Here is a 121,044-nt window from a genome sequence, read left to right as displayed (position 1 = left end):
CACACCCCCCACCCCCGCTCAGATCTCTGATCTCAGTAATGGCTGGGTCCATAACCCAGGCTCAGAGGCAGAGTGCCCAGGCAAAGGGGATTATGTGGCCATGCTTTTCCAGGCCTTCCTTTTGAAGTAGGCTCTGCTCTTTTTAAGGTTTCCCCTACTTTTAGGACCCCCTCCCCTTGCCTCCTTGACTCTGGGTGTCTGATGTCCGCATCCTCTGGGGTGCCGCAGGCTGTGGGTGTGAGTGGCTTTCCCCATGACCCCTTAGCCCCTTGAGCTGAGACCAAGAGGAGGACACAAGGTAGTACTGGGTTGGGGGTGGGAGAGAGGGAGGAGAAAGACCCCCAAAGAGAGCACTGCCCTCTGATGCCACTGAGAGCATGCTGGGGGGAGGATACTTTCTTATTTGGTTCACACAATGGGACCCAGGCCAAACCCTTTGCCTTACTCAGAACAAGCCCCTCTGGGGAGAGGACTCTGGCTCCTCCCTCCAATGCAGGGCAGACCATGGCATCAACCTGTTGTGGGACCGGGCCTGGGAGATGGGGTCGGGGTGGGGGGGGTACTGCTTCCCTGCCCTACAACCAGTGAGATGTCCCCTTCCCTTTTTGTTTAATTGAAGGAGAGTTGACACACAATCTGTGTGTGTGTGTGTGTGTGTGTGTGTGTGTGCTATTTTTGGAAGAGAGAGCACGAGCAGGAGAGGGTCAGAGAGAGAGGGAGACACAGAATCCGAAGCAGGCTCCAGGCTCTTAGCGGTCAGCACAGAGCCCGACGCGGGGCTCAAACTCACAAACCGTGAGATCGTGACCTGAGCCGAAGTGGGGTGCTTAGCCAACTGAGCCAGCCAGGCGTCCCTTAGTTGACACACAATCTTATATTAGTTTCAGGTGTAGCACACAGTGATTTGACAAGACTTCCCCTTTCCTTTGTAATTAACTAGGCTTTAGAAATGAAATGCCAAGAGTCTGATAAAACTTTGATGCATGTAATTTATGCTTATTTAATGGAGAAGGCCAAACTTGCTTTCTGGAGCCCCAACCTCTGGGTGCATTTCTTTTATAAAATAAAAATTTCTCCTAAATTAAGAGGTGGATGGGGAGGGGGTGGCAGGCAGTCCTTAGATTTCTCCTAACCCTGCCTGCCAGGACCTCAGGGGCCTTGGGCTCTCAGAGCCCAGTTTTCTAAGCTAACACAGAGTAGTAACACCTGCATCACGGTCAAGGGGTGACCATGGTTCTGCTCTATTCTCCCCCGGGTTATAAAAAAGAGGCAAGAGGAGGGGTGAATTTCTTACCTGTCTTCTTCCACGCTTCCCACCCCATTGACTGATATTGGGACCTTCCCCCTTCCCTGGGAACATCCAGGGTCATGCAGGAAGTCAGGCAGAGGGCAGCCCCACCACATTGGCTGGCTGTCCAGGCCAGGAGACCTCTCCCTGGCCATGACCTCACTGTGCAAAGCAAGGCAGCTTTGGCTATGCACTTCATTCTCATTAGTTCCTAACCTTAGCTCAGCCCCTGGAGCTCATGACAAACACCCACCCTAAACAGACAATTGAGAAGGACATTGGGGGACAGGTGTCTAAGGAGCCAAAGAAAACCTGACACCCCCCCCCCCATGCTTGCAACAAGGAGGCCAGTCTAGCTGGGGTCTGAGTCTTCAGCCACTCGGCACTGTTTGTCTCCTCCCTAGGGGCCATGTTCTCCTTTCCCCTTACTAACAAAACCCCAATTTGGTCTGGGCAACAGTATATACATGAAAAAAATAGTTGATTTTCAAGACTGCTTTGCAATCAGGAGGGACTATTGGCCCTGAGATGATGTGGAAGTCTACAGGGTAGGACTCCTGAGAAAGTCGGAATAAAAGTGGTCGGATGAGGCTGGATTGCTTTTGGCCCTCTCCCCTCCTCCCCCGTGAGAACCTCCACTGTGATGCCTGGAGGCACAGCAACCCTGCATGGAGGACATTCAGGGAAAGGCAGAGGTTCCCCGGGCTTCTGGTGGCAGTAGAGCTGCTGTCCCAGCCCCGCTGGCCCTCGTCCAGACTCCACAGTCCTCACCTGTTAAAGCCATCCCAGGAGGGCTTCTGTTCTATGCAGCAAGCTCACTTCTAAATCCTCATAGGGTCTGTCAACAAGTCTCCGTGGAGAGTGCTCTGGAGCATGTATCGGCGTGCCCCTTCCCTGTTCCTAGGGAGAAACAGAGGCCGTGTTCCATGTTAAGACCAAGACCTTTTCCCATCCCACGTCTTCCCTTATTTTATTTTTAAAGTAGGCTACATCCTCAGTGCAGGACCTGAACTCACAACCCCGAGATCAGGAGTTGTGCGCTTTACTGGTTGAGCCAGCCAGGGACCCCCAGCACCTTCCCTTATTAAGGAGAGGCAGGCAGGGCTCGATGGCCAACTTCGGGCCATGGCTCAGGGGGCTTCTAGCCACAAGCCTCTTGGCTCCATTCCAAGCCAGGCCAGGAAGCAGGCTACTTCCCGGGGGGGGGGGGGGGGTGGTATGTCAGCCCTCCACCATCAGGAAGAAGGCATGACTAACATTCAGAGTGGGGCCACCATGGGGCTCCGCACGGAGCTGGGGCAGCCGACCACAGCCTTTGTAACCATGGAGTGTGCAGAGGCCACTTTGAACAATGGAAGGTAGAAAAAGCCCATCAGGCGACCCGCCTCTAAATATCCTTCGTTCCTAACTGGCCAAAGGGCTACATACAACCAAGGCACGGTTACCACAAAAGGGGAGAATTCGATACGTCACCATACCTCTCAATCTTCCCCCTTAATTAAAAAAAAAAAGTTTATTTATTTATTTTGAGGGCGACAGAGAGTGCACACAAGCGGGGGAGGGGCAGAGAGAGAGGAGAGAAAGAATCCCGAGCAGGCTGGGAATGCAAGCTGGTGCAGCCACTCTGGAAAACAGTATGGAGGTTCCTCAAAAAACTAAAAATAGAACTATGCTATGACCCAGCAATGGCACTACTAGGCATTTATCCAAGGGATACAGGTGTGCTGTTTCGAAGGGACACATGCACCCCCATGTTTATAGCAGCACGATCAACAACAGCCAAAGTATGGAAAGAGCCCAAATGTCCATCGACGGCTGAATGGATAAAGAAGATGTGGTATATATACACAATGGAGTATCAGTCGGCAATCAAAAAGAATGAAATCCTGCCATGTGCAACTATGTGGATGGAACTGGAGGGTATTATGCTAAGTGAAATTAAAGAAAGACAAATATCATATGATTTCACTCATATGAGAACTTTAAGAGACAAAACAGATGAACATAAGGGATGGGAAACAAAAATAATATAAAAACAAGGAGGAGGACAAAGCATAAGAGACTCATAAATATGGAGAACAAACAGAGGGTTACTGGAGGGGATGTGGGAGGGGGGATGGGTAAGGGGCACTAAAGAATCTACTCCTGAAATCACTGTTGCACTAGACGCTAACTAATTTGGATGTAAATTTAAAAAAATAAAAAATAAGACAAGTTACAAAAAAAAAAAGAATCCCAAGCAGGCTCCCCACTGTCAGCACAGAGCCCGATGTGGGGCTCCATCTCACAAACTGTGAGATCATACATGACCTGAACTGAAATCAAGAGTTGGACACTTAACCGACTGAGCCACCCACACGCCCCGATCGTCCCGCTTTAAAAGCAACCCCCACCCACCACATTCTTGCAGATAGCCTCTCTTGGGTCCTGCTTGCTGCTCCCTTCAGTGTATTCTATAAACTTCTATCCCCTTTGTTCTGCCTCAGATGAATTCTTTCACTTCCTGCACCCCCTGCTTCCACTCGATCGTCACCCCACATTCGGGGGCCCCCATCTGATCGAGAGACACCTCATCTAGATTCCACAGAGGGGATGGAACACGTGGCTTGTTAGGTGGTGTCTCAGGCAGACACAGGAAGTCCATATTTTAAAGGGATTCCGTCTCCAGTTCAGTGTTATTTTTAAGAAAGCAGAGATGTGTGGTCTACTGAGAAATGTTTTCATCAAAATGATGAAAACAGAAACCAGTTGGCCATGACCGGCATTGGCTTCAGTTGCCTTGAAAATCCAAGGTTGTGAACGTGTCAGGGTCTCTCCTGGGTAGCCTCTGTCCTCTCTGAACCTGGAACTCCCTGGGAACCAGATGCTTCCCTTGCTGGCCTGCCCAGGCCAGTCCAGGAGGGCTCACCGGAGTGATGTGCTCTCCTTTTCCAACTAAACCCTCACCCCCCAAACACAGGGCTCAAAACTTACGACCCCAAAATCAAGAGCTGCACGTTCTACTGACAGCCAGGGGCTGAGATGAGCTCTCCTGTCCCAAACTATGCAGTAGGTTCCTACAGTGAGGGCAGGGGGCCAGACTTGACCTGCTTTTGCATTTTGTTTGGCGTGCCCTGTTTAAAAAATGTTTGACTTTGTCACCAGTTTTTACAAGTTGGACGCTTTCGCTTAAATATCCGGATTTTCCGTTTACGTAAAGAAATCAAGAGATCAGCTGACACTGTGCCCTCCCACCTCTGTATCAGCAAGCAGCTGGAGGCTCCTTGGGGCTGGGCTGTTTTTTCCAATTTGCCCCAGTCCCTACCAATCCTTACTGCCCTCCAATGGTGAGGCCAACTGTGGCTGTTCCTTCTTGGGCTTGGTGATGCCAGTTTCTTACACTGCCTACTTCCCACTGTGGATCACCTGCAGGGTCTCTGTTGGGGTTTGATCTGTGTACAATTGTCCTCTAGATAAACAGAACCAGTAGGAGATGTATCTGCACATCTATAGATGTCTATAGATACATATTTTTGCTATGTATATCATGGCAGTCCCTTGGAACTGTAAGCTGGAGGCCCAGGAAAGCCAGAGGCGTAATTCAGTTCAAGTATGAAGGCCTGAGGACCAGGGGAGTAATGGTGTAAATCCCAGAACAAGATGAGGGGCGCCTGGGTGGCTCAGTCGGTTAAGCGCCCGACTTCTGCCCAGGTCATGATCTCACAGTTCGTGGGTTCCAGCTGTGCTGACAGCTCAGTCTGGAGCCTGCTTCAGCTTCTGTGTCTCCCCCTCTCTCTGCTCGCCCCCCGCCTGTGCTCTGTCTCTCTGTCTCTCAAAAATAAACAAACACTAAAAAAAAAAATTAAGAAAAAAAAAAAGAGCAGGAGATGAGATGAGGTGTCCCAGCTCCACGAGACAGGAAAAGAGGAAATTCCTCTTCCTCTGCCTCCACAGATTGCAAATGCCCACCTATTTGCAGAAGAGCCATCCATTTAAATGCTAATCCTGTCTGGGAGCACTCTCAGAGACGCACCCGAAAACAATGTTTAATATGGCCCACTAAAATTAACGCGTAAAATTAACCATCACAGGCTTCCCTGATGGAGAGGTTTCCTCCTACTCTGTGGTATTTTGATTTATAATAAAAAATATATGTTTGATCTTCATTCCCATTTCTGGCACAGAGCTCCTAAAACCCTTAGAATTTCCTAATAAGAGTGATCAAGGTGTTTTTATATTCTAGGGGTGCCTGGGTGGCTCGGTGGGTTAAGCATCGGACTTTGGCTCAGGTCATGATCTCATGGTTCATGAGTTCGAGCCCCGCGTGGGGCTCTGTGCTGACAGCTTGGAGCCTGCTTCGCATTCTGTGTGTGTCTCTCTCTCTCTCTCTCTCTCTCTCTCATGCTCTGTCTCTGTCAAAAGTAAATACACATTAAAAGTTTCTTTAAAAAAGTGTTTTTATAGTGTTAAACTCCTTTCTAGCACACGTGAGTTTATGTTAATGAGGTGACTTTTGGGGAACACCTAAAGCTGGAGGGCTGGTTGCCTGGGGAATCAAGGGAGTGATTAGAGGCTTGGAACTTTCAGTCCCACCCCCTGACCTCTGGAGAGTGGGGCAGGGCTAGAGATTGAATCCATCATTAACAGCCCGTGATTTAATCAATCATGCCTGAGTATTGAAGGCTCTGTAAAAGCCCTAAAGGACGGGGCCAGGAGAGCTCCTGGGGTGGGGAGCACGTAGAGATTTGGGGAGAATGGCACACAGAGAGTTCTGTCCTTTTATAAAAAACTGGTAAGCTGGTAAGTAACATGTTCCTCAGTTCTGTGAGCCACTCTAGCACATGTATCAAACCCAAGTACGGGGTCATGGGAAGCTCCAGTCTATTTCCAGCCCCTCAGAAGCACAGGTGACAAGGGGGGAAAGGGACAAGGGGGGAGGTGTGTGTGGGGGGGGGGCAGTCTTTTTAGGCCTGAGCCCATAACCTATGCCGTCTGATGCTATATCCAGGTAGATAGTACCAGAATTGGGGTAACTGCTTGGTGGTGTTGCAGGCTGGATGGGGCCAAGGATGGAGAGGGGGGTTTCACAGGACCGGTCAAGGGGCTCCTTGGCTTCGCGCAGAATAGAAACCAAATGCGCTGAGATGAAGTGAGAGCAGAATTTATTGCAGACCTAGAGAGAGTGCAGATTCAGGCAGAGCACCTGGGAAACTCGGAATGGAAAAAAGAGTGAGTCTCATCTTTGCTTGGAGTCTGGGCTTTTTACTGAGAATTATAGTCAAGTGCCTGTGTTTTCGCAGGCATACAGGAACAAAGAGGAGTGTGTAGATGTCCTCTGTAAGTCACCTATACCCAGGAGCCAGGGGTCTTGGTGAGTCAGTGGAATCTTCCAAGATATTCATAATGACCCCACCTGGTCCCTCCTTAGATGTTCTCTACTGTGCTGGAAGACCCCAAAGAAATTAAGTCCTTGACCTTTTACAAGAAGGACATATATCATCTGTCCTATAAGGCATGTATAAGGCAGGGGAATAGACCCGAGCAAGAACGGAAGTGGGAAAAGGAGCAAAAAAAGCAGTTTTTCATGGTCTCCCTTTAGTTTCCCTGCTCAGTGGTGCTGGGGGAAAAAATGCACATTCGAACTCCCAACCTCAGCCCGTCCTACTGCTGCCATAACTTTCGATGCCCTGCGCATCGACGTTGGCAATTCAAAGCCCACAGTGATGCCATCCGAGTGCTGAAAGGGCATTTCAGTTCCCTCCATTTTGATCTTCGTCTGTACATTCGTTTGTTTTTTTTTTTTTAATGTTTATTTATTTTTGAGAGAGAGAAAGCGCAAGCAGGGGAGGGACAAAGAGAGGGAGACACAGAATATGAAGCAGGTTCCAGGCTCTGAGCTGTCAGCACAGAGCCCGATGTGGGGCTTGAACCCACGAGCCACGAGATCATGACCTGAGCTGGACGCTTAACCAACTGATCCCCTCCGGTGCCCCTCAGTCTGTATGTTCTAATTGATTCAGTTCTTTGCAATTTAATTCAGGAAAAAGACTCTTCGGGCAAAGCAACCCCAGTGGGAAGGAAACTACCTCCTCAAGCAAGAAGCACTGCCCTGAGCCAACAAGACCCCCCGTGATATGACCCTCACTGCTCACCTGCTTGTACCCACCCACATTTGCCCCACATTTTCCTTATATAAACCTAGAAGTATTTTTGGCACTTTGGAGACTGTGAGACACTAGTCTGCTGTCTTACCGGTGTTGGCCCGCCCGAAATAAATTCCTTTCCTGTTTCCCTACATGGGTGTCTCTGCCTCTGGATTTTGCCGGTGGCAGGTGGCCCAACCTGGTCTGTTTGGGACCCCCGGAGCTAGGTATTCTGGCACCCTTGTGCCCTGGCTGTAGTGCTGGGTGCCCAGCAAAATCTGGGCTGGTGGGATTTCTCCCCAGATGCAAACAAATAGGACAAGCACTTGTGTGTCATGTCTCCTCCCCTGGCTGTCCCCAAACCACTTCCTACACACACATGCTTGGAGAGTTCCTCTCTGTCTGAGGAACAACTATTCCAGCCCAGCTCATGAGTTAGCACACCTGCTCTTCACTGTAAGCCCTATTACTCGTTGTGATGGAGAACCCAGGGCAGTAGGAAGGGTGAGATGAATCCTTACCAAATGTTAAGTAAGGCTGATTTCACCCATTTAAAAGTGTTATGAAAAATACCCAAAGTATCTCTTAAAAGCTGAACAATCCAAAAGAGGAATGCATCCATATTCCCACCAAATGTGTTTTATTAAAAATTTTTAAATTTTCGGGGCGCCTGGGTGGCTTACTCGATGAGGCATCTGACTTTTGATCTCAGCTCCGGTCATGATCTTGTGGTTCGTGAGTTTGAGCCCCTCATTGGGCTTTACGCTGATGATCCAGAGCCTGCTTGGGATTCTCTCTCCGTCTTGCTCTGCCCCTCCCTTACTCACTCTCTCTCTCTACCTCCAAATAAATAAATGAAACTTGAAAAATTTTTTAAATTTTCTTTTATTGTAGGAAAATATACATCACATAAAATTCACCATTTTGACCATTTCTAAGAGTGCAGTTCAGGGGCATGAAGCACTCACACTGTTGCACAGCCGTCCCCACCATCCAGCTCCAGAATGTTTTCATCTTCCCAAACTGAAACTCCATATCCATTAAGTCCTGACTCCTCCTCCCCCCACCTCAGCCCCTATAGCCACCACCCTACTTTCTGTCTCTATGAATTGTACAGCTCTAGGGTCCTCATATAAATGGTCCTCATATATTTATTTATTTATTTATTTTAATTTATTTTTTATTTTTTTTTTTATTTTTGAGACAGAGAGAGACAGAGCATGAACAGGGGAGGGGCAGAGAGAGAGGGAGACACAGAATCGGAAACAGGCTCCAGGCTCTGAGCCATCAGCCCAGAGCCCGACGCGGGGCTCGAACTCACGGACCGTGAGATCGTGACCTGAGCTGAAGTCGGACGCTTAACCGACTGAGCCACCCAGGCGCCCCTATTTATTTTTTAACGTTTATTTATTTTTGAGACAGAGAGAGACAGAGCATGAATGGGGGAGGGTCAGAGAGAAGGAGACACAGAATTGGAAACAGGCTCCAGGCTCTGAGCTGTCAGCACAGAGCCCGACACGGGGCTCGAACTCACAGACTACAAGATCATGACCTGAGCCGAAGTCAGCCGCTTAACCGACTGAGCCACCCAGGTGCCCCTAAATGTTCCTCATATAAATGGTCCTCATATAAAACCATGTATTATTATACACGGTTTATCCTTTTTTTTGTGACCGGCTTATTTGATGCAGCACAATGTCCTCAAGGTTCATCCATGTTGTGACATGTTCAAAATTTCCTTCCTTTTGAGGACTGAAGAATATTCCACTGTATCCATAAACCACATTTTGTGTAGCCATTTATCCATCTGTGGGCACTTGGACTGCTTCCAACTCTTGGGTGCTAGGATAATGCTTCTACATGCATGGCTGTGTGAATATCTGTCTGAGTCCCTGCATTCGGTTCAACAATCCCAGAAGTGGGATTGTTGGGTCATATGGTAATTCCATGATCAGTTTTTTGAAGATCTGCCATACTGTTTTCCACAGTGGAAAAAGTTTCTTAATTATAAAAATTGCTCATGATCTTGAGAGCTCTGTAGTTAGCAATATCTCTGATGAGCATAGACACAAAAATTGTCAACAAAATATTAGCATACTGAAGCAAACAACACATTAAGAAAATGATTCACCAGGGGTACCTTGGTGGCTCAGTCAGTTAAGCGCCTGACTTCGGATTGGGTGACGATCTCACGGTTTGTGAGTTCAAGACCCGCGTGGGGCTCTGTGCTGACACCTCGGAGCCTGGAGCCTGCTTTGGATTCTGTGTCTCCCTTTCTCTCTGCTCCTCCTCTCCTCACACTCTGTGTCTCTCTCCTATGAAAATAAATAAACATTCAGAAAAAATTTAAAAAAAAAAGAAAATGATTCACCACAATCAAGTGGGATTTATTTATTCCTGGGATGCAAGGGTGGTTCAATATTTGCAAATCAATCAACATGAACAAGAGTGAGGATAGAAACCACATGATCATTTTGATACATGCAGAAAAAGCATTTGACAAAGTACAGCACCTAGTCATGATAAAAACCTTCAACAAAGTAGATCTAGAGGGAATGTACCTCAACACAATAAAGGCATTATGTGGAAAACATCATACTCAGTGGGGAAAAACAGAGAGCTTTTCCCCTTGGGTCAGGAATAAGACCAGGACATACACTCTCATCACTTTTATTCAACATAGCACTGGGAGTCCTAGCCACATCAATCAGACAACAAAAAGAAATAAAACACATCCAAATTGGTAAGGAAGAAGTAAAACTCACTATTTGCAGATGACCCGATACTATATATAGGAAACCCCAAAGACTCCCTGAAAAAACTACTAGAATTTAGTGAGGTCACAAGATACAAAATGAATGCACAGAACTCTGTTGCACTAATAAGGAAGTAGCAGAAAGAGAAATTAAGATAATAATCCCACTTACAATTGCACCAAAAATAACAAAATACCTGGGAATAAACTTAACCATGGAGGTGAAAGACCTGTATTCTGAAAACTACACACATTGGTGAAAGAAATTGAAAATGACATAAAGAAATGGAAAGACTCCATGGAGTCAGTCATGGAAAGACAGAAAGAAATGGAAAGAATCCATGCTCATGGATTGGGAGAAGAAATATTTTTAATATGTCCATGCTATCCAAAGCAATCTATAGATTTAATGCAATCCTTTTCAAAATATCAATCTAGTTCACAGAATTAGAACAAATAATTCTAAAATTTGTATGGAGCCACAAAAGACCTCAAGTAGCCAAAGCAATCTTGAAACAAAACAAAACAAAACTGGAGGTACCACAATCCCAAATTTCAAGATCTACTACAAAGCACCAGTCATCAAAATAGTAAGGTACTGGCAAAAATAGACACATAGGTCAATGGAACAGAATAGAGAGCCCAGAAATAAACCCATAATTACATGGTCAATGAACTTCAACAAAGAAGGCAAGAATACCCAATGGGAAAAAGACAGTCTCTTTAACATATGGTGTTGGAAAAACTGGATAGCAACACGCAAAAGAATGAAACTGGACCACTTTCTTAACATATGGTGTTGGAAAAACTGGATAGCAACAGGCAAAAAAATGAAACTGGACCGCTTTCTTACACCTTACACAAAAATAAATTCAAAATGGATTAAAGACCTAAATGTGAGACATGAAACCATAAAAATCCTAGGAGAGAGCACAGGCAGTAATTTCTCTGACACTGACCATGGCAACATTTTTCTAGATATGTCTCCTGAGAAAAGGGGAACAAAAGCAAAATTAAACTATTGGGACTACATCAAAATAAAAAAAGCTTCTGCACAGGCAAGGAAACAATCAACAAAACCAAAAGGCAACCTATGGAATGGGAGAAGATATTTGCAAATGACATGCCTGATAAAGGGTTAGTATCCACAATATATAAAGAATTTATATAACTCAACACCCAGAAAACAAATAATCCAATTAAAAAATGGGCAGAAGACGTGAACAGACATTTCTCCATAGAAGACATCCAGATGGCCAGCCAACACATGAAAAGATGCTCACCACCACTCATTTGTCAGGGAAATGCAAATCAAAAAAATGAGATATCACCTCACACTTGTCAGAATGGCTAAAATTAACAATGCAAGAAACAACAGGTGTTGGCGAGGATGTGGAGAAAAAGGAACCCTCATGCACTGTTGGTGGGAATGCAAACTGGTACAGTCACTGTGGAAAACAGTGTGGAGTTTCTTCAAAGAGTTAAAAATAGAACTGTAGATCTAGCAATCGCACTATTGGGTATTCACCCAAAGAACACAAAAACACTGATCCAGAGGGATACATGCACCCCTATGTTTATGCAGCATTATTTACAATTGCCAAGATATGGAAGCAGCCCAAGTGTCCATCCACCGATGAATGGATAAAGAAGTGGTGTAAAGATACAATGGAATATTATTCAGCCATTAAAAAAGAACGAGATCTTGCCATTAGCAACAATGCGGATGGAATTAGGGAGTATAATGCTAAGCTACCTAAGTCAGAGAAAGACAAATACCATGATCTCACTCATATGTGGAATTTAAGAAACAAAAGAAATGAACCAAGAAAGAGACAAGAAACTAGACTCTTAAACATAAGAACAAACTGCCAGAGGGGAGGGGGCGGGGTGTGGGTGAAATAGGTGAAGGGGATTAAGAGTGCACTTACTGTGATGAAACACTGAATAATGTACAGAATTGTTAAACCTCTATATTGTACACTTGAAATTAATATAACACTGTATGTTTGTTACGCTGGAATTTATACGAAACAACAAAAACAAAAAAATCCATTCATGATCTAAAACAAAAGTAGTGCCAACAGGAGAGAAGTACTAAGTGAAGGTACCTCTCTTTCCCCACCTCTCTTTAGAAGCAGTTGCAAGTACTAGCAGTGTCTTGAGTATCTTTCTAGAAATGTTCTAAGGATATGCAAATATGTGAACATACACATCATTTCTCCCGTACACAAATAGGATCCTTCTAAACAATGTTGTGCATTGACTTTTCCTACCAATATATTTTTAGCAGAGTCATACAGAATGCAAAAGTTACTGTTTTAAAACGTACAAGTCAGTGGTTTTTAGTATACTCAATTGTGTTGTGTACCCATCACCGATGTCTAATTCCAGGGCATTTCCATCACCCCAAAAAGAAATTCCATAGCTATTAGCAGTTAGTCCCAATTTCCTTTTACTGTTCATGCCCTGGCAACCACTAATCTACTTTCTGACTCAATCGATTTACCTTTTCTAGACACATGAGTGGAATCTTATAGCATGTGGTCTCGTGTCTGGCTTTCTTCCCTTAGCATGTCTTCAAGGTTCACTCTTGTTGTAGCCTATGTCATTTCTCTTGGGTATATGCCTAGGAATGGAATTGCTGGGTGATAGGGAAATTCTATATCTAACTTTTGAGGAGCTGCCAAGCTTACTTGCACACTGGCTTCACCATATTACATTCCCACCAGAAATGTTATGAGGGTTCCAATTTTTCTGCCATTCTCACACTTGTTCTTTTTCACTTTAAAAAATTATAGCTGTTAGCAGAGAAGAAATGTTATATCCTTGCGGTTTTGATTTACATTTCCCTAATGAGTAATGATGTCAAGCATCTTTTTGTGTGCTTATTGGCCATTTGTACGTCTCTGGAGAGATATCTATTCAAATCCTTTGCTTTTAAGTTGGGTTGTCTTTTTGCTGTTGGGTCATGAGTTTTTAAAACTATATTCTGGGTAATAGTTGCTGATCAGATACAGGATTTGCAAATTTTTCTTCCATTCTGTGGGTTGTCTTTTCACTTTCCTTTTGGTGTTCTTTGAGGTAAAAGAGTTCTTGGTTTTGATGAGGCCAAATTTGTTTCTTTCATTACTTGTGTTTTAGTTTCACATCTAGAGGAAACCATCCCCTAATCCAAGGTCACACAAATATACTGTTGTCTTCTAATAGTTCTTGTTCTTACATTTAGGTCTTTGATCCATTTTGAGTTACTTTTTGTGTCTGGTGGGAAGTACGGGTCCAAATTCATTCTTTCCTATGTAGATATCCAGTTGTCCCAGAACCATTTGTTTTTGAAAAGATTATTCTTTCCTCCATGGAATGGCCTGGGAACAATGTATTTGCAGACATAAATTTTATATATATATATATATATATATATATATATATATATATATATATATAGTGTTTCCTATTCTTTAAAATTTTTTTTTAACGTTTATTCATTTTTGAGAGACAGAGAGAGACAAAGTGTGAGTGGGGGAGGGGCAGAGAGACAGAGGCACAGAATCTGATGCAGGCTCCAGGCTCTGAGCTGTCAGCACAGAGCCAGATGTGGGGCTAGAACTCAGGCACCATGAGATCATGACCTGAGTTGAAGTCCGACGCTTTACCAACTGAGCCACTCAGGCACCCCTGTCCTATTCTTTTCAATATTATTTATGTACCTTATTTTTAAAATACTTTTGGGGTGCCCGAGTGGCTCAGTTGGTGAAGTATCCAACTTCGGCTCAGGTCATGACCTCCGGGTCCATGAGCTCAGCATCAGGCTCTGTGCTGACAGCTCAGAGCCTGGAGCCTGCTTGGAATTCTGTGTCTCCCTCTCTCTCTGCCCCTACCCGGCTCTCACACACTCTCTCTCTAATATAAATAGACATTAAAAAAAATAATAAAGTACTTTTAATAATAAGGCACTCATCAATAAACATTTAACTGAGAATTTTCGCTGTTAGCCTCTGGACATACAGCTTGAATGAGACTGACACAGTTCCTGCCCTAAAGGAGTCTACATTCTACAGGCGGATATAGACCATGAATTAGCCAGGAAAAGGGCAAATAAAAAAAAACTGCACTTGAGAGCTATAAGGGGACACAAATCAGAGGGAAGGCGGAAAATAAGCTGGGTGAGGGTGTACGTGATCAGAAGGCCAGTCTTCCTAGAGGAATCAGAGACCAGCTGTGCAGTCTCTGTGGGTGGAACTGGCTTGGCCTGTTGGAGGAACTGGGATAAGGATGGGGGGGGGGGCAATGGGATTGTAGAGTGAGGGGTACAGTGGTGACAAATGCAGGGGAGACCAGCTAGGCATAAGAGCAATGGGGTGCGCCAAATGAGTACACAGCTATGCCCTATGGAGACTAGACTGGGTGGAGGGCATGGCGGATGCAGCGTTATTTTGCTAGGAAGCTAGTCGTGAAGTAGGGGTTTGGGTCGGGAGAGCAGACGGAATCCGGGTTGAGGGGTGGGGTGGGGGAGTTCAGGCAACAATGGAGTAAGGGCTGCGGAGGTGTAAGGCTTTAGGAAGTTTAGCAGGAAATGCAGAGTGTAGGCGGGGGTCCGGTCCAGGGGGAAAGGATCTGCGGGCACTACTCGCAACGTCTGTGGGCCAGGAGCCAGAGCCAGCGGGGCGGTTTCCAGTCCAGTAAGCCCAGCCTGGTGCTGGAACCCTGACTCTCCCAGTTCCTGGCTGTGACCTCGGGCAAGGGACTCGAACCGTCAGTGCCTCAGCTTCCTCACCCTTGTGAGTGTGAAGATAGTTGGCTGCTATTACTAATCCACTACCCAGTGGAAAGCCAGTACTGTTAGGTCGGGGGCAAGCGTCGTTCCCCACGGAGGGATCCGGACCGCAGCTCGCGAGGTCGGGGCCGGCCAAAACGCCCGGGGCTCGGCGGCCAGCAGGCCTCGCGGGCCCCGCGCTGACCACCCCGAGTCCGGCAGGCCTCGCGCCGCGCCCCGCGGCTCACGCGCACGCGCAGCTCCAGGCCGGACTCCGGCCGTGCTCCGCGCCGGGCTTTGGCGCCGATCCGCCGCGGCGGCCGCACGGCGTCGCGCACGGCTGGGCGGGGCGGACCGCGCTTCTTCCGAGGCGGCGGCTGCGACGCCGCGGCTGGGCCCAAGATGGACCTCCCGAAGCTGCTCGCCGCCCCGACCGCGCGCGGAGCCCAACATGGCGGCGGCGCCGGCGGTCCCGGCCGGCTCCGCCGAGGCCCGGGGCCGCCGCCCAGCCCTGGCCCCGCGCGCCGCCGTCTGCTGCTGCTGCGGGGCCCTGAAGATGGCGGGCCGGGGCCGCTGTGCGGGGAGGCCCGGGCGGCGTCGGAGGGCCCGGGGCCGAGTCCCCCGCCCCCCGAGGATGGCAGCGACTCCTTCGTGGTGCTGCTGGAAGTGGCGCGCGGCGCCGCGGCCGAGGCGCCCGGGCGGCGGGAGGTTGGGCCCAGCGCGGGCGCGAGCCCGGCCTGCCGTCCCCAGCAGGGCCCCAGCGGCGCGGCCGCCGCCCCCGGGCCCGGAGCGGGCCTCGCGGGCACCGTCACCATCAACAGCCAGGACCTGCTGGTGCGTTTCGATCACGGCGTCTTCACGCTGGCTGCCGCGCCTCCGCCGTCCGACCAGCCGCCCCGGGGCCCGCCCGCGCCTCCGGGGGAGGAGGCCGCGAGCCCGGCGGAGGGCCGCCGCGGTCCCCCGGCCCCCGGCTCTGGCGCCCCCGGCTACCGCTGCCCGGAGCCGCAGTGCGCGCTCTCTTTCGCCAAGAAGCACCAGCTCAAGGTGCACCTGCTCACGCACGGCAGCAGCCAGGGCCGGCGGCCCTTCAAGTGCCCCCTGGACGGCTGCGGCTGGGCCTTTACCACCTCTTACAAGCTCAAGCGGCACCTGCAGTCGCACGACAAGCTGCGGCCCTTCGGCTGCCCCGTGGGCGGCTGCGGCAAGAAGTTCACCACAGTGTACAACCTCAAGGCGCACATGAAGGGCCACGAGCAGGAGAACTTGTTCAAGTGCGAGGTGTGCTCCGAACGCTTCCCCACGCACGCCAAACTCAGCTCCCACCAGCGCAGCCATTTCGAGCCCGAGCGGCCCTACAAGTGTGACTTTCCCGGTAACCGCGCGCCACGGGCCTGCGGGCGGGCTTCGGGGGGCTCCCGGGGCCCCAGGGCCAAATTGAGTCGCTCACAGTGGGTGCGGTGTCGCCCTGCCTTCTGCTGCTCACTTGGGCAGGATTTAAATTCCGTGGGCCGAGAGTGAGGGGCGGGAACGGAGCACTCTGGTGTCTGTGTTCCAGTTCTTTCCAGGTGATTCACTTAGATATCTCAACCCTGCATTGCTGCGGGGATTTCGACAGCAAGGTAGTAACAAATCATTACAGCCTTCCTTCCCCGGGGTGGAGGCAACAGGTCTCTCTCTTAAAGTGCTTCAGGTTAATGAAAGTGATAAAGCATCTTCCCAGAGATTTGTCTTATGAGTCAGGCGTTTGTGTTCTTCGGGCTTTCATCGGTTAGAAATGGTCAGTTATCAGATATTTCTGCTGGCACGCACCAGTGTGGGAGGAACACAGATGAATCTGGCCAGAAGCCACATTCTGAGGCCCTGAGGCCTGAGGGGGATGGTCACAGGTGTGGTGCATTGCGCTTTTGGTGGCTTTTCTGCTTTTATTTCCTTTGGACTTCAGTTTGGGGAAGTCCTAAAAATTATCCTCATTTCACAGATGAAGAGTCCGAGGCCCAGCAGTGTAGGTGAAATCCAGTGGAGGGTTTTCTCCTCTTTCGTTGTCTGCAGTGGGAGGGAATGCAGGCTCCACAAGAGTAAACTCCACCAGGATCGGCAGCTTTAGGTGCTCTAAGGGGAAGAATGTGCCTCCCCAGGAGGAAGAGAAGATTCCCGCCTGGGAAGGAATTGACTTGGGGGGGAGTGACACTGCCAAGCCAAGGCAGGGAATATGGGCTGTGGTGGTGGTGTGGGGTGGGGAGTGAAGTTGGAAGGGTGTGGGAGGGCCCGTAGAGCGTGAGGGGCCTTCCACTTCCTGTTCATCAAAACAAAAACTCAACTATATGCCTAGCACACACCCAGCGTGTTACTGATGTGTTACATACGTGCAGCGCTCTCCTAGTAATGTGCATGTTGTAAAAAATACACTCACATATAGAGATTTTTAAAGGGTGAAATGAAAAACACATGTTAATAGATTCTTCTGTTTTCTTCCCACATGCTTGTAGACTGTCTTGTGCATCCTCTTTGTGGAGAATATGAGTTTAGAGCACCGTTTCAGAACCTTTCTCAGTTACATACCGTGAATCTGATGATGGCTTATAGTCTGCTCCCTAGTGAAATGCACCAAGAGTGTCGTTCCACGTATAATACCAGGAAGATCAGGGCTGTAGCTTGCTTTCGGGTATGAAGTCCCCCCGAAAGTTTTGAGTTGGATGATCAGTGGGGTGTTTTAAGACGGGTGGGGTCAGGAGAGGGACCAGTGAAACCCCGTTAAATGTTCTAGGCCTGAGTTCCATGTAGGAAAGATTTCAGAGGGAGGATCATAGGCCTTAGTTGTTGATTGCAGGGTGGGTGAATCTTGCTAAGGGCTGAGAGATTTACCTGTTGGAGTGTATGAAAATACATCCAAGCCCAAAATAGGGAATGGGTGGGGGTGGGGAGGGAGGGCAGATTTATGCTAAAGAGGAGGAGGATTTTAGGGCATTTAGGAAGATGAGCACTTCCCAATTAAGTATTGCTAGGGAAAGTAGGGTTCCTTGGGCTAGTGCTTTGATGTGGTGATGATGCACAGCGTGTATCTGCTTAGTGGTTTACAGGCACGATGGTAGCATGTTAAAGGCTCTGAGAAGAGCTGCAACAAAGATACCTGGGAAGCATCTTACAACCTAGTATTTTCTACTCCATTTGAGCACTGAACCTTTTTGTTAAAGGAGAGCTTTCGATATGGAAAGTCTGTGAATTGCTGAAGTAGGCTTTCTGGTGGCTCCACTGGGGTTGGCGATAGAGGTGAAGGAAAAAGCTAGGGGAGTGAAGATGACCCTGGTAGCCTCCTTTGACAGCAGGGTACGCTGGGGAAACAGGCAAAAGGAAAAAAAAACCTGGTGACGGGGGGATGCTGCCGGTTACAGAGGATGCATAGAGGACACAGAGGGTGTGTGTAGGACAGTGCATCACCCCCAAGGGGTGAAAAAGTCTCGGACATAACAATGGTTTGTGGCCCTTCCAAGTGCAACTCCTGCCAGACAAAATCCTTGTTCCTTAGCATCTGATCTCTTTCATTGGGTTTTCTTTGGTCTCGCATAGGCAGCCCTGACATTTGAGTTCACAGAATGTAAGCAAGATCTGTGCTGTGGAACTGGGAGCACATTGCTGTGATTGGAGCTCCCTTGATCGGTGGCTTCATATTGAAGTCAGATGACAACAGGTGGCCTGCGTGTGCCTATCGGCTGCCTTTACAAAGCCAGATGTCAGCGGTTGTAACAATGGTTGTAACTTTCTGGAGGCGCTTCTGACTCATTTTCTTCCTTGTTTGCTTCACGGTGTCCTGGAGTGGTGGCTAGGTTAGCCGTGTTATGTGATTTTTGTCACACCAGTGAGCAGCGTTTGTGTTTTCTTTGTTCAGGCTGTGAGAAGACATTCATCACAGTGAGTGCTCTGTTTTCCCATAACCGAGCCCACTTCAGGGAACAAGAACTCTTTTCTTGCTCCTTTCCTGGATGCAGCAAACAATATGACAAAGCCTGTCGCCTGAAAATTCACCTGAGAAGTCATACAGGTAATGAGCTAGAGAATGCAACATCGTTTGCACCCACAGTTTGTCATTGTGGTAGCTTGCATTTATGGTGATGAGGTGTAATTTTTGTCTTTTCCAAGGCGAAAGACCTTTTATTTGCGACTCTGACAGTTGCGGCTGGACCTTCACCAGCATGTCTAAACTCCTACGGCACAAAAGGTACTCTTTACATTTTGGTTCAGTTACCAGTATGGGAAATGAATTTGTTGTTTGTCCGCAGCAGAAGCCTGTGGATGACATGTATCTGTTGAGGTTTTTTTTTTTTTTTTAATTTTTTTATTCAACGTTTATTTATTTTTGGGACAGAGAGAGACAGAGCATGAATGGGGGAGGGGCAGAGAGAGAGGGAGACACAGAATCGGAAACAGGCTGCAGGCTCTGAGCCATCAGCCCAGAGCCTGATGCGGGGCTCGAACTCATGGACCGCGAGATCGTGACCTGGCTGAAGTCGGACGATTAACCGACTGCGCCACCCAGGCGTCCCTGTTGAGGTTTTTTTTAAGTTATAAGAAAAGGAGCCCGTTGTAGATAATTTGGTAAATTCAGAGAGCTGTGAGAAGAAAACCACTCAGAATCTGATCACCTAGTGTCAGGTTTTTTATGTATACTTGTTTTTGAACGTAATTTGTGTACTTTATATACAAGCTAATATTTTTTAAAAAGTTAATACTGTGGAAGAACCTTTCCTTATGTCATTACAAACTTTCCGTGGTGATAATGACGACCCCGGAGGCTTCACCTGTGTGCAGGTACTGGTCGGCACTTCACGTAAACGAGATATCATTTAACCTTCACAGCAACTCTGGCCTTGATGTTCTTCTCGCTGTTTTGCATTGGGACACAGAGAGGTTGAGTGGTTTGCACAGCTGGGGATTGAGGGGTTTACTGTAAAAACGTTACTCAGGAAAGGGTGGTGTTTATGCAAGGACTTGAGGATTGCAGTTGATTTTCTGTGCACGCTTCTCTTTGCCCTCCGTAGCTTGGAAACCTCGTTTGTTACCAGAATCTGTAACCGTCAAAAAGTAGCTTCGTCAATACATTTGGGACCCAGCTGTTCCGATAGAAGCAGCACTAATTGTTGTGTCTGGCTCTCAAGTCAGCCTTGTCATTAAAGTAGAATTTCTAATTACAGGGTAGCTAAATTGCAAACCTGCCCATAAGGGCTAGAGAGAATTCAGATTTTCTGAAATGTACTGATCATTTTCTTTAAATGCTGAGAGTTTGTAATTTGTGGGATTTTAAACAAAGAATCCCCTCTTGAGGCCTGGTGTCTCTGGGTGGCGTGCATAATCACCGTTCCTGTTTCTTTGTTCTCCCAGGAAACACGATGACGATCGGAGGTTTACCTGTCGCGTGGAAGGTTGTGGGAAGTCCTTCACGAGAGCAGAGCACCTGAAAGGCCATAGCATTACCCACCTGGGCACAAAGCCGTTCGAGTGTCCTGTGGAAGGTAGATTTTTAACACATTCCTTTGAGCTCTAAACTAGCACACGTCCACGTTGTTGTAAGTTTAAGTTGTTCAAAGGTAAGTTTTATTTACACAACGACAAGCTGAGCACAAGTTGCAGCATTGGGTTTAATTGGCTGGTTTTTAGTTCGTTGTCTTACCTTGGGAGCAGTGTAGTGAACCGACTTCAGAATCAGACCAGGGTTGATTCCTGGCTCTGAAGTGCACTCACGAGATCTGTGGCTCTAGTTATTACCTGTTTAATTTGGCGGTTGTGAGGATCAGGGGAAAGAACGTGTGAAAATGCCTGTTTTGGCACCTGGTACCTGTCACGGACTCAGTAAATGGTAGCCACATGGACGGCAGTAGTCAGGCTGGCTTTTTAAAAAAACGTACTGGGAATTTTTTTTCTCTGAAACACCGAAGGCATGATTCGTTGGCCAGAAGTCAGCTCTGTGGCTTGTCCGTGCTGGCCCTGCTGTAGGTGCCGCAGATGCGCCGGGATGGCAGAGTGGGTCAGCGTGTGGTTGTGAATCTTGATCCTGGCCCTCACCCGTTGGTTGGAGATCTCAGGCCAGCTTCTCTGGGCCTCAGTTTCCTTTACCTGGAAAGTGTATAATAAAGACCGTTGTGAAACTGAGACCAATTGCTAGAATGTCACGAAGATAATGTGTTGATTAAACATAGTTTAATCAAGACACGGTTCCTCCTGTCGTCAGAGCTCCAGTTGGGGCGCACCAGGTAGGCCAATAATGTGCGGGGTGCTGTGGGGACAGAGGTCACCTGGACTGTTCCTGGAGCACGGGGGGCATGGGAGTGGCCTCCCAGTCAGCCAAAGAATGAGGCAGAGCTAGCCCGGGGCAGCGGGAGTTGGGGGGGTGGGGGGGAGTGGAGTGTGGTGGAGGAGGCAGGGAGGCCAGTGCGAGGCAGTCTCCCAGAGCAGCAGTCTGAGTGCTCGGGGCAGGGGAGTGGTGGGACCGTTGTTTGAGCTTAGGCTGGGTCCGGTTTCCTGGGGAGACGGCCAGCACCTGTATTGGAGCTTAGCGGTGGGAAGGGTGAGAAGGCACCAGTGAGAGAGAGAGAGAGAGAGAGAGAGAGAGAAGTTCGTGCGCCAGCAGTGCTGTGTGGTGGATATGGGCGTATCTCACTTGAGGTGGGCACACGGGGCTGGTGGTTGAAGGAAGAGGACGGGCTGCATTTTAGGTGCCCACAGGCTTTCCACATTCCGATGGCAGGGATGCACTGCTTTTGGGGTTCGGTGAGGAGGTGGGCCGGGGGTGAGGCAGGTAGCACGTGGTGATGATTTAAACCGCAGAAGTGGATGTGGCGCTCGAAGAGAGGTGTGCTCTGAAAAGAGGCGGTGTGGTGTGGCGCGATTGAAGGCCTGAGTGCCGGAACCAGGCATCCTGGACTCCAGCCTCGAGCCTGCCACGTAAGTGGCTCTGTAACTTCTGGCAAGCAGCGTGAGGGCACTGTGCCTCTTCTCCTCATCTTTGAAGTGGTCACAAACCCACACAGGGTGCTTACGAGAGGGCTCTATAGGTAGCAGGTTGAATGGAGGCATATAGAAAAAACCACAGATGTCACCTACTGCCGTTGTTACCATTAAATGAAATTAAATGCTATTAAATGAAAAAGAAGGCCTAGCACAAAACCCTGGGGACCGCCACTCCTGCCAGTGGGAAAGTAGAAGGGGAGTCCTCGGAGGGTCCTAGGAAGGAATGGGGAAAGTGGGAGCGTTGGTGGCACTGAAGCCAGTAGAGGAGGATGTGCGGGGAAGGAGATGGGTTGGGTGCTGAGGTAGTGCGGCAGGGTGGTGAGGAACCAGGGGCTCTTCCGGTAGGGTCAGCGGGGTCCCGCAGGGGGAGGGTCGAGGTTCAGTGGAGTGACTCGGGCAGAGCCCCGCTCTAGTGCCCTGAGCGGTGAGCTCTGTTGAGGCGGGGGGTGGCTTGTGCCGACCCCTCTCCTGGCGGTGACTGAGGGAAAGAGGAAGGGGTGGTGGCTGGCTACAGAGGAGGGGTGGCTTCTGCCTTTCTGTATTTGTATCCTTGGGGGCTGTGGGCATGTCTGGGCATTGAGCTGGTAGAGGCGGGTGTGGGTGGGGAGATCTAGTGGTGCTTGGTCAAAGAGCGTGCTTCTCGAGGGAGTGGAGGTAAGGGCTGGAGCCTCGGGGAAAGGATCCTAGAACTCTTTTGGGTTGGCTGAGAGTTGATAACTTTTTTTTTTTAAAGAAGAGTTGATGATTCTTAAGTCTGGGTGATTAGACCATTTTTCCTGCCTTGTTTGAACTGTTTCATAACAAAAAGTCAAAAAACAACCACCACCCATCTTTTCGTAGTAACTGGAGGAGATGGAGAGGGTAGGGCCACACGGCAGTGAGTGTGCTGAGGGAGGACAAGGTGGTGGAATGAGGACTGTGTGTGTGTGTGTGTGTGTGTGTGTGTGTGTGTGTGTGTGTGTGTTGGGGCGTGTCTAGTAGGGTGTGTCACTATGTGCACCCAGTCGAGGTTGGAATGTGTGGTCCTTATGTAAGTGGTGAATTCAAGCTGAGGACATTCCCTTGACATTTGTCATTGATGGGCTGCCTCTGCCCCTCCTCGGGACGGGGTGGGTAACTTGCTATAAATGTGGGGTGCCAAGCACTGATGACTTTGATTTGTGAAGAATGGGTACGCATCTCAACAGGTGATGTTGCAGTTACGAGAAGACAGCCATGGGGCGCCTGGCTGGCTCAGTCGGTGGAGTGTGCGACTCTGTTGATCTTGGGGTTGTGAGTTTGAGTCCCACGTTGAGTGTAGAAATTAGTTTAAAAAAATACAGTCTTAAATAAATGCAATCATCTTAAACAAAAAAGGTGATTATCAAACATTAAAAGAAAAAGACCGCCTTTAACACACATGGAAAAAATGGTCATATTCCTGGTCATCAAAGGATGTACAAATTAAAATGAAATGTATTTGGTTCCCTATCGAATTAGCAAATATTTTAAAAAATCGAAACCACTGTGGCAAGAGTGTGACAGACATCCCTGTTGTGGTTGCCCCGTCCTTGGCAAAGCAGTTTGGTAAGAAGTGTTTTTGGCATCTCTGCTCTGCGATCTTCCTCTGTAAGTCTGTGCTGAGGGGTCCCAGCTAGAAAAGGGGCTGAGGCGTCCCTCCTGGGCCCTGTGTGGAGCAAAGCACAGACGGTGCACCTGGGACTGGAGGTGTCTGTTCTCTCTTGTGTTTTCCAAATGTTCTCTCAGGAGCCTGACCTGGAAACAGGCTTGAAGCTGCATTTGAAAATGAAATAAGTTCAAAACTCCTCTCAGAGGCAGCCAGAGCCTTTCGTCATCTGGCCGCATCCTATCCTCATAGCCTCTTTTCCTGAAATAGGCCTCCCGCGGGCCCCAGACTCCAGCATTTCCACCTCGCCATTCCAAGACGGTGCCACAGTGCATTGATGCGCTTTCCATTTTCTTGGGCACTGCGCGAACACTCTGTAGCTTGGAATCGTTTTCACGTCGTCTTTATAACCCTGTGCGGCGGGTTGTCATTCCCACCTGAGAGGAAAGGAAAAGGAAACCTGGAAAGAAAAAATGAGGCGCAGCCAGTAGGGGCTGAACTAGAGTTGGGCTCCAGAGTCCAGGCCCTGCCCACCCTGCTGCCCTGTTGTGGCCTCCACACGTTAGAAGGCAGCTCCTTGGCCTGCACGCCCCTCCTGCTCTGCTGTGCAGCCCTGACTCCATGTCAGGACCCAGTCACCTCAGATGCTTCTTGCCTCTTGAGACCTTTTCTGTCGCCTCAGGAAGTGCGCTCTTTCTTCTGCTTCCAGAACACTTCATGGCACTCGCACTGGTTTTATTTTTCCCCTTTGTCAGGACAGCTGGTTGGTCATGTACTTGCAGGTCACAAGCTTGTAGCTGCCAAGAACCCCGCTTGCCCTCTCTGTGTCCCTGTGGTGCAAGAGCTCCAGCAGTGGGGGATCAGGGCAAGAGGAAAGTGGGGGAGTTTTTGAATTAGTCTTGTTCACCCTCTGATGTGCGCGCAGGTCTGTGGTCTTGTTGCTTCCGGCTAAGCTGTCGAACAGCCAGCAAGGTGATGCCACCTGCAGGCTCCACTTGTACACCCGATTTAGGGTCATTTGCTGGGTCCCTTTGGGCATCAGTTTCTCAGTGGTAAAATGAGAGGAGTTGGCTTCGGTGATCTGTTGAGGTAGTTTCCAACTCTTAAATGTTCTAGGGTTACGGTTTTTATAGTGGTAGCTAAGTGTAGATGATTGGTATACATTTTTAGCAATTGAATTTTGAAGGGGTTGTTTAGCACTTAATTTGACTGACTTTTCCCAGCAGTACCGTGTAATGGGTGAAGAAACAGGCCCAGAGTTAACTAGTCCAAGGTTATGTGTCTTCTATGCAGGGGAATTTTATATCTCCTTTTAAATCCAGTTTGCTTTCAAATTTAATTCCTTTGTATTGGGGAGGAAGAATTTTTTTCTGCCCTCTCCAAGTGGTTCTAGCTGGACTAAGTTAAATTGACAGGAGACAGATTAATAGGAAATAAAATTTAATTTCATATATATGGGAAACTCACACAGATGTGAGATTCCAGGTACAGGCAAAATGAGGTATATATGTTATCCTGAGCTAGAAAGAGGTGGGGGTTGGGATCTGGGATTTTCAAAGGGAAGGAAAGCAATTCACAAGAAGATGAAAAGAGTGAATGTTTGGGGAACAAATGTTTACTGGGTCCATGGATGACAATGGGACACAGAGAGGACTTTGATCAAATAGGCCTTGCTAGGCCTTCCCTGTCCACCATACCTCGTTAGTGTCATAATGTAGTTATCTATGGTGATAGCTTTTTTCCTGGAGCAGGTCCTCCATCTAAGTCGTTTTAGGCAGTTAGGAGGAGGGATGTCACAGTTTATTCTTGAGTCTTTTAGGCCTTGATTGTTTCCAGCTGGCATAATCTGCATGCCAAAGTGGTGGGCTTGGGGGCAGTCAGCTTTGGCCCCTACATTTGTGATGCTGCCCCAAAGGGTATTGTGTCTGTCCCTTGCCAGAGGTCAGAGCATAGACATGTACTGTCTTACGATTCTGATGGGAAGAAAGGAAACCACTAGTTCCTTGGGAATCCTTAGGTTTATTGCTTATTGTTCTTTTTGTTCCAGGGTGCTGTGCCAGGTTCTCTGCTCGTAGCAGCCTCTACATTCACTCCAAGAAACACCTGCAGGACGTGGGTGCTCCGAAAAGCCGTTGCCCCGTCTCCAGCTGTAACAGACTCTTCACCTCCAAGCACAGCATGAAGGCTCATGTGGTCCGACAGCACAGCCAGCGCCCAGGTCTGCTTGGTTTACTTCCCTCCCAGAGTGCTGCACAGATGTGTAAGCTCGACGTGTGTCAGAGAAGCAAACACACGTCCTTCCTTCCTCTCCTCCTTTCAGAGGTTGTCAGAAGTCACTAAGGCGAGCACAGTGAAGCCTTACCAGCCTGTGGACCACACTGCCAAGCCTGGTGGCATCTTTTGGGTTCTCCTGCCGCTTCTTGCCTCTGACCCTCTATTCCTTCCCTTGTGTCTGAAGTGCTTCTTTTGAGGAGTATTCAGTCCTCCACTATTTATTTACGTGTGTGTGTGTGTGTGTGTGTGTGTGTATACATATATATATATATATATATGTATATATATGTAGCTAGCTAGCTGTCTATCTCTCTACCTACCTATCAGTTTTCCACTTGGTTGGCTTTTCCTAATATGTGTCTCCTAAATCTGTCTCGCTCTGTGATCTCTGTCCTGAATTCTGAGCGTGCCTCTCCCCCATTTGTCTTTTTCACTCCTCTATCTTTGTCCCGTTGTGGTCTCTGGGTACTTCCCTTCTGTCTCCTCCCAGCACCGAGGTGAGGACAGTCCTCAAAGACCAGACAGAGTTGTGTTTCACATTGTGGTGGGGCCGGGAGGCGCAGGGGGTGGGGGTAGTTGGCTTGAAGTTCTGGGGAGGGTAGAGCAGAGAGGGAACCACAGTAGTAGCCTGGAGTGGGGATTCCAGGGATGTGAGGGCCTGGTTCTCTGGCTACATGGTGGCGTGGGACTGACAGGCTGCCTGTAGAGGCTGCGTGCACAGCCCTGTGGGCAGGACCTTGCAAGGTCTGGGCGACTATGCACTGCTGCTGCCGCAGACCACTGGCACCAGCCTGCTCTCCCGACGGGGCCTGTTTGATGAAGTCCTGGCTGGCCTTCAGGTCATTTGAGTGTGCTGCTAACTGGGCCCCGCTCCCTGCCATCTGTGCGACAGGCAACACCAGCCTTGGGGCACAGTCGCTTCCTAGCTGTGTGATCCAGGGCAGGGCACAGGTCCGCAGTCCCCCGTTTCCTCATCTTTCAAGCACGGAAGAGATTTGAGTAGTTCTCTGAGGGAAACGTCCTTCTTCTGCTTCTTCCCATCCTGTTGATATGTGGTCACTTCACTCCTGTGGCCCTAACAGCAGTTGCCATTTAGCTTTGTATTTGAAGAAGCTGCCCTACTGGGCTCTAGGTGTTCTGAGGGCTCCTGTCAGGGACTGGCACCTCAACACGCAGAGTCCAGTCAAGAGCCTTAGGCTGGTGTTGAGAGACCTTCAGTGGTTGGGTTCCTCCCTCTGTCTACGAAACTTACCCCTCACCACTCCCAGTTCTGAGCCCGGTGCTATGGGATGCTGTGCACCCAGGCCTCTGCTTTGCTCCTGTTCTTTCCTCTTTCCTGGCTTGGCTCATTCAAGTCAGCGATGGCATTGTTTATTTCAGATGAGCTTCCTTAGTCTGTCTGGATATGAGAGCCTCTCAGCTGCTTTTGTAGTGCCAGTGTTTCCCGGGCTCTGAATTTATAATACGACATTGACCTGGGTGTCGTTATTCCCTGCCATGGTCGGGTGGATAACTAGGTAGTGTCCCAGTGCTAGCCCCGTGAGAAACAAGTGCTCGGGAACGTCCGTTGTTGTGGATATATACTGCTAGGGGCTCTGCCAGGCCCTGGGCTGGCTGTGGGAGTTCCCCTCGTGGTGCTTCTGGGGCCGGAGTGTCCTCACGGCCCTGTCACTGATGAAGCTGAGGTGGAAAGGAGAAGGACTTGTCTAAGGTCAAAGAGAGTTGGTGGAGCGAGGTCACGATGGAAACCTTGGGCTAGAAGCTGTAGTAATTAATGTTTAATGATTTCTGAATATCTGGGCCTCGCAATAATAGGTGTCCAGTAAATACCTATGGAATTAATGTGATGCTAAATAGGAAATTTATGAGCAAATTGGTCTCTGCACTGCGATTTTTTTTTTAAGTTTATTCATTTTGAAAGAGAGCGTGCACGTGTGTGCATGTGTGCGTGGCAGGGGCGGAGAGAGAGGATCCCAAGCAGGCTCTGCGTTGTTAGAGGAGTCCAGCACGGGACTTGATCCCATGAACCGTGAGATCATGACCTGAGCCAAAACCAAGAGTCAGACGCCCAACCGACTGAGCCACCCAGGCACCCCTTAATACTGTTTTTAAACTGTGAAGTAGTGTGACACCTAAAGAAGATAGATTCAGAATTTGGTTATTAATTTATTTGTCTGTAGCCGATTTTCTTTTTTTTTTTTTAATTTTTTTTTTTTTTCAACGTTTATTTATTTTTGGGACAGAGAGAGACAGAGCATGAACGGGGGAGGGGCAGAGAGAGAGGGAGACACAGAATCGGAAACAGGCTCCAGGCTCCGAGCCATCAGCCCAGAGCCCGACGCGGGGCTCGAACTCACGGACCGTGAGATCGTGACCTGGCTGAAGTCGGACGCTTAACCGACTGCGCCACCCAGGCGCCCCTAAATTTTTTTTTTTTTTAACGTTTATTTATTTTTTTGGGGACAGAGAGAGACAGAGCATGAACGGGGGAGGGGCAGAGAGAGAGGGAGACACAGAATCAGAAACAGGCTCCAGGCTCTGAGCCATCAGCCCAGAGCCCGACGCGGGGCTCGAACTCACGGACCGCGAGATCGTGACCTGGCTGAAGTCGGACGCTTAACCGACTGCGCCACCCAGGCGCCCCTGTAGCCGATTTTCTTCATAGGTTTGCGTTGGAACTCTAATAGGCACTCGGAGCTGGTGTGCACAACTGGAAAGTAGTTTGGGATTAGCTAACAGTTGGTGTAGGTGGAATAGAGCCAGAGAACTGAGAGAGCCTTTTCCCTCTGGCCAGGCACTGGCACATTCTAGAAGCTTCAGGTAGAAGTTTCTTGGGAAGAAATAACTTCAAGGCCCTGTTTGGCTCCCAAATATTTTGTGCTCCCATTTTCCTGTTTGCTTGGTGCTTGAAGAATCCTAGGATTTGGGGTGACTGATTGGGTGTAGTGGTGTATAAATCCCTGCTTTGAGTGTTCCTCGAAATATTTTTAAAATATGCTTAATGTTTATTATTCCTCCAAGGGAAGTGTGTTTAAAGTGTTTAATTGAATGACAAAGATTCAAATATTTAAAGAGTGATATGACCAGCAACTGAGACTGAATGAACACTTAAGACTCAAGAGGGATTTATTAGAATTATTTTTGCTATAATCATTAAATGCTATTTAGGAGCCAGGCACCAGTGCCTGGTGCTGAAGGGACCGTGTGGGTCAGATAGACTCCCCACCTCCAGGTGATCATGGCCTAGGGGGAGGTAGGAGTGATAGAGGTTGGAAATACAGTGGCGGTGGGGAGGAGGGGAGCCCGTCAGGAGAGGCCCCTTGGAGGGAATGTAGCTCCTTGGGTGCCCTGTGGCTGATGTCTAAGTTCTCTGCGGTCCCTAGAGCTGGGGCCTTGAGCCAGGGCCTTGATCCCAGAGCACTCCAGGCAGAACAGTTTTTATTCCCTCTGATCACCCTCCGATGACTCAAATTTGTTTTGGAGTGGTAGCTAGATTTTGATGAGACATGAGCTGACACAAGCTGATTCCAAAAATACCTCAGAGCCAGAGTTCAGCTTATGTTTGACTTCCGAAGATTTGTGTTCTGTGGAAGGTTTTACAGTCCTCTTGAGGGCAGTTCATGTTGTGTAGCAGAAAGAGCATTGGGTTTGAAGCCAGAAAGATGTGAATTCAAGTCTTGCCACTTCCTGTTACCAGTTGATGTGACTTCGCGAAACATTACGTAGACTCTCAAGTTATTTCCGGTCGCAGAAATCCCTGTCGGTTTAAGGATTTGAGACAATGTATGTAAAAAGCCTGATAAGGTTATCAAGCAGTGCCTTTCTTTGGTGTGTGGCCACCTTCGATGCATCAGGCAGCAGGTGCAGGAAGTGTACGTGTTACCTTGATAGGTCACTTGCTAGCATGACATCCAAAGCGCAGACAGAACTTCATGATCTCCTAAAGGGCATACAACAACCAGAGTATTCGTTTCTCTTTCAGATCTCTTCCCTCAGCTTGGAGCTCCGAGTTCTCTTACACACAACAGTGAACTCGGCAGCCCAGGCCAAAGTGAGCTCAACAACATAGACCTGGCGGCCCTCTTCTCTGATGCACCTGGGGACGGTGGGAGTGCCGCGGGGGCCTCAGATGAGGCGCTGAACTCTGGAATCTTGACTATTGACGTTACTTCGGTGAGCTCCTCTCTTGGAGGGACCCTCCCTGCTAATAATAGTTCCTTGGGGTCCATGGACCCGCTGGTGTTGGTGGCCCACAGTGACATTCCTCCAAGCCTGGACGGCCCTCTCGTTCTTGGGACAGCAGCCACAGTTCTTCAGCAGAGCAGCTTCAGTATGGATGATGTGCAGACTGTAAGTGCAGGAGCCTTAGGCTGTCTGGTAGCAGTGCCTGTGAAGAACTTGAGTCAGGACTCACAGGCTTTGACCTCAGGAGGTAATTTAGCAGACAACACCACCACATTGACCTCTCCGAGCCCCCCACCAGGAAGCACCAGTGGCCCGGAGCTGCTGGCTCCAATCAAAGTGGAACCGGACTCACCTCCTGGCCCCGACACTGTCAGGCAGCAGGAACGGAGCCGAGGGGCGCCCCGGTCGGCGTTCTGCAGCCCTGCCGACAAGCACAGTCCTCAGAGAGACACAGGGCTCAGTGCGGGGACCGGCAGCTTCTATTTGGTATGAAGTGCTCTATTCAGTCACCACTGCGTAACTCGCTTCTCTTACACTCAGTCTTGAGGATGTTCTGGATTAATCGTTCATGTGCAGACATTTCTTACTGGTTTGCGAAAAGAGACGGAGCCCTGGACTACAAGTCTGGAAATCTGAATTCTGATCTTGAGTCTGGAACTGACTAGTTTTTATGACCTTGAGGAAATCACTTATCCTGTCTGAACCTTAAATTCTCATTTATTTCTAAAATGAGGGGGTTTGGCTAGATGATTTCTAAGGTCCTTTTGAGTTTTGTGATTCTGTGATGATGTGTTTCTTTTCTGGAAAAAAAAAATGAGGTATTTCGTAACGTTGAAATGTCTTGCCTTTGTGCTTTCCATGGGATAAGAGGTCCTTAGACTTCCTAACGGCCAGAGGAAGAGGAATCATGACATCAGGTTTAATGGAAACTTTAAAACCATGTAAAAGAGAAAAAATTTTTTTAAATTAGAATTAACAAGAAAGAAAAGGAGTGGTTTGTGAGCTTCTGTTTCTGGAGGGTTATAAGAGGACCTCTCCAGTTGTGAGGCTCCACAGTTAATATACTTTTAATTATATTTATGTCAGTTAATACATTTAATATAATTTAATTTAAAATAATTTAATTAAAGATTCTTGGGGGAGAGTCTCTTTTTTTTTCCTCAGTCTCAGATGGGAATGATCAAATAGGTTTCTTTGTGGCATGGGTTAAATTTGGTGGTGATACTTCTGTTGTTCAAAACGTTAAATCCTATTTTACCATAGTTTAAAAAAAAAAATTAAATCCTTTGAATTAGAATCCATTGTGAGGGATGTGGTAACCCATCTACCATGGAGCCTTTCAGTCTGAGAGAAGCACGGTCGGTCGTACCTTTTCTGACGGCTCTTGCTTGGCGGTGGCATGGCCATACTTGCCGGCCTTTGCCTAAGTGGCCACAGCAGTTGCTGAACCACCAGGTGACTGGGCCAGGAGGGGAGATGGCCAAGGCTCAGCGATCAGTGGGGAGGCCAGGCCTGTGTAGAGGGCCTTGGTGCCTTGGGAAATAGGAGATCCTTGGTACCACGGTATCTCCGGAGCTGTAACTGTGGGTGGAGGCAGGAGAAGCCGCCATGACATTGATCCTGACTCCTTGTTCATTTTCTCGCTAGCTGTGTGACGTTGGGCTGCCTCGATTCTCTGAGCACAGATGGTGTGTGGTGAATGGGTTACAGGTATGCCACGAGCTGATGAGGGCTGTTCTTTTTCTTCTTGTAGTGATAAGTATTAAACTCTTTTTCGTATCAACACATTCACAAACTTATAGAAGCGAAGTCCCATTTGAATACTGTTCGGCCCCCTCAGTAAACTTCCTGAATTCGGTAATGTAGTTACTGTTTTGGTGTATATAACTTTTGAGTCAGGCCTCACCACCAGAGCGGCTTCTGTAGTGGGGATATGAAATAGGACCTCCCTAGGTCTGCCATACAAGTATCGTGTGGCATGTTCTGGAAAATGTTGAGAAGTGCTGCAGCTAATTAATCTTGAACCACCGAGGGAAGCTGGTTATTTGTTTCGGACAGCAGAGAAGTATGTAACTCCTTTTATAACAGTTTCTGTGTAAAATATTTTAATATGTTTTAGACTTTGGAGGAATAAACTTTGCTTCTCTGGATAATAAAATCATGTATATTGTTCCACCTCTCGTTCTGTTTAGTTGTCACCGTAATTGGATGTAGCATTTGATTCTCGGTGAACCTTTGCTGGAGATCCTCAGAGATTATCGGACTACTCTGTTCAGGAGGCAGACTTAGTACATTTCCATAGTTCCCTTACTACCCTTCTTTTGCCATTTGGAACAAGTGACTGACACACTTTTCTTTGGTCCCAGGAAAGTGGGGGCTCAGCAAGAACTGATTCCCGAGCCATTCAACTAGCCAAGAAAAAAAAGCAGAAAGGAGCTGGGAGCATCGCAGGTGAGGCTGTGTGTGCTGGGGGAGTGAGGGCTCTGAGTCACCCTGGGCCTTAATGAGAAGAAACACACGGAATAGGCATTTCTGTGTTCTTTGTGTTACTTTTACGTTCAAAATGCCCTTTATGTGAACTTCAGAAGATACCGCAAAATTTCCAGCATCCGTCTGGAGACGTCTTGCTGACCTGAAAAGGCTGTGCGAAAGTTAGCAGTTGCAGACTCCAGTGTCTGTTGCCTAGTAGGCCACTAAGGTAAAGAACAGCCAGGCCAAGGGTCAGAAGAGCAGAGGTGGGAACCTGCTGCCAGATGGCAACTGGCCCCTGTCCGTGGCATTGGGAACAGCCTGGGGACGGGGCTGCTGCTGTCCCAGGAGCAGGGTTTTGCGGAGCCGGCCCTTGGGTGGCATGTGGCATTGTGGATGCGTAGTTCAGCGTTATGTTAAAATCTTGTAATTTTAAAACGTCAGCAACTTTGTCGAATTTTTAAAAAACACTTGAGTGGACCAGACAAGACCTGTTAACTTGTGGCCTCGTGCATCTGTCTGTTGTCTGTCTAGAGAATGGAATGGTGGGATGCCGTGCGTGAAGAAACTGGAAAATCCTTCTGTAAAGGAAACAGCGATGACTTCTAGTACTGTTTTTCGAGTGTTTCATGTGTCTCTTTGTCTAAAATTTATTTGAAGAATATCAAAGAGTATGTACGGTTAGCAGTACAGTTTGTATCTTTCTTAATATCATGGCTTCTTTAAAATCACTCCCTATTTTCTGTTAATCTGTTTTCTTAAAGCAGATAGTGCCCTACAGCGAATGTTGTTCGTGGCCCTGTTCCCTGTGACTGGGGAAGGGTTACCTCCACAGCGGTCACACAGTGTCCCCATGGCACTTGTAGAGATAATAGAAGAAAGTATGTGGTGGTAGAGGACGTCCATAGAGTGGAAGAATCTAGCACCTGCTAGGCAGAGTCAGTGAAGGGAAGCAGATGCCTCTGTTTAACCCGATCGGTAACCTCCACTTGAAGGACAAAGGACACTGAACATTCAGGTGTATGGTACATGTTACATTGACTGCGTTGCTTTTGGGTAGCATCTGTGGAGGTACTTTTATTTTTAATTGTTTTTATCTGTAGAGGTGGTTTTACTTATTTTTAATTTTTTAAATAGTTCCACATTATCTTTTAAACAATGACACTTAAAAAGCAAACCCATATGATATCACTTCTTTAAAAATTAACAGTATTTCCTTAATATTTTGCAAGTGTTCAAATTTTCAGTTGTCTCAAACGTTGTAAATGATTTTTATAGCTATTTGCTTGAATCGCATTCCAAGTAAGCCTTATATTACTATTGGTTGATATGTTTCTTAATGTTCTTTGTCATCTGTAGGTTTCTCCCTCCATTTTTGTCCCGTGTGCTTGTGGGAGAATCTGGGTGGTTTGTCCCGCGGAGTTGGCCAGTCTAGATTTGGCTGGTTGCACCACTGTGCTGGAGATTAACCGGTTCCTCTGTCTTCTGTGGTTCCTATAAATCAGTGATCCCATCTAGAGGCTGGATCTAATTGAGCTTTGATCCAGTGGGTCATTTGTTGGCGGGTGGCGTAACTCCCTTGCAAGTGATTAGGTGTTCTTCCTTCTGGAGGTCCCAGACCTCTGGTGGGCAGTCTGTCCTGTTTGCAGACAGTGCTGACTTCTCCCATAGTGTGACAAAGTATTGCCAACCAGGGGAGCTCACCTGGGCCTTCATATCCACACATTGATCGTGTCTCGATTGCACAGATGGGTGCCTGTCCATGTGGCTGACAGTCTCCAGCCCCTCCGAAGGTTGAGCTGACTCTGCGACCCGAGACCTCCACTATAAATCACGTCGGTAGACTGAAGTGCCTGAGGGCTCCCAGGTAGACACACTTACCAGGCTGGACCTTCCAGGGACCTTGCGATTTCTTTTCAGGATCCAGAGGCAAAGGCCAGACTTGTCCTTGGGCAAGGTTAATCTGCTCCTGCGCTCATGCAAATATCCTGTTTCTCCTTAAGCCTCCCCTCATTCAGCACTTAAGGGTGGACTTTGTTACTGTGGTGTTCTAGTGGTGATTTTCTTTCTCCCTCATCCCTGTACTTCTCTAAGGGAAAGTGGTCTCTTCTCCCTCATTTATGTTTTGGTTACATTAGTGTGGACTCAGAGGTGTTTATTATCCTTTAGGTTATTGTGAGGAGTACTGAACGATAATCAGTATTATCAGTATTTATTTGCTGCTCAGATTGCTCCAGCTCTGGCTCCTGGCAGCTCTTTCAGTTGGATTCTTGTGCCCACCCGCCCGCCCTCCCTTCCTTTTCTTTCTTTCCCTTCCTTCCTTCCTTCCTTCCTTCCTTCCTTCCTTCCTTCCTTCCTTCCTTCCTCTCATCTTTATTTTTGAGAGAGCGAGACAGAGACAGTGTGATCTTTATTTTTGAGGGGGGCAGAGAGAGGGAGGCACAGAATCCAAAGCAGGCTGCAGGCTCCAGTCTCCAAGCTGTCAGCACAGAGCCCGACCAGGGCTTGGATCCACGAACTGCAAGTTCACGACCTGAGCCGAAGTCGGACGCTTAACCCACTGAGCCGCCCAGGTGCCCCAGGATTCTTGTGCTGTTTCAGCATGCCCTGTTTTTTTTTTTTTCAGGGGCATTTCCCTAATTTGTGGCACCGTCTTGTATTTTCCCTGCCCCAGCCCAGTTTTCAGCCACTTCTCCTTTTATTGGAAAATGGTTTCAGAAACCAAGGTCAGGGCACTCTTTGTGGTTGTTGCTCATTGCTACCTGGGTGTCATTGTGCCTAGGCCTTCCCAGCAGACAGGGCCAGGGAATATCTTCATGTACGTTAACCTGTGCTGGCTGAGGTTTGGACTTGGAATATTTTAACTTTTAAATGGTAATAAGGTACATCTGTTCTATATTTCTTAACATGCCTAGTTAATATGTCAGTGCTTCTCAGTTAAATATATTCCTGTGAGTTCATGTCAGATGTTAGCCACTAAATAATTGTTTGGCACCAGATTTAGAGGGGGAAATGTGGGTTTGGGAGCTTTTTGGCTTTCAGGATTCAATGATTATCGTGTAATAAGTCTAAGAGATGTGGGGCTCCTGGGTGGCTCAGTCAGTTGGGCGTCCAACTTCGGCTTAGGTCATGATCTCATGGTCTGTGAGTTCGAGCCCTCTGTCAGGCTCTGTGCTGACAGCTCAGAGCTTGGAATCTGTGTCAGATTCTGTGTCTCCCTCTCTCTCTGCCCCTCCTCTGCTCGTGCTCTGTCTCTCTTTGTCTCTCAAAAATAAATAAAGAAACAAAAAAATAGTAAGTCTAAGAGAAGTTGCAGGGAAACAGGACTCAGTGGAGTTAAGCCATTTAAACACCGTTGGGGGTCATTGTTGTCAGTGTAGTTAAGTGCAGAGTGTGCGTATTGATTCTTAGAAAATGTGCAGTCTGAATGATTGGAAAAATAAGGTATAGGGTCTGAAATTCAAGACTATTCCCATTGGGTTGCTATTGTGTACAGAAAGTAAAATTGCGCCATTTTCTGTATCTTTAGTATTGTGGTCCCCTGCCAAATATAAAAATATAAAAAGTAAAGAGAAACTTTCATTCTTGAAGCTGATGGCAAAACAAACTTTTTTTAATGCAACCGACATCAAGTCTACTAATGGATGTGTGTTTTTCTGGTCTCTGAGGTTGGGGAAAGGAAAGAATGTATAGCACTTAATGGAAGAGGCAGTAAACAGCAAAACCGTGTCTGTGTGTCAGTAAAAATGTAAATGCACGTGACTGCCCTAACTTTTTTTTGGCAAGAGTCAAAAGGCGAAAATCTCTATCACGGGTTGTCTAGAGGTGGCACACCCTGGATGGGAATATTTATTAGGAAGCTTAAAATTAAGACCTGATAAAACAATCACAAAGCAGGGGTTAATCATAAATATCAGAAGCGTAGAATTCAGAGCAACTGGGGCAGAGAAGACTTTCCCTTTTGTTGACTGCTGTTCACATATGTAATCAACAGCAAGACTAAGATTTATAACATTTTTGTGAATATTTATATATGAATATAACGGTTATATGAATAACCATTATGTGAATATTTATATGAAACTTATAATACCAAATAAGATAAAGTAAAAAGTGGTGGAAATCTAGAACTGGGTAAATGAAAACCTACCAATATTGGAAATGGGTAATTTAGCTCATTATTTGCAAATTAAGCATAAAACAATACACCTATGAAAGATATTTACAATGGGGTTAATAAAATTGATTTCGTAGGTCCTACTCCATAACCATGGGATATTTATCAAAATTAAACTGAACAAATTAGGAAAGCCGTAAAGTCTTTAGGGGAAAGAACCTAATTTGGTAGTACATGTTTTTGACCATAGTGTGGTAGGATAGAAAGTAAAAATTACTTGGAAAACAAAAGAAAACTTAATAAACTCTTTAGTTTAAAGACATGTAAGTAACTGCTTATAACATAAACGTGTAATTATGGGAAGTGTCCAATGTGGCTAGTTAGGAAATACAGTGGAGAAAATACCACATTCACAGTAGTGACAAAAATTCCGGAGCAACCAGGGGGAAATTTTGTGAGTGGGTAGGACATAAAGGAGGAGGAAGAAAAGAAGACAACAAAACTTGACTCAGAGAAAAGATGAAGTTCTCAAATGTGGTGACTCCTTCCTTTTGATACACGTCCTTGCTGCCTGCCATGCAGGGACAGGTACATAACATGGGCATCACTGCTTGCATTCTGATGTGGGAGTTGGGGGTGGGGGTGGAGTTGAGGGGAGTTTTGGATAAACAAAAACAGTAACTCAAACGGTAAATGTGAACAAAACAAGGAAAGGGGTCAGTGTTGGTTTGCAGTTTTCAAATAGGGTAGACGGAGGCCTCAACAGAGGAGGAGGCCCTTGATGGAGGGGAGGAAGGGAAATAGCCGTGTGGGTAGATGTGGGCAAAGGGACAGCCCCTGCCAGCCTGAGGCTGGAGGGTGCTCTCAGTGGAAAGGCCTCTGTTGTCAGAGTGAGGAGGCTCACTTTACGGAAGTGATCAGAGAGCAGGTGGGAGGCCAGGCTGCTTGGGGCTGTGCTGGAACTTTGGCTTTTGCTCACAGTCAGATGGGGAAACATGAAGACATAATTAGAAAAGTGACACCTTTTTATTTATTTATTAAAAATAATTTTTTTAAATGTTTGTTTATATTTGAGATAGAGACAGAGTGTGAACGGGGAGGGGCAGAGAGAGAGGGAGACACAGAATCTGAAGTAAGCTCCAGGCTTGGAGCTGTCAGCACAGAGCCCGATGAGGGGCTCGAACCCACAAACTGTGAAATCATGACCTGAGCTGAAGTCAGATGCTTAACCGATTGAGCCACCCAGATGCCTTCTGAAAGTGACATATTTTTAAAAGGATCATTCCAGCTGCTCTTTTGAAAGTAAACCCTAAGGTCACGGGTCAAGGAGAGCAGGTAGGGGTTCCTTGCTGTCCCCAGCAGGGCAGATGGTGGCTGCTGGCAGGAAGAAGTGGGTAAATGCTGGAGCTGTCTTAATGGAGCCATCAAGATTTGCTAACAGCAGTGGAGTGCTCAAGAGAAAGCCACCTTAGGGGCGCCTGGGTGGCGCAGTCGGTTAAGCCTCCGACTTCAGCCAGGTCACGATCTCGCGGTCTGTGAGTTCGAGCCCCGCGTCAGGCTCTGGGCTGATGGCTCAGAGCCTGGAGCCTGTTTCCGATTCTGTGTCTCCCTCTCTCTCTGCCCCTCCCCCGTTCATGCTCTGTCTCTCTCTGTCCCAAAAATAAATAAAAAACGTTGAAAAAAAAATTAAAAAAAAAAAAGAGAAAGCCACCTTTACAGCAGTCAGGCGGACACTTCCTGCAGGCTTTAACACAATTCTATCTGAAATTCCGCGGAGATTTCAGAGCACTTATGTAGGAACCTAGGGGCAGAGGTTCCTGAGGACACGTGGGACACTGACCTGGAGGATGTGCCCTCTGCCTGGGGATGCCTCACAAGCTGCAGCCATGAAAACCGTGGTGGAGCCGTGGCCTTAGGCCAGGACACAGAGGGACGCACGTTGATAAACAGGCCTGTGGCTGTTCTTCTTTGTGCACGTCAATATGGTTCTTCCAATTATGGCAAACGAGTGACGGCCTTTTGGGAAGAAACACTAAGGTTCTGTGCAGGATAAAGAACGAAGATGAGGGCTTTAAGGAATTTGAAAGGCATGGAAAGCTGTTCGGATAGCCAGTGCCTACTTTGTTCTCAGCTGTGTGCTTTCTGTGGTTCAGCTCGTGTTTGATCTTCACGGTAGCTCTCTAAGGTAGACACTTCTCAGCAGCCGGCCTCACGCCCGGGCCGCCACGCCGCTCTCCCTGGGGAGCACACTCCTCATGGGGCACAGATGCCCAGAGCAGAGCAGAGGCACAGGCCTTGGAGATCAGCGGACGCGGAAAGGTTTTGAATGAACAGACACAGCATGAAATAATAAGAAAGATGAAAGCATCCTTAGGAAAAGGGGTAGGGGACCTGAGCAAGCGCTGTGCAGGAGGCAGCTGACACGAAGAGGCGTCCCCTTCGTCATCAGAGGGGTGTGCTCGGTACTCAGAGGCGAGGACACCCAGAGCCCACACGGGGGCGCGAGGAACGCGTTCCTGGGCTGTGCTGGGGAGAGCCTCACTGGGGATGCAGTGTGACATTTCTGGACGGTCATTTGATACTGTTTTCGAGAGCCAAAAGATCTGCGTAACGTTCAATCATGAAATAACTATTTTGGGACTTTTCTCAGGGAAGTATCCAGGGATCTACGTAAGGGCCCACATGTCAGCTGCTGCTCAGTGTGGAGCTGTGTACTACTAAATATTTATAGCTCATAATTATTATGCCAGCAAAGCACATGTTGTGCATAGGTTTGGTAAGTCCGTGTTTGTAAGAAAAGCCGAGTGTGTCGTTGACAGACACATTTTGTGCATGTATTTGCATAGAAACACAAATGGTAGAGCAAACAAACATCCTTGCATGGATAGTGGTTTTTCTTGAGTGTTAAGATTATGGGTTTTTAAATCATTTTCACCATTTTTATTTTTTGTACTTGAAAATACATTAATTATGTAATTAATAAATATCGACCCCCAGTTTAAGTCGTGGGAAGTGGAACAGCTATTCTGCCAGGATGGAGCACACCAGTGGAGGCTTTGCAGGGGGGGGAGGGGGGTGTCACACCTGGGGCACTTGGGCGAGCTCCCCAGCCACTTTACCTGTAAACCGAGACATGGAGTCTGGAACTGGTCTCCCTTCCCAGAAGAGGGTGACGGAAGCAGTAAGGAACAGGTGAGGGCCTGGCAGCACAGGGCGGGGCCCTTTGTGGCTCCTTCAGCACAGCCAGCTCGTCCCACATTGGAAGATGGGCTTGCGGGTGGACGGCCAGGTGAGATGCTGTGCTTGCTGCCACTGGTCAGTCTGTGCCACTGGAATGTTTGATTTATTGGGTTGGATTGAGCTCTGAAATTAAGTCAAAAATCTGTTTTTTAAAATACATGTACACACATCCCTCCCCCCCCCCGCCCCCACATTAAAGCAAAAATCTTTAGGCATCGGAGTCACTAGGCTCCTTCCATTTCTTCCCACGCTGCCATGCTGAGAGCAGGAGAGCCACACTAAGGGAAGACGGGAGAAAGGCCCCAGTGCGGGCTGGCCGTTAACTGAGGACATGCCTCAGTTACAGCCTGTTTTCTAGAAGAGAATTCTGGGAACATTCACAAAGACACTGGACCTGCAAGAGTGGATTATGAACTTGAGCGTCATGAAGGCCCCCGGCAGGGTGGATGGGGAGTCTGGACTGCGGCTGGAGTAAACGCTCCCTGGTGGCGTGGGAGAATGTGTGTCAGGATCACTTGGGGCTGTTTTACACCCCGTAGGCTCCATGTAGGCGCCCAGGGTGGCCGGCGTGACCCGTGATGGGGGAGCAAAGTGGATTGCAGACGGGGGGGGGGGGGTATGGGGAGGGAGGCCACCTGGTCTTGTCCTTAGGATGATTTTGCTTCAGCTGTCCATGGTAGTACCCTCTGCACCGCTGACCTTCACATACCCAGGGTTAGACTGTGCAGGTTAGTGTAAGCACAGCGTGTTTGAGCAGCTCTTTGGAGAGGGAGCCTCCAGGCAGTACACTTGTGGGCAGGGGCCGCGCCCATCCCTTGGGGCCCAGGTTCCGTTTGCTTCCTGGACTAGAGCGATGGTTTGAAGAGCTGGTATGGCCAGAGATCTGAAGTAGATAAAGGGGCTTGGGGGCAGCGGACTTCCTGTGGTGGTGATGGTGGTGGTGGTGGTGGAGAAACGTGACCCCTGTCCCCCGAATAGGCTGGGAGTTGAGGTGTCCTGCACCCGGCGGTGAGCTGGTGATGAGGCTCTTCTCAGTCCTGGTCGTACAGGCCTGCCCTCTACTGACTAGCTGCTGTCCCTTGTTTTGTTTCTGTTACCTTTACAGAGCGTGCCCTGTGCTGTTCCCTCCCCTTCTGTCTCCTTAGTAGACGCCTGCTCCCCCTGCAGGTCCTCCCACCTTGCTGTCAAGTGAGCATGGAAGTCTGACCCTGGCAGCCTGCCGAAAGCCCTCTCTTGGCAGGTTCCTGATCCTTGTGAGGAGGGGCCTTTGTGCAGCATAGAAGATGTGATTGGCTTTGCCACACTTCGGAGAGCTGTGCTATATCCATGCCGCCATGTGCGGTGACTCGTGACAGCGCTAAGTGGCTAGGGATCGGAGCACCACCGTGGGGGTCAGGGATGGGGTTGAGGTCTGTTCCTCTGGTTGCAGTGGCTTTGGGCAGGTGTCTGGCCCCTCGGCTGCAGCCTCCTCTGTTGCGAGGGACAGTACAGGACCTGCCTCTCCAGGTGGTTGTGTGGATTACCCGTGAGGATTCTTATGGTAAAGGATTCTAAGTAAAACACTTAGCCCAGTGCTGATTAGAGGACCCAGTGGTTAGTTCAGTAGCATGTATGTCTTGCTCATCACAGCATGTGCTTCTGTACATTCATTTAGTTTTTATTGGAGCAAAATAAGGAAAACAGTGGCAGGACTTCGTGTGTATGTGGCTCCAGTCCACTGGCTTTTGGAGTTCAGCGGGCAGGGGTGGGAGCCAGGCCCTGGGAGCCAAGGCCAGATGTGTGTGGTCTGGTGGTCCTGAACTCTGGATGGTACATGGAGGCGTATTCTGTCCCCAAATCCTGCCCCCGTTTCTCTGTCACCCTGGGAGCTCCTGGACAGCCTTTTCATGTGAACCATTAGAGTCCTCCTTTCCAGCTTGCCAGTTTGACCTTCACGACCTCAGGACTATCTTTCCTAGACTCCTAGCCTAGGTTGGCCAGCAGGAGCATTGGCAGGGGATTAGGTGGAGGGAGGAAGGAGGAACCGGGACCTTGTTCACGCTCTGCTTTGGTAGGAGTTTTATGACAACAGCTGTGTTTCCCCCGCGGTCCCAGTTCTTGCTGGGCAGCCCTTGACCCTGATATAGTTCTGGCTCCTGGGCACTGTCCCTCTTCTGGATTCTGAGGTGGTGGTGCCTACCTGCTGTGCCAACTTAGGTGGTTGCTCGTTAGTATGCTATCACTGGTGTACCCCATCGTCTGCGTGGAATCCCTCTGGGTGTTTTACCTAGAGTGTTCCTGGGGCCCTGATGGGCCCCTGACTAATCCTCTATGGACAGTTTCATAAGGGCTATGATGACTGCATTATTGCTGCTAGATTATCCCAAACCTTTTTCGAGATCTCTTGGTACTGGCCCTCTCAGTATTTCCAGGGTACGCTCTACTGCTTCATCATTGCATTCTGATTGTAGCTTCATCTGTAGGTCCCTGGAAAACATATGTATGTGTGCTTAGGACACAGGCAGCAATCGTAAGCTTCATGGTGAGGATTGCCGTTACAGCCCAGTACCTAATGAAGTAAAGATCCAGGCAGTATTTGAAAGAACGGTAAACCATGAACAGATAGCTAATCACCGGCCACATTTCAAATAAGAGGCATTCAGTTAGCATACCCCAGAGCTACACCTGACCGAGGCGTAACAGTTCATCGAAGCTCATATACCCAACATTGTTCTGATGTACTGCTCACAGCAACCCTATGAGATGTAAGCGCTGATACTCCACTTTCTGGATGAAGAAGCTGAGGCACAGAGAGATTGACTTGATGGGGCTGCACAGCTGATGGATGGCCGCACCGGGGTGGAGCACCCAAGGCCGACTGGCTCCAGAACCTTCAGTCAGCCTGCTAGCTGTACTACACATAAGAAAAGAGCGTTTCGTCTTCAGCGAGTGAAGTGGGCGTAGAACCCCTGAGTAAAATACCAGCCACTGAATTCCAGATGACTAGGGCTTGTGTAGGGTTCCACGTGGGTCACGGTTAGGCAGCTGTCAGTATGATTTGCCACATCAGAGAGCCAGAGGCGAACCGCATGATCTTCACTGATGCCAAACAAGGCAGTAGATAAAACTCATCATTGTTGATTTTCAAAAATCATAAACCTTTAACTAGGAACTAAAAAGATTTCCCTAATAATGGAGAGCAAGTCAGAAAAACAGTCAACATTATTTTCAGTGGGGAACCTGTTCCCGTTATGATCAGAAGATGCAGCCACACCAGCACTACAATAACATTGGACGTTTTTATGGAAACTTTAGAGAAAAATCAATAGGAAGATGTGATTGCCCATCAGTGATGATTATCAGGCTTAGAAAACCCAAGGGAATAGACTCAAATAATTACAAATAAGGGTAAACCAGTAGCTAATTGTATAAAAAATGTTTGCATATATCACATGAGTTGCTTTTCTATCAGAATAATCGGAAAAACAATACTGAAAAATAGATGTCACTCATAATGGCAATGAAAGTAATAAAGTATCAGAATTGCTAGTGACAGATATGCTGCGCCTGGATAAGGGCCTGTTTACAGCTTACTGTGTACTTGGATGGAACACTCAATTCGTACTGTTAATTTACATTTTTTATTCATTTCCTTTAAAATCCCAAAGGAGCCTTTTATTTCTTATTTCAGTTTTTAAGTTTGTTCATTTTGAGGGGGTGGGAGCAGAGAGAGAATCCCAAAGCAGGCTCTGTGCTGTCCCTGATGTGGGGCTTAAACCCACAAACCGTGAGATCATGACCCAAGTCAAAACCAAGAGTTGAACACTTAACCAACTGAGCCACCCAGGTACCCCCAAAGGAACTTTTTATTACTTTTTTTTAATGTTGATTTTTGAGAGCGAGTGACGGAGGAGCAGAGAGTGAGGGAGACAGAGGATCAGAAACGGGCTCTGCACTGACAACAGACAGCCTGACTCGGGGGCTTGAGGTCATGAACCCTGAGATCATGACCTGAGCTAAAGTTGGACGCTTAACCAACTGAACCACCCAGGCGCCCCCCAAAAGGAACTTTTTAAAAGAAAAAAAAAAATACCCGTCAGGTTTAAGTTCATTTGGAAGACTTAGTTAGTTAAAATCTCCACACGGGCTTCGAAAAAATTGATGGGGCAGGAGACCACTGTGCTGGAGGTGACCCAGGCCTCCTGAAGGGTGTCCGTGATGAAAGCCAGCCAGTGCTCTGGTGGAGAGCAAGGCCCCCAGACAAGTGGGGACAGCCGGAGCACAGACGTGCGGGCCCGTAAACTAAGGGTGCACGTTCCGTCAGGGGTTCCGGTAATGTTGGTGTGCTCTTAGGGAAAAATCATGGATTTCTTAACGTACCTTCCCCGGCAGCTCCACCACCCAGGGAAAACCACTTCCAGCGTTTTGATGTTAAACATTTCCCTACGTGTCTAAACTATACCTGTTACTTGTTTTGAAGAAATGATACACGTGTATTTTTACGTGTATTTCTTACCTGCTTGTTGCTATTAAGCACGAACATTTTTTCTTGTGAATAAACATGTTCTTGTGGTACATCCTTTAACAGCCGCGTAGAACTAAACAACAGGAAGTGTGAAAGCATGAAGCCCCAGTGCCCGCCACCATACAGGGTATGTGATGGGTCTAGCCTCCCATCCTTAGGAGAATTGGGCAATAGGCACTCAGATAGTTCACTGTGTTCTGTGGTTCAGTGAGGATGCCCAGCAGAGAAAGCCTGCATGAGCCCAAAGTTCATCATGCTCCCCGCTACCCACCTGGTGGGGGGAAGGAGCCCTCTGAGCCAGCGGTGTGTAGGATAGGGAGCTGACCATCTCCATTGCACATCCCTCCTGGGGGCGAGGATGGCACGTGCTTGGGATGGCACTGGGTTCTGTAGCTGTTAGCCTAGGGGCATCTCCAAGAGATGTGTGGAGCACCTTGCCTGAGCCAGGCTCTGTGCTGCTGGTCTCACCTAATTCTGATGATGGCTCTGTAAGGTGAGGTGATGCTGCACCACAGTTCGCTGTGCACTCCGGCTCACCTGGCTATTTCATGCCCGAGCAGGATTCTCTTTTTAGGTCTACTTAACTTAATTGCCGGCTGGATTTCTCCTTCTCTCCTCTCCCGGCTCTTTCAAGTTATCTAGCACAAAACCAGTGTTTCGGATCAGTGTTGAGGTTATCGAAGCAAAATTCGTTCATTATGAAGATGACTTGCCCTTTAAAGGTTTCTGGATTTCCACTGTGAGAAAGGGATTCTTTAGTTTTTCTTGAGATCGGTTTATTAAGTTTATTAAGTCATGTTACACGTAGTGTCATGGCATCTTTACTAGTGAGGGCGGCCGCATGGCCGTCATGGGGTTCCATGTGTTGGCTGTAAGCCTTCAAGCATCCGTGGATTGGTGGGCTTGCATAACTAACTCAGGCAGTGTGTAATTCATTTTCAGCTGTTTTACATGTTGATGGCACATTACCAGATAGCACAGTGTATCATTTGGGGCCATGTACCCCAGCACCCTGTGCCGATGGCTCCAGCAGGTAAAGGTGTTTTTTCTCTTGAGCAGGGAGTCTAGAGGTCAAGCGCTTGGGCGCTCAGTGTGTGGGCTCAGGTTCCCTCTTATGGCCCACCTTCTTCCCTCGTGGCTTCCTCAGGGTGCTGATGGGAGCCCTTGGCCCGGCTCCAGGACCTTGGATGGATGAGAAGACTTGGAAGGGGAGGCGAGCATGGCTAGTTGGAAGGGAACCTGCTTTCAGATCGTCATCTTCCATTTGTAGTTTAAGACCGTGCATTTGGGTCTAGGACTTCTGCAGGCTCTCCTGTCCTCCTTTCCTTCATGACAGCGAGTCCCATCCCTCCACCAAGCTCCCTGTGGCGCAGCACCTTAGGGCCTATATAAAAGCTCTTCCAGAACCCCAGACCCAGAACACCTGAGAGTGCTGGCTTCGTGGAGGCATCGTGTATGGATTAACTCACACAGGCGTCAAGACTGCCTTGAGTCACTCTTGCCAGCTTGGCATTTCTCGTGCATGGGTTCTGGTAGGGGGCCATGTTGAGAGGTTCTGCACCAAGATACAGTGTAGAAGGGGCCGTGGGGGTGGGAGCCGCGTTCATTTAGAGCCCTCACCTTTCCCACCTTTCTGCTCTTGTCCTAGCATGAACTGCTTTTAAGGAGGATCCCATGAAAGCAGCGGTGTTCAGATACATAAGCCTGAGCGGTTCCTTTTAGCTGGTGACACTGCATCCCTAGGAGGGACTATTAACCAGAGAAGGTGCTAGAGCCCTCCAGGTTAGACAGTGATTCTCATCTCAGTGTTTAACTGTGGCGTCTGTGGGACTACCAGATTCTTAGGCATTGGCTTGAAGGTACACACTGAAAAGAGAATGTATATGATTCCTTTTAGATGGAGTGTGTGCTAATAGAGTAGCTAAAACCAGTTTAGCTTACGTGTCATGAATATTCTCGTTATAGTCCATCTTATTTCCTGTTACAGAATCAATACCTCTTACATCCCTTTAACAAAAATACAATCATATTCTAGTTACTGGCTTGTTTTTCAGCAGGGAATACTGTTGTCTTTCATGAGGTATAAAGGAAACATGTTAATGCTGTTGTCTGGGAAAATTAAGTGGGATCTATTTCTGATTCTGTTCTCAGCATTTTTACTTCATTTCCCCCTAGTTGCATGGCATACAGGCTAGCACATGTTTTGAAGAGATACGATGCTTTGATCATACTTCTTGCTTCATAGGTAAGATAGAGTGTGGCCTACGCACTTGTCATTGAATCATTGTGAAATAAATGAGGAGTGGCTCAGAATGACCTTGCTTTTATCTTATACAGCTGGCTAGTAAGTATTAGATACACATATTTAAATCTTGCTTTTAAAAGTAGCTTAAAAAGGTACATTACTTGGTGCTTTCCTTCATAGTGATTTTCATAACATCCCTTGATCCATGTTGCAATATGTTTGTTTGACCTGAAAAATGAAATCGGACCTTTTGTGAGAAACAGGCACCATCCTGACGGTGCACGCTGACCGTGGTGCTCGCACTCATTCGTGTAGTTGTCCTGAGCTGCCCAAAGGAGCTGATTTTGCAGCTGCAGGGTGCTATAATTGTGATGAAATTACATTTAAAGCACACAAGCATTTATCTGTAATATTTTTTTAATTGGCAAAAATGTATGTTGACCCTGTTTGAGTCTAGCAATGAGTAATACTTACACACAGCCACATGAGCCTCCTGGAAAACAGGCCGTCACGCTGTTCTCCATACATCAGTACAATTTTATTTTTAACATTTCATAATTATCAGAGTTTCTAGTATGTTCTGTTATTTTGGTTGGGTTTGCGTTACTAATTGCAATGGTGATGCAGGTTTTCAGATACTAGAAAGTATATTGAAATACGTTTTTAAACTAAAATTTTATCTTTTTAAAGTTTATTCATTTATTTTGAGAGAGAGAGAGAGAGAGAGAATGCACACGAGCAGGGGAGGGGCAGAGAAAGAGAGAGAGAATCCCAGGCACTAACAGTGCAGAACCTGACACGAGACTTGAACTTATGAACCATGGGATCATGACCTGAGTCTAAATCGAGAGTCAGACACTCAACCTACTGAGCCACCCAGGCACCCCTAAAATTAATTTAATTTAATTTAGTTAGTTTAGTTTTGAGAAAGAGAGTGTGAGCAGGGAGAGGGGCAGAGGGAGAGAGAGAGAGAGAGAGACAGAGAAGCTCAAGCAGGCTCCATGCTCAGTGCAGAACCCAACAATGCAGGGCTTGATCCCATGACCCTGGGATTCTGACCTGAGCCAAAATCAAGAGTCGGACTCTCAACCAACTGAGCCAGCCAGGTGCCCCTAAAATTTTAATTTATGTACATATTTTTTATCTCAGGGAGATATGCTAGGGTCATTGAAGACTTCAAAGCAGAACAGTGCATCAGGTAAAATTCCAGAGTGGAGTGGAATATCAAGCATGTTCAGGGAGAATAAGAAGTGACATGGAATTTCTTTACTGTTAAAGAAGAGCGAGTGGATCCCGCGCCTTAGCACCTCGCCTTGCTTCCTCACCCTTGTCCCAGCCTTGCTCTGCTGTCTGAAAGCACGCAGAGCAGTTAGGAGGAGCATGGAGAACAGCCAGAGCTAATCCAGCAGGAGGGATTGGGTTCCCTGAGGCAGAGAACCTGGCAGACGGAAACGAGAAGGAAGTACTCAGGGCTGTAATGGAACTGCGATTCCCTGCAGTGAAGGGGGGCACTAAAGGTGCCCCCGGGGAAAACCGAGACTTGCCACAAAGATGAATCCCTCAGACACCCAGGAGGGAAAGAGCACGCCGTGGGCGGAAACAGACTGCGGCCTACAGCACCCCCCCGCCCCTGAGCTGAGTCTGTCAAGTGCTGAGGGTTAAGGAGACATCATCCTGGAGTTTCCTGCCAGTCCGGTGCGCTGGGTGTGCAGGAAACACCGAGAGGGTGATGGGCAGGATCAGGCAGGCAGCGGTGGGGTGCACACAGGTAGCACATAGCGCAGCTCCAGAGTTGGGCCCTCTAGGCTGGTTTTGGCATCAAGGTGAAAGGAAAACTCGCTGCCAACGGGGGTGGCCCGTCTTGTGTGCCAGAGTTGACCGTTCCCGTTTAAAATGGAAACTCAGAGTACGAGACCTAAAGGAAGAATGCAGCCTCTCATGTTTTTCCTCTTTTTCCATTAGGTCATTAGAAATTTTCATGAGGAAATGCTTTCTGGACGTTCAGCAAGTCCTTCGGTTTCACTTGTTCAGTTTCACTTGTTCCTTTTCATTTTATTAAATTCAACAGAAGCAAATGCTTTTACTAACATGAAGTTGTGCGATACTCATTGTAAAACTGTCTTTCTGAAGCCATTCATGTACACGTGTCCAGGGCTGTCTGTACACAGCAATCAACAGCACCTAAAATTCCTTGCCACTTACCGTGACCCAGGCACTGTTCTCAACTCGTATCACATACTTATTTAATCCTCCCAAAACTCCCAAACTAAGGAGTATTGTTCCCATGTCACAGGTAGGGAACACTGAGGCCGGAGCTTAGGTTTCTTGTCCAAAGTCAGGTACCAGAGTCTTTGGTGGAGCCAGGATTTGAATCCAGGCTGCTGGTCTCTGGGGTTTCCCTGCTGCTCACAAGCCACATGGGTTTTAGAAAACCCCTTTCTGGGCGTCCAGATCGTTTCTTCTTTGTACTTAAGTATTTTGAAAAGCGTGTTTTTATGAAATCAGTAAGGCGATGACTCGCAGAGGAAGCCAGACAGAAAACAGCTTGTAGGACTTGGCAGCGATTGGGCACGTGCCGTGGTGCCCGAGGGTGGGGTGTGATGGCCACTTTCTTCCCTTCTCCGCTTCTGTGCTCTTGCTGCTCCACGCAGTGGTTGTGCGCCACGGTGTCGGGTCTCCTGTGTGCCTGCAGTGTTGGGGTTGCAGGGTAAAGAGGAGCCTCCGCACCGCCCCCCCCAAGAAATGGGCACTTGGGGTCTGATTGCTGCACGTCCAGGAGACGTGTGTAAGTTTGCTAAACTTTCTGATCGTAATCTCGGCTCTTTTCGTCTCTTAACCCCGCCGACTCTCCCTGTTGACTCGTGTTAAGCCTGCAGAACTGTGCACCTCGACAACAGGACCGTGTGGCCCCAGAGTGGGGCCCCCGTGAGGGCAGGGGCCTTCGCAGTCACACTGTATATTGCATGTGGCTGGTCTGTTTCATTTCAGGAGCCTCGGGGTCTGCTCAGAGGAAGACGAAAGGTGGCAAAGTCAGTCCTACTCACTTGCATGCAAGCCAGACTGGTTGGTTGTGTGGGAACCTTGTGGTACCCGGTGGAGGTCTGCCAGGACCCACTCCAGCAGCCGGGATGCCGTGTGTTCAGGTCCAGTTATTGCAGGTAAGACCCAGCGAGCCAGGAGGACACTGGTCGCCAGGAGGACGCTGGCCGGGTGGCAGCCGGGGGCCAGGCTTCAGGCTGCATCTCCCTGGGCCTGCAGCTGTCCAGTGCTCCTTCCTCTCAGGAACTGAGAGACTTCTAACCGCCTCTCGACTTCTAACCATCCCAAGCACTGGATGATCGCTCCGTCACCCCAGCTCCTCCTGTCCTCCTGTCCTGTCTCTCTGTACTTGTCCAAGCTTTCATCCTTACGAGGATCGACGCTTCAGTGTCTAAACTGCCCCCGTGCAGTCTGCGTGCCACACCTCACTTGGAGTTCTGTGAAGTGGGGGTGCCGTGCCCCACTCCTGCCTGAGGCCTCCTAGCAGCCGTAAGGGCTGCCCGAGGCTGGCCAGAGGACGCCTTGTGGTGCCTGACTCCTCACCCACCCCTGCCTGCCCTTCCCCAGACCTCACTTGTCTTCTCAGTGGGGGGGCGGAAGGGGCTTCCTCAGGCAGCTTGGCGCCCCTGTATGTGGGGGGTGCTCAGTGCAACGGAGGACGTAGCCTTTATGTTTAAGGTGCTTTCCCCCGGGAAAGCTGGCACCGTTGCAGAAAAGGCGCTCGTTGCAAAGGGAGGAGCTGCTGTTCAAGAGACACCCGATAGAAGGTGTGAGCTTTGAGGTGGAGAAAACTCACTTTTGATTCTCTGCCTTTCCCTCTCCAGCTAGTGTTGTCTGGGGCAAGCTACTTATGTACGCCGGGCCTCAGTTTTATTGTCTAAGAAGTGGGGATGATGGTGTTGACAGTGGCACCGGCACCAGGAGTTGAGTGGCGGGGCTGTGGGCCAGGCATGCCAATGAAGCTGAAATGGTAGCCAGTGTCCCTTTTCTTACTTGCATGATTAGGGGCCTAGGAGCCTCCCCCTTGCAGGAGACCTGTGCCCTCTTATCCCTTCTCGACGGTGGGCTGGGGCAGAGGGGGGCCTTCCTGTGTAGGGTGAGGTGGCCACTGGAGAGCTGGAGGGGCTGGGAGCCTCCGCCAGAGTTGAGGAACAGCCTAGACTGAGGGGCAGTATTGAGTTGGGGGGAGCTCCAGGGAAAGGGCCTGGGAGCGGGGGACAGCCAGATGGCAGGTGGTATGGGTCTCCAGCTGGGAGCAAGATGAGAGGCTGAGGACCAGGAGGAAGGGCAGGCAGCCCCCTGCCCAGTTCCAGTTACCGCTGGGTCCTCAAGCCTCACGTGGCTCCCCGTGTTGCCCTGCCTGGAATCCGGGGTGGGTGGGTGTAGCACATTGACGGGGACTCCTCAGGCCAAGGCGAGGAATGTTGCCATGGCTGGTAAATGAAACACGTGCTGTTGCCTCCCCAGGACGACCCCTCAGGTGAAGCCGTCTCACCATTGGTTCTCAGCCCGCAGCCTTCCGCCTTCCACCCCCTGTTGGCTGTCGATTTGCCTGTCTATGTCCTCCAGGTGTGGATGCCTTACAACTCTTTGGCTTTGTTAGTAAGACTGTCAGACGCTTCTGGCTTTCTGAGGCTTGTTTTACTGAGGTAGGCGTTGAATGGAGACCCATTGGGTTCATTGCCAGGATCTTTTGCGGCTTTCTGCAAAGATGGGTGAATGACCAAGAAATAAAAGGCTGGTAAGAAAGATCAGATTTGTTCACCATTGTAGCTCCTACTTGTATGTGAAATTGAATATACTCCTCAAGTATTTTATATTTAGAAATTCTAGTCACTTTTTCTGGGAAACAGCCTGGCCAGTTTTTAACCTGTGGGAAAATAGACCCAGAAAAATTAGTTTGCTTAAGTAAGTGGATAAGCCAGTGGGTATAGGCGGCAATAGGTAATTTAGATTTGGCTATACAATAGTGAGAGTATGTAGCTAATCGAACTTCTAACAATTCAGTTTAAATACATGTTTTTAAAATCCACATACACAGTAATTTTAGTTTTCTTGTATTCAAATTGGGCTGTTGAGCATTTTCCTCAATACCAAAAATAACTATTGAGTCAAGTGCTGGTATACAGAGGAGCGGTGGGGCCCCAGACTGTCCTTGGAACGTAGTTTGGGAACTTATATTCAGAAAACCTCACAGATGTCAACTCCATTCTGTCTGGTATTCCCACTCATCAGCTGGTTCTTAAAGAAGCCTGGTAGTGTACAAATAACTAGCCAGAAGATGTTCACCATCGCCTTGAATCTAATGCTGTGGGAATATTCTTCAGGCAGGAGGGGGTGGGTTAGGTGGGTGATGGTGTGGCCGGGAGGCCAGAGTCCTGGGCGGCCAGTGATGATGCATGGGGGCAGTTGGGAACTAGGAAGGGTGCGACCCACATACAAAATGGGGAAAAGGGCTATGAGATAAACAAGGACAGTCACATTTATGAGCAAACCTGCAACACAGTATTATTAAGTTCACTTTTCCTTTTTTGTTTATGCTAAAATTCCTTTCTTCGAAGAATATATAATAAGGGGGAAGCAAGACTCGAGAACAGGGAGAGGTGCCCTACCGGCCAGCCCGTGGGTTATGCTGCTGGTTGTGTGTGGCTGCAGGGCTGCGTCCGGGAGGTGGTCCCGCACCTCCCCCCGCCCCCAGCCCTGCCCCGTCCCTCACTGCTCTGCTTGGTTTTTTCAGGAGGTGCTTCCTGCAGCTGGAGGGGACGCCGAGCCTGAGGATGTGCAGTGTGCAGGGAGCACCATCAATCTGCAGGACCTACAGTGACAGCAGCCCTCTGCCTGGGGACCCGAGGGTGATGCCTCCGGTCCGTGTCCCCCAGGACTCCCATTACGTGCTCTTGCAGGCCTGAGTGAGCCCCCACGTGGTTTCTGCTCAGGAGGCTAGCCGAGTGCTTTGGAGACTTTTGGGCACATTTCTCAAAAATATCTTCCTTACATTTTATCAGGAACCGGTTTGGGGCTGTATTAGCTGAAATTGCCTTATCTGAGCAAAGTGCTTCGTGAGGCAAGGATTGCCTTCAGGGGCAAAAGCACATGCCTTTTCTGTACTTGGCTGTGCACGGACAGCCTTTGTCCAATTTGATCTAAACTGTGGAGCACCTGCTGCATTAAGAAAATAGACTTCTGCAGGCAGTCGGGTGGGGTACAGATTCCCTAGTCAAGTACGACTGTATCCGTAGTAAATCTAAGTGGGGTCTTTCAGCTTCTGTGTTTTAGCATTTGGCCTGAGACAGACCTAGAAACCGTTTTCCCTTTCTCAGCTAACAGGCTGTTTCCCACCCCCTTGGGTGTTTGTAGTTGGGTTGGTTTTGTCACCCTCTGGGGCAGAAGCGGCCCTGTTTTCCCAGCGAAGCCAAATTCAGATCCACGTTTTGGCAGGACCAGGCGGGTGGCTGGCATGAGAAGAAAATGATGGGGGTGAAGTGGAGCACCTGGGGTCCTGTTAGTGAGGCCTCTGCATAGAGCAGATTTGAAGCTCCCGATTCGGGAATGTTAGAGTTAAAACTTCAAAAGTAATTTTTCCGAACTCTGGATTTGGCTATTAATGTTTAACGATAATTCGTCCGCAGCTTCTAAAGTCATGTCCTGAGTCCTACACGTCACATGTAGGACAGGGACAGTGGCGTGTGTGTTTGTTGCTGAGGCCGCACATGTGCATCTACTGTGTCACCGTACGTTTCTACGGAGTACGGTCTGTCTGGCCGGAGAAGGCGAGCTGATAACCTTGCACATATTTATTTGTTTGTTAGCGGGACTGGACACAGGGTCACTCAGAAATGCTGGTTTTCTGCCTTGTGCCTTTGGAAGTGCATGTTTGTTCAGATGCTGTTTGGGTTGTTGGACTTGGAATTGTCCAAACTCTGTTTTGTGTTTCTTCATTACTTGAGTTTCTGGACTTGGGCTTTTGAGAATCACCCCAGCATTTGATTATGAGTCCTCTCTCTGTCCTGCTCTGAGGTGCTGTCTGTCCAGGCTGCTGCTCCCTCCAAAGGAACTTGGGCCCCATGTATGAATGGTCTTTACCCACAGAACTCTGTGCTGCGGCACAGACTAAAGTTTTGTGTCCATCTGGCACCTTGGCCTTCAGGTCGCCCAGAAGCCCCTTCTCTCTACGAGGAGCCAGCCCCGCCTGCCAGGGTGGCCATGGGGGCAAAGTGGCCTATTGGTCACACTGTGCTGTCCTTCTGATGGGAGGAGGGGGCGGGCCACAGGAATGTTCTCTCAGGGGTGTGTTGCTGGGCCTTTCCCCGGAACGTCCCCCCTGTGAATGTCCACCACTGTGAAGTGATTGGTACTGGCCATCAGTTTTCTGGGCACTAGGTTCCCTGGTGGCAACGGGCCCAATTTCTAGTACAAATGAATAAAAGTTTTTGTATAATCACGCACTGGAGCTGTCCCCTGGCTTCATTCACAGAACTGTGTGCATAGCGTCGAGGTCCTGTTTTTCCTTCAGTCAGGAGTAATAACCCTTTTGTCTGCTCAGCCCGCTGCCTCCTTTTCTTGTCCCTGCATTGGGGCTAGTCCCCCATCACACCTCTGTGTGGAACTGGCCCTTGTTTCTCAAAGCAGCCACCTCGGATGAGGGCAGCAGGGGCTCCTTCCCTCGAGCCTTTGTTCAGGCGTCAGGGATTAAAGGGCAGGGCATGGAGGTAGAAAGCAACCTGCCTCCTGCCACAGGCCATCAAGACACCAGAGAGGGAGAGTTTATTTCACACAGGTAAGGGAACACAGCGGGAGGCCACGGTGGGGGGGGGGGGGGGGTAGGGGCGGGGGCACGGCAATCCTGCGCCAGTCGCGTCCAGCCGACTGCCCTGCCCTGCCCTGCCCGGGCTGCCTGCTGCTGCCGTTGCCGTGCTGTGGGCAGAGGGGCCGGCCAGCGCCAGAGGGCTAGGTGAAGAACAGCAGCTGCTCCTCCTTGTCCTTGTCCATCAGCACGTGCTCAGGCTCCACCTTTATTTTCAGGACTGGGAGCTGGGAGCGACACACCAGCCTCCTGCCTCTCTGCAGAGTAAGACCCCGTGAGCCTGCGCTCCGCGGCCTCGCTGCGCCGGAAGGTGCCGCCTAGACACCCAGACACCGGGCAGCATGCCTCTCGAGGCTGCGGAGCTGAGGCCGGGGGACGCCGTGGAGGTCCAAGCCTCTGCTCAGCCTGTGGGCTCTGGGCCGGAGCTGCCCTTCAGTGCCCCGGGAGTGAGTCCAGCCCGCGTTTATGAAGCCTGTTCCCTGGGGTGCCGGCCCCTAGATGTGTGTGTGTGTGTGTATGTGCAGGGATGTACCTCAAAACGGATTGGGAATGCCTGGCTGAACAGAGGGAACCTACTTCCTTTGCACTGGGGATTCAGGAGGAGACCCCCCACCCCAGTGTCTGCCATTCCCACGTGACAGCGTGGAGAGTGCTACCTTTCAGAGAGTGGCCCTTCGGCCTCATCTGTCTGTTGGGGGCTGTATTCAGGCCTGGGCCTGCTTGAGGGAGCACACCTCCTGCTGCTAGGGCCAGAACCTGTTCCCTGTGGGGTGGCCGGGGAACCCCTAGTGACAGAGGATGAGCTGCAGTGATGGGGTCGTGCTGGAGTGTAGGTGGTACGGTGGGACCCTGTGGGGGCTGAGCCGGGAGGGCACAGCCAGGCCAGTCACCAGGAGTGCGTGTGCAAGAGGGCAGGCAGCCCCAGGGGAGGACTCGCAGAGGAAGCGGGTCCGGGGGTGGAGGGCAGCCCTGAGGGGTAGTGGGATCGGTGGGCCAGGACCAGGAGACCCTGCTCTACCCCCGCCTTGCTCTGATGGCTCCGTCTTTCCCCCGGGGTCTCAGCAGTAGCTTCTGCAAACGGTGCGAGCCAGGCCCTCAGCCCCTCCCGGCCTCAACCATGCCTGCCAGTGGGGCCCCTTCCCCAGCAGTGACTCCCCAGGGCCATCATGCCCACCTTCTTCTTGATCTCCGCCTGGGCCCGAGCCTGGGCCCGCTGCAGACGCTCCTCCTGCAGCTGCTTCTGCATCAGCACCTTCTCTTCTCGGAGTCTGGGTATGGGGGGCAGCACAGGACACATCAAAAGACGGGAGGAGCCTGGGAAGGCTGCCAGCTTCCCTTCCTAGCTCCTTGATGCAGCCTTCAGTCAGGCCATGGCCCTCCCTCTGAGAGAACTCCCTACTCCTCTTCACCCTTCCCTGCCAGGCCAGGTTGGCTGCTGCCCCTGCTTTTTGGAGGTCGCAGCTCTGGTCCATCGGCTCCTACCCCTTGGAGCCCCACGTTCCTCGGTCCCCCTCCCTGGTCACTGGTCCACCTCTGTGTGTGCCTCTCTGCTCATCAGACTTTCGCCCGGTGCCTGCTTCTACCAGGGTATGGGATGGGACACAGAGGAAGAGCCCCTTTGCTTGTGGGAGAGGCAGATAGCTCTTTGCAGGTGGCCGTGTCTCAGGGCCCTGCACAGGAGTGAATGAAGCAGGCAGCCCCCCTGGCCAGCGGAGCCACTGGGTCTGTGGGGAGCTCCCTGGGCCTCCCCCTGGAGGATGGGTCCATGCTACCCATGACTGCTAAGTGTTCCTGCCTGCCTCTGCCCCTAAACCGGCCTTCCTCAGCTTCTCCCTGAGTCTGCACCTTCCCTCCCCTGGGTTCTGGCAATGCCAATCTCTCCCTCTCCGATCCAGCAGGGAAAATGGCCAATGCTGCCCCTTGTCCTCAGGGCAAGGCCATGCTGTCCACACCCTCACTTTGTCTCTTGGGCTCCCTGAGTCCACATCATCTCCCACTCCAGGAGAGGGCCTTCCCTCACTGGGCTGAGTTTGATGCCCCCTCTGGAAGACCCCCTGGCTTCGTCTTAGAGGTCAGAGCATCAGGGTCCTCTCTCCCTGGTTCGGGAGCTCTCAGAGGACAGGCCAGCCCGGAGCAGGGGCAGGGGTGTGGAGGGCATCCTCGCCCTCAGGGCCCTCCCTACTTCGTGAGGCGGCCCGGTGGGGCAGGGGCCTGGGCTCTCACCTCATGCGGCGTTCCTTCTCCTTGGCCTTCTCAGCCTGCTCGATCTTGACCTGGGGTACATGCTCTAGGTGTTCGAGCAGCTCGTTCAGGTAGTGCTCGATGATGGTGAGCATCTGCACAGTGCCCAGGTTGGACTCCTGCTGGGTGCCGATGCAGTGCCGGTACACGTCCAGCACCTTGTGGTTCAGGCTTTCCAGAAGCTTGTCCTGCAAGGCAGGCAGGCCCGCAGAGGGGTTGCGTGGGCCTCTGTGCACCCCCAATGCACAGCCTGCCAGACCCAGGGCCCCTTGCTGAGACACAGCTGGCCTCCCTGAGCTCTGCCCGGCACACTCAGGATCCCTGGGAGAAACAGCTTGGACACTTGGATTTTTCTAGGCCACAGCTGCCTGACCCCCTTTGCCCTCCTGTGGTCAGCCGGGTCCAGGCTTCCAGCCCCCACGCTGGGACTCACACCTGTGCCTCGGCCTCTACTGCAGCGGCCTTGCTGTGCACATGGCCTAGTCCCCTCCTCCAGGGAGCCTTCCTGTTCCACCCTTGGACTGACCTCGGCTCTCCACTGGACACTGTCCTGTGAGTTACTTTCTGTGTGGCCTGGGGCAGATGAACCCCTCCCTCTGAGCCCGCTCTGACATTCAGAAACGTAACATCCCCTGCCACATGGATTGGGCATGAGGATTAAGTGAGGAACAGCCGACAGAAAGGCTCAGGCCAGCAGCCAGTGAGTCTGTCTGGCAGGAGGCCGGTGGCACTGGCCTAGCTTGTCGTGGCATCCTCTCCCTGGCCTGGTGCTGGCACACAGTAGGTGCTCATCAGTAATTTGAATGAAGGAAGGAATTTGAATTAGGAAGCTGGGGCCATGCCTGTGACCCCAACTGCACTGTCAGGAAGGTCGTGCCACTGCCCGGCACATTCCTGGCCCTCTGTGCCCTCAGAAGACTCTCACTCTTTCAGCCTGGCCTGGGGACATGCCTTCTTCCTCCTGGCAGGCTCGCCTTCTGGACACTTGGTGTGGAAGAAGCAGACGTATTTGTTGAATGGAAGGACAAAGGAATGGAGGAGGTGTGCTGGGGGCAGCTGAGCAGCCAAGGGGCATAAGTACATGGGGTGGCTCCAGTTTGGGGACCAAGGGCCTTCTCCAGCCGGTGCCCCTCAGTCAGGCCTACAGAGCCTGGAAAGTGGCGAGGGGCGTGGCTGCCCCAGAACATTGCAGTGTCTCAGGACTGGCTTTGAGTGCTGGGCACTGGGTGCTCCCGGGGGTGCTCTTGAAGGGACCGGGCCCCAGGCCTGTGGTCGCCCACACTCCCTCCACACCCGCTGACTGCTGACCGCTGACCGGGGGCCTACCTCCTGAGCGCCCTTGTACTCGCCGAAGTGGAACACTCGAGCTTTGAGCTGCAGCTCGGCCACTGTCTCCTCTTCCTTGGCGATGGACGTCATCAGCGTGTTGACCCACTGCTTCAGCTGGTTGACTTCCCTGTCCCTGGATAGGGGACCAGCAGGGCCCCGCCCACTCAGCGCAGCTCTGGGCACTTCACCTCTCAGAGCCCGACCACCCTGCCACTGTCCTGAGGGCTTAGGGGCCATGACTGTGAAGTGTCTGCGTGGCCCAGGAGTCAGAGATGCTGCCGAGATGCAGGGGTAAGATTTAAGGTCTTTAGGGGTGCCCGGGGGGCTCAGTTGGTTATGCGCTGGACTTTGGCTCAGGTTATGATCTCACGGTTCGGGGTTTCAAGCCCCCCATTGGGCTCTGTGCTGACAGTCTGGAGCCTGGAGCCTTTTCAGATTCTGTGTGTGTGTCTCTCTCTACCCCTCCCCCATTCGCACTCTGTCTCTGTCTCTCTCTGTCTCAAAAGTAAATAAACATTAAAAAAAAATTAAAAAGATTTAAGATCTTTAACGATCAACACTACAAAAAAAAAGTAACAGCTTTATTGAGGTATAATTCACATACCTAGAAAAGTCTTTTTTAAATGCTTATTTTGAGAGCATGCGCACAGGTGGGGGAGGGACAGACAGAGGGAGAAGAGAGAACCCCAAGCAGACTCCACGCTCAGCACAGAGCCCGACATGGGGCTTGCTCTCACGAACCAGGAGATCATTACCTGAGCCAAAATCAAGAGTCAGATGCTTAACCGACTGAGCCACTCAGGCACTTCTTTTAAAATGTTCAATTCGGTAGTTGTCAGATTTGCAACTATCGTCATCATCTCATTTTAGAACATTTTCATCACCCGGAGAAACCCAGTCCCCATTAGCAGTCACTCCTTGTTGTCCACTCCTCCTCCCCCCCACCGTGTGTCTCTCCTGGATGTGCCGTAAACCTGGAGCCATACATCAGGGGTCTTTGTGTCTGGCTCCTTCATTCAGCAGAATGTTTTCAAAGTGTGGCGTGTGCCAGAACTCTGTTCTTTGTTATGATTGCGTGACCGTCCCCTATATGGATGGACCACACTGTGTTGAAATAGACATTTGGGGGGGGGGGGGGGTCCTACCTTTTGACTCCTGGGAATTATGCTGCTGTGAACACTCACACGTTTTTGTGAGGACTTGTTTTCAATTCTCTGGGGCATATATTTAGGAATAGAATTCCAACAATCAAATTTTAAGTGAGATAATAATAATAAGTAAAGATCTTTCACAGTCATGGCAGACACCGACCATCATGTGTTGGCTGACAGAGGTCTACCCATTGTGGTCAGCTGCATGCAGGTCCCAGTTAGAGCACATGGACACCGGGCCACTCCCAGCAGTGCCTGGGAGGCCCAGAGGGACCCTGCCACCCCCATGATGATTCTGTGGCTGTCTCCCCATTTGTTGATAGGACCCACGGACATTTTCTCAACTCTAAGCAAACAAAGCATCATGGGCTGCTGGCCCTTTGCCTGCTGCGGGTCCCACGGCCTGTCACATGCACCAGCACAGGGGTGCAGGCTACACTCCCCTGGCTATGGGGTTGAGTGCCGAGGCCAGGAGCTTGTGAGTGTGAGGGTGGCTGAGCTGGTCCGGCCAGACGGACCAGCTGGTGGGTGGCCAGAGAGACCACATGCAGCTCATCCCCATCCACCCACCCAGGTGCTGGTGGGGCTCATGCAGGTCACCTGGGATGACAGCATAAAGCACCTCCTGGGTGTCAGGCCCAATTTCCCTCCAACCCAGAGTGCCCATCGTAGGGATGAGTGCATTTGGGGTCAGTGGTACTCCTCCCAAAGGACACGTGACTGCATTCAGATTTAACCTTTTTTTTTTTTTTCTTAAATACTTCCTTTACTGTCATTGCCTTAACTGCTAAGTGTGATCCTACAGCTGGTACAGTGCTATTTTGCCTTTGCGGACATGGTGGTAGGGTTTTCGTTGTTGTTCTATTTCTTATCAGGGTGACTGGCATAAAAAGATACCTTTTCCCAAATAGTTCTCTTGAAATGTAACTGTTGGGTCACAATCTTTTCTCGGTGAAATCCCACCAACTGACAGGAATGCAAAGGCATAAGGGACCCACTGCTCAGCAGCGGGCCTCAGACCAGTGTGCACGTCACTTGAGTGTTTGTCAGAAGTGCTGATTTTAGGAGCCATTCCAGAGTCTAAAGAGCACTTCACTGTTGGAAGAGTGACCTGGTTTCTTCAACAACTGAACTGCAGGGGGACAAGATGGAAAGGGAACCTATAGATCAAAAGGGATTTAACCAACTGCAGAGTACGATCTTATTTGGATTCTAATTCAAACCAACAGTTTAAAAACTCCAACCATTTATGGATCATGGATATTCAGTATTAAGGATTACTGTTTTGTTTTTGTTTTTTTTAGATGTGACGATGGTACTGTGGTTACGATAAAGAGCCCATATCTTTTGAGGGAGATCTACTGGAGTACTTACAGATGAAATGATACGTGCCTGGAATTTGGAATAATATGGGAGGCGGAGAAGTCAGTGGGGTCTAGGGAAAAGGAGATCGGCTATGAGGTGATCAGTATTGAAGCTGGTGATGGGCCCTTGGGGACTCATGATACTAGTCTCTCCATTTTTGTACATTTATATGTACGAGATTTTCTTTTTCCTTCTTTAAATTTGTTTATTTAGAGAGAGAGTCTGAGCAGGGGAGGGGCAGAGAGAGAGGAGACAGAGGATCCCCTACAGGCTCTGTGCTGTCAGCACAGAGCCTGATGTAGGGCTCAAACTCATGAACTGTGAGATCATGACCTGAGCCGAGATCAAGAGTCAGACGCTCAGCTGGTTGAGCCACCCAGGTGCCCCTGTATGAGATTTCCTTAGTGGTATTGGGCTGAACTGCAGAAGTTATAAAAAGTTTTTTGAAAGATAGCAAGAAAGACGATCCCTTCATAGATACCTGGGGACATATAGCTAGAAAGTTCACTCCACTGGTATTAAAAAAAGAAAAAAAAGCAAACATCACCAAATATGAATAAGGATCATTCAAAAGAGAAAGTTACCATATTCCTGCAGAAATAGCGGCAAAAAGAACAAAAATAAAATACTTTGAAATAGAGAAAGATGGCAGAGTAGGACCATCAGGAATCTGTGTCCCCACTGGACAGCGATCGCACTGGCAGAATCTGATAAAGCCATTTTGGAACTCTGGAGACTACTAAAGCTTGCAACTTCCAGGGGAAGGCTTGGACGGTAATTGTAGTTAATTTTAGTCCAGCACAGCCTTGGGAATTAGAGTGAGCCTTTTTTTAAGGGCCCTGTTCTCCAAAATAACGGGGGATCTCTGCCCTGATCCCCGATTGGTGCTTCTGACCACAGAGGTACAGGCAAATGGGCAGGCAGCCACTGTTTTAACATTCCCTCATTGTCACAAGTCCACTTGACTTCCAGGGGATTTAAAGGACCAGTGCTCTTTTTCCTCCCTCTATTTTTTTTTGCCTTTTCCCCTTTGGAGAGCCAGAAATTAAAGACCAAGGACATGTACAAACAACAGCATATATGGGGAAAATTAGACAGTGACCATGCATGCCCAGGGAAAGTCTCAGAAAAGACTAGGTTTACACCTCAGGGTGATTCTCAACACAGAGACTGCCTACAACATTCAAATAAACAAAAACGGTACACCATGGAGTAAGGAGAAAATCTGATTTCCAGAGTTACCACATTATTAGATTCAAATGTTCAGTGTTCCAACAACAAAATCAAGGCAACAAAAAGTATGGCCCATTCAGTGAGGAAAAAAAAAATAACAGAAAATTTCCTCCCAAATCCCTGATGTTAGACATACCACAAAGACTTCAAAACAACTGTCAAAAAAAGATGCTCAAAGATCTAAAAGAAGATATAGAGAAAGTCAAGAAGATGATGTGCAAATAAAATGAAAGTATCAATAAAGAGATAGGAAACGTAAAAAGAAAAAAATTCTGGACCTGATAAGTAACTGAAACGAAATATTCACTAGAGGGATTCAAAGGCTGCTCTGAGCAGGGAGAAGAATCTGTGATCTTGAAGATCGGACAATGGAAACTATCAAGGCTGGGGAACAGGAAGAAAAAGATTGAAAAAAGCAAACAGAGCCTAAGGAATTAGTGGGACACCATCAAGAGAACTAATATATGCATCATGGACGTCCCAGGAGGAGAAGAGAAAAGGGGGAGGAGAGGATTTGAAGAAATGATGGATGAAAACTCTAAAATTGGATGAAAGACATGAAAGACATCGAAAAAGCCTAAGGGACTCCAATAAGAGGAAATCAGAGAGCCCCACACTGCGAGATTATTATTATTATTTTAATTTGTTATTTATTTTTGAGAGAGTGAGTAGGGGAGGGGCAGAGAGAGAGGGAGACACAGAATCCAAGTAGGCTCCAGGCTCCAAGCTGTCAGCACAGAGACCAACGTGGGGCTCCAACTCATGAACCATGAGATCATGACCTGAGCCGAGGTCAGACACTTAACCAACTGAACCAGGTGCCCCATAAATGTGGGCAATTTTAAAAGCCAGTATAAATTTTATTTATTTATGTATTTATTTATTTATTTACTTACTTATTTAGAGAGGGTGGGGGAGAGGGCCACAGCGGGAGAGAGAGAATCCCAAGTAGGCTCCATGCTCAGTGCAGAGCCCAGTACAGGGCTCAATCCCAGAACCTTAAAATCATGACCTGAACCAAAATCGAGAGTCAGATGCTCAACTGACTGAGCAACCCAGGGGCCCCTAGAAGCCAGTATAAGTTAACACTGGTTTGAAACTCTACTCTTTGTTTTCCAAATGATCTAAGAGACTAATACATTTAAAGAAAACATAATTATTAGTATAAAGGTAGCATTACTATAACTGTTTGGAGTGTAACTCTGAATCTTGTTTTCTACATAATTTAAGAGACTCTTGCATTTTAAAGAATTTTTAGTTTATGTTTTAGAGCACAGGATGTATAGAGATGTAAGTTTGTGACTTCAGCAGCAAAAAGGATGAAGATGGAACTGTAAAGGAGCAGAGGTTTTGTATGTTACTGAAGTTATGGTGGTAGAAATTCAAATTTAGGTTATTAAATGTAATCCCTGTGGTAACCACAAAGAAAATACCTATAGAATATATAAAAAGGAAATGAGAAAGGCATTTAAACATTTCACTACAAACAATCAACTAAACACAAATAAAACAGTATTGCAGGAGATGGGGGGAAAAACTATAAGGCATATAGTAAACAAAAGGTACAATGACACAAGTACCACCATTTCATCAATTACTTTAAATGTAAATGGATTAAACTCTCTAATCAAAAGACTGAGACTGGCAGAATGGAGAACACATGATTCAACTATATGTTGTCTATAAGAGACTCACTTGAGTTCCAAAGACACAAACCAGTTGAAAGAGAAAGGGCGGGAAAAGATATTCCCTGAAAATAGTAACCAAAACAGAGAATGAGAGTAGCAATACTAATATCAGACATACTTTAAACCAGAAAAGTTTAAAAGAGACAAAGAAGGCATTATATATTAATAAATGTCCACTACATCAAGAAAATATAACAATCATAAACATTTACATGCCTAATGACAGACTATCAAAACATATAAAACAAAAACTGACAGGTAGAAGGGAGAACTAGAATAGTTGGAGACCAATATCCCCCTTGCAATAGTGGAAGAGCAAGCAGACAGAAGATAACGAACAGAGGACTTAAACATTGCAATATACCAACTAGATGTAACAGACATACACAGAAAACTCTACCCAGCAAAGCAACATACACTGTCAAGTGCAAATGGGGTATTTTTCAGGATGTCCCAAATATTAGGGCCACAAATTCAGTTTCAATAGATTTAAAAAGATAGATATCATACAAAGTATCTTTTCTGTTAAAAATCAGATGAAGTTAGAAATTGTTAACGAAAGCAAAACTGGAAAATTTCACAAAGTTGTGGAAATTAAAGAACACTTTTGTAAACAACCAGTGGATCAAAGAAGAAATCATAGGGGTTCCTGGGTGGCTCAGTCGGTTAAGCATCTGACTTTGGCTCAGATCATGATCTCGTGGTTCATGAGTTCGAGCTCCGTGTTGGGCTCTGTGCTGACAGCTTAGAGCCTGGAACCTGCTTCAGATTCTGTGTCTCCCTCTCTCTCTTCCCCTCCCCCACTCATGCTCTGTCTCTCTCAAAAATAAAAAGTAAACATTAAGAAAAAAAAGAAATCATAAGGAAATTAGCCAAAAAAAAAAAAAAAAAATAGAGACGAAGAAACCTGGCAACACAACAGGGCAAAACTTATGGGAAACAGCACAATGTATGGTGCTAAGGGGGAGAATTTATGACTATAAAACTTACATTAAAAAAAGAGAAAGATCTCAGACCAACAATCTAACTTTACAACTTAAGGAACTTCTAGAAAAAGGAGAACAAATTCAACCTGACGCCAGCAAAAGGAAGGAATTAATATAAAAAAAAAAAAAAAAAAGAAAGGAGAAAAACAAAATAAAGAATAGAAAAACAGTTTTTCAAAAAGATCAAAAAAATTGACAAACCCTTAACTTAGATGGACTAAGGAAAAAAAGACTGAAGTTACTAAAATGAGAAATGAAAGTGGGAACATCACTACTGATCCTACAGAAATAAGAAGGATCAGTACCATGAATAGCCGTGTGCCTCCAAACTGGACAACCAATGAAATAGACAAATTCCTAGAAACACAAAATCTATCAAGACTAAATCATGTAGAAACAGACAATCTGAATAGGCCTATAACTAGTAAGGAGATTGAATCAGTAATCAAAAATCTAATATTAATCCTTTTGAAATTTTTCCAAAAGTTGAAGAAGAGGGAACACCTCTGAATTCATTTTATGAGAGCAGCATAAACATGATACCAAAGCTGGTCAAGGGGCGCCTGGGTGGCGCAGTCGGTTAAGCGTCCGACTTCAGCCAGGTCATGATCTCGCGGTCCGTGAGTTCGAGCCCTGCGTCAGGCTCTGGGCTGATGGCTCAGAGCCTGGAGCCTGTTTGCAATTCTGTGTCTCCCTCTCTCTCTGCCCCTCCCCCGTTCATGCTCTGTCTCTCTCTGTCCCAAAAATAAATAAACGTTGAAAAAAAAAAATTAAAAAAAAAAAAAAAGCTGGTCAAAGGCACTTACAAGAAAAGAAACTATAGACCAACATCTCTTATGAATATTCATGCACAAAATTTAAAATATTAGCGTACAGAATTCAGCCAAATTTGACAAGGATTATACAACACAAGTGAGGCTTACTCCTAAAATGCTAGGAATCAGGATAATATACCACATTAACAGAATGAAGGAAAAAGACGACATGATCATCTCAGCTGGTGCAGAAAAAGGATTTAACAAAACATTAAAAAACATCAAAATAGGAAAATGGAAACTACCTCCATATAATAAAAGCCATATATGAAAAGCCCACAGCAAACACCATACTCAGTGGTGAAAGACTGAAAGCTGTTCCTCTAAGATCAATAAGCATGGTAAGGATGCCTGCATTCGCCACTTCTATTCCACATAGTAGTGGAAGTTTTAGCCAGAGCAACTAAGTAAGAAAAAGAAAGAAAAAGCATCCAAGTTGGAAAAGAAGAAATAAAATCATCTGTTTGAAGATGATGTAAATCAGATGATGCAGATGATGTAACAGATGCAGATGATAGAAAACCCTAAAGACTCCACAACAAAGCTGTTAGAATTAAATAATTTAGTGAAGTAGCAGAATCAGTTGCAGTTGTATACACAAATAATGAAAAATCTGAAAAGGAAAACAAAAGCAGTCCCATTTACAAGAAAATAGCATCCCAAAGTTAAAGATAGAAATACTATATACCACAAAAATAAATTCAAAATGGATGAAAGACCTAAATGTAAGACAGGAAGCCATCAAAATCCTAGAGGAGAAAACAGGCAGCAACCTCTCTGAGCTCGGTTGCAGCAAGTTCTTATTCATGTCTCTGGAGGCAAGGAAAACAAAAGCAAAAATGAACTATTGGGACCTCATCAAAACAAGAAGCTTCTGCACTGCAAAGGAAACAATCAACAAAACTAAAAGGCAACAAACGGAATGAATGAAGATACTTGCAAATGACATATCAGATAAAGGGTTGGTATCCAAAATCTATAAAGAACGTACCAAGCACAATACCCCAAAATCAAATAATCCAGTGAAGAAATGGGGAGAAGACATGAATAGACATTTCTCCAAAGAAGACATCCAGATGGCCAACTGACACATGAAAAAATGCTCAACATCACTCATCATCAGGGAAATACAATTCAAAACCACAGTGAGAGACCACCTCACACCTGTCTGAATGGCTAACATTAACAACTCAGGCAACAACAGATGTTGGCATGAATGCAGAAAGAGAGGATCTCTTTTGCACTGCTGGTGGGAATGCACACTGGTGCAGCCACTCTGGAAAACAGTATGGAGGGTCCTCAAAAAATTAAAAATAGAACGACCCTATGGCCCAGCAATTGCACTACTAGGTATTTATCAAAGGATACAGGTGTGCTGTTTCAAAGGGGCACATGCATCCCAATGTTTATAGCAGGGCTATCATCAATAGCCAAAGTATGGAAAGAGCCCAAATGTCCATCGATGGGCAAATGGATAAAGAAGATGTGGTATTACTCTGCCATCAAAAAGAATGAAATCTTGCCCTTGGTAACAATGTGGATGGAACTAGAGGGTATTATGCTAGTTGAAATAAGTCAGTAAGAGGAAGACACATATCATATGATTTCACTCATGTGGAATTTGAGAAACACAACAGATGGGCATGGGGGAAGGGGAGGAAAAATAAGGTAAAAACAGGGGCAAACCACAAGAGATTCTTAAATACAGAGAACAAACTGAGGGTTGCTAGGGCAGAGGCAGGTGGGGGGTGGCTTAAATGGGTGATGGGCATTAAGGAGGGCACTCTTCAGGATGAGCACTGGGTGTCAGATGTAAGAGATGAATCCCTGGGTTCTACTCCTGAAGCCAAGACTACACTGTATGTTAGCTAACGAATTTAAATAAAAAAGCACCGTAGAAGTAGTGAAAGGCATTTCACTACTCCTACCTGCTAGAGGCAATACAAGAAAAAGAAATACTGTATGTTCCAGCAATTCCACTTTTGGGTATATGCCCAAAGGAATTGAAAACAGTCTTGAAGAAACATTCGTATACCCGTGTTCACGGCAGCATTGTTTGCAATAGCTAAAAATGTAGAAGCAACCCAAGTGTGTATGATGGATGGATGGATAATAAACAGATTGTGGCCTATTATACAAAATGTGGAATATTATATACAACCTTGAAAAGGAAGGAAAATGGATCAACCTTGAGGACATTAAGTGAAGTAAGCCAGTTTCGAAAAGTCAAATATTTGTATGATCCCACTTATATGAGGTACTCGGAGTAGTCAAAACCTTTTTGACAGCACAGTGGCTTGCCAGGGGCTGAGGGGCAGGAGAATGGAGAGTCATTGGTTAACAAGTTATTGGTTAACAGTTTTACAAGATGAAAAGAGCTGGGGAGCGGGGGTGGACGGTGGGGATGGCTGCACTACGTAAAGGTACATAAATTTGATGTTATGTGGACTTGACCACATTGAAAAAGGAAACAGAATGAAATAGAGACCCCTTTCACCCCAACGAACTCAAAAGCAATGCTCTGCTAGACCCTGGCTGGCATTTAGGAGCTTGGGAGTAACAGGCAACACGCACTTAGTTTTGGTTCCTTTATAGGGTACCTGATGTTTCGTTTGTTTTCCTTGTCCGCCTTGGTGTCACGCCTTCTGCTCACTCTTCAATCCTGCGGGAGGGTGTGCAGTGTAGGTGCCTCTCCCTGCACGTTCGCCTGGCCTTCCAGTACAGGTAGTTTTCATCCGTCACCGTGCTGACTTTTGCTCCTCCCTTCCATGTGTGGCCATCTCCTGAATTAGTTCCACGCGACCCCGGCACGCCGTCTACCTGGGGTCCTGTCGCTTCGTCTCCGTGTCCTTTCCTATAGAGTTCTGGGAGCTGTCCCCAGCTTAATGTTGTCCCCCTTGCCGACTCATGTGCTGGCTGCATCCAGTCCTTATTGTGGTCTTAATCCCTTAATCCTTGCTTGCACCCAGGCGTGCCTCTCTGCTTCTTGATATCTGCAGAATCTACATTTACTTGCATGTCTCAAACGCATCCCCTTAATGAATGCATTTTCTCGTGTTTCTGGTGACATTTTCCTGTTCACTTGTCCTTCAGGCTCCAGATCAGGGCAAGTCCAGCACCAAGGACTTCAGATGAGTTGTGCCACTTTGATTGTGTGTCCAGATGGAGCCTGGGCAAGAGGCAAAGGTGCAGGCTGGTCTTCCCCTGGGCCGTGGGGTCTCGCTTCCATGTCTGAGGGGCAGCCATGGTGGCAGGTGCCTAGAAAGACTGCCAAGACTCAGCCCATACATGGTCTTGCCTCAGCCAGAGGTCAGCGCTGGCAAGTGCTTTCTGAAGCTTGCGGTGCCTTGTGTGTTGCTGGCCTCGCTGTGGCGGTTCCGGCTGCTGCAAGGCTGACCCTCACCCCCACCTCTGGCTCACTGCAGCTTTTAGGTGTCTGGGGGTTCTTCTGGGTTCCTTCCTGTTTATTTTCTGACCTCCTGGTTGGGCTGGTTTCTCCAGGAGGAAGGTTTGCATGGTTTCCAGGAAGGGATTCTGGCTTTTCTTGAATCCAGGGGGGGTTGGGCTTCCTCTCACTTGAGTGGCTCTGCTCGCCTTCTTCTCCTGGGTCCCATCACCTCTGTGCTGTCTGGCTGCTGGAAGTGAGGAGCTCACGCTGGTGATCAGGCTCTGCAGCTTTCCTTAGGCTGTCCTGGGGTGTTTGTGCTCCCTTCTGCGTCCATGGGTCTGTCTTTTGGGGCTGGGCTCCTCTTGGCCCTCACTGGAGGGACTGTAGAGTGAGCATCTCAAACAAATCGCAGCAAGGCGGGCAGAGAATAGGGTGGGACACAGTGCACAAAATCCAAGGAAGTGCTCACCTTTGGGGTCACACATGTACCTCCCTAAAATGTTATGTCCTGGGTGCCTTGCCCACCTCACCCCAGTCCTCCCTGGCCAAGAATGAATGATGCTGTTCTCTCAACCAAGGAGGCAGGAGATGGCTCGTCCTACAGCCCTTATGTACCTAGTCAATGTAGACAGGTGAGTGATAAAGACAGCCTTAAAAGGTCCTACATTAAAAAAAAAAAAAAGTCTGGGGCGCCTGGGTGGCTTAGTTGGTTAAGTGTCCAACTTCAGCTCAGGTCATGATCTCATGGTTCGTGGGTTCAAGCCCTATGGCGGGCTCTGTGCTGACAGCTCAGAGCCTGGAGCCTGCTTCGGATTTTGTGTCTTCTTCTCCCTCTCTGCTCCTCTCCTGCTCATGTCATGATCTGTCTCCCAAAAATAAATAAACATTAAAAAAATCCTATGTTTGCCAAAAATATTGTTATTGAGGTTTAATTTACTTATCAGAAAATGCACCCATTTTATGTGCCAACTGATGAGATTTGACAAATTTAAACACCTATGTAAGGACCAGCATAATCAGGACATAGAACCTTTTCATCACCCCAAAAGTTTCCTTATGCCCCTTTGTATCAACTCCCTCCACTTGCCTAGCCACGGGCATCCAATGGGCTGATGTCGCCATTCATTTTTTTCCCTTATGAGATGGACCTTAGTGACACCTGTCTTCTCAAAGTTACCCACAGCCTTGAATGTGGGGTGGCCCCAGTGGCTTGCTTCTAACCAATTCAATGTGGGACGGGATGTGACTTCTGAGATTAGGTTACATAAGATCGTGACTTCCATCTTGCTTGCAGACTCTCTGGTGGCTTTTCAGCTTGCGCACTTTGAAGAAACAAGCTGCCTTTTCAGAGACCTCATGTGGCAAGAGACGGAGAGTGTCCTTTGGCCTCCAGCCAGCAAGGAATCCAATCCTGCCAACAGCCACATGGGTGAGTTTGGAAGCGGCTCTTTCCCCAAGTGCATTCGTGGGATGGCCACAGCCCAGCTACCACCTGGACAGCAATCCGTGAGAGGCCCCACAGCAGAGGAGTCAGCCCAACTGGCCAGATTCCCAACCCACAGAAAGAGCGAAATAATATATGTGTTACAGTAAGCCAAGTTTTGGGATGGTTTGTTACGCAGCAACCGTTAACCAATACCTGGTTCTGGCACTTCAAATGAATAATATAGTAGGTCATCTTTGGCGCCTGGCTTCTCTTCCTCAGCATAATGTTTGTGAGGTTCATCCATGTTGTTGCCACGTTGTCTTAATACTTTGTTCTTTTCTTCTTGCTGAATAGATTTCTATGGTGTGTATGGCCCCCCTTACATGTCCATGCCTAATCCCAGGACACTGTGGATATAGTATATGACTTGGAAAGGGAGAACCAAGGCTGCACATAGAGTTAAGGTTGCAAACTAGCAAACCTGGAGCTGGGGAGATGATCTTGGATTGCCCAGGCGGGCCCAGGGTCATCACAAGGGTCCTCAGAAATGGAAGGAGGAGGCAGGAACGAGGGTCAGGGGTGACACGGTGTGAGAAGCCTCGGCTGGCGTTGCTGGTTTGAAAATGGAAGGGGCCCGGGTGGCCTCCGGAAGCTAGAAAAGGTAACAAAAGGATCTCCCTTTCAGCCTCCAGAGAGAAACAAAGTCCTGCCGATGCCTTGATGGTAGCCCAGTGAGGCCCACTTTGGAACTCTGGCCTCTCTCTGTGAGGGAATAAACTGTGCAGTCCTTTGCTACAGCAGCAGTAATGGTTTGTCCACTTCCCTGCTGTGGGCACGTGTGCTGTTTCTAGTTCCTGCCTATCACAAAGAACTTTGCAGTGAGGAATTCTGGGATTTTTTTTTTTTTTTTTGGACATTTTCTCTAACACAGCCGCTCTTCCTTCCAGTGTTGGAACAGACTCTTCGTTTACTGTTGTATATATTTGAAACAAAAATTTTAAAAAAATGTTTTTAACGTTTATTCATTTTTGAGAGACAGAGAGAGACAGAGCATGGTGGGGAAGGGGCAGAGAGGGGGAGACACAGAATTTGAAACAGGCTCCAGGCTCTGAGCTGTCAGCACAGAGCCCGACGCGGGGCTCGAACTCACAGACCGTGAGATCATGACCTGAGCTAAAGTTGGATGCTCAACCGACTGAGCCACCCAGGATCCCCGAAACAAAAATTTTTAATGTTTATTTTATGTTTGAGAGAGACAGAGCGCGAGCAGGGGAGGGACAGAGAGAAGAGGGACACACAGACTCTGAAGCAGTCTTCAGGCTCCGAGCTGTCAGCACAGAGCCCGATGTGGGGCTCGAACTCACGAACCTGAGCTGAAGTCGGACGCTTAACCGACTGAGCCACCTAGGTGCCCCTGTATATATTTTTTAGTAGAGACTTCGTCTTTAAAAGCAAAATGAACAGAAGGTACAGAGAGTTCCAAAATATCCTCTCCTTCCACCTGCCTCCCCCACCGCCGACATACATTTGTTACAATCGGTAAACCCACACTGACACGTCATTATCACCCAAAGTCCACAGTTTCCATGGGTGTTCACTCTTAGTGTCGTACAGTCCATGGATTTAGACAAATGTATAAGGACATGTAATCATGGTGTCACACAGACTTGTTTCATTGCCCTAAAAATCATCTGTGCTCCACTCACTCATCCCTCCCCCCGCCCCCCAACCCCTGGCAACCCCTGGTCCTTTTATCATCTCCATAGTTATCCTTTTCTGGGATGTCCTATAGCTGGGATCACTCAGTCGTCACCTTTCAGACTGGCTTCTTTCACTTAGTAATACGTATGCTTTTAAGGTTCCTCCATGTTTTTTCGTGGCTTCGTAGCTCATTTCTTTTCAGCACTGAATGATATGCTATCTGGGTGTACTGAGTTTGTTTATCTGTTTACTTACTGAAGGGCATCTCAGTTGCTTCCAAGTTTTGGCAATTATGAATAAAGCTGCCATAAATGACCACATGTGGGTTTTGTGTGGACATAAGTTTTTGACTCCTTTGGGTAAATACCAAGGAGCGAGACTGCTGGATCGTTTAGCTTTGTAAGGAACTGCCAGACTGTCTTCTAAGGTGGCTGTGCCATTTTGCATTCCCTCCAACGACCAAGGGAGTTCCCATTGCTCCGCATCCTCACCAGCATTTGGTGCTGTCAGTCTTTTAGATTTTGTCCATTTTAGTAGGTGTATATTGCAGAATCTTATTGTTTTAAGTTGCAATTCCTTAAGACATCTGATGTCGAACATCTTTTCATATGTTTATTTGCCTTCTCTATATCTTCTTGATGATGAAGTGTTGTTCAGGTGTTTGGCCCATTTTTAAACCAGGTTGTTCATTTTCTTCTTCTTTTGTTTTTAATGTTCATTTTTGACAGGGAGAGAGAGCACAAGCGGCGGAGGGGCAGAGAGAGAAGGAGACACAGAATGTGAAGCAGGTTCCAGGCTCTGAGCTGTCAGCACAGAGCCCGATGCGGGGCTCAAACTCACGAACCGTGAGACCATGACCTGAGCCGAAGTCAGACCCCCAACCAAGTGAGCCACCCAGGCACCCTGTTCGTTTCCTTATTGTTAAATTTTAAGAGTTCTTTGTATAGTTTGGAGATGTTTATCAGATATGTATTTCACAAATATTTTCTCCCAGCCTATGGCTGGTCTTCTCAGCTCTCTTGACATTGCCTTTCATAAAGCAGAAATTTTAATGTCAATGAAACCCAGCTTATCAATTCTTTCTTTCATGGATTGTCACTTTGGTATTGTATTGAAAAACCACCACACCCAAGATCATCTAGATTTGCTCCTATGTTATTTTCTGGGAGTTTTATGGTTTTACATTTTACACTTAGGTCAACGATCCATTTTAAGTTAGTTTTTTATTAACGGTGTCAAGTCCGTGCCTAGATTCATTTTTTGCATGTGGACGTCTGGTCGTCTCAGCACCACTTGTTGCAAAGTATCTTGGCTCCACCGTATTGCCTCTGCTCCTTTGTCAGAGATCGGCTGACAGATTTGGATGGGTTTGTTTCTGAGCTACTCTATTCTGTTCCACTGAATTATTTGCCAGTAGCACAGGTCTTGATTACTGTAGCTTTACAGTAAGCCTTGAACTCAGGTAGTGTGAGTCATCCAACTTTTTTCTTCTCCTTTAAAAATGTGTTACCTATTCTGGGTCTTTTGCCTCTCTGTGTAAACTTTAGAATCAGTTTGTCGATATTGACAAAATAACTTGCTGGCCTTTTGACTGGGACTGTGTTAAATCTATAGATCACGTTGGGAGGAACTGGTATCTTGACAGTATTGAACCTTCTTACCTATAAAGGTGAAGCATCTGTTTATTTAATTCTTTGATCCATCATCAGATTTTTATATTTTTCCTCATATACATCTTGTGCATGTTTTGTTAGATTTGTAAGCATTTCTTTTTTGAGGGTGCTGATGAAAATGGTATTGTTGTGTTTTCAATCTCAAATTCCACTTGTTTATTGCTAGTACATAGGAAATGAACTTGTTTATAGGGGACTTGTATTCTGTAACGTTGCTAGAATGGCTTACCAGTCTAGGAGTTTTTTGTTGATACTTTGAGATTTTCTACATAGATGATCATGTCATGTGCCAACAAAGTTTTATTTCTTTCTTCCCCATCTGTATTTAGGCATTCCCCACTTTTCTAAGCTTCATATTAGGTCACTCTCCTTTTCAATGAATGGAAAGACCTGCATTAGTACCTGTTTTTGCTAACTGAAAGAAAATGGCAGAGGATTTTCACTTTTATGAAAAAAAGCAAGAAGTGACAATCGTGTTCAGCGTCTGTTGTGCAGTGAGCCATTCTGGAGGCAGCGAGACTGGCCCTGCCAAGCTCCTTCCCTGGGAACTACATTCAGCATCTCAGCGTCAAGCCGCCATAGCTTTGAACCGTGTCTTTGCACATCAGTGCTTTACCTCTTTTTCATGCATCTATTAGCAAGAGGTGTCCTAAAGTATCGGAAAAGCCCAGGAGAGATTATTTTTCACATCTGGGAACACAAAGAAAATTTTCCATATAAATTAATGGTAATTGCTCCTTTGCTTTACACTATTTTGGCTTATGAAAGGTTTTATAGGGACATTCTACTCTGATAGCAGGGGAAACCTGTACCTCTATTTCCTTTTCTTGTCTTATTGCATTAGCTGGGACTCCCAGTAAGATGTTGGAAATGAATGGTGAGAAGACATCCTTGCTTTATTCCTGATCTTAGCAAGAAGGCTTCAAGTGTAAGTTAGCAGTAGGGTTTTTGTAGATGTCCTTTTATCAAGTTCAGGAAGTCCTCCTCTATTCCTAGTTTATTGAGAGCTTTTACTATGAATTTGTGTTAGATTTTTATCAAGTGCTTTTTCTGCATCTATTGATATAATCATGTGATTTTTCCTCTTTAGCTTGTTGATGTGTTGGATTACACTAATTGATTTTCAAATGTTGAAACAGCCTTGCGTACCTGGGAAAAATCCCATGTGGTCATGATCTATAATTCTTCTTATACATTGTTCAATTTGCTAATATTTTGTTGAGGATTTTTACATCTGTGTCCATGACAAATACCGGTCTGTGGTAGTCTTTTCTTCTAATGTCTTTGCCTGGTTTTGGAATTGAGTTAATGCTGGTCTTACAGAATGAGTTAGTATTCCCTGTTGGGACGCCTGGGTGGCTCGGTTGGTTAAGTATCCAACTTCGGCTCAGGTCATGATCTCACACTTTGTGAGTTTGAGCCCCACGTTGGGCTCTGTGCTGACAGCTTGGAGCCTGGAGCCTGCTTCAGATTCTGTGTCTCCCTCTCTCTCTATCCCTCCCCTGCTCATGCTCTGTCTCTCAAAAATAATAAACATTTAAAAAAATTTAAAAAAAGAAAAAAAAAAGAAAGTATTCCCTGTTTCTATCAACTGGAAGAGATTGTAGAGAATTGGTAAAATTTTTTTCCTTAAATGTTTGGTAGAATTTTCCAGTACACCCATCTGGGTCTGCTGCTTTCTGTTTTACAGGTTATTAATTGTTGATTCAATTTCCTTAATAGATAGGCCTATTTAGATTGTTTATTTGTGGCATATATTTTTATTTTTTTATTACTTAAAAATTTTTTTTAATGTTTAGTTTTGAGAGAGAGAGAGAGTGCTCATGAAAGTGAGCTGCATATATTTTAAAAATATATATTTCTCAGAGAGAGGGGGCTGGATTCATGGAAGTTAATGTCTACAGGCTATGACTCTTCTGGAAATAAAGTGTTGGTACTCAGGGATGGCTGAGCAGGCTACAGACCAGTGAGGGGACAGCATCTCTGGGATTCTGCTATGCATGCATGTGTGTGTGTCCTCTCGCCAGGTTCCTGGAAACTGGGAGGCTGCCTGCGTCTCCCCAGCTCATCTCCCCCTCTGTCTCTGCTACCCTCAGCTTTCTGGGAAACACAATCTCGCCCGAGAACCAGTAGTTTCACAGCACCTGCAGGAGATTCTCCGCGGCAGAACACGGGCCAACAAAACATGGATACTCAAGAACATGGCTCCCTGTGGGGCATCCGAGTCTTGGGTGGGCTTCTTCCTTACTTCTTCGCACCTGCTTTCCCTCTGCCCGGAACCCTCTACCACCAGATCTCTGTGCAGCTTCCCATCGCTCAGGAAGAGCCTGGTTCAAGTGACACTTTCCCCGGGAGCCTCCCCTGTCCCCCTCCTATCTGCCACCACCCCTACTTCAGCCTCCCTCTCATATCATTGTCTGTGTTCCTCTTGCACATGTCAGTATCTCCACATCCAATCCGTGAGCCCGTCTGCCTGTCTCTGTCAAATGTCAGCTCCATGAGGCAGGGCCTGGCCTTATCCTTGGAGAGCCTAGACCTGGGCCTGACCCAGAACGGGTGCTCGGTCAGTGTTTGGGTATGTAGGGATGATTCCTCACTTCTGACAGGCCTGATACAGCCCAGCCCTGCTGGGCCTGGCGTCAGCAGAATGCACCTGGACGGGAGAGGGAGGGCGGGGGGGTGGGGGTGTCCTTCCTTGAAGCCTCCCTCTGATTTGCAGGCTGCTCCAAGGGAGGGGACCAGCCCCATGTGGCTCCACCCACCTGACCTCTTCCCACCCCCCAGCCCCTCTGCCCAAAAGGACATGCCCTCTCCCCAGAATCAGGCTTCCTGTGGAACTTTCCAGAAAACTAAAGCTAGGGCAGGGCCAGGGCCCTGGATGGGGAAGGTGGGGGGCTGCCATAGCCCAATTCCCAGTGGCATCCCAGGGTCCCAGGATGACAGCCAAGGCCAGAAGCTTCCCCTGCCCCGCCCGGTTGGCCCCAGCAGGAGACCTACATGCGGATCTGGGTGTTTTTCAGGGTGCAGTTCAGATCCTCCAGGGTCTCCTCCATCTCCTGCGTGTTCTGGATGAGCGACAGGTTCTGCTCCTCTAGCTTCGTGAAGATGTCCAGGAGCTGCTGGGGCTCCGTGAAGTATAGGTCCAGCTCCTGCAACCAGAGCCATGCGTGTGGGCTGGCCGGTCGGTGCAGGGGGACCGGATTCCGCAGCCCCACCTGGAGCGTGGCCACTGACCTCCCCGTCGCTGCCTGAGTCCTCAGTCATAGTGGTGGAAGAGTCTGACCTGCAGAGAGATGCAGGGTCAGGACAGCAGTGACCTGGTGCACAGAGATGGTGGTCATCTTCTCCCGCCCCAGCGGTGAAGCCGTCTGGAGTCACCAGGGCACCTCCCTGCTATGTCCTTGTCCCCTCCTTCACCCCGCCAGCTGACCAGGCAGGGGCACTAGCCCTCCTCTTGGCCCCACAATGGTCACTGAGCAGTCAGGGGACTGTTTCAAATTCAGTTAGTTCATGTCACTTCAGACAGAATAAAACTCAGCCCCCTCCCTGGAACCTGCTGCCCAGGGCCCCTGCTGCCCCCCTCGCCTCCTTCTCCTCCTGAAGTTCCCCTGCTCCTGCCTTACCCGCCCTCTTTCTGTCTCTCCGGGTGCTGACCTACCTCAGGGCCTTTGCACCCACTGCCACTGCTAGGGTTGCCCCTCATTGACCATTCTTCTTCTTTTTTTAATGTTTATTTATTTATTATTTTTTAAAATTTTATTTTATTCTTTTTTTACGTTTTTTCATTTCTGAGACAGAGACAGAGCATGAAGGGGGGAAGGTCAAAGAGAGAGGGAGACACAAAATCTGAAACAGGCTCCAGGCTCTGAACTGTCAGCCCAGAGCCTGACGCAGGGCTCAAACTCATGGACCACGAGATCATGACCTGAGCTGAAGTTGGATGCCCAACCCACTGAGCCACCCAGGCGCCCCTTTAATGTTTATTTTTGAGAGAGAGAGAGAGAGCGAGCAGAGTAGGGACAGAGATAGAGACACAGAATCCAGCCTCTGAGCTGTCAGCACAGAGCCTGACGCAGGGCTCACACTCATGAGCTGTGAAATCATGACCTGAGCCGAGGTCGGATGCTTAACCGACTGAACCACCCAGGCACCCCTACCTTCGAGGAGCCACCTTCAGGGCCTTTTCTGCCCACCTCCCCTATCTAGATATGGCCTTGGCACTTGCCCTTGATGGTCCCACTGGGCTATCCTGTGACACTCGCAGCACCTTTGATGGACCCTGAGCACCCCACAGGGGCGGGGGCTCTCCCAGACCCTCGGGGGTACTGGAAAAATCGTGGGCCTTGAGCACTCAGCGTGGGCCTTCGAAGGCCCTGCTGGATGGGACCCAACCTCAAATGACTTCCAAACCTGCTCTCATCGCCCCGCCTGGCCTGCTTCGGCCTGGGCCCCTGCCCTCAACGCGCAGGTTCTGCTGGCTGAGAAGCAGGTGGGGCAGGCTTCTAGCCCGAGGAGCCTGGGCTCCTCCCCTAGGAACCTGGGCTGAGGCTCATGTGACTCCAGGCTCTGACCCACCTGACATGGGGAGGTGATAAGTGCAGGGCTCTGTGGGAGCCCTGAGGGGGAACCCTGGAGGACTTCTCAGAGGAAGGGCCACAGGAACAACCAAATCACTCACCAGGCCTGTACCTCACACCAAACACATTGATGTCCCTCTGGCAAATGAGGAACATGGGGCTTTGAGAACTAGCCACCTGCCGCATGTCACCTGCAGGGCACTGCTGGCCCATAAGGTGCCTGAGAATCTGCCTCCAGATGGATGTAGTCTGGGGAGTAGGCTGGACTTTAGCTCCCACTTGCCCTCTCAGCTGAGTGCCTTCTGCAGCCCACAACCTGCTCAACTGTACTCAGTGACCCTGGTCACACGGCTAATAGATGGAGGGACCCAGAATAGTGTGATCCTAGACCTCTAGTCTGAGGGACTGCCCCAACATGGGGCCTGGATGGTGGGAGCTCCAGGGCTGAGGGCAGTCCCGGTAGAGGAATCATGCAGAGCTAAACCCCCCGGAGCCTCTGTTCAACACCGAACTGTAAACAACAGCTCCCACTGGCTGGGGTTGCAGGGATAAAAGTGAACCCGAGGCATGTGCCTGGCCCACTAACGGTGGCCAGTCTTCTTCACAAGGCAGGACCGTGACACATCAAGATGAAAGTGAGCTTGGAAACTGGTAGCACTCAGGTCCCCTTCCTGCCTGAGAAGCATCAGCTGGGGGACATGGGAGGTTGCGTAGGGAGAACAAACATGTAAGGGGGGGTCATCCGCATAGGGGCGTGGCCCTCAGGAGCAGGTAGGGGACGGAAGCATGGGAGAGGGTTGCCAGGCTGTCGTAGAGGAGGAAGGACAGAGGCTGGTACACCTAAGGGATGAGAGAAGATACAAAGGAGAGGGGTGGGGAGGCTGAGCCCCTGGGGCCACCTCCATACTGTTTTCCAGAGTGGCTGCACCAGTTTGCATTCCCACCAGCCGTGCAAAAGGGTTCCTTTTTCTCCGCATCCTCGCCAACATGTGTTGTTGCCCGAGTTGTTCATGTTAGCCATTCTGACAGGTGTGAGGTGGTATTGCATTTAAAAACTACCATTTCTGGGAATGCAGTATGGAGGTTCCTCAAAAAATGAAAAATAGAACTACCCTACGACCCAGCAATGGCACTTCTAGGTATTTATCCACGGGGTACAGGTGTGCTGTTTTGAAGGGGCACATGCACCCCAATGTTTACAGCAGCACTATCAACAAGAGCCAAAGTATGGAAAGAGCCCAAATGCCCATCGGCGGATGAATGGATAAAGAAGATGTGGTTATACAGATACAATGGAGTATTACTCGGCAATCAAAAAGAATGAAATCTCGCCATCTGCAACTACGTGGATGGAACTGGAGGGTATTAGGCTAAGCGAAATTAGAGAAAGACAAAAATCATAGGACTTCACTCATATGAGGACTTTGAGAGACAAAACAGATGAACATAAGGGAAAGGAAGCAAAAATAATATAAAAACAGGGAAGGAGACAAAACATAAGAGACTCATAAATACGGAGAACAAACTGAGGGTTACTGGAGGGGGTGTGGGAGGAGGGATGGACTAAATGGGTAAGGGGCACTAAGGGATCTACTCCTGAAATCATTGTTGCACCATATGCTAACTAATTTGGATGTAAATTAAAATAAAATAAAATAAAATAAAAAAACTACCATTTCAGTGGCCTCATCTCCTGATCTGTTTGTCGAGACAGTCTCTTTTATTTTTTAAACGTTTATTTATTTTGAGAGAGAGAGGCCGAGAGAGAGCACAGGGGAGAGGCAGAGAAAGAGGGAGACAGAGAATCCCAAGCAGTTTCCGCACGGTAGGTGCGGACTCAATCCCAGGACTGTGAGATCACGACCTAAGTCCAGATCACGAGTCGGATGCTCAACCGACTGAACCACCCAGGCATCCCAAGACACTCTATTATGAAATAACCATGCCAGAATACTGAGAATGGAAGGGACCTACGATAGCCAGATCTGAACAGGACGTGGCAGGGCAGCCGGAACTCTCTTGCCTGTTGGCTGGAGCGTATAATGTAGCAGCCATGGCAGGTCTTTGGCAGAAGCCGCTAAAGCTAAGCATCTACTCGCCTCGTGAACCAGCACTCCCACTCTTGTTTCCAACAAAAATACTCATGCAAAGAGTGCTCCAACATAAAAGTACTGGAATGTTTGCAGCAGCTCTAATCAAAATAGCCAAGAATTGGGAACAACCCAAAAGGCCACCAATCGTAGAGGACCTGGAGAGTGGGGCTTCGTGCGGTGGGGCACTAGGCGGCGACCGCCAACAACGCCTGCTTCTGCGCACGATCACGCAGGCATGCAGCAGAGACGAGCCAGGCCCAGAGAGCATTTTATGTAAAAACCCAGACTCTGGCTTCTCTTAAAAGGCCCTGACGCTCCCTGCACCCACCTGCCTGCCTGCATCCGTTTATATTTGACTGTCTCGTTTTAGCAACCAAGTGGGCCATCCCAGACAGAAGGTTACCAAATCGGACAGAAATAAAACGGTTTAGAAAACACCTCGATCTTGGGGCTTGAGTCAGACTATACACCCTTCAAGCTGGGAACAGCCCCCTCGTCACGGTCTCACCCTTCCCGGAGAGGCTGGGCTTGTCCTAGGCACCCCTGGCCTGGAGCCACTTGGGAGCAGTCCCCAGCGGGCCCCAGCCACTACCCCAGCCTCCTTGCCCTACCCCAGACCCACTCACCCTTTGGCGTTCAGCCCGCTATACACACTGGCCTGGCTTCTATGCTGGAGGTTCAGGGTGTTGGACGGGATCTGCCCCAGCTGCGCCACCTGCAGGAACTTCCAGAACTTCTTTGGGCCCTGCCCCTCTGGAGGAAACAGAGGGATGGTTTTCACATGCCCCAGCCCGGGGCAGGGCCCCTCCAGCTTGCGCCAGCCACGTACCTCTGGAGCCTGTCTTGCCCTTGGTCCCTGGTCCTACAGGAAACAAGGGAGGGGTTTCGGATGGCTTCCACTGGAGCAAGGCCTTCAGCAATACTGCTTGAGGGCACAGGGCTCCCTGGGGCCCTCCCAACAGTTTCAGAAAGGGCCCCCACAGTTTCAGGGCCCCCACACAGTTTTAGGGCCCACGCAGTTTCAGAAAGACCTAAAAGGGAGGAAAGCCCCTTGGGTCTGAGTTAGAGATGGCCCTGTCTTCCCTGAGGGAATGTGTGGGCCCTAAGGGGCAGCTGCTGCCCCTGGCTGGGGCTTTACAGGCGCTGAAGGGGCCCAGCCTGTGGCCTGGACACCTCCAAGGCCACTGCCAGCAGGGCACAGGGTCTGGGTGGACCCAGGGAACTACCTTCTTTCCTGTTACCTTTGTCCCAGATCGTGGAGTGTAAAGTGTTCTCTATGGGGGGCTCAGTGACCTCCTTGGCTTTTTTGAGAGCCAAACGCTTCTCCTTCCTCTCTTCCAACCACTCCTTGGGCGACAGCTTGTACAGGAAGTCCTTGTAGGCCTTGTAATGCTGCAAAGTGTCTTCAAATTTGGAGATCTCGCTGGATTGGGGAGGGGGAGGGGAGGTCAGCTTCCTCCTCGTGAGGAGACCCCTCCGGAGGGAACTGCCTCTGCAGCCTGGGTAAGCCCAGAGTGCTCCTGGCTCTCCTGGGGACAGGTGTGCCTGGGAGAGGACACCGGCCTGCTGGGGACCGACGTGGGTCACACCTCCACAGGTATAACCCTCTGTGACTTTGGACTTGCAGCTGACCCTGGGGACCCTGGTCTCCAAGTGAGCCTGCCTCCTGGTGCTGTGGCCTTGGAAAGTCACTGGATCTCTCTTGGACCCTGTCACCTCCTCTGTAAAATGTGCAGCTGTGTCCCGCAGGGCTTTGAGTCCCTGAACCACTTAGGTTTGAGAGGCAAAGCCACGAGGTCTGCCCTGCGTGGGGGCTTCTTTTGGCTGGGGGCGAATGACAGAGGGAAGTGGCGGCAGGCCAACCTCAGTGGCTTGCCCTCCGCGCTCACCTTTTGATGTTCATGATCTGGGTGGTCAGGTCCCGGATTTCCAAGATCTTCTCCACCTTTGCTTTGGTCTCCTTCTCAGCCCTGGAGGTGGGGATGGGGATGGGAGCAGGGGGCCAGTCGCAAAACTGTTAAAGGGGGCATATACACCGCCCTGGGGCTGGGCGGTGGGTGGGGGGAGCTGCCAGGGTCAGGTGGTGGGGGGAGGGGATGGGGGACAGGCGGGCTGCAGGCTAGCGTGGGCGCAGGTGCTCAGGCCCCACGAGCACTGGGGGGCCCTCCGTGTGGGCTCACGCTTTCAGGGCCTGCACCGAGCTCCGATCATTCTCCCGGAGGAACTCCTCGAACAGGGCGGCGTCATTCTCCAGGGACCTTTCTGCCCGCTCCAGCTCTGCCTCCTCCTTGGTCACCAGCAGCTCCAGCCGCTGGATCTCCTGCTGCTTCATGTCCAGGGCGTACTGAGGGCCACCAGAGTGGGAGTCACACCCCTCACTGGGACAGACCCCGCCTGGGCCCCCCCCCCCCCCGCCCCCACAGCACAGCTGGGCCAACCTGGATGCGGAACATCTGGCGCTTCTGGTTGATGTAGTTGTTCAGGTTATCACATTCCATCTTCTTTTCTGCAAAGAGAGGAGAGGGGCGGGGTGGGCAGGGTGAGAGAGACCCAGACCGGCCGGGATACCTCTCCAGGCACTTGCTCTGCTGTGAGGCCCAGGTTGTTACGGGGACTCTGGGAGACTGGGCTCCGTCTCTAGCAACAGGAGAGGAGGCTCTGTGGATATATCACACTCTCCACTGCTGGAGATCGGGCCAGGTGGGAAGTCCTTTCCTGAGTCTGGCCTGAGCCTCTCCTGCCGTAGTACTCTTTTCACCTGGAGTGAGACTCTGGACAGCCCTGCCCAGGAAGTTTCACCCAGCTGCACCTAATAATGAAAGACCTATTGGGCCAGGAACTGCAAAGGGATGGGGAGAGAAAAACAGGGCAGCATGATCTCTATTTGGGGTGCTCTAAGTCCCCAGGATCCAGTTTAGATAGTAGCTACGATGAGGGAGCATAAGGCAAGCTGATAGGCCGCAAACAACCCCCCCCCCCCCCCGGCCCAGGCGGCCCAAGAACAAAGGAAAGGGGAAAAACAAATGGTTAACTGATAGAGCATCACAGTCCTTCGGGACCTAAGTCTCCATTACCCCTCCATAGCGATGTGGGAAAGAAAGGCAGAAGGAAATGGCAGAACTAAATTTCCTTATAACCTGCCGCCCATTGACAGATACTTGAGGCGGGCAGAGTAAGTTTCTCCAGGAGCTGTCTTACTGCTACTGCTTTGCTAGAGGTAAAAACAACCTTAGCTTGACACTAGCTAGGCCTCCAGTATCCTGTGAGTCTTCTTTAGCTCATGAAAATCTCACTGGAAACTTCCGCTGGCCTCTACCTCCCCCAGTGTCTCCTCATGGTCCCCGGGCAGCTCTTCCTGCCCACAGGTCCTGTCCCCGTGCTTCAAGAAAATCACCCTTTTGCACCAAAGACGTCTTCAAGAATTCTTTCTTGGTCTTTGGTTCCGGGCCGCATGGGCCCCACTATCACCCCAAAAACCCTCATCAGCTAGGTCTACACACCAGGCGGGAAGCCAGTGGGAGAAAGTTAAGGTGGGCCCCTGTAAGACCTTCTGGAGCAAAAGCAGAGGGCAAAGGGCCACGGGATCCTCTTTCCCTGGTCTTTCTGGAGAGGAAAGCCCAGAGACATCCTGACTTTGGAGAGACCAGGAGCCAAGGAAAGGACAGCAGAGCCATGTGACTCTCTGCCTCATCTCTTAAACCCTCTCCGTTCCAGAAGACCCTAGTGTGGTGTAGGAGTGGTGTTTCAAGCCTAGAAGCCTGGCAGAGACCCAGCTGGGCCTCTGCCTCCCTGGCCCATCTTGTGGGAAGGCCCTTCCCTCAAGGAGACCCAGGTCCTCACTGCAAGTCAAATCTGGGATACCGACAGGTCTGGTGCCTAAACCTGCTGGGTCCAGTCTTCCCACTGAGACCAGCTTCCTCTCCCAGATCTTGGAATGGAGGGTAGAGACCAAAAGGAAAAAAGTGCAGTTCTGTGTCTCTTCATGCAGAGCTCGGCACACATAATGTCAAAGTGAGCTCAGGGGCTTTGTTCCCCCATATAACAAGCCACGGGGTCAGGGGGTAGAGGCTGGGGGGTCTCAGATTAATATTCACATTCAGTACACCAGTTGGGTTCCAGGACTCTATCATCTGGGCTGGTAGAGTATTAATGCTGGGTCATAAAATTAATAACAGCTCTCTCTCTCTCTCTCTCTCTCACACACACACACACACACACACACACAGGACTTCCGTGTAGCATCTAAAGACGCTGAATCCCACAACCCACGAGGTCGCCACTGTCATCAGACCGGAGAGGAAACTGCCGTGCAGAGGAGGTGAACACCTGGCCCAGGATGGCGAGGGCATTCAGTGCTGAAGCTGACATCTGAACCCAGGGAACCTGGTTCCAGACTGATGCTCTTTCCCTCCACCATATTAAGGGACTATATTTTATATGGGCGCAATCTGCCTTCACGTGCACGGGAACCTTCCGAATGCAAGCAACGTTGGGATTCAAAGGCTTTTAGATTGGCAGTCCGGCTGGAATCCATCCCTGTGATGGAGGGAGGCGGGGTCAGACACAGAAACGACCCTCCTTCCCCACTGCATCGGAGCCCTGCCTCTCCGAGCACGTGAACAGCACTGCGCGCGCCCCGAGGTCAAGACCCGACGCTGGGGAAGGGGGCCACCTTTGGTCATGGAGAGCTTCCACGCCATATCGTCGTGGAAGGCGCGCAGCCGCTCCGCCTCGGCGCGCACCTCCTGGTCCTGCATCTCGTCCTCCAGCTGCAGCTCGCGACGCAGGCTGGTGTGCTTGGCCAACACTTTGGACGCGTAGGTCATCTTTTGGTGCATCCGCAGCGTCTTCTTCTGCTCCCGCTCCTGTTGGGCGGGGTCGGCCGGGGTCGGACGGGGCCGGCCACCACTTCCACCCCCTCCCCCACCGCACCTGGGACCAGCGTCCTCCCATCGGCGGCGACGCCTTGTCCCTGGGTCGCACAGCCTTGAGGGGACGCGCATGCGGCGCGGGGAGGTGAAGGGGGAATTGCCCGGGGGGCGCACTTGGGTCAGGGTGGGGGTGCACTTGGCGGGGCTGAGCATTGCTGCGCGCAGAGGGGGCTGCGGAGCTGTGTGCCGGGGAAAACGCTCCTGGGGGCTCTGAGCACAGCTCCCGGGGTGAGAGGGCAGTGGGGCTGAGAGCAGGGGTTAAGGGCGAGGTGGGGGTGGGGTTGCCAGATTAAGTACAGGATGCCGAGCCAGGTTTGCATTCCGGGTCAGTAGTGCAGGGACATACTAAGCGATGGTTCCTCCTGAAATTCATTCACACTATTCTCATATTCTCAAATTGTGATTTGCTAAATCGGACACACCGAAGGTTCCGGGAAGCTAGATCTTGTGAGTCTCCAAAAGAAACTCGAAATTCCGAGTTTGGTCTGCAAGCTCGGTAGTCAGAGCTGGCGGCGGCGGGCAGGTCGCCGGGGATCTGCTCCTCTCCACCCAGCCTGGCCTCCAACCTGCCCCAGCGTTGCTCCCGTCCCTGAGCCCTCAACTTGGGGGGACCCCAGGATGGCGTGGGGATGGGGGCTTTTCTTCCCTGAGGACTAGTGCAGGCCAAAGGCCCCCTCAGGGGAGCCCAGCCCTTCCTGCAGCCCAAGCCCTGGGGGTTCTCCACATCCTTCCATGGCCCAGGCACCTCAGCCTGCAGGATCAGACAGGCCTGCACAAATCCTCTTCTCTTCATCTGTCCTTTCCCCAGGGCTGCCAGGTGCAGCAATGAATGCTGCTTAGAAAGCTGCTTAGGGAAACCACATCTGTGGCAGGACCCAGCCCGAGGCCCCTAGATTGGACCTCCGTGTAGCAAAGCTGGGGAAATATCACCTAGATTCCCAGTGGCAGAGGGTCTGCACTTAGAAGAAACTGGGCAGCTGCTTGGGGTCAATGTGACATTGGGGGGGCTCTGCTGGGGTGCGGGATTGAGGGGGGAGGGCTGTGCTGGGGGGGGGGACGGGTGCCATGTTTGGGGGGTTTAGGAAGAAGGCAGAAGCGACCGTGGAAGCAGGGCCAGGCTGGGAAGAGATAATCCTGCCCTGGAGGAAGGTCTCTAAGTCCGTCAGAGAAAGTTGTGTGTGTTTCTGCTGTATTTGCCCACTTGGAGGCCTCGCAGAAGTGTGTGCTGCTCGGTGTGGCTTTGTGGGAGTGTCTCCTTCCAGGGCATGAGTGGGTGCACAGCATGGCAGCAGGATGGGGAAAACACTGATGGTGGCCCCCACAGAGCTTCTAGGCAGTTGGTGGGGCAGGGAGGTCTGAGTAGGGGCTGGAAAACGTGCATTTCCTTTTGTGTCTTCGGTTGGGGTCTCGGCCGGAGCCAGTTCTCCGAGGAATCTCAGATACTGAGCCATGAGTTGAAGTAGACAGAGTCAGCCCGGGAGGGCTGGTCATAGGCATGTGCCTGAGACCATGTCCCAGAAACCTGGCCCATGCTGAGCACTTCTCAGTGAAGATGCCCGCTGGTGAGTCCTCCCTGAGCCTGGCTGCAGTGACGCTTGCTCGCTCCAGCCATGCCACGGCAGGTGGGAGTGGGCAAGTGGGCTCTTGGGTGGGGAGGCAAGACAGACTATGCTGGGGTGCAGACAAGGCGCGGGCCGGTGGAGGGGGGTCCGGGGCTAGCTCAGGGACTCCCAGGTGCTGCTGAGGGCCATGCATATGTGTACGTGTGTGTGCGCACGCGCACACACGCACAGGTGCATGTTTGTGTGTGGATTTGGCCTCCAAGAATTCCCACGAGAGGGATTGTGCAAGGCTGGAGCAGTTGGAGGGGCGGGTCTCCTGGGAGAGGCGAGAGGGGGCCTGAGGTCTGAGAAGGGCCTTGAAGGACAGGGAGTGTCAGGAGGGTGGCATCTCATGCAAGGGACAGCAGAAAGACCTGGTGGCTGAAGCACGGTGGCCACAGCAGCTTCCAACAGCCCACTCTGACAAGGCCCAGGAAGAGTGGCGATGAAGCTGGGTAAGACAGTGGGACAGGTCAGAGATTGGATCGTCAGGGTTTCGAGTTGATTTTTTAAAAATAGTGAGGGGCACCTGGGTGGCTCAGTCGGTTAAGCATCCAACTTCAGCTCAGGTCATGATATCACGGCTCATGGGTTCGAGCCCCGTGTGGGGCTCTGTGCTGACAACCCGGAGCCTGGAGACTGCTTGGGATTCTGTGTCTCCCTCTCTCTCTGCCCCTCCCTCACTCTCTCTCTCTCTCTCTCTCTCAAGTATCAATAAACATTTTTTAAAAATAGTGAACCATTGACTATTCTAGAGTGAGAGAGTGACCTGAAGAAAGTACTCTTCTGAGAAGAGCAATCTGGGTCTGCGTGCATGAAGGAGGGAAGAGTTGCAGGCAGGCCTCAGTCCTGGATACTCACTAGGCGAGACTTATTCCGCTCCTGATCTCTGAGCAAGAAGAAATCCACGTCTCCAGACATGTGGAAAGGATTAGCCACATGGTCAGGAACAATCGCGGGCACTGGGGAGGGAGATATCTCATTGGAGAGACGAGCCAGCTCTTCCAAACAGGTGGTCTGTGCCTCTGGAGTCCTGGTGCCCTCCCAACCCAGCATGAGGAGCTTCCTTGTAAGCGTGAGCAGGTGTTGAATGTTCTCTTGGATCCAGCTGTGCCTGAAATCCAACCCTGGACCTTCTGACTGCAGAAACTCACCTGTCAGGTTTAACCTAGGTGGGCTTGGGCTTCTGTCCCTGACATCTGAAAGAGGCCTGGTAAACACAGCTCCCACCCCCCGCCCCCGGTCTCAGACATGTGGCCCTCTGTCCCCTCTCATTTAAAGTCCCAGGAACCCCCATTCTGCAGAGGGGAGAAGCAGGAGTGGGGAAGTGATGGGGCCAGATGGTCGGGGAGGCCTGGTGACTCCAGAGCAGAGGCACCTGCCTGCGGAGGGCAGTGAGTGCTGTAGGGCAATGCCCTGTCCGCAGGATTCTCCACAAGCCCCCCAGAGGGAGGCTGAGTTTGGGGGCGAGTGACGGCAAAACACCTGAGGCCAGGGGAGGCAGGGCAGGACTTTGAGAGATGGGAGCTGCCAAGGACCCTAATTTTGCTGCTCCTCCCACCCCTTTGGGTAAGGGTTAGGTTCCCACTGCTCAGCTCAGCAGGGATCAGGGAGGACAGAACCCAGAAGCACCAAACTAAGGTCTTAAAAATATGGTTGCTTTCTCCCGCATCCTCCATTTGGAGGAAACAGCATTCGTTGTAAAACAAAGTAAAGCATTCTTGGAAGCTAAAGAGTATAATAACAAAATAATTCCTCCACTTCAAAACAATCGCTGGTAATATTTCTGGGGGTATTTTCTTCTAGTACATGCTAACACCTATTTTTAATAATTTCATATCTTCTTTTAAAAAACACTTGACCAGGGGCGCCTGGGTGGCTCAGTCGGTGAAGCGTCCGACTTCGGCTCAGGTCATGATCTCATGATTCATGAGTTAGAGCCCAGCATTGGGCTCTGTGCTGACAGCTCAGAGCCTGGAGCCTGCTTCGGATTCTGTGTCTCCATCTCTTTCTGCCCCTGCCCCACTCATGCTCTGTCTCTCTCTCAAAAGTAAATAAACACTTTTAAAAATTAATAAAATAAAAAAATCTTTAAGAAAATAAATAACTAAAAACACTTTACCTTCAGCAGCTGTCTGCGAAATTACTAATTCTTTGTGGGCCTGTAGGCAAATGTAAAAGGCTGCGGTAACGCGTGATTTCATCAGGACCTGTTGCCGGGACATGTGCAGCAGCCCGGGAGCCGCCTCGGACACCCCGCGGCACACACCCGTGTGCCCCCACGGACTGGGTCTTTGCAACTGATTTCGGGAAGGGAGAACAGAGGCCAGGGGCTGTGAGCATTTCCAGACTTCGAAGTCTGATGCTGGCCTGCCTTTCCTTTCTGTCTTATTTCACACCCTCACCAGCAGAAAGGGGATGCTGTGAAGGGGGGATATGAAGTTCTAAGAGACTCAAAATACCGCCGCACAAGAGTCCTACTTGTCAACTAGGAAGAGTGGAGAAACTGACAGACTCCACCCTGCTCAGGCCATCGGAGGGAACCAGGGCGGAAGCCAGAGGGGTGGGCCATTTCTGGCCAGTGCAACCCCAGCATGTCACCCCAGTGGTCCGCCAGGACCCTTCACCCACACCTGTCCTGTGGAGGTGTCAGGAAAGCCCCGAGTCCACAACATCTTTATACTATTCTTTCAACTTTTCAACCGGTCAAAATAGTTTGAAAACGAGTGAGAAGAATAAAGAAAGATTATCCACTCCTGGGCCCAGCCGGGAGGAGGAAGCAGGCAGTCCGTTCTCAGCTGGGCTTCTGGAGAGGGGAGCCCGTGGGAGGGGGGCACCCAAGATAGGGAGAGGTCATGTGGGTAGTGGTCACACGGGTGGTGGATGGGAGGAGAAGGGACCGGGCTTGTGCAGGTTTGGTTTGGAGTCGTGCACTCTTGTCCCACGCCTAATCACAACTTTCTTTTACATCCTTTGATTCCGACACAGCGGTTCCAGAAGAGACCGCCCAAGGGCCTCTCTGTGTCAGGCGGCAGGGGAGGTGGGGGGGAGGTGGCAGGGGGAGGAGGTCGGGGGACATGGTGCCCTGGGCACGTGGCTCGCCTCCCTCACCAGGCCATCCCCGCCCCCCCCCCACCCCCGCCAGAAAAGGCATAAGTTTAGAAATTGCACACAGCTCCGGACAAGAAGGGGGGAGCCTGGCAGACAGGGAGTGTTGGAACTGGGGAGGCAGCGGGTCTGGGGTTAAGTGGGGAAGTGCGGCCCAATGGGCTGGGCTGTGGGAGGAGGGTGTGCAGGAAGTGATGGCTCTGGGTGCAGCAGTGGTGCTGCACAGCTAACCCCCTCCTCACATCCTCATGCCTGTCTCTCTCACTCCCTGCATCTGCCCAGCAGCCCCGGGCAGAGGCATCTCCCTAAATTCAGAAGAGTGAGGACTGAGCCAGAGTCGGAGTCTTTATGTCCCCAAACTGGCCGGTAGCACGCCTGGGCTGCATGTCCCGTGTCCCCATCGAAAAGATTAATTACGATAGTTAGCAAGCACTGAGCACTTAACCGTGGGCCAGACCAAGGACTATACCTGACTTGATTTTCATAGCAATCCTATGAGTTGGGAATTCTTGTTACTCCCACTGAGGAAACTGAGGCACGGAGAGGGAAGCGGCTCACCCGAGGCCACAGAGCTAGAAGTAGCTATGTGGGGACGGGCTTCCAAAAACAGAAATTGCATTTGCAGTCTTGCAAGTAGGGAATGTTTCCGAACGGCTAATGGTTAATGTATTAATGTGAAGATGAGCCCACGATCAAGGATGGCAGTCATTTGGAGCAGATCATTCCAGAAAGGCAAAGTCGGTTTGACATTTAGAAACCAATCAATGTAGTAACCCCAATAACAGAATGGGGGAGAAAATTATATGATCTTTTCAAGAAATGCAGTAAAAGTATTTGATACAGTTCGAAACTGATTTTTAATGAGAGTCTTAGCAACATAGGAATAGAAGGAGACTTCCCTGGTCTGATAAGAGGAAGTGTGGTGAGCTGAGTAATGGCCCCCCAAAGATGTCCATGGCCTACACCCCAGACCTGTGACTAGGCTCCCTTATATGGTAAAGGGGACTTTGCGGATGGGATGAAGCTAAGGACCTTGAGATGCGAGATGGTCCTGGATTTGCAGATGGGTCTGATGCAATCACGAGGGTCCTTCTAACAGGAGGCAGGAAGGCCAGCAGCATGAGGAGGAGGTGTGACAATGAAGCAGAGGTTGGAGTGATGTCACAGAGACCGGAGGACGCTGTGCTGCTGGAGTTGGAAATGGAGGAAGGAGCCAGGAGCCAAGGACGCAGGCGCCTCTAAGCTGGAAAAGGCAAGGAAGCAGATTCTCCCCTGGAGCCTCTGGAAGGAACGCAGCCCCATGGACACTTTGATTCTAGTTTTCTAAGTTTCATTTTGGACTCTGACCTCCAGAATTGTAAGATAATTTATCTGTATTGCTCTAAGCCACTGAGTTTGTGGTAATTTGCTGTAGCAGCAACACGAAATGAGTACAGGAATCTACAAGAAACCTCTAGGCAAAATATTGTGTGCTTCCCCTGCCCCCCATGATCAGGAACAAGGCATGGATGCCCGTCTTTGCACTTCTACTCAGGGTTGTAGTTAAGCAAGAAAAAGAAATAAAAAGTATAAGCTTGGAAAGGAAGGACAAATAATGTCATCTCAAGGTGATGTGATTGTAGAGGAGAAAATCCAAAGAATCTGCAAACAAAATGGTTACAACTAGATTAGAGATGATTTATAGGTCTGATTGTAAAGTGAAAACAAAACTTGTATAAAATGCAGTATCTTCATGGCCTTGGGGGTCAGCAGAGAGCTTTAAAACAGTTCATAAAACATAAAACGATAAGAAAATGATTGGGAAAGTGAACTCCACTAAAATTAGGAACTTTTGTTCATTAAACATGCACCACTAAGAAGGGAAAAACCAATCTGCCAAGTGAGAGAAGGTATTTGCATATTTAGAACTGGTGAATGACTTGTTTCCAGAATATGTAAAGAGTTCCTAGAAATCATTAAAATGAAAAGACAACCCAGCAGAAAAGTGGGCAGAGTCAGGAACAGGCACTTCACAACAGAGTCATCAGTGAACATATGAAAAGGTAATCACTCTCATGGATCACAGGAAATATGAGATACTAATCCATATCCAAAGGGCCAGGTAATAGCAAAAGTATTGACAACGTGCCAGGTGTTGGAAAGGATGTGGAGCGTCTGGATTGCTCACACCTGTTACTGGTGGGACTGTGAATTGGTACAAGTGTTCTGGAAAACTGCTCAGCACTATCTACTAAGGTTAAACATCCTGCCAGCAATTCCACTCCTTCCTCATTTCCAGGAGAAATTAGCGTTTATGTCCTCTAAATGGCATGCACAGCAATGTTCACTGCAATATTGCTCAGAATATCAAAAACCCAGAAACAACCCAAATGTTCATCCATCCCGGAAAGAATGATATACTGTCGGCATATGCACACAACAGAATGCACACAGCAACAACCAAGAAGGGACTCTTGTGACTGGCATTTCACAGGTGTGATGTTGCGTGAAAGAAGCCAGGACCGAAAGAGCACGGAGTGTGACTGCACTTATATGAGGTTCAAGAATGGATAGAATGATTCTGGGGTGACAGCAGAGCCCTGCTGTCTCTGGGGGAAAGGGAACTTCCGGGAAGATGCAAATGTTCTAGATGGCGAATGAGATGGAAGCTACAAATGTGTATACATTTACTGAAATTTGTCAAACTGTATACCTATGATTTGTGCATTTCACCTAATTATACCTTAGCGAAGGGACCAAACCAATCACACCAAACCCGGATGCCTTACCCTTAATGTGGTGATCAGTTCAGGCACAGGGATCCATGATTAGAAGAAGCTGTTGGGTGAATGGTTGATGGGAATGTGGCAGAGGGCCAGGCGGTCACCACCAGACCCCACCGAGCGTGGCAATGCCACGAGTGGGGGGCAGCTAGACACACGGGCTTCTTGTGAGAGGTGGTAGGAAGCATTCTTGTGGACAAAATGGAACATCTTATCAAGCACGTAAGGTTAAAATGTACAATTAAAAGAAAGATGAGGAACAGAGAAACAGTTTCTAGAACAATGACCTGGTAGCAAACAATTACATACAGAACAGGGGTCGTTCTACAGGTAATTAACGCCATTTCTCAGTAAGTCAACACGTAGAAAATGAAAGGACGTGGGGGAGGGGCTCTGCTAGATTGTAAAGAGAGAGAAGATGATCAGATCTCATTTGAATCAATTAGAACGAATCTTCTATAGGAAGACATATCTGAGATAATTGGGTAACTTCACTGTGGTCTTGCAAAGAAAAGCCCTATTTTTGAAAAATGTATGTTGTGGGATGTAATGATGCAAGGACATGCCTGGATTTGACTTTTTTTTTAATGTTTATTTATTTTTGAGAGAATGATAGAGTGTGAGTGGAGGAGGGGCAGAGAGAGAGGGAGACACACAATCTGAAGCAAGCTCCAGGCTCTGAGCTGTCAGCACAGAGCCCGACATGAGGCTTGAACTCACGAACTGGGAGATCATGACCTGAGCCGAAGTCAGACGCCTAACTGAGCCACCCAGGTGCCCTGCCTGGATTTAAATTTAAAGTATGCTTGCCAAGTATGGAAACAACCCAGTTGTCCATGGATAAATGAATGGATAAAGAAGATGTGATACACACACACACACACACACACACACACGTGCACACACAGGAATATTAGCCATAAAAATGAATGAAATCTTGTCATTTGCGACAACGTGGATGGAGCTAGAGAGTATTATGCTAAGCAATGTTAAGTCTCTCAAGGAAAGACAAATACAATGTGATTTCACTTGTGGAATTTACAACATAAAACAAATGAACAAAGGCAGAAAAAGAGACAAACCAAGAAACAGACACTTCACCATAGAGAACCAAACTGATGGTCACCAGAGGGAGGGAGGGGCGTGGGGTGATGGGAGAAACAGGTGTTGGGGAATAAAGCATACAGCTATCATGGTGAATACTGAGTAATGTTCAATCACTATATTGTCCACCTGAAACTATTCTAGTTGTAGGTTAACTATATTGGAATTAAAACTTTAAAAATTAAAATTAAAAAATGTTCTGGCAAAGACAAAAAACAAAAAAAGAGAAGGATAGATGAAACAAATGTGGCTAAATCTTCTGTACTGGTGATGGGCACCTGAGTTCACAGGACCTTAGTCTCTATTCCTGGACAGGTTTGGGTTTTCAGAATCAAAAGAAAGAGGAAACCAGGTAGGTGGGGGGGCAGGCAGGGGAATGAGAGGTGGGAGCTCAGCCTGTGAGAGGTAGGCTCAGGGAGTGTGCTCCCATCTGCCCCCTTCTGTGGAAGGATCAGACTGGCCTTGGAACCTGGGGGGTGGCACAGGAGGCCAGGGGGATGGAACAGCACTGCAGAGGCTCAGAGGAAGCAGTACAAGCAGCCAGCTGCCTACCCTTCTTCCTCTTAACAAGGGGAAGTTGCCTAGTTGAAAAGTTACATGGCTCAGCCTCCCTTTCAGATACTGATGGCCACAGGACAAATTTTAGACAATGGAACGTAGGCAGAAATTGCTGTGTGGGTCCTCTGGGAAGGGTATTTTTCCAAGGAGGACTGAGCTGGCTGGGAGGCTGTTTTGCTCCTCCCTTGACCCTTTCCCCATGTCTGAAATCAGATGTGATGGCTGAGGCTGCAGCAGCTATTTTGTGACCACATGATAACTTTGCAGTTGAAACCCTAAGGCTAAAATTGGCTTGAAGGCAGAAAGACTTGGGATCTGGTCACCAGGACAGTTTCTTAGAACTGCTGTTTGTGGGGCCTCCTGGAGCTCTGGACTGCCTCCCACATTTCCCTTTACTGGAGGAAAAATAAATCCTACTTTGTTTACATTACTATTATTTTGGGTCTCGGTAACCCATTGGAAGCAGAAGACTTTCCTTTTGCCACCGGTGTTGAAGACAGGCCTACAGAGGGAGATGTCTGACTCTCACCCACGCAGACTTCAGCTCCCAGCTTGAGGGCTCCCTTTACCTGTGTTCCTGCGTTTTTCCTTTTTTTCTTCAATGACTGAAGTAGAACTATTGTCCGTGGACTCCAAGATGTTCTCTGCGGGGAGACGAAAGCAAAGGCCACAGCAAATGACTCATTGGCTCTTGAAGCCGTGAACACAGCAGGAGGCTGGGAGAGACTCCAGTGCCCTTGCCTGCCTGCTGAGCCCCCCCCCCCCCCCCGACAAGTCACCCAGCTTCCCTGAGCCTCAGTTTCCACATCTGAGAGGATTGTATGGACTTTGCTGGCAAGCTGTGATAACTGTGCACAAAAATGGCCCGTGTGCACACGTGCCTGACACACACAACACGTTTTGCGCTTTTCTCTTCAGCATCCTTCCATTTGCCCCACGAGAGGCGCGCAGGGCCCGTTTATGGGGAGGTCACAGACCCAAGCCCTCTGCTTCAGGGCCCTGCCTGCGCCTTTACCGTGAGCCTCCCAGGGCTTCCCTCGGGACTGCAGCGGAAGATTGGGGAAGCCCATATCCTTGATGCCTTCCCTTCAACTGACACCCACAGGGATGGAGGCATTTGGCCTGGTAGGTTCTCCTACCCCAACTCAGAAATCATCTGTAGCTTGGAGATTCCAGTCTATGCCAGCTTGGGAGGGCAGCCAGCTGCTGGCAGATGGGGAGGGGGCTGCCAGAGAGCCTGGGGATGTGCTCAGGTGGGCAGCCAGTCATTTTGGACCAGCTTGGGGGAGGAGACTTGGGATGACGCCGGGAAGGCAGGGCTTGTGAGGTGAGGGACATATACCAAGGGCAGACCCTGAGCAGCTGGGTGATGGGCTGTGGAAAGAGTGAGGAAGAGAGCTGTCCTGTGGCCCTGGCAGGCGGGTCAAGGGTGTGGGGCTGACAACTCAGATGCCTGCAGGTCAAACTGCATATATAACGGTGAGCAGAGGGGAGGCAATAGGGAGCGGTGAGGTGTGTGGAGAATTCAGGAGCACAGACTGCTGGGTGCATATTCTCCATCTGGCTGACTGCATGGTTCAATTGCCAGGTAGCAACATTTAGTTAACTAGATCACAAAAGTCAACGGATACTGCTATTATTTAAATAGATTAAAACCCAAGCCAAACAAACCAAAACTCTAATGAAATTCAACTTTTGTCTTAATTAAAAGAGCAATGCACAGGCATGGCAAAAAGGGTTAACGATGTGGTTTGCTGTGTTACGATGACCACTGAAATGACATGTTGATACGACGAAAAATCCTCACCCGGAGCCCTCCCTACCAAATGGATCTTTGTTTCTCTAACCAGAGGTATTTTTGCATACGCGTGCTTAGATGTCCCCTTACTTTTTCACTGCAAAATCATCTTTCATGCTACACCATGGATGAACCTTGAGGACACTGTGCTGAGTGACAGAAGCCAGTCACACAAGGACAAACACTGTATGAGCCAACTTACATGAGGTCCCCAGAGCAGTCAGACTCCTAGGGACAGAAACCAGGATGGTGGGTGTCAGCCACTGGGGGAGGGGATGGGGTGGGGAGTTAGTGTTCAATGGAGACAGAATTTCAGTTTTACAAGATGAAAAAGTTCTGGGTTTGGATGGTGGTGGCGGTTACCCACCAGTGCGAAGGTACTTACAATGCCACTGGTCTGTATACTTAAAAATGCTCAAAGGAGTAAATTTTGTTATGGATCATTTCCCATCATTTTTTAAAAGTTAGAAAAAAAAGAATAGAGGAACGGTTCAGTCGGTCGAGTGTCTGACTCTTGATTTTGGCTCAGGTCATGATCCCAGGGTCATGAGATCGAGCCCTGCATCGGGCTCTGTGCTGAGTGTAGAGCCTACTTGGGATTCTCTCTCTCTCTCTTTCTCTCTCTCTCTCTGCCCTTCTTCCCTTCTTGCATTCTCTCTCTCTCTCTCTCTCTCTCAGAAACAGTATATCTGCCCATGCACAAATCTCCTTGCTCCATAGTCAGGTCCCCTTAGTCAGGTGCCCCTTAGGACCCTGAGGCTATTTCTAATCTCATGCAATTTCCAAACTTGCACAATCCTTGCTCTCTATCACCAGCTTGAGCTGGACTGTTTCCCACACACCTGGAATTTGTCAGTCTGAGAGGCAATAAACTCATCTTGATTTTAATTTGCACTTTGCACTTCTTGATCTCAGAAAAGATCGTGTATCTTTTCAGATGCTGATTATCCTGGCTTCTCTCTGTTAGTATCCTTTGCTCATTTTTAAATTGGGATGTGGTAGTTTTTAAATGATCTTGAGCACTTCTACCTATTAGAGGACACTAGCTCCTTTGTTCGTCGGAGCTGCTGACAGTATGTTTGCTCCCGCTGATACGACTATTACCTTTGGACTGTCTCTCATGCATTTGCCTTACAGGACATTTTAATGTTTACTCAGTGCAATGCTTTGGCATTTTGTATCTTGCTTAGAGAGGCATTCTGCATCTGAAGGTTAAGTACATGTAAAAAGTTCCTGTTTTCTTCTAGTACTTTAACAGGATGCTTTTTTTTTTTTTAATTAAAAAGCTTTAAAAATGGAAGCCTACTTTTAGAAAAATTCTCCGGGGGAGGTGAGCTGGCTGCAACATGTCCTCATAGAAAGTGATAACATGCCCCCTCCCTACCCCCAGCAAGGGGAGACGAGGGGGTGGGCGCCTCCTGCCTCCAGGGGGAGACGAGGGGGTGGGCGCCTCCTGCCTCCAGTAGCACCTGTGCGGTGGGGGGTGGGGGGTGGGGGGAAGATGCCAGCTCCCTGGGGAAGCAACCTGTTGACCTGCTCCTTCTCCAGCAGCCAGCTGTCTCTCTGCCTCTACTCCCTTGAGACACCTTCTCTGCACTCCGGCTACAAGAGGGATGGGCCAGCACTGTGGGACCCAGCCTCGTCCCTCCTTCACTCTGGGACTTACTCGGTATCTCCCCTGCACACCGCCGAGCCTGTCCTCCGCACTACCAGGACCTTCTGCTCCCCACAGAAGACGGCTGGGGGCTTAGATGAGGGTGGGAGTCAGTGGCAGGACGGGGCGGGAGTAGGCATGGATGCAGTGCTTTCCAGAAGAGCCCGGTGGGGGGGGGGGGTGCTTGGTGCCTGACTGGGTGTGGGCATGGGAGAGAAGGGAGCCCCGGGGATAACTCCATCCCTTAGGCAAGAACGCCCTTGCATCAGGCGCTGTTTGCTGAGGTGGCAGAGAAGGGAAGGAGGGATCTGGGGTGGCGGGGGTGGGGATCAGGAGGCCCGGAGCTCAGGCAGGGTGCTGGGTTCAGGTCCCCGTGGCAACCGCCAAACAGGGGCTCTGAAGAGGCCACTGTTGATGGAGGCCTGGGGACTAGGGGAAGAGAGGACGCAAATGTGGGTGTCCCTGGTGGACAGATGGAAACTAAGGCTGTGGTCGTGGCTGAGAGAGAGGACGGCCCAGGACACAGCCCCAGGAACCCCGATGGTGGAGGAGCTTGGCAGGGAGGCCGACAGAGCAGATAGACAGGCCAGAGAGGACCAGAGCCCAGGGAGGAGGGCCGGAGAAGGAGCGAGTGGAGGGGAGGTGCCCTTGGAGAGGCCTCAGCCACGCCCCCAGAGCGAGATGGGCAGGGTGGAGTGATGGGGCAGAAGCCAGGATCCCACAGGGTTAGGGAGGGGATGCCAGTAGACACGGTAGGTTTGGCCAGCTCTCAAGGGGTGGCTGTGAATGCGGGGGAGGTGCACAGTCAGAAAAGGGCCACACAGCTGGGGAAGGGCCACCACCAGATTCCCCACAGGACACAGAAGGTCCACTCAAGGGGAGGAATTTGAGAGGCGGGGAAAACCAAGAGGAGTAATTCGGTGCTTTTAACAGCAGGGGCCTTGCCCACCCCTGGGTGTGAGAGGGCAAAGGAGAGACACATGCCAGAGCCCAAAGAGGTGGCTGCATGGAGTCTTGACCATACCTGGCAGCCTGGCAGACCATTTAAGACACAATTTGGAAAAATGATCACGCGCTCATATCCTCTGTGGTGGCTACCACCTACCATAGCCCCCAGCGTCCCTGGGCTCTGGCACTCACGCCCTGCCATGACCCCTCCAGCCGTGGAAGCGACAGTGGGTGACTTTTGGAGCGAGGTCAGAGAAGACATTGTGGTCCTGCCTTGCTCTCTCTGGGATCACCTGCTCTGGAAGTGTCAGCCCCAGCCAACGGTCATGTGACTGAGCCTGCTGGGAGCCCATGCCGCGGCCCCAGCCTCGCCTTCAGATGACCGCAAAGGAGATGCCCTGGGCCAGAACCCCAAGCCAAGCCCCTTGTGAGTTCCTGACCCACGGAAACTGAGCTAACGCATGCTTACTATTGTTTTAAGCCACCAAGTTTTGGGGGGAATTTGTTACACAGCAGTAGAGAACCAGCACACTCTTCAGTGGCTTATAGGACTGTAGGGGTCACCTTCCTTCATAAGATGGGGAACTCCTTGAGGACAGGTGCATTAACTGTGGCTTGTCCTTTCTATATCTGACGCTCTAATATCTGGATCTTACTGTCCCTGCCTCTCCACCCTGGGGTTGGCCAATCCCTAGAGAGAGTTAAGGAGTTGTCCAAGAGTACGAACTAACTAATCCGGAGCTCACACACCCACCTCCCACCTCTGCTATCATGTTCTCATACCCAGGTCCACTGGCCCCTGCTCCAATCACCCAAGGCCAGGTACCAGACATCTCAAGACAGCACTATGCCCCGAGTCCTGAAATTACTCAATCCAGTCAACCCTAAGCCCATATACCCTGCCTCACCCATTCCTTCCCATGGAAATCACAACAGAGGCTCCTGCCCACAGTTGCCCTGCTCCCTCTGCTTTTGACCCAGCCCGGTCCTTCCCTGTGTGGCCCTGCTTCCTGTTTCTAGGGATCTGTGAGGATAACAAACTACCTCTCCCATGGCAGCCACCCTCTCATCTGTTGGCCTCATCAGACCTGAGTAGTAATGCAACCTACATTGTATTTTTTTAAATTTTTTTATTTGTGTGTCAATTTTAATATCTATATATGGATTTACATTTCCATAGTTCTTTTTCGTTACGTTGATATATCTACATGGCACATTTATGATTGCTTTTGTTCTCTTTTTAAAAAAATTTTTTTAATGTTTATTTTTGAGAGAGAGAGAGAGAGACAGAATGTGAGTGGAGGAGGGGCAGAGAGAGAGAGGGAGACACAGAATCCGAAGCAGGCTCCAGGCTCTGAGCTGATGTGGGGCTCGAACCCACGAACCTCGAGATCATGACCAGAGCCCAAGTTGGACACTTAACTGACTGAGCCACCCAGGAGACCCTCTTTTTTTTTTCTTTTTAGTTAGCATACAGTGTTATATTAGTTTCGGGTGTACAATACAGTGATTCAACAATTCTATACATCACCCCGTGCTCATGATGACAAGTGCTCTCCAGAATCCCTATCACCTATTTCACCCATCCCCCACACCCCTCCCAGCCTCTTCATCCAGTTCTGCCCTGGAAACTGCAAGTGTCCATCTAGACTCTAGAGTTCCAAATTGGGATTCTGATAGCTCCTGCCAGCTCAGAAGTTGTTTTGGTGGAGAGACGGATTCCTGGATCTTCCTACTCTTAATATTTCCCATGACGTCACCCCAAGCGTAGAGATTTTACTCTTTTAGATGCCCTTGTGAATGGAGTTGCTTTCTTAATTTCCACTTTGGATGGCTTGGTGCTGGCGTGTAGGAACACAAATAGTTTTGGTGTTTTGATCTTGTACCCTGCAACCTGGCTGAATTCATTTACTTGCACGAGCAGCTTTCTGGTGCGTTCCTTGGGATTATCTTTATATATAGGAGTAGTTTCCCGTCTTCCTTTACAGAGGGGGCGCCTGGCTGGCTCGGGCAGTGGAGCATGTGACTCTTGATCTGGGGGTTGTAAGTTGGAGCCCCACACTGGGTGGGGAGTTTACTTAAAAACAAAATCTTTTTTTTTAATGCTTATTTATTTTTGAGAGAGAGAGAAAGAGAGAGAGAGAGAGCACAAGTGGGCGAGAGGCAAAGAGGAAGACACAGAATCCAAAGCAGGCTCCAGGCTCCAAGCTGTCAGCACACAGCCCAACACGGGGCTCAAACTCACGAACCCCGAGGTCATGACCTGAGCTGAAGTTGGACACTTAACCGACTGAGCCACCCAGATGCCCCAAAAAACAAAATCTTCAGAAAAGAAACATAAATGCTCTGGCTTGAGCTTTTAGCACAGTGTCGAATAGCTAGCAGACATCCCTGCCGAACTCCGACCTTCAGGGGAAAGCTTTCAGGCCAACAGGATTGTACCAAGGACCTGTTACTTGCCAAGCAAGTACGGCAGGCAAGACGGGCAAACACCCCTGCCTGGGTGGAGCTTACGACTTGCTGGGAGAGACAGACAAGTTGGGAACGCTGACGCACGTTGGCAGGTGGAAAGTGGCACCAAGAAAAATAAAACAGAAGGTGACATTTGAATGAACTCCTAAAGGAGGCAGAGCAGGGAGCCACAGGGAGATCTAGGGGAAGAGCATTCTGGTCTGGCCTAGGAACACAGGCAGTGGAGCGGCAGGAACAGAGCAGCTCTGAGAGGGAAGCTGTTTATTGCTTTTCTCTCCAACTTTCTGCAGGGGTCCTGCAGACCCCTCCCCACAAGCCTGACTGGGAAGCCTTGGGTCTAGTCTGGGCTTTCCCTGGCTCCTCTGCCTGGACAAGGTCTCTGTTAAGTGTCCACCTCTGCACCAGGGGTGACGCCTTGCCCAGCATCTCCAGGGAGGCTGTGGGTGAACCAGCCCCTCTTCCTGTGTCACAGACAATGGCATCCCTACTCATTGAAGTCATAAGGCCCAGAAATGGTGCCATCTCCCTGCTTAAACCCCTCCTAGCACCTCAACAGAACTGAATAATCCTCCCCACAGCCTGCAAGGCCCTACCCAAGTTGTGCCAGACTGGCTTTCTGTCTCTTCCTCTCACACTGCAAGCTCATACTGGCTTCAGGACCTTTGCTGGGCTTTCTCCACTGCCTCGAATGTCCTCTCTATTTCATCCTTCAGGATCGTTACTGATAGGTATCGAATGTCACCTCCTCTGAGACGCCTTCCCGGACTACCGTTCCCATTTAAATTACGCCCTATGCCCCTGCCCAAAGCCTCTGGTAGGTCTCCTTCTACTGCTTCTTGGCTGGTAAATACAGACTGTTTGCTTTCCAATGTCTGCCTCCCTTGTCGCAATATGAGTCCTCACCAAGGGGAGGGTTTTATTCATTCCTGAATCCCTAGTGCTTAGAACAGATGCCTGCATCCAGCTGGCACTTAAGAAAGGTTTGTGAATGAAGAGCAAACCCAGAGCTCACTCCTCTGATGTCAAATTCCGGCCGTCTTGGCCCAGACCCCTTAACCACCGCTCCACCTGTATTCTCTGAGCATCTTCTTCAGACTCAGGCTTCACACTGGGAGACCAGCCGAGGCCCTGAAGGTGGGGTACTGGTTGTAATAATGGTGGGTGTAATAATTACTGGGTGTAATAATGGTGGAGAGACTAATAATAGCAATGTCAAGGAGGCTACTGTTTATAGGGCACTTACGGTGCACAGGGCGTCATGCTGAGCCCTTGACCTGTGTTTCCATTTGCATCTCACAATAGCCTTAGGGACTGGGGATTGCTCCCATTCCACAGATGCGGTAGCTGAGGCTCGCAGAGGTGCGGTGCTCCACCGGGTGTGTCTGACCCCAGTGCCTCCGCCCTCGGCTCTCTGGGTTGGGCTGGGGTCCAGACAGCCTACCTGTACCTAGCCCAGGCTCCCCTCTCCCCCCAGGGAACTCAGTCTTTCTGGCCCTTACCTTAGTCCCCAGCTCCTGAAGCTGAACCCAGGATGTCAGGCTCAACAATCTGCCCCCATGGAGCGATTTCACGTACCCCCCTGTGTGCCCCTGCTTGGCCTGGCCTGGTAATGCCCTGGGTCTGTACACTTGAGGTACCTGCTTGGCCCGGTTTCCTCCCAAAGGCACAGACCCTCAACCCAGACCAGGGAAGCCTCCTGTTTACATGTCACCTGCAAGGGAAGTGATATACACAGTGTTGAGGGTTACAGGGTACGCCCCGCCCCCTGCCATGTAACCACTCTCCTGGTTCTTCTGGATGAATCAACATAGTTTATAAAGTCTTCAACGGTCTTGTGCTAGTGCAGTCATGTTGCTGCATCGGTGTGTGTGTGTGTGTGTGTGTGTGTGTGTGTGTGTGTGTGTCTGTGCGTTTAGAATCGATTTGTTGTCTGTAAACATTTCAAAGCTATCTTTTTTTTTTTTTTGGTAACCCCATTTCAGCCTTTCTTCATTTTTTAATTCACTCTGGAACAGAGCGAGTAAGCACAGAATGGCAACAGTGGGGGCAAATGATATCTGTACATGTTTTTAAATATTTTTTTAATGTTTATTTATTTTTGAGAAACAGAGATAGAGCATGAGTGGCGGAGGGGCAGAGAGACGGAGACACAGAATCTGAAGCAGGCTCCAGGCTCTGAGCTGGCAGCACAGAGCCCGACGTGGGGCTCGAACTCATGGATCGTGAGATCATGACCTGAACCAAGATGGACACTTAACCGACTGAGCCACCCAGGGGGCCCCGATAGCTGTACATGTTTTAAAACAAACTAAATGCCAATTAGCATGGACTGATTAAATAAACTATGGTACATCCACACTATGGGATTACTGTTCTGCTCACAACACTAGAAGTCTAAGGGTACTCATATATTGATAAGAAAGCGTCTCCACGGTATCTGGGTTAATGGAAAAAACCAAGGTGCAGGAAGCCTGTGTCTTGTGTGGCCATCTGTGTGAGAAAGGGACAAACTGTATGAACTGTATCTATATGTATATGAACTGTATTTATATGCCAGTGTGCACAGAGCTTATGAATGGAGCTCTGTGGAAGGAGGTGAGAGATTGGAGCCAAGGGCCACCTCTGAGGCGGCAATACTGCGTATCTGGGGACAGGTGGGGCCTTTCACAAGAGGGGGCTTTGAACACTTTGGAATTTTGAACCATGGCAACAGTTTACCTACTCAAAAACAAATTACAAGCTGAAGGCATTTAAGAGCACACAGATGACAGTGTTTCCTACTCTGCAACCCGCCCCCCCCCCCCAGCCCTGGCGGCCTCCCTCCAGGCCACCCAGGGGGGGCACCTGGCAGCAGGTGTGTGACTTCAGAGGAGGCAGGATGTCCTCCCACAAGGGCCTGGGGCCAGCTGGTACTTCCTCTGGGCTCATCCCAGTGACCATAGCTGCAGAAAGGCTGAGAGAGCCCCACCTCCACTATGGTACCTTCTACAAAACCTGTTATGGGGTGAATTGTGTCCCCCACCCCTCCAAGTTAATGTTTCTGAGTACTTGAAATCCTAACTTCCAGCACCTCATGACATGACCCTGGTAAGAAATAGGGTCATTGTAGACGTAGATGAGGTCATGGGTAGTAGTGTGGGCACCTATCCTGTATGACTCCCGACCTTAATCAAAAGGCGAAATTTGCAACAGACACGCACACAGGCAGAATGCCATGTGACGATGAAGGCAGAGTGACGCATCCATAATCCGAGGAACGCCAGACATTGCCAGCCAACGAAGCCAGGAGACAGCCTGGAACAGACTCTTCCTCGTGGCCCTCAGAAGGCACCAGTCCTGCCGGGGACACCTATGTCTTGGACTTCAGCTCCCCAGAGCCGTGAGACAATAAATGTCTGTGGTTTAAGCAGCCAGTCTGTTGTGGCACTTTGTTACAGCGCCCTAGGAATGGAACATGGAGTTTCTAGGGAACCTGGCACACCTGGGATTTCTGCCTCATGGCCTGATTTGGAAACACCTTCACCTCAACTGACCCTGGACCTCACTATCCCAAGCTCCCTAGGCTGTCACTGATTCTGAGCCTAGGCCAGCCCCATACTTACTGTTGTAAATCATGTCCTTGGAGACCATAGTGGATGTTATCTTGGACATCTGGACAGAGGAACAAAGGCTTTTTGCAAAACTTGGCCTTGGCTAAAGGCGATTCCAACCTGAGGAGTGACACAGTGTTTGAGCCAGATGATCCCCGGGCCCTCACCCCCGTATCCCTGGGTGGCTGGGAACAGCTCGCATCTACTGAGGGCTCACTGTGTGGCCAACACCTATATCTTCCCGCCTCCCCCCTCCTTCATCCTCTCTCCCCTCCTTGACTTGGTTCCAGTTGCCCTGACTTATCTTTCTGTTTCTAGAGCATGCACCGCCACACAAGACACAGACTTCCTGCACAGCCTTGCTCTGTCTCAGGGTCTTTGCATGTACCACTTCCTTGGCCAAAAAATGTTCACCCACACCCAGCTGTGGGTGGGAGGGTGCTCCCCCTGCACCACTTCAGAGATGTCTTCCTTCACCACACCGTCCACATGCTTTCTTTCTCCCCAACCCCATATGACCTCACCTTACTTTCTTCGCTGCAGTTACCGCTGTCTGAGTTATCACTTAAAAAAAATCCGTGCATTGCCTATTTCCCCCCTGAAAGCAACCTCCAAGAGGACAGGGGTCTTTTCTCACGTGGAGCCAATGTGCTCATCAAAGCGCCTAGCGTGGCGTCTTTGGAGCGTCTTAACGATTCGCTGAATGAAATTTTCCTTTTGCAAAGGAAGAAGCAAAGTGGAGATTCAGCGAGGCGTCCAAAGTCACACAGCAAAGAAAGGCCACAGCGGGGATTCCAGCTCAAGATTCCTGGCCTCCAAAGTCCGAGCCATTCCAGCAACACTCTGCTACTGCCCAGGCCTGGAGAAGGACGAGTTAGCAGCGCCCCGCTTCCCAACACCCCAACTCGGTTGGGATGAGCAGTGGGCCATACAGCGGGGGTGCACAAGGCATGGAAGGACACAGGGATGGCTAGACAGCTAGGTATATGATAAAGCAAAGTAACGAGTAAGGACACACGGGCAGCCTTGCAAAGGGGCCTTGCAAGGGGCGCCAGAGGAGCCCTCCCCGGGCCCCACGCGCATCCCCGGCCCCGCGCAACCCCCCATGCGACCCCGCGCGCACCCACCGGCCCACGTGCGCAGCGGCTAGCTCCGAAACCTCCGCGCGGCAGTTCCCGGCCCAGGGCGTCCGGGCCTTCTATTTACGTCGCCATGGCAACCATTCTTCTTGCAGGCCAGGGCGGTGACGTCACAAAGCCTAGACGCCCCGGCTGCGTGGGGGTGGGGCCTGCGGGCTGCAGGGTCCCGGCGCAGAAAGTCGTAGAGTCCTGCTGTCCGAGCTGTCGGGTCGCCGCCCGAACGGTGTGGGATGGGGCCTGGGGAACAGGAGTTTCCTCCCTCCGTCATTCCTCGTTCCTCACTCTTGCTCTTTTCCTGTCGTTCCCCGATTCATTTCTTCAGTGTGCACCTCGGGATACCTGTGGTGCAAAAACAGACCTGTCCTTTCTGTCGAGTGGACCTCACTCTCTAGAGGGGCTGTTCTCAAAGTGTGGCCCCGGGGCCAGCAGCATCAGAGATGCCAGGAACTCTTTGGAGAAGTCAACGTTCTGCCTGTTTCTGAAGCAGAAATTCTAGGGGCAGAGCCGTGCAACCAGGGCGGTAACAGGCTGGTTACATTGCTGGCTAAGGCTTGAGAATCCCTACTCTACCAGAGGGCGAATGAGACATGTACGAAAGACACAGAATGACCAGCAAGGACTATCAGAAGACAGGGAAGGAATGAGATGTTAAAGAGCAGGGATCCAGTTCAGATAGTCCAGATTCACCAGCGGATGTGGGCTAGGGTGGGCCCTCTGCCTCCCCAGCTGACATCCCTTGTTCCTTCAAAACAGGAGAACCCCTCCAGTCCTCACCATGGTCACCACATTGTCCCATGCATCTAGGGAATTTGCAGATTCACAAAGGCTGCTTGGAGCTGGGGCACAGTCAGGGCTCTGTCTTTCTAGCAGTATTCTGTGCTCTGGAGCAGACTGCCAGCCAGCAAGATGCCAGGGAGAATCCCAGCAGCTCCTGGCTCTGCCCAAGGCAGGTGTAGCAGGTAGGGAGACCAGTTCCATGGAACATGGAGGGGCTCCCTGAGGTGGAAGGAGCGGGGATCCCTCAATTCCCACTGGAGGACCGTGTTCCAACTGGCAGTATCTACCATAGGCTTTGTACAAGGGACAAAGGAAATATTATGTTAAGCCATATACGTGATTTGTGTGCGTGTGTGTGTGTGTGTGTGCTCACATGTGTCTGGGAGTATTTATTACAGCAGCGAGCATTCAATACCCTGAATAGACAAGTGGTGTTTCTTTACCCCCAGGATAGAGGCTCCTTACACTGTCAGGTAAAACCCCAAATGGTTTAGCCCCTGCCTGTCTGTGCAGCAGCAGAATAAAGAGCTGTGCACTGGAGTCAGGTATCAGCAGGAAAGCAAACACTTTCAAAATGGTTTATCTCGGACACTTATTGCTCTGAGACTTTTGGGAATCTGGAAAATGACTGACCCGAAGAGGGAAAAGCTACTGAGCATACTACCAATTCGTTGTTATTAACAGGTGAGTTTATGAGTTATTGTGAATTACCTGTGCACTTTTACAGAATGCTTCTGTGTGCCTGCTGCTGTTCTCTGTGCCCATCTAGCACAGTCCGCCTGTGAAGTAAGTCCTGTTAGTACCTCCAGGGTTAGTGAGGAGACTGAATCACCATGAGATTAAGAAACATGCCCAACAAAGCCAGGGTGTGCCCGAGACAGGATTTACAGGCAGTGGAGTTTTATCTTTGCTCTTAATCAGACACGTATGGACTCTGACCTGGAATTGTTTTATAATTGTATACAATTATCCAAAGCAATGATGCATACACTTTGAAAAAGCCCAAGAAATCCAAGGGCATACTTCATAATAAAGACACATTCTCTAGTCAATGTGTACGTTCTTGTCTTTGGCCGTCAGTTATTTAGAAAATGTGGCCTTTTTAAACTCTTAATTCGAGCCTACAAGATCTCACTCTGAACACAATTTGTCGACTAAAAGCTAATTTAAAATATGAGATGGGGGGCGCCTGGGTGGTGCAGTCGGTTAAGCGTCCGCCTTCAGCCAGGTCACGATCTCGTGGTCCGTGAGTTCGAGCCCCGCGTCGGGCTCTGGGCTGATGGCTCGGAGCCTGGAGCCTGTTTCCGATTCTGTGTCTCCCTCTCTCTCTGCCCCTCGCCCGTTCATGCTCTGTCTCTCTCTGTCCCAAAAATAAATAAAAAACGTTGAAAAAAAAATTAAAAAAAAATATGAGATGGGTTGCTGGATACACTCATAGATGGATACGCAGTGCTGAAGAGACGGATAGATTCGTGTTAATTGTAGAATCCAGGTGGTGGGTATGTGAGTGTTCATTACAAAATTCTTGCAATATTTCTGAAGGTTGAAGTTTGAACAATTACATTACGAAAATTCATAATAAACATCTGGGGCCTCAGATAACGCTTGTGTGCCGGGATTATAGCACGACCTGAGGGGTGTGGCTGATTGAGAAGGTCCATGTGCTATTGTCTGCAGAAGGGGCGTCCCAGCCAGGGTGCTGTGATCTCTGCGAGGAAGCTGAGGGTGGGAGACACGAAGGCATTTGTCCGTAGGTGGTGGAAGTGGGACTCAAACCCAGACAGCCTGGCTCTGTAGTCCAGGCTATCAAAGGCCACCCCATGCCTCCTCCCACTGGCCTTGGGAGAGGCAGCGCTCTCTTGGCCGGCTGGGGAGGGCCAAGGCGTGGGGCCCGGGGCTGGAGATGGACTCTCCTGCTTGGTCAGCCAGGCAGTGTCCCGTTGCAGCCCCACCTGCACTTGTCTGCCTGGGCTGCTTGGACCCTGGGTGCCCCTAACGCAAGCCGACCTTAGAACCTCTCTCCCACTGCAGTAGACGGGTCTGGACGATATGCAACACACGTGCTGATAGCTCTTGGATGTCTGGAGGCTTCCTGTGGAGAAGGGAGCAAACCTGCAGCAAGAGGAGACGAAGGAGGATTTCAGTGACTCTGCCCCGTCAGGACTGGAAGGGCACCCCAGCGGGCAGATGCTTCAACTCGCCTATGCACCCTGCGTCTGGATTTCCTTTTGCCCCTTCCTTCAGCCTCCGAGGTTGCAGGACATGGAAAGAGACTAAACCACGTCTACTCTACTTCATGGCGTGTCGGCTCTTCACGGGCATTACTGACCATGTGTGCTGTTTCCAGTTTACCTGCTGCACGTGGCTGTGGCCCCAGTTCAAGCTGTGGTCTGCAGTCCCTCCGTGAGCTGTGTATCAGGGAAAGATGCCACGTCTTGACAATGAGTCTGAAGCACCACGCCATTTCCCACGCGGGGTCGCCTCCTTACCCCTCTGCCCTCACAGGTCCTTGTGGCGCTCTGGCCCCGCGTGCTTTTTATGTCCCGCTCATCAGACTGCTTCCCTGCCAGCTCAGATGGACAGATGATTTCACTGGTGTCTGGGGAGAAAACAGGGTGACTTTTGGCATCCACATTTGACTACAGTGTTAAGGGGGATAACAAGAAAGGTCTTGAAGCCCAGGGTAAGATTCTGTTGGCTTGAATCATCATGGAAGGCATCGTGCGGGGGTGACATCATTGGGACCAGATTAAAGGATGCATAAGGGGCACCTGGGTGGCTTAGTTGGTTAAGCGTCCGACTCTTGATTTTGGCTCAGGTCATGATGTCTCGGTTGGTGAGATTGAGCCCAGCATTGGGCTCTAGGCTGGGATTCTCTCTCTCCCTCTCTCAAAATAAATACACTTTTGGAAAAAGATGCATAGAGTCTAGGGCACCTGGGTGGCTCAGTCCTTAAGTGTTCGACACTTGATTTCAGCTCAGGCTGTGATCCCAGGGTCATGGAATCAAGTACCATGTTGGGCTGTGCGCTGACAGCACAGAGCCTGCTTGTGATTTTCTCTCTCCCTCTCTCTCTCTCTGCCCCCCTCATTTGTACTCCCTCTTTCTCTCAAAATAAATAAATAAACTTTAAAATACAAAGGCTGTAGGGGCGCCTGGATGGCTCCGTCGGTTAAGCGACCGACTTCGGCTCAGGTCATGATCTCACGGTTTGTGGGTTCGAGCCCTGTGTCGGGCTCTGTGCTGACAGCTCGGAGCCTGGAGCCTGCTTCCGATTCTGTGTCTCCTTCTCTCTGCACCTCCCCTGCTTGTGCTCTGTCTCTCTCTCTCTCTCTCTCTCTCTCTCTCTCTTAATGTTAACACTCTCCCTAGAGTGTTAACATAAATGTTAATAAAAAACAAAGGCTACATAGGATGTAAATAGGCAGATTGGGCCGTGAGTGAAAGGATTTGAGGAGCAGGGGAGACTGAGCCCCAGTTCAGGGAGCATGAGCGATCTTGTGAGGTTGGGGGTGTCAGGTGTTGTTGGCAGAGGCAGGGGTGGTGGGGGGGAGGGCTTGGAGGGGTGCCAGGAAAAGGAAGGGAGGTCCTTGCCAGGTCACAGAGGCTAGAATCTTGTCCCATCACTGCTCATGGAGCACAAAGAAGAGAAAACCACCATCAGATTTGCTATTTAGTTGAACCTTTAGCTCTGTGGAAAGGATGGGCTGGGGAGAGGTCCTAGGAAGCCATTTCCCAGCAAGAGCTAATGTTGACTTAGATTTAAGGTGGAGGCAGTTAGGAGGGCAGGAGGCTGAACCAAACAGGGTCAGAGGCTGGCTGTGGCGGTAGACGGAGCTAAGTGGACTCAGGCAGCCTAAGCGTGTTGGCTGAGATGAGAATGGGGTGGGGCGCAGAACATGGGCTCAGGTCTGCTTTCTGGAGAGAAGCTTCTAGGAGTGTAGCTGGCTGACAGGCTCCAGCTACTGCACATCTGGGATGAAGCACAACTTATACTGAAGCCATACCTTCCCCGGGCCACCCCAGCCAATGCCCAGGCACCGTGGGAGCACCAGAGGCCACTTCTGCCTTGCAAGGGACTCCTCCCGTGGGCGAGCTTTGCTTCCTGTGGCCTGGACAAGACTTCTTCAGAGCCACAGCCTGGGGCTCCTCCTGTCCTTTATCCAAACGGGCGTCACTCCCAACAGATCTCTTGTACATCTGTTTCTGTCTTAGCATTTGCTTCCTGGAGGATCTGCACTGACATGGAGAGTGGGAGTGCTGAGGGAGAGAGAACAGGGTGAGTTGTAGATGGCTGGGAGGGGCCTGCAGGATGTCCTTGGAGCAGGTGTGAAAAGCCAGGGAGAGGGGCTGTCTGGGAGTGAGAGGACACCATCGCCAGGGGGAAGAAAGAGTCCCCCCCTGCAGCAAAAAGGGAAACTAGGCACCAAAAAGGAGGAAGAAAACCAGGCAAGCGTGTTCCTTAGAACAGAGAAACAAAGCCAAAGGAACAGAGAGTTTAAAGAGTGGGTGCCAGGACAATTCGATGGGGGAAAGAACGGCCTTTCAACAAGTGCAGCTAGAACAATTGGGTTTCCAGATGCAAAAGAAGGAGGTTGGACTCCAGCTCATATCAGACACCGAAATTAAGTCAAAAGGAACCATCGACCTAAATGTGAGAGCTAAAACTCTTAGAGGAAAACACAGGAGTGAATCTTTGTGACCTTGAGTTAGGTGGCTGTTTCTTAGCTCTGACACCAAAAGCACAAGTGACAAAAAAAAAAAAAAAAAAGACAGATTGGATTTCACTGAAATATAAATTTTTGTGCTGTAAACGATAACCATCAAGAAAGTGGAAAGAGGGGGAAAGAATATTTGCAAAGCATGCATCTGATAAAGGACTTGTATCTAGAGTATATAATGAACTCCTATGACTCATTAATAAAAATTCAGACAATCCAATTTAAAAACAGGCAAAGGATCGCAATTGACAGTTCTCCAAAGAAGATATATGGATGGCGGACAAACACATGAAAAGATGCTCAGCATATCTCGTCATCAGGGAAATGCAGATCAAAACCACGACGAAATATCATATCACACCCACTAGGATAGACTTAATCAAAAAGACAGCTGATAACTAGCGTTGATGAGGATGCAGAGAAATCGGAGCCTTCATACACAGCTGGTGGGAATGTAAAATGGTTCAGCTGCTTTGGAAAACAGTCTGGCAGCTCCTCAAAGAGTTACACTAGAGTTACCCTATGACCCAGCCATTCCACTCGTAGGTGTAGACCCAAGCAAAACGCAAATGTGTCCACGTAAAAACTCGTACATGAATATTCCTAGCAGCATTCTTCATAGTGGCTGAGAAACAACCTGGATTTTCATCAACTGATGACTGGGTCGACAAAATATGCTACCCTCATACCACGGAATATTACTTGGCAATACAAAGAAATGATGTACTGGTAAATAGTGTAACATGGATGAGCCTTGAAAGCATTGCAAGGAGACAGTCCCAAAAGATCACATGTTGTTTGATTCCATTTGCAATATCTGGAATGGGCAAATCCATAGAGACAGAAAGTCCATTAGTGGTTGCCAAGGGTGACCAGGGGGAGGGGTGGTGTTAGGGGAAAAATGGCAGTGCCAGCTAATGGAGACATAGGTTTTTTCTTGTAGGTGATGAAAATGTCTAAAATTAGATTATGGTGGTGGTTGCACAACTCTGTGAATATACTAAATATATTTTTAAAATTTATTTTATTTATTTATTTGTTAAAAATTTTTTTTAAAAATATTTATTTTTGAGAGAGAGAGAGAGAGACAGAGACAGAGCATGAGCAGGGGAGGGGCAGAGAGAGAGGGAGACACAGAATCTGAAGCAGGCTCCAGGCTCCGAGCTGTCAGCACAGAGCCTGATGTGGGGCTCGAACTCGGAAACTGTGAGGTCATGACCTGAGCCAAAGTTGGATGATTAACAGACTGAGCCACCCAGGCGCTCCTTTATTTATTTATTTTTAAGTAGCTTCCACGTCCAATGTGGGGCTTGAACCCAAAACCTGAGATCAAGAGTCTGATGGTCAAAAAAAAAAAAAAAAGGCAGATGCTCTACTGACTGAGCCAGCCAGGCACCCCGACTAAATGCATTTTATTTTTTTAATTATTTTTTTAATGTTTATTTATTTTTGAGAAAGAGATTGAGAGACAGAGCACGAGTGGGTGAGGGGCAGAGAGAGAGAGAGAATGAGAGAGAGAGAGACATGGAATCTGAAGCAGGCTCCAGGCTCTTGTCTGTCAGCACAGAACCTGATGTGGGGCTCGATCTCATGGACTGTGAGACCATAACCTGAGCGGTAGTTGGATGCCCAACTGACTGAACCACCCAGGCGCCCCATGACTAAATGCATTTTAAATGAATGAGCTGTTTGATGTGTGAACATATCAATAAATATATTAAAAAGAAGAAGAAATTTCGAGTAGTTAAGAGACTGAAAAGCGTCAAATAGAAAGCCTTTAGGGGCCTGGGTAATAGTAGTTTCAGGAAATGCTGAGGGTGACCTGGTGGGTGAGAAGACACAAGGATCTTGGCTGGGGCCCTATCTTGCCCCCTTGAGGGCAGGACTGGTGCTAATCCACTGTGGGACTGGGGGCCCTGACCAAGTTCTTCCCTGCAGCTCTGTTGGAGCCTAGGTCATCAGAGGCCGACTCAGTGCCACGGCTCAGGAGACAGATGGCCAAGTCTTGGGGGACTCTGTGAATTGGCTGGGTAAGATACAATGACATCGTTCCAGATCAAAGATGGCACTCCCCTGCTTGGCCTTCACGGGCTTGGGGTGGATGGAGTGGGGGTCCCAGGCAGTCTTGGGGATTGTGGTTAGCCAGGAAGAGGGGCTGAGACTAGACCAGGCATGAGGGCATGGAGAAAGCAAGATTGAGAGAGAGAGAGAGAGAGAGAGAGAGAGAGAGAGAGAGAGAGGAGGAAGAGGACAAGATAGAGGGACCATGGCGTTGAAGATGCAGTCCAGATATGGGATGGGGCTGGGGTGGGAGGGCAGGACATTCTACTGTGACCAGGAGATTTGAGGCAGCAAGGTGTCACTTCCTGGACTGTGACCCACAAGAGGTTCTCAATAATAGTTCTTGATAGCATGTAGGTTGTATTTTGCTACAAGAAACAGAAAGCTCTATGAGAAATGACTTAATAAGGCAATATCATCTCACATAATGAGAAGCCCCTCAGAACACTTGTCACATCTCCTTAGCCAGAGAGATTTTTCACATGCCTAAACCAGTCATAGCATGGAAAATGGGAACTCAGTGGGACATCCCAGCCCTGGGGCATATGGCCCTGGGGAAGAGGGGGCATGCCTGGACCCCATGAGTTGTGTCAGCAAGGAGATGGGGAGATCTGAATGGACAATGTGTTGATACCCCAACCATCTAGCACCAAAGAACACTGTGCAGACTTTCCCCTGTATGCACAGGGAGATCTCCACAGATGCACACACACGCCCAAATAGCTTCCACCCCTCTAGCCCACTTGGCTTCCAGGCCTTTGTATCCATGGCATCCTTTTCCAGGGCACCAGCCTCTGGCCTCCTAGTCCTCTTTGCCTGGCTCATTCCCACTGTTTTGTAAACCTCAGCCTAGAAGTCCTTTGTTCAGCCCAGCTACCCTTGGCCCCCATATCTGGGCTGATATATCCTCACAGTGCCCTGCACCCCCTTCAAAGCAATGGCCATTTCACAAGGGCCTCTGTGTGTTGCTTCTGGTGTCCTGTAGGTTCCATAAGGACAAGAAGAGTGTCCTGTGATCCCTTGATTCCAATGCTTTGCACAGTACCTAGCACACAGAAGGTGTTCCATAAATATTTTGTCAAATGAGTCAATGGATAGTGGATGGTGGATGGATATGAATGGAAAAAATAAATATTTATATGAAAGGATGAAAATTCTGGGGGACGAATGAGTGGATGGGTGGAGAGAGAGTGTACGTATGGCTGAGTTATACAAATGTAGGTGGATGGGTGGGTGGTGTATTGATGGATCCACATACAGTGGCTGGGTGGAGGGGTAGAGATGTGGATGAATGGGGTAGGTGGATGATTATTAGATGAGATGGGAGGGTGGGTGGGTGGATGGGAGCATGGAGTGGATGGATGATGCATGCATGGTGGGTACAGAAAGGCTAAAGGAGGAATGGGCAGATGGGTGGGTGCGCGCTGTCCGAATCTACCACGGGGTGGCGCCCTGCACCAGTTGGAGTCCCTAGCTCTGGCGAATGCCCTTTCTGCCCAAAGGAGACTTACAAAAGAGGAACCTTTTGTCCTAGGTGTCGGTGAAAGGTTCCCGGGTGACGCAGGCTGGTAAACAAGTTGAAAAGACGCTGCCCTGCGGGCTCACGTCAAGCGAGACCGCGCAAACAGAGCCACCGCGACCTTGGCTCCCTCGCCCGCGGCCGATGTCCAGCTACCCCCAGTGCGCGATGAGCGCAGGGACAGGAGTCCTGCTCGTCGGCTCCAGCGCGGTTGCAGAAGCGGACGCAGCCGCCGCTCCTGGGGCCACAGCGTCTGGGCTGGGAACCTCGAAGGCATCGGCCCTGAATTGCAGAAAGTCGCAGGGAGATGCTGGGGGCAGGCCTACGCAGCTCCTTTTGCCCACATGCGAACGCGCTTACATTCTAAGCCACCTGATTTCACACCTACTGGGGAAATAAATCTACGTCCTAACAAACTCCAATCCAGTGCCATTCATCCTAGCCTTGGCCCCCTCAGAATCCTCATTAATTCCAGATCTCGATTCAGGCTCACAGTTTGAAACACGAACCCGTGAAGGCTGTACCCTAATTCTGCTGGGCTTTGAGTGCAAGCCCAGTTCCTAACCCGAGACTTCCACCTTCTGACCAATCAGAGCACCCCTTTAAATCAAAAGCAATAAAACGTAATATGAGCCAACTCCAAACCCAACCATGGATGCATAGATCCTTCAAAACACTGAAAAAATAGACAATGCCCCATACATTGTGAGTGCCAACTCACTTCCACCCCCATGGTGGCTGCTGGCTTCCTCAACATTTACCAGCGCCGAGAATTAATAATGGTTGTCTTTTTTGCCAATTTGATGGGGAAAAAAGCCCAAGTATCATTTTAATGTGCATTTCTCAAGCCCCCAACAACCACTTATTAAATACACACTCAACATTTATTTAAGCCGCATGATAAAACCCAGCACTTCCCGGCCCAATGACACCCCTCCCCTCTTCTCAGACTTCTTTGGTTGTTTCTTCTATGTTTCTCCGTTTTTGTAAATAATATGTTTAAACCTCCATCTATTGATTTACTGATTTCAGATAATTTATCAGCGGCCTTCTTCTCATGGAAGGTGAAGATTGAGCACTTCATGCAGCCCTGGGTTCTGTCCATCAGGTTCCCGGTGTGGCTGGCTCAGGGTTTGAGAACCCACGTGTCTTTGTCCTGCTGTGACTACATTGGTGTCGCTCCCTCCTGACACTTCCCTGTACAATGTTTTCTATTCTTTCTGAAATTAAACACTCCATTCTCCACCTTCTCAGTTTCCCCCCTGGTTTTTTGTTTTTGTTTTTGTTTTTGTTTTGTCTTTTTTGAGAGAGAGACAGAGAGAGTGAGCAGGGGACAGGCAGAGAGAGAGGGAGACAGAGAACCCGAAGCAGGTTCCGCACTGTCAGCACCAACCCCGATGCGGGGCTCGAACTTATGAACCATGAGATCATGACCTGAGCTGAAATCAAGAGTCAGTCAATCAACTAAGCCACCCAGGGGCCCTGATTTCCCATTTTCAAAATTATGAAACATATACACCCTACAGAAGAATGTGTAAAAACAATTTTATTTAAGAAAAAGAAAAAACACCCAGGCTAAGCACTGGAACTTTTCCAGTCTCTTAGAAATCCCTGGGGCGTCCTCATCCTGACTTCTGTGGTGTACCTTGTCTGGCTTGTTCAGTTTTATCATCCATGTATGTGTCCTTAGCAGCTTGTTTAGTCTTGCCCGGTGGTGAACATAGAAATGAAAGCCTTTCCCCTACTTCTTCGGGGACTTGCTTTTTTGCTCAGCATTGGGAGATTCATCCATGTTGGCTCATGTGCCTGTGGCTCAACCGTTTTCATCACTGCATGGTAGCATTTCATCTTAAGAATATAACACAGTTATTCTGTTTTACTGCTACTGACACGGGGCTGTGTCCAGTTTTTTCTCTTACAAACAATGCTTCTAAAGCCAATTGTTACATATCTCCTGATGCTCAGATACAAAAATCTTTCTTGGGTGTGCACCGGTGAGTGGAATTGCTGGGTTAGAAGATATGCTTTTGTTGTTTTCCTGGGTAATACCAAACAATTTTCCAAAGTGGTCACTCTACTTTATACCCCATAAACAGGGAATTTAAGTGTCCTTTGATCTATTTCCTTGCCAACATTCTGTATCATCAAGCTTTTAAATTTTTGCCACTCTTGGATGACTTGGTGGCTCAGTGGGTTAAGCGTCCGACTTTGGCTCGGGTCATGATCTCTTGGTTCATGAGTTCAAGCCCCATGTTGGGCTCTGGGCTGACAGCTTGGAGCCTGGAGCCTGCTTCAGATTCTGTGTCTCCCTCTCTCTGCCTCTCCCTTGCTCTCTCTCTCTCTCTCTCTCTCAAAAATAAAATAAAGAATAAATACTAAATTTTGCCAGTCTGACCTACACTGTTATCATGGCCATATAGTATCTACACACAGGCCTGTGTCTGGGCTCTGTTTTATTCAATTGGTCTTTCTGTCCTCCATTCCATTCTATATGTCATGATCACAAATCCTTACAATCACTCTAACTATCATTTCCTAATGGACAGACACACAAGATATTCCATCAGTTCCATAAATGTGCATGTTTACCCACACACATCTCTTCTGGAACCATCTACCCTCTTGCTTTCATCCTGGCTTCTGTGCCATCTGTGTCATCTGAGGGCTCCCTTCTCCTCCTCCTTGGATTGAATCCATGCAAGGAGTGTCTTCTGCTTCTTTGATCTACTTTCCTCCTTTGGTGGAGCATTCCCTAGTAGCTCTCCGAGAGGAAGTCACAGGAGGTAAACTTTTAAGAATTGCATTTCCAGACATTCACCTGACTGATAGTTTTGCTGGGTACAGAATTCTAAGTGGGAATAATTTTATCCTTCTGGGATATTTAAGGCATTTTGTAGCCCTTTGTGACAGATAATATTTCCTCCAAATAGCCAGAGTAATATGTCCAGCCCCGCATGTGTTTCCAGAACCTTGCTACTGCCCATCAGGACACAGAGACTATTTCTTATCCCTTTAAGCCTGGAGGCCTTTGCAACTGTCTTGACAAATAGTATGTGGCGGAAGGGAGGTTGTTTGGCTTTCCAGGCTCAATCAGAAGGGATGATAAGGTTTCTTCCTGGCTCTCTGTCAGGCCTGTCAGCCCTGGAAACCAGTGTCCACGTGGTGAGGAAGTCCTGGCCACGTGGAGAGGCCGTGTGTGGATGTCCTGGCTGGTAACCCCAGCTAAGACTTCAGCCGAGAGTTTGCGTCAATTCCCAGAAATGTGATGAGCAATCTTGCAGATCACTTTGGCTCCCAGACTTTGAATCACCTCAGCTGATGCCAAGTGGAGCAGGAGCGTAGTATCCCCACTGAGGCACACTCAAATTGACGATCTGGGAGCAAAATAAGTGTCGTCACTGTTTTAAGGCAGTAAGTTCTGGCGTATTTGTTATGTAGCCAACGCAACCAGAATTTCTCTATTTACGCCAGCTATTGGCTAAGTAGGCCCTGAGGATAAGACAGGGAGTGGGCTATTTCCTGCACCTAAGGAGATCATAATATATTCAATTCAACTGAAAAAATTTAAACAATGTAAAAGAGGGTGAATAACCCACATAATCACTGGAGCCTTAACATTTATTCTTGTCGACACGGTACCCTCAGACTCGGCCGTGGATGGCCCTCCCGAAGGGTAGGAGGCACGCTGGTGGGTCTGCTTCTCTGGGAACGTTTGGTCAGATTGTGCTAGTGACAAGGGGGTGATGAGAAGTTGGATGCTTTTGCCTGTGCTGGCCCCCTTTGTGGTCCGGTGGCCCGGGTAGTGTCTCACTTCTGCCCGCTCCAAGTCTGGCACCCGGGGGCTGGGGAGCAAGCACAGCTCTCTCCTCCTAAGTGTGGACTGAGTGGGGATCTAGGAAATGTTTGTTGAACTGGGCTGGAGAGCCATGCTCCTAAGGCTTTAAGAGGCAGGCTTCGGACCTACAGGGCAGGCAGAGCTACTTGGGCTCTGGAACACGGTTGTCCAGTGACAACCAGAAATGCAAAGCCCCTCCCGACCCACATGAAGCAGAAGGGGGGGTCACCTTGGGGAAGAGTGTGGCCGCCGTGAAGGAGCTCTCGTGAGCCTGGAACGGGGGCAGAGGGGCCCACGGTGAGCACGCAAGGGCTGAGCTGCTGACAGCTGGGTCCTTCTCTGCCCCGGTCATAGGTGGGAGCCAGGCAGGTGTTCGTGCTTGGGCTGAGGTTGGAGATGAGACCTTGGAATGACCCCTGGGGGGTGGGGGGCCGACGGAGCAGTGTGAGGTTATTCCTTCAGTCATTCAAGAAAGACTTATTGAGCCCTCATCACTGGCCAGGCACATGGGAATGCAGAAAAGAACAAAAATAGTCAAAATCTCTCCCCTCAAAGAGCCAACCTTCTCATGGAGAAAGGGAGACAATGCATAAACATCCCAACAGGCAGCAGGCTGGATGGAGAAGAGGCAATGGCAAGAAAGCTGAACCTTGGTAAGGGCACCACGGAGGGTCTGGGGTGGGGGAGTTCTATCGTACAGAGTGGTCAGCACAGGTCTTCCGGGGAAGGGGACTTTGGTCCAGGGACCTGAAGGAGGTGATGCTGTTCGTGTACCTCTTCCTGGGAGACATGCTGTCCAGGAGCCCCAGATGAAGTGGGAAGTGGTTAGTGGGTTTTGGACCCAGGACGATGTGGCAGCGTTCTGGATGCTGGGAAGAGGGGCAGGGTCACATGTACATGGTGAGCCTTTGCTGGGCGCCACGGATCATGAGACAGAGAAGCCAGTGAGGGCCCCAGAGGTGACTTTGGCCTGAGCACCCGGGAGCGACCAGAGCACGTGGTGAGTGACCGCTGGGCTCTGGAGGAATTCTCAGTCCCTGGCCAGGGCTTGGCGGTCACTCAGCAGGGCTGCAGCGCACCCGCACATTCCAGCCTGCAGCAACCTTTATTGCTGTCGGGGAAAGAGGACGCAGACGTAAATCATTTGTTCAGTCATTTATCCACCCAGCAAACGTGTATGAGCTCCTACTATCTGCCAGGCACGTGGCAGGAACTGGAGGTCTGCGGTGGTCTCTGTCCCCATGGAGCTTATGGCCCCTTAGGGCAGAGAGATGTGAATCAGATGATGACTGTCACAGGGAGTGAGCAAAGGGCTTCGTGGACAGGAGAAGCACTAGAGGGAGGCCCCTCCAGGGTCCATGTGAGCTGGAGAGGGTGAAGCTGAGGCGGGGAGGAGGAGGGCAGAGAGGTGGCAGGGATGACGGGGCTCTGAGGAGCAGAGGGGTTGGGGACAGGGACAGCAGGAAAGCCCAAGTTGGAAGGCTGAAGCAGAGCCGAGCCAGCAAATCAGGATGAAGCAGGACCCAGAGGGGCAGTGACCCATGTGAAAGGCCAGAGGTCAGGAAGGCCCCGGGGAGCTCAAGGAACTACGTGGAAGTTTCCGTCAGCTTTTGCCCTGTAACAAAGGGCCCCAAAATGTAGTGCTTAAAACAACAACCACTGAATTTGCTTGTGATTCGGTGACTCTCCACCTGGGCCCGGCAGGGCTTGCTCGCGTGTCTGAGGTCAGCGGGCAGGTTGTTGGAGCTGGGGGCCTCGGAGGTCCTGGGTGTGAGAGGGCTCCCTGTTCCCCTGTGGGCCAGCCCGGGCCTGTCCCGCCGAAGCTGGGCAGGGGTGTGGGTGGGAGCTGCAGGGCCTTAGGAAGCCCAGGCTCAGAGGGGCACAACCTCACTGCTGCCACGTTCTGTGGACCAAGGTGAGTCACAGGCCAGCCCAGACTCAAGGGATGGAGAGGCAGCTCCACCTCTGGACGGGAGACCCGGAGGGATGACGTCGCGCTTGCCGTGGTCAATGGGCTGACCTCGAGAGCAAGGAGGGGTGTGGGGTGGCCGCAGGGGGTGGAGTCTGTGTTGTGCAAGGGGACACCACTCACCTGGGGACTTCAGCTCATTAACATCTTTCAAAAGTTGGGATGGATTGGAGCAGACAAGAGCACATGTGGGAAGAGCCGTGGCTCTGGCCTCTGGATGAGAGGGAGGTGGTGTGGACAAACCCCAGGGACTAGGGAGGGAGAGGCTGAAAGAAAATCTAGAGGTCCGGGTAGATGGTCGGCTGTGGGGCCAGGAAGAGGGTGTTGGGGTGACTTTTCAGGATCTGGACCTCAGAGTTCCCCGCCCAGATGACTTGGAGCCTGCCCCCAGACCTGCCTCTCCAGGAGGGAGGGTGCATCACAGGAGTGTG

At 49.5% G+C, this 121,044-nt stretch overlaps 2 protein-coding genes across 7 annotated transcripts; one reads left to right on the top strand and one right to left on the bottom strand.

Annotated features, from left to right (window-relative positions):
* The first annotated feature begins 15,242 nt into the window (after positions 1-15,242).
* Positions 15,243-54,041, top strand: ZXDC (ZXD family zinc finger C). Of its 4 annotated transcripts, none has more exons than XM_086697260.1 (11): positions 15,243-16,290; positions 18,802-18,954; positions 19,053-19,131; positions 20,292-20,422; positions 25,571-25,741; positions 29,780-29,970; positions 31,630-31,692; positions 32,349-32,433; positions 49,546-49,715; positions 51,064-51,165; positions 52,334-54,041. In XM_086697260.1, exons 1-11 carry the CDS (start codon positions 15,321-15,323, stop codon positions 52,418-52,420), a joined length of 2,202 nt encoding a protein of 733 aa, XP_086553386.1. In that variant the 5' UTR covers positions 15,243-15,320; the 3' UTR covers positions 52,421-54,041. The 4 variants fall into 4 exon arrangements, with proteins under 4 accessions (XP_086553386.1, XP_086553387.1, XP_025777214.2 ...); XM_025921429.2 differs by having other exon boundaries at positions 15,244-16,290; positions 29,780-30,468; XM_086697261.1 differs by lacking the exon at positions 31,630-31,692.
* Positions 54,042-54,455: 414 nt separating this feature from the next.
* On the bottom strand, positions 54,456-105,813 carry CFAP100 (cilia and flagella associated protein 100). Of its 3 annotated transcripts, XM_086697256.1 has the most exons (17): positions 105,720-105,813; positions 104,605-104,712; positions 94,700-94,774; positions 87,460-87,560; positions 84,739-84,931; positions 82,505-82,572; positions 82,247-82,410; positions 81,956-82,036; positions 81,308-81,489; positions 80,896-80,928; positions 80,693-80,819; positions 76,631-76,679; positions 76,394-76,545; positions 57,968-58,103; positions 56,624-56,829; positions 55,575-55,668; positions 54,456-54,657 (listed from the first exon to the last, which is right to left on the bottom strand). In XM_086697256.1, exons 2-17 carry the CDS (start codon positions 104,651-104,653, stop codon positions 54,544-54,546), a joined length of 1,824 nt encoding a protein of 607 aa, XP_086553382.1. In that variant the 5' UTR covers positions 104,654-104,712; positions 105,720-105,813; the 3' UTR covers positions 54,456-54,543. The 3 variants fall into 3 exon arrangements, with proteins under 3 accessions (XP_086553382.1, XP_086553383.1, XP_086553384.1); XM_086697257.1 differs by lacking the exon at positions 80,896-80,928; XM_086697258.1 differs by lacking the exons at positions 54,456-54,657; positions 55,575-55,668; positions 56,624-56,829; positions 57,968-58,103 and adding an exon at positions 75,759-76,049.
* Between the last annotated feature and the right edge of the window lie 15,231 nt (positions 105,814-121,044).

This window comes from Puma concolor, chromosome A2, assembly GCF_028749965.1.
Source record: "Puma concolor isolate L17-30 chromosome A2, mPumCon1.1.hap2, whole genome shotgun sequence".
Taxonomy (NCBI): Eukaryota; Metazoa; Chordata; class Mammalia; order Carnivora; family Felidae; genus Puma; species Puma concolor.
The sequence above is the reverse complement of the archived record's forward strand: the minus strand, read 5'-3'. Positions and strand labels throughout refer to the sequence as shown.

Excerpts from the sequence above, each read along its gene's own strand:
- ZXDC (XM_025921429.2), top strand. The coding sequence starts at position 15,321 with ATGGACCTCCCGAAGCTGCTCGCCGCCCCGACCGCGCGCGGAGCCCAA. Across the intron at positions 25,742-29,779 it reads ACAGCACAGCCAGCGCCCAG|ATCTCTTCCCTCAGCTTGGA; the intron begins GTCTGCTTGGTT and ends TTTCTCTTTCAG. Across the intron at positions 49,716-51,063 it reads TTCAGGTCCAGTTATTGCAG|GACGACCCCTCAGGTGAAGC; the intron begins GTAAGACCCAGC and ends TTGCCTCCCCAG.
- CFAP100 (XM_086697256.1), bottom strand. The coding sequence starts at position 104,653 with ATGTCCAAGATAACATCCACTATGGTCTCCAAGGACATGATTTACAAC. Across the intron at positions 82,573-84,738 it reads GAAGCTCTCCATGACCAAAG|AAAAGAAGATGGAATGTGAT; the intron begins GTGGCCCCCTTC and ends CTCTCTTTGCAG. Across the intron at positions 82,411-82,504 it reads GCCAGATGTTCCGCATCCAG|TACGCCCTGGACATGAAGCA; the intron begins GTTGGCCCAGCT and ends GGTGGCCCTCAG.